At 38.4% G+C, this 144,179-nt stretch overlaps 1 protein-coding gene and 1 pseudogene across 1 annotated transcript; both read left to right on the forward strand.

Annotated features, from left to right (window-relative positions):
* The first annotated feature begins 46,276 nt into the window (after positions 1–46,276).
* RTL3 (retrotransposon Gag like 3) lies at positions 46,277–48,077 on the forward strand. Its single transcript, XM_061408776.1, is given in 4 exon segments — positions 46,277–46,346; positions 46,349–46,557; positions 46,994–47,470; positions 47,472–48,077. Coding segments are annotated over 4 exon segments (1,362 nt in total).
* Positions 48,078–48,107: 30 nt separating this feature from the next.
* LOC133242601 (ubiquitin-conjugating enzyme E2 variant 1-like) lies at positions 48,108–95,649 on the forward strand (annotated as a pseudogene).
* The last annotated feature ends 48,530 nt before the right edge of the window (positions 95,650–144,179 follow it).

Consider the following 144,179-nt stretch of genomic DNA (forward strand, 5'->3'; position numbering starts at 1 on the left):
CCAGATGCCGAGATCTTACTTTTTTGAGTGTTGCATTTCAAGCCAGTCTTTTCACTCTCCTCTTTCACCCTCATCAGTAGATCCTTTAGTTCCTCTTGACTTTCGGCCGTTAGAGTGGTATCATTTGCATATCAGCTTGTTGATATTTCTCCTGGCAATCTTGATTCCAGCTTGTGCTTCAACCAGCCTGGCATTTTGCATGATGTACTCTGCATATAAGTTAAATAAGCAGGGTGATAACATACAGGCTTGTTGTACTCCTTTCCCAATTTGGAACCAGTTAGTTGTTCCATGTACGGTTCTACCTGTTGCTTCCTGACCTGCAAACAGGTTTCTCAGAAGGCAGGTAAGGTGGTCTGGCATTCCCATCTCTTTAAGAATTTTCCAGTTTGTTGTGACACAAAATGTCAAAATCTTTAGCATAGTCAATGAAGCAGAGTAGATTGCTTTGCCTATGATCCAGTGGAGGTTGACAGTTTGATTTCTGATTCCTCTGCCTTTTTGAAATCCAGCCTGAACATCTGAAAGTTCTCAGTTCATGTACTGTTGAAGCCTGGCTTGGAGAATTTTGAGCATTACTTTGCTAGCCTGTGAGATGAGTGCAATTGTGTAGTAATTTGAACATTCTTTAGCATTTCCTTTATTTGGGATTGGAATGAAAACTGACCTTACCCAGTGGCGTGGTCACTGCTGAGTTCCTCAAATTTGCTGGCATATTGAGTGCAGCACTTTAACAGCATTATCTTTTAGAATTTGAAACAGCTCAGCTGCAATTCCATCACCTCCAATAGCTTTGTTCTTAGTAATGCTTCATAAGGCCCACTTGACTTCACACTCCAGGATGTCTGGCTCTAGATGAGTGACCACACCATCATGGTTATCTGGGTCATTAAGACAGTTTTTTTTTTTTTTTTGGTAGTTCTTATGTGTATTCTTGCTACTTCTTCTTAACCTCTTCTGTTTCTGTTATGTCTTCACCATTTCTATTCTTTATCATGCCCATCCTTATATGAAATATTCTCTTGATATCTCCAATTCTTTTGAAGACATCTATAGTCATCTATACCAGACCACCTGACCTGCCTCTTGAGAAATTTGTACACAGGTCAGGAAGCAACAGTTAGAACTGGACATGGAACAACAGACTGCTTCCAAACAGGAACAGGAGTAGGTCAAGGCTGTATATTGTCACCCTGCTTATTTAACTTCTATGCAGAGTACATCATGAGAAACGTTGGACTGGAAGAAGCACAAGCTGGAATCAAGATTGCCAGGAGAAATATCAATAACCTCAGATATGCAAACGACACCACCCTTATGGCAGAAAGTGAAGAAGAACTAAAGAGCCTCTTGATGAAAGTGAAAGTGGAGAGTGAAAAAGTTGGCTTAAAGCTCAACATTCAGAAAACTAAGATCATGGCCTCTGGTCCCATCTCTTTATGGCAAATAGATGGGGAAACAGTGGAAACAGTGGCTGACTTTATGTTTCTGGGCTCCAAAACCACTGCAGATCGTGATTGCAGCCATGAAATTAAAAGACGCTTACTCCTTGGAAGGAAAGTTATGACCAACCTAGGCAGCATATTAAAATGCAGAGACATTACTTTCCCAACAAAGGTCCGTCTAGTCAAGGCTACGGTTTTTCCAGTGGTCATGTATGGATGTGAGAGTTGGATTGTAAAGAAAGCTGAGCGCCAAAGCTTTTGAACTGTAGTGTTGGAGAAGACTCTTGAGAGTCTCTTGGACTGTGAGGAGCACCATGCAGTCTATCCTAAAGGAGATCAGTCCTAGGTGTTCATTGGAAGGACTGATGTTGAAGCTGACACTCCAATACTTTGGTCACCTGATGCGAAGAGCTGACTCATTGGAAAAGACCCTGATGCTGGGAAAGATTGAGGGCAGGAGGAGAAGGGGATGACAGAGGATGAGATGGTTCGATGGCATCACCGACTCAATGGACATGGGTTTGGGTGGACTCCGAGAGCTGGTGATGGACAGGGAGGCCTGGCGTGCTGCGGTTCATGGGGTCGCAAAGAATCAGACATGGTTGAGTGACTGAACTGAACTGAGCTGATAGAAGGTATTGTAAGTCTTTATTGAACCAGTCAAATTCAGCTCTTCAGCATCAGTGGTTGTAGCATAGACTTGGATTAATGTGATGTTGAATGGTTTGTGTTGGAAACTAACTGATCATTCTGTTTTTTTTTCTGAGATTGCACCCAAATACTGCCTTTCAGGCTCTTTTGTTGACAATGAGGGCTACTGCAGTTCTTCTAAGGAATTTTTTCCCATAGTACTATGGGCATAGTACATATGATGGTCATCTAAACTAAATTCTTCCATTTTTGTCCATTTCAGTTCACTGATTCCTAAGATGTCAATGTTCACTCTTGCCATCTCTTGCTTGACCACATCCAATTTCCTTTGATTCAAGGACTTAACGTTCCAGATTGCTATGCAATACTGTTCTTACAGCATCAGACTTTCATCATCAGACACATCCACAGCTGAGCATTGTTTCTGCTTTGTCCCATCTACTTCATTATTTCTCAAGCTACTTGTGATTGCCCTCTTCTTGTCTCCAGTAGCATATTTGACACCTTCCATACTAGGGGTCTCATCTTCTGGCATCATATCTTTTGGGGTTGTGTTACTGTCCATGAGGGTTCTCCAGTCAAGAGTACTACAGCAGGTTACCATTTTCTTCTCTAGGGAATCACATTTTGTCAGAACTCTTCACTATGTCCTGTCCATCTTGGGTGTCCCTGCATGGCATGTCTCATAGCTTCATTGAGTTATGCAAGCCCCTTCACCACAACAAGGTTGTGATCCATGGAGGTGGAATGTCAATAAATATTAAGTAATTACATCTGATTATTGTGTCATTTAAGGCTTGTGTTTATTGATTTTTCTGTCTGGATGATCTGTCTATTGGTTTCTGTGGGGTGTTAAAGTTACCACTATTATTGTTGATTTCCCCTTTTATGGCTGTTAGGTTTTTTCTTATATATTGAGGTTCATATATGTTTACAATTTTTATATCTTACTGTATTGGTCCCTTGATCATTATGTAGTGTCCTTCCTCGTCTCTTGTAACAGTCTTTATCTTAAAGTCACTTTTGTCTCATATGAGTATTGCTACACCAGCTTTCTCCTTATTCTCATTTGCATGGAATACCTTTTTCCTTCCCCTTTCCTTCAGTCTATATGTGTCCCTAGATCTGAAGTGGGTCCGTTGTAGACAGCATATATACAGCTCTTGTTTTTGTGTCCTTTAGCCTGTCTATGTCTGTTGGTTGCAGCATTTAATCTATTTAAATTTCAGGTAATTTTCAGTATATGTTTATTATATGTTATTATTTAATATATAGTGATAATTATCTTAAATGTAAATGGATTTAATGCTTCAACCAAAAATATATGTTCTTATTGCCACTTTGTTACTTGTTTTGAATTTGTGTTTGTAGGTCTTTTATCTCCCCTTCTTTTGTTATCTTCTCGTGATTTGACTAGTATCTTTGGTTTTGTGTTTAGATTGCCTTTTCTTTTTCTTTTGTGTATCTGGTTTTGTTTTTTTTTTTTTTTTTTTTTTGGTTTGCTGGTCCCATGAATTTTTTGTTATAGAAGTTTATATGTGTACAAGGTTGTTTTACATTGCTGGTCACTTTCTTGCCTAGAAAAGTTCCTTTAGCTTTTGTTTTAGAGCTTGTTTGGTTGTCCCGAATTCTCTTAGCTATTGTTTGTCTGTAAAGGTTTTCATTTCTCCCTCAAATTTGAGTGAGAGCCTTGCTGGGTAGAATATCCTTGGTTGTAGATTCTTGCCTTTCATCACTTTAAACATATCATGTTACTGACTTCTGGCCCAAAGACTTTCTTCTGAAAAATCAGCTGACAATTTTATAGGGAGTATTTTGTATGTTATTTGTTGTTTTTCTCTTGTTGTTTTAATTTTTTTCTTTGTCTTTACTTTTGTCAGTTTGATTATTATGTGTCTCTGCATGTTCCTCCTTGAGTTTATCCTGTATGGGGTTCTTTGTGCTTCCTGGATTTGAGTGTTTCCTTTCTCATATTAAGGTATTTTTCAGCTATAATATCTTCACATATTTTCTCAGGCCCTTTCTCTTTCTCTTCTCCTTCTGGGACTTCTATAATGTGAATGTTTGTGCATTTAGTATTGTCCCAGATGTCTCTGAAGTTGTCCTCATTTCTTTTCATTCTTTTTTCTTTATTTTGTCCTGTGGCAGTGATTTTCATCACTCTGTCTTCCAGCTCACTCATTTGTTCCTCTGCCTACGTTTCTCTGCTATTGATTTCTTCCAGTGTATTTTTCACTTCAGTCATTGTATTGTTCATCTGTGTTTGTTTGTTCTTTAAATCTTCTAGCTCCTTATTAAACATTTCTTGTATCTTCTAAATCTATTCCTCTGTGCTTTTTAGGAATGTTTCTAATTATGAATTAAATTTCTTGAAGAGACACATGGCTATTCATTTTATCTGTTTCTTTTTGTATTGGCAATGATAGCTTGTGCCTTGCTATCATAGGATTCATCTGTTTCACCTAAGTTTTCAAATTTTTGCGTGTAAATTTTCATAATATTCCCTTGTCATATTTTTAATTTCTCTTGAGTCTACATTGTTGTCTCCTATTTCATTCCGGATGTTGTAATTAGTGAAAACCTTTCCCTTTTTCTCTTTGACTATATTTTGGGTGTGTTTTAACAGCTTTATTGAGGTATAATTCATATACAAAGACCTGCATATATTTATTGTATGCAGTTTGATATGTTTGGACACATGCAAACACCTGTGATGTCATCACTACAATCAAGGTAATAGACATATCCAAGACTTCTGAAGTGTTCTTGTGTTCTTTTATCTCTTTTTGATTTTTGAAGTAGGAAGACTTAGCCTGAGATCTACCTTTTTAAGGAACTTTGAAGTGTACAATCCCATACTGTTAACCAGGGGTACTATGTTATACAGCAGATCTCCAAAGTTTATCCATCCTGCACAACCAGTTATTTAATACCCTTTGAAAAATTATCACCCATTTTCCCTAACCCTTAGCCCCTAGCAATCCATATCATAATCTTTGCCTGTATGAACTTTACTATTTTAGAAACCTCATATAAGTGAGATTTGTCACTTAAATGTCCTTCTGTGTTAGTCCTTCTGTGACTGGCTTATTTCACTTAGCATAGTGTCCTCAGAGTTCATCCATATTGTTTGAAATGGCAGAATTTCTTCTTTTTTAAGTGGAATAATGTTCCATTGTATGTATACATCACATTTTGTTCATCCATTCACCTGTGATGCTTGGGTTGTCTTTCTATCTTGACTATTGTAAATAACATTTCAATGAATATGGGAATACATATTTGGGAATCATTTTGAGATTCTGATTTCAGTTCTTTCGGATACATTCCCAGAAGTGGGATTGCTGGATCATATGGTTGTCCCAACTTTAATTTTCTGAGGACATCCATACTCATGATACAGATATCTTTTGGCAATAGATTTTTAGCTTGATTCCATTTTGGTTAGACAGCATTTGTTATATGACTTCAATACTCTTAAATTGGTTAAACTTTGTTTCATGACAGAGAACATGGTTCATTTGGGGGTAAATATTTCATGTACACTCGAAAAGAATTTGTATTTCTCTCTCATTGGGTAGCATGTTCTATAAACATCAGATTAAGTTGGTGAATAGTCTTTTTTTTTTAAATTATATATTTATTTTAAAAATTTGTGTTGGAGGATATTTACTTTACAGTGTCATGCTGGTTTCTGCCATACATCAACATGAATCAGTCACAGGTATACATATGTCTCTTCCTTTGCAAAACTCTCTCCCATCTCCCACCCCATCCACCCCTCCCCCAGGTTGTCACAGAGCACTGGGTTGAGCTCCCTTTGTCACACAGCAAATACCCAATGGCTATCTGTTTTACATATGGTAAAGTATATGTTTCAGTGCTACTCTCTCAGTTTGTCCCACCCTCTCCCTCCCACACTATATCCACGAGTCTGTTTTCTATGTCTTGGTTTCCACTGCTGCCCTGCAAATATGTCCATCAATACCATTTTTCTAGATTCCATGCACATGTGTTAATATACAATATTTGTCTTTCTCTTTCTGACTTACTTAACTCTGTACAATAGGCTCTAGGACCATCCACCTCATTAGGACTGACTCAAATGCCTTCTTTTTTAAAGCTGAGTAACATTCTATTATATATATGTTCCACAATTTCTGTATCCATTCATCTGCCAGTGGACATCTAGGTTGTTTCCATGTCCTAGTTTTTATTAAAAGTTTTGTAATGAACATTGGGGTACATGCATCTGTTTCAATTATGGTATTCTCAGGGTATATGCCTAGTAGTAGGATTGTTGAATCTCCAAAATATAAAAGCAGCTCATGTAGCTCAATACCAGAATAACAAACAACCCAATCAAAAAGCGGGCAGAAGATCTAAACAGACATTTCTCCAAAGAAGACGTACAGATGACAAAGAAAAACATAAAAAGATATTCAACATCGCTTATTATTCAGTTCAGTTCGGTGCAGTCGCTCAATTGTGTCCGACTCTTTGCGACCCCATGAATCACAGCACACCAGGCCTCCCTGTCCATCACCAACTCCCAGAGTTCACTCAGACTCACGTCCATCAAATCAGTGATGCCATCCAGCCATCTCATCCTTTCTCGTCCCCTTCTCCTCCCACCCCCAGCCCCTCCCAGCATCAGAGTCTTTTCCAAAGAGTCAGCTCTTTGTATGAGGTGGGCAGAGTACTTGAGTTGCAGCTTTAGCATCATTCCTTCCAAAGAAATCCCAGGGCTGATCTCCTTCAGAATGGACTGGTTGGATCTCCTTGCAGTCCAAGGGACTCTCAAGAAGCTTCTCCATCACCACAGTTCAAAAGCATCAATTCTTTGGCCCTCATCTTTCTTCACAGTCCAACTCTCACATCCATACATGACCACAAGAAAAACCATAGCCTTGACTAGACGAACCTTTGTTGGCAAAGTAATATCTCTGCTTTTCAGTATGCTATCTAGGTTGGCCATAACTTTCTTCCAAGGAGTAAGTGTCTTTTAATTTCATGGCTGCAGTCACCATCTGCAATGATTTTGGAGCCCAGAAAAATAAAGTCTGACACTGTGTCCACTGTTTCCCCATCTATTTCCCATGAAATGATGGGACCAGATGCCATGATCTTCATTTTCTGAATGTTGAGCTTTAAGCCAACTTTTTCACTCTCCACTTTCACTCTTATCAAGAGGCTTTTTAGTTCCTCTTCAATTTCTGCCAAAAGGGTGGTGTCATCTGCATATCTGAAGTTAATGATATTTCTCCCAGCAATCTTGATTCCAGCTTGTGCTTCTTCCAGCCCAGCATTTCTCATGATGTACTCTGCATATAAATTTAAAAAGCAGGATGACAATATACAGCCTTGACGTACTGCTTTTCATATTTGGAAGCAGTCTGTTGTTCCATGTCCAGTTCTAACTGTTGCTTCCTGACCTGCATATAGGTTTCTCAAGTGGCAGGTCAGGTGGTCCAGTATTCCCATCTCTTTCAGAATTTTCCACAGTTTATTGTGATCCACACAGCTAAAGGCTTTGGAATAGTCAATAAAGCAGAAATAGATGTTTATTTTCTGGAACTCTCTTGCTTTTTCCATTATCCAGTGGATGTTGGCAATTTGATCTCTGGTTCCTCTGCCTTTTCTAAAACCAGCTTGAACTTCTGGATGTTCACGGTTCACATATTGCTAAAGCCTGGCTTGGAGAATTTTGAGCATTACTTTACTAGCATGTGAGATGAGTGCAATTGTGCAGTAGTTTGAGTGTTCTTTGGCATTGCTTTTCTTTGGGATTGGAATGAAAACTGACCTTTTCCAGTCCCATGGCCACTGCTGAGTTTTCCAAATTTGCTGGCGTATTGAGTGCAGCACTTTCACAGCATCATCTTTCAGGATTTGAAAGAGCTCAACTGGAATTCCATCACCTCCACTAGCTTTGTTCTTAGTGATGATTTCTAAGGCCCACTTGACTTCACATTCCTGGATGTCTGGCTCTAGGTGAGTGATCACATTATCGTGATTATCTTGGTCGTGAAGATCTTTTTGTACAGTTCTTCTGTGTATTCCTGCCACCTTTTCTTAATATCTTCTTCTGTTAGGTCCATACCATTTCTGTCCTTTTTCGAGTCCATCTTTGCAGGAAATGTTCCCTTGGTATCTCTAATTTTCTTGAAGAGATCTCTAGTCTTTCCCATTCTGTTGTTTTCCTCTATTTCTTTGCATTGATCACTGAGGAAGGCTTTGTTACCTCTTCTTGGTATTCTTTGGAACTCTGCAATCAGATGCTTATATCTTTCCTTTTCTCCTTTGCTTTTTACTTCTCTTCTTTTCACAGCTATTTGTAAGGCCTCCTCAGACAGCCATCTTGCATTTTTGCATTTCTATTCCATGGGGATGGTCTTGATCCCTGTCTTCTGTACAGTGTCATGAACCTCTGTCCATAGTTCATTAGGCATTCTATCTATCAGATCTAGTCCCTTAAGTCTATTTCTCACTTCCACTGTATAATCATAAGGGGTTTGATTTAGGTCATGCCTGAATGGTCTACTGGTTTTCTCTACTTTCTTCAATTTAAGTCTGAATTTGGCAATAAGGAGTTCATGATCTGAGCCACAGTCAGCTCCTGGTCTTTTTGTTGTTGTTGTTGTTGACTGTATAGAGCTTCTCCATCTTTGGCTGCAAAGAATATAATCAGTCTGATTTTGGTGTTGGCCATCTGGTGATGTCCATGTGTAGAGTCTTCTCTTGTGTTGTTGGAAGAAGGTGTTTTCTATGACCAGTGCATTTTCTTTGCAAAACTCTATTAGTCTTTGCCCTGCTTCATTCTGTATTCCAAGGCCAAATTTGCCTGTTACTCCAGGTGTTTCTTGACTTCCTACTTTTGCATTCCAGTCCCCTATAATGAAAAATACATCTTTTTTGGGTGTTAGTTCTAAAAGGTCTTGTAGGTCTTCATAGAACCGTTCAACTTCAGTTTCTTCAGCATTACTGGTTGGGGCATAGACTTGGATTACTGTGATATTGAATGGTTTGCCTTGGAAATGAAGTTTTTGAGATTGCATCCAAGTACTGTATTTCGGACTCTTTTGTTGACCATGATGGCTACTCCATTTCTTCTAAGGGATTCCTGCCCGCAGGAACATAATGGTCATCTGAGTTAAACTCATCCATTCCAGTCCATTTTAGTTTGCTGATTCCTCGCATGTCGATGTTCACTCTTGCCATCTCCTGTTTGACCACTTCCAATTTGCCTTGGGTCTCCAGCATTGCAGGCAGACATTTTACTGTCTGAGCTACCAAGGAAGCCCTCACGCTTATTATTAGAGAAATGCAAATCAGGACTATAATCAAGTGTCCTCTCACACCAGTCAGAATGGCTATCATCAAAAAGTATACAAACAATAAATGCTGGAGAGGATATTGAGAAAAGGGAGCCATTTTGCACTGTTGATGGAAATGGATACAATCACTATGGAGAACATTATGGAGATTCCTTTAAAAATTAGAAATGGAACTACCACATTTATTTTGTAGTTAGAGGATAATTATTTTACACTATTGCGATGGTCTCTGCCATACATCAACATGATTCAGCCATAGGTATACATATGTCCCTTCCCTCTAGAACCACCTCTCAACTCACTTCTCGTACCACCCCTTTAGGTTGTCACAGAGAATTGGCTTTGGTTTTCCTGTGTCATATGCAGACTCCCACTGGCTATATATTTTACATATGATAATGTATATGTTTCAATGATATTTTCTCAAGTAATCCTAACCTCTCTTTCCCCACTGTGCCCAAAAGTCTGTTCTTTATGTCTGTGTCTCATTTTCTGGCCTGCAAGTAGCATCATCAGTACTATCTTCCTAGATTAAATATAAATGCATTAATATACAATAGTTGTCTTTCTCTTTCTGACTTACTTCACTCTGTATAGTAGGGTCTAGCTTCATCCACCGCATTAGAACTGGCTCAAATGCATTACTCTTTATAGTTGAGTAATATTTCATTGTGTATATCTACCAAAACTTCCTTATCCATTCATCTGTCAATGGGTGTCTAGGTTGTTTCCATGTTCTAGCTATTGCAAATAGTGCTGCAATTAACACTGGGGTACGTTCGTCTTTTTTTATTATGGCTTTCTCAGGGTATATGCCCAGTAGCAGGATTGCAGGGTCATATGGTAGTTTTACTCCTAGTTTTTAAAGCAATTTTCATACTGTTCTCCATAGTGGCTCTATCAATTTGCATTTCCACCAACAGTACAAGAGGGTTTCCTTTTCTCCACAATCTCTCCAGCATTCACTCTTAGTAGACATTTTAATGATGGCCATTCTAATCTGTGTGAGATCATACCTAATTGTAGTTTAGATTTGCATTTCTCTAATAATTAGTGAAGTTGAGAGTATCTTTTCATGTGTTTATTAGCCATCTGTGTGTCTTCTTTGGAGAAATGTCTGTTTAGGTCTTCTGTCCACATTTTGATTGGGTTGTTTGTTTTTCTGGTATTGAGCTGCATGAGCAGCTTGTATATTTTGGAGGTTAATCCTTTGTCAGTTATTTCATTTTCTATTATTTTTTCCCATTCTGAGGGTAGTCTTTTCATCTTGCTTAGTTTCCTTTGTTGTGCAAAAGTTTTAAGTTTAATTAGGTCCCATTCTTCCCAGGTGGCACTAGTGGTAAAGAACCTGCCTGCCAATGCAGGAGATGCAAGAGTCGCTGGTTCGATCACTGGGTCAGGAAGATACCCTGGAGGAGGGCATGAAAACCCATGACAGTATTCTTGTCTGGAGAATCCCATGGGCAGAGGAGCCTGATGGGCTACAGTCCATAGGGTCACAAAGAGTCAGACATGACTTAAGCGACATAGCACAGCAAGTTCCATTTGTTTGTTTTTGTTTTTATTTCCATTACTCTAGGAGGTGGGCCATAGAGGATCTTGCTGTGATTTAAGTCATTCAGTGTTCTGCCTGTGTCTTCCTGTCAGAGTTTTATAGTTTCTGATCTTTTAGGTCTTTAATCCAGATTGAGTTTATTTTTGTGTATGGTGTTAGGAAGCTTTCTAATTTCATTCTTTTACATGTGGCAGGTAGTTTTCCCAGCACCACTTGTTGAAGAGACTGTCTTTTCTCCATTGTAATTTTTGCCATTGTCAAAAATAAGGTGTCCATAGGTGTGTGGATTTATATCTGGGTTTTCTATCTCATTCCATTGGTCTATATGTCTGTTTTTGTGGCTGTATCATACTGCCTTGATGATGTAGCTTTTAGTATAGTGTGACATCAGGAATGATGATTCCTCCAGCTCCATTCTTCTTTCTCAAGATTGTTTTGGCTATTCAGGGTCATTTGTGTTTCCACACAAATTGTGAGATTTTTCTTTTGTTCCAGGTCTGTGGAAAATACCTTTGGTTGTTTCATAAGGATTGCACTGAATCTGTAAATTGCCCTGGGTTCAGTACAGTCCAGTTGCTCAGTCGGGTCCGACGCTTTGTGATCCCATGGACTGGAGCATGCCAGCCTTCCCTGTCCATCACCAACTCCTGGAGCCTGCTCAAACTCATGTCCATCTAGTCGGTGATGCCATCCAACCATCTCATCCACTTTCATCCCCTTTTCCTCCTGCCTTCAATCTTTTCCAATATCAGGGTCTTTTCCAGTGACGCGGCTCTTCACATCAGATGGCCAAAGTATTGGAGTTTCAGTTTCAGCATCAGTTCTTGCAATGAATATTCAGGAATGATTTCCTTTAGGATTGACAGGTTGGACCTCCTTGCAGTCCAAGGGACTCTCAAGAGTATTTTCCAACACCACAGTTCAAAAGCATCAATTCCTTTGTGCTCAGCTTTCTTTATAGTCCAACTCTGGCATCCATACATGACTACTGGAAAAACCATAACTTTGACTAGACTGACCTTTGTCGGCAAAGCAATGTCTCTGCTTTTTAATATGCTGTCTAGGCTGGTCATAACTTTTCTTCCAAGGAACAAGCATCTTTTAATTTTGTGGCTGCAGTCACCATCTGCAGTGATTTTGGAGCTCAAGAAAATAAAGTCTCTCACTGTTTCCATTGTTTCCCCCATCTATTTGCCATGAAGTGATGGGACAGGATGCCATGATCTTCATTTTTTGAATGTTGAGTTTTAAGCCAGCTTTTTCACCTCCTCTTTCACTTTCATCAAGAGGCTCTTTAGTGCTTCTTTGCTTTCTGCCATAAAGGGTGGTGTCATCTGCATACTGAGGTTATTGATACTTCCCCCAGCAATCTTGATTCCAGGCTTGTGTTTCATCCAGCTCGGCATTTCTCATGATGTAATCTGCATATACATTAAATAAGCAGGGTGACAATATACAGACTTGTACTCCTTTCCCAATGTGGAGTCAGTCCATTGTTCCATGTCCAGTTCTGACTTTTGCTTCATGACCTGCATGCAGATTTTTCAGGAGGCAGGTAAGGTGGTCTGGTATTCCCATCTCTTTAAGAATTTTCCAGCTTGTTGTGATCCACATAGTCAAAGGCTTTGGTGTAGTCAATAAAGCAGAATTAGGTATTTTTCTGGAACTCTCTTGCTTTCTCGATGATCCAGCAGATGTTGGCAATTTGGTCTCTGTTTCCTCTGTCTTTTCTATATCCAGCTTGAGAAGTTCAAGGTTCACATATTGCTGAAGCCTGGCTTGGAGAATTTTGAGCATTACTTTGCTAGCATGTGAGATGAGTGCAATTGTGCTGTAGTTTGAGCATTCTTTGGCATTGCCTTTCCTTGGGATTGGAATGAAAACTGACATTTTCCAGTCTTGAGGCCACTGCTGAGTTTTCCAAATTTTCTGGCATATTGAGTGCAGCCCTTTCACAGCACCATCTTTTAGGATTTGAAGTAGCTCAGATGGAATTCCATCACCTTCACTAGCTTTGTTCATAGTGATGCTTCCTAAGGCATCACTTTGGTGCTATAGTCATTTTCACAATATTGATTTTTTCAATCCAAGGACACGGTATATCTCTCCATCCGTCTGTGTCATTTTGGTTTCTTTCATCAGTGTCTGATAGTTTTTTGCACACAGGTCTTTTGTCTCCTAAGGTAAATTTATTCCTAAATATTTTATTCTTTGGTTGCAATGGTGAATATTTCCTTAATTTCTCTTTTTGATTTTTCGTTGCTAGTGTATACAGATGCAAGGTATTTCTATGTATTACTTTTATATACTTTATTATATTCATTGATTAGCTCTAGTGATCTTCTGGAGGCATATTTAGGGTGTTCTATGTAGAGAATCATGTCATCTGCAAACAGTTTTACTTTTTGTTTTCCAATCTGGATTTCTTTTATTTCTTTATCTCCTCTAATTGCTGTGCCTTTTTGTTGTTTTTCAGTTGTGTTGTGTCCCACTTTGCAATCCCATGAACTGCAGCACATTGGGTTTCACTGTCCTTCACTGCCTCCTGGAGTTTGCTCAAACTTATATCCATTGAGTTGGTGATGCTGTCTAACGATCTCATCTTCTGCTACCCTCTTATCCTATTGCCTTCAATATTCCCCAACATCAGGGTCTTGTCCATTGATTGGTTCTTCACTTCAGGTGGCCGAATTATTGGAGGTTCAGCTTCAACAACAGTACTCCCAGTGAATATTCAGGGTCGATTTCTGTTAAGATTGACTGGTTTGGTCTCCTTTCAGTCCTAAGAAATCTCAAGAGTCTTCTCCAGCACCAAAATTCGAAGGCAATGATTCTTTGGCACTCAGCCTTCTTTTTGGTCCAATTCACAACCACACATGACTACTGGAAAACCCATAACTTTGACTAGAGAGACCTTTGTCAGCAAAGTGATGTCTTTGCTTTTTAATGCACTTGTCTAGATTTGTCATAGCTTTCCTTCCAAGGAGCAAATGTCTTTTTATTTCATGGCTGTAGTCACCATCTGCAGTGATTTTGGAGCCCTGGAAAATGAAATCCGCCACTGTTTCCATTGTTTATCCATCTATTTGCCATGAAGTGATGGGGCCAGGTGCCATTATCTTAGTGTTTTGAATGATGATTTTCAAGCCAGCTTTTTCACTTTCCTCTTTCACCTTCATTAGGAGGCTCTTTAATTCCTCTTCACGTTCTCTCATTCAAGTGGTACCATCTGCACATCTGAAATTGTTGGTATTTTTCACAGCAATCTTAATTCCAGCTTGTGATTCATTTATCCTGGCATTTCACATGATGTAGTCTGTATATACATTAAATAGATAGGGTGGCTATGGCTAGGACCTCCTAGAGTAGGTTGAATAATAGTGGTGAGAGTGGGCATCCTCTTGTTATTCCTGATTTTAGAGGAAATGCTTTCGGATTTTGACCATTCACGATAATGTTTGTTGTGAGTTTGTTTCGTATGGCTTTTGTGTGTGTGTGTGTGTGCTTGTTTGTTTGTTTTTTAATTCTTGAAGGATAATTGCATTACAGAATTTTGCTGTTTTCTGTCAAATCTCAACATGAATCAAACATAGGTATACATATATTCCCTCTCTTTTGAAACTACCTGCCATCTCCCTCCCCATCCCACCCCTCTAGGTTGATACAGAGCCTCTGGTTGAGTTTGCTGAGCCATACAGCAATTTCCTATTGGCTATCTGTTTTATATATGGTAATGTAAGTTTCCATGTTACTCTTTCCATACATCTCACCCTCTCCCCATGTCTATAAATTTATTTTCTATGCATGTTTCTCCATTGTTGCCCTGTAAATAAATTCTTCAGTACCATTTTTCTAGATTCTGTTTGTATGTGTTAGAATGCAGTATTTATCTTTCTCTTTCTGATGCACTTCATTCTGTATAATAGGTTCTATGTTCATCCACCTCATTAGAACTGACTCATATGCATTCCTTTTAATGGCTGAGTAATATTCCATTCAGAGAAGGCACTGGCGACCCACTCCAGTACTCTTGCCTGGAAAATCCCATGGGCAGAGGAGCCTGGTAGGCTGCAGTCCATGGAGTCGCTAAGAGTCAGACACGACTGAGCGACTTCACTTTCACTTTTCACTTTCATACATTGGAGAAGGAAATGGCAACCCACTCCAGTGTTCTTGCCTGGAGAATCCCAGGGACGGGAGTCTGGTGGGCTGCCATATATGGGGTTGCACAGAGTCGGACACGACTGAAGCGACTTAGCAGCAGTAGCAGCAGCAGCAATATTCCATTGTGTGTATATACCACAAATTCTTAATCCATTCCTCTCTCAATGGACATCTAGGTTGCTTCCATGTTCTAGCTATTGTAAATAGTGCTGCAGTGAACAATGGGATACATGTGTCTCTTTCAATTTTGGTTTCCTCAGGGGATATGCCTAGGAGTGGGATTGCTGGGTCATAAGGTGATTTTATTCCGAGTTTTTAAAGGAATCTCCATACCATCTTCCAAAGTGGCTGTATCAATTTACATTCCAACTAACAGTGCAAGAATGTTACCTTTTCTCCACACCATTTGCAGCATTTATTGTTTGTAGATTTTTTGATGAGGGCCATTCTGACCAGTGTGAGGTGATATCTCATTGTAGTTTTGATTTTCATTTCTCTAATAATGAGTGATGTTGAGCATCTTTTCATGTGTTTGTTAGCCATCTGTTTATCTTCTTTGGAAAAATGTCTATTTAGGTCTTTTTCCCACTTTTTGATTGGGTTGTTTGTTTTTCTGGTATTGAGTTGTATGGGCTGCTTGTATATTTTGCAGATTCTTTGTCAGTTGTTTCATTTGCTCTTATTTTTTTCCCATTCTGAAGGCTGTCTTTTCACTTGGTTATAGTTTCCTTTGCTGTGCAAAAGCTTTTAAGCTTAATCAACTCCCACTTGTTTACTTTTGTTTTTATTTCCATTACTCTAGGAGGTGGGTCATAGAGGATCTTGCTTTGATTTGTGTCATAGAGTATTCTGCTTGTTTTCCTCTAAGAGTTTTATAGTTTCTGGTCTTACATTTAGATCTTTAATCCATTTTGAGTTTATCTTTGTGCATGGTGTGAGGAAGTGTTCTATTTTCATTCTTTTAAATGTAGCTGTCCAGTTTTCCCAGCACCATTTATTGAAGAGGCTGTCTTTTGCCCCATTGTATATTCTTGCCTCCTTTGTCAAAAATAAGATATCCATAGGCGCATGGGTTTATTTCTGGGTTTTCTATCTTGTTCCATTGTTGCATATTTCTGTTTTGTGACAGTACAATACTGGCTTGATGACTGCAGTTTTGTAGTATAATCTGAAGTCAAGAAGGTTGATTCCTCCAGCTCCATTCTTCTTTCTCAAGACTGCTTTGTCTATTGAAGGTCTTTTGTGTTTCCATATGAATTGTGAAATTTTTATTCTAGTTTTGTGGAAAATGCCATTGGTAATTTGATAAGTATCACATTTAAATCATAGATTGCACTTGGTAGTATAATTATTTTCACAATATTGATTCTTCCTACCCAGGAACATGGAATATCTCTCCATCTGTTTATGTCATCTTTAATTTGTTTCATTAGTGTCTTTTACTTTTCTGTGTACAGTTCTTTTTCTCCTTAAGTAAGCTTATTCCTACATATTTAATTCTTTTTGTCACAATGGTGAATGGGATTGATTCCTTATTTTCTCTTTCTGATTTTTCATTGTTAGTGTATAGAAATGCAAGTTATTCCTGTGTATTGATTTTGTACCCTGCAACTTTGCTAAATTCACTGATTAGCTCTTTTAATTTTCTGATACTATCTTTAGGGTTTTCTATAATTATTATTGATATATATGTTCCTATTGCCATTTTTTTAATTGTTTGAGATTGATTTTGTAGATATTTTTTTTCTTCTGTTGTATTTCTTGACTATGTAAGTCTGTTTAACATTTGTTGTAAAGCTCGTGTGGTGGTACTGAATTCTCTTAACTTTTGCTTGTCTGAAAAGGTTTTTATTTCTCCATCCATTTTGAATGAGATCTTTGCTGGGTACACTAATCTTGGTTGTAGATTTTTCCCTTTCAGTACTTTAAATATATTCTGCCATTCCCTTCTGGCCTGCAGAATTTCTGTTGAAAGATCAGCTGTTATGCATATGGGGTTTCCCTTGTATGTTACTTGTTGCTTCTCCCTTGCTGCTTTTAATATTCTTTCTTTGCATTTAATCTTTGTTAGTTTGATTAGTATGTGTCTTGGCATGTTTATCCTTTGGGTTTATCCTGTATGGGACTCTGTGCCTCTTGGACTTGATTGGCTATTTCCTTTTGCATGTTGGGGAAATTTTCAACTATGATCTCTTCAAAAACTTTCTCATATCCTTTCTTTTTCTCTCATTCTTCTGGGACCCTTATAATTCGAATGTTGGTGTGTTTGTTATGGTCCCAGAGGTCTCTGAGACTGTCCTCAGTTCTTTTCATTCTTTTTACTTTATTCTTCTCTTTAGAAGTAATTTCCACCATTTTACCTTCCAGCTCACTGATTCATTTTTCTGCTTCAGATATTTTGCTATTGATTCCTTCTAGAGTATTTTTAATTTCAGTGATTGTGTTATTTGTCTCTGTATGCTTATTCTCTGTTTCTTCTAGGTCCTTGTTAATTGATTTTTGTATTTTATCCATTTTGTTTTCAATGTTTTTGTTCATCTTTACTATCATTATTCTGAATTCTTTTTCAGGTAATTTTCTTATTTCTTCTTCATTTTTTTTTTTTTTTTGACTTTTTTTTTTTTAGTTTGTTCCTTCATTTGTGCAGTATTTCTCTGCCTTTTAATTTTTTTTTTTAAGTTATTGTGTCTGAGATCTCCTTTTCCCAGGCTTCAGGGAAAGTTGAATTCTTTACTTAAAGAAGTTTGAATTCTTTCTTCCTTTTGGTTTCTGCCCTCCTAAGGTTGGTCCAGTGGTTTGTGTAAGCTTTGTATAGGGTGAGATTGTGTTGAGTTTCTGTTTGCTTGTTTGTTTATCCTCTGATGGGCAAGGCTGAGTGAGGTGGTACTTCTGTCTGCTGATGATTGGGCTTGTATTTTTGTTTTGCTTGTTGTTTAGATGAGGCATCCTGCACAGGGTGTTGCTGGTGGTTGGGTGATGCCGGGTTTTGTATTCAAGTGGTTTCCTTTGTGTGAGTTCTCACTATTTGAAACTCCCTAAGGTTAGTTCTCTGGTAGTCTAAGGTCTTGGAGTCACTGCTCCCACTAGGGTTTGATCTCTGGTCAGGAACGAAGATTCCACAAGTTCTTTGTTAGGGCATTAAGGAAGAGTAGAACAAATATCCAAAAAAGAGAAACTAAAGATGAACCCCAGACAAATGGCAGTTATAAAATCAGGAAAATAATTTAAATAATAGAATATACACATATACACCCATAAGCAAAGTGAAAACAGTCCAACAAAAATACAGTAGACTGATCCAGCGAGCAAAGGAAATCAAAACTTCTATTTACTAGTAAAGAACAAGCCTAACTTGAGCAAACTGGAAAACAACACTAAAGCAAGATGCCAAGTGGGGAATAAAGCAATGAAAGCAAAACTAACAAATATGTTTAGAGGAAAGGAAAGAAAGCATAGATATGCAGAGTTAAATAAAGGTAGATAAAGAAGATTTATACACATTAAAGATTAACTTCAAGGGGAAAAGAACAGTAGGAAAAGCAAACAAAGGAATAAATGTAGAAATAAATAATAATAGATTTAAAAAGTTAAAATTAAAAAAGAGAAAAAAAAAAGATGAAAACTCCACAGAACTGCAAAAGCCCAACATAGAGGCAGAGGTTTATGACAACAATGAAAAATGTGACTGAGGAAAAAGAAAAAAAAAAGCTCAAAAACTTAACTGGATTTATTAGAGCCAATAAAATCAACAACTACAACAGAGGGGGGAAAAGGAAGGTAAAAAAAAGAAAAAGAAAAAAAATCCAAAAGTATCTACAGAACAAGTCAAAAAATAAGATTAATAAATTTTTTCTTGAGTCACTGCTGTCAGAGTCCTTTCCTGAGCTGGGAATCACAGTCCACCTTACCTCCCTAGGATGCCCTCCAATACTGTACTTATCTCTGGACCTGCTGTGGCAGCTGCTCAGATTCTAATCTGGTCCTGCTCCTGTGTGTTCTTGCCTCCAATGTCCACAGCTATCAGAGCTAGTGCGTTTTCTTTTGTGGGAGCTCTCAATGGCCTTTTATATATTCCCTAGACACAGAGTCTGCTTAGTTGATCATGTGGATTTAATCTGCAGCTTGTACAACTGGTGGGCAGGTTTTGGGTCTTCTTCCTTAGCCACACTGCCCCTGGATTTCAATTGTGATTTTATTTCCACCTCTACATGTGGGTCTTCCACTGGGGTTTAGTTCCTGAGGCTGCCCTGGAGGGACTGGGTTTTCCCCTGTGAGGGCCAGGTGTGGAAGTGGTGCAGCTGTTTGATTCACAGGGGTTCTGGCAGCACCAGGTACTCAGGGGGATGGGGGTTAAAGTAGTAGGAAATAAAGTGCTCTGGAAGGGTATGGCAACCAGTATTGGCCAATACACTCCAGTATTCTTGCCTGGAGAACCCCCTCTCTGATAGAGAAGCCTGGCAGGCCACAGTCTACAGGGTCTCAAAGAGTCAGACAGGACTTGAAGCAACCCTGAGGGCATAAACACGAGATTTTTTTTTTTTTTTTTTTGCCTGTGGCATCTGTGCCCCAGTGAGAGTTTGAGAGCTGAGCATGAAGGTGGTGCAGCTGCTTGGCTTGCGGGGATCCTGGAACCACCAAGTGTTCAGGGACACAGACTGCCTCTTCGGCAGGAGTTATGGCCCTATCAGAGTCTTTTTTAAGCCTCTTGTAGCTGGCAATCGGAAGCCCTCTTTGGCCAGTCTTTCTCCACAGCTCTGCTTAGGCACTTAGAGGGCTTCCTTGCCTAGGGTTCTTCTCTGGCATGCCAGGCACATGGAGGGACCCCCCCACCCCGACTGGGGTCCTATTTCTGTAGATCGTGCATCAGTCACTGAAAGGAGCACCCTGGGTGAGGTCCTACTCTGTAGTTCAGTGTGTCAGGCGTTTGATGGGCCAGCCTCTCTATTGTTCAGCTGCAGATGCTGGCATGTGGAGAGAGAGAGGCTATGGTGTTGGCTCCACCCCCTATGCATGACTCAGCAGTATTGCCTTGCTTCCATGGCTTGCCTGGCTTTCCTCCATAGGCATTTCCCACGATGATCTCCTCCCTCACATCCCCTCTATCTCTCTCCACAGTCAACAGCAGCTCTAGCCCTGGGACAGCTCCACAATCCCTAAACTCCAGCTCCCAGCCATTGCCCCTTCTAGGAGACCCACATTCCTGCCTGGCATATGTATGGCTGCAGCAAGGACTGTCTGATTTTCATTCCATTTAGGCTGCCACAGATCAGCTGTTTCACTCTCAGCCTTAAATGTTTCTCCTCTGACTCAGACAATTGTCCTGCTGTGGTGATCGGACCCTTGCTTCAGTTCCCGCATCCACCAAGGGCAGGACTAGTCCTACTAACACTCCTGTTTTCCCCCCAGTTCCTTCATCCTATTGAGTTTTGTGTGATTCTATATATTCTTTTCCACTGATCACGTCCTCCTGTCCACTCTCAGCTGGTGTTCTGCATGTATTTCTGTGTCTGAAGGTGTATTCTTGATGTATCTGTGGAGAGAGATGTACTCCACATCCCCCTACTCCTCTGCCATCTTGTTCTCTCAGGAATTAATGCCTTGTATGGCCTTTTATATTGAGGTATACTCCTTTTATGCCTACTTTCTAGAGAGTTTTTATCATACATGGGTGATGAATTTTGTCAAAGGCTTTCTCTGCATCTATTGAGATGATCATATGGTTTTATATTATTATTTATTAATATGGTGTATCACATTTATTGATTTGCATATATTAAAGAATCCTTGCATCCCTGGGATAAAGCCCACTTGATGTGACCTTTTAATGCATTGTTAGATTCTGCCTGAGAGAATTTTTTGAGGACATTTGCATCTATGTTTCTTAGTGATATTGGCCTGTAATTTTCTTTTTCTGTGGCATCTTTGTCTGTTTTTGTTATCAAGGTGATGGTGGCCTTGTAGAATGAATTTGGTAGTTTTCCTTCCTCTGCAAAATTCTGTAAGAGTTTCAGCTGGATAGATGTTAGCTCTTCTGTAAAATTTTGGTAGAATTTACCTGTGAAGCCATGTGGCCCCAGACTTTTGTTTGCTCAAAGATTTTTCATTACAGTTTTGATTTTCCATGCTTGTGATTGGTCTGTTAATATTTTCTATTTCTTCCTGGTTCAATTTTTGAAGGTTAGTTACACTTTTCTAAGAATTTGTCTACTTCTTCCAAGTTGTCCATTTTATTGACATATAGTTGCTAATGATAGTCCCTTATGATCCTTTGTATTTATATGTTGTCTGTTGTAACTTCTCCTTTTTCTTTTTTTTTTTAAATTTTATTTTTAAACTTTACATAATTGTATTAGTTCTGTCAAATATCAAAATGAATCCGCCACAGGTATAAATGTGTTCCCCATCCTGAACCCTCCTCCCTCCTCCCTCCCCATACCATCCCTCTGGGTCGTCCCAGTGCACTAGCCCCAAGCATCCAGTATCGTGCATCGAACCTGGACTGGCATCTCGTTTCTTACATGATATTTTACATCTTTCAATGTCATTCTCCCAAATCTTCCCACCCTCTCGCTCTCCCACAGAGTCCATAAGACTGTTCTATACATCAGTGTCTCTTTTGCTGTCTCGTACACCGGGTTATTGTTACCATCTTTCTAAATTCCGTATATATGCGTTAGTATACGGTATTTATGTTTTTCCTTCTGGCTTACTTCACTCTGTATAATAGGCTCCGGTTTCATCCACCTCATTAGAACTGATTCAAATGTATTCTTTTTAATGGATGAGTAATACTCCATTGTGTATATGTACCACTCCTTTCTTATCCATTCATCTGCTGATGGACATCTAGGTTGCTTCCATGTCCTGGCTATTATAAACAGTGCTGCAATGAACATTGGGGTACACGTGTGTCTTTCCCTTCTGGTTTCCTCAGTGTGTATGCCCAGCAGTGGGATTGCTGGATCATAAGGCAGTTCTATTTCCAGTTTTTTAAGGAATCTCCACACTGTTGTCCATAGTGGATGTACTAGTTTGCATTCCCACCAACAGTGTAAGAGGGTTCCCTTTTCTCCACACCCTCTCCAGCATTTATTATTTGTAGACTTTTGGATCGCAGCCATTCTGACTGGTGTGAAATGGTACCTCATAGTGGTTTTGATTTGCATTTCTCTGATAATGAGTGATGTTGAGCATCTTTTCATGTGCTTGTTAGCCATCTGTATGTCTTCTTTGGAGAAATGTCTATTTAGTTCTTTGGCCCATTTTTTGATTGGGTCGTTTATTTTTCTGGACTTGAGCTGTAGGAGTTGCTTGTATATTTTTGAGATTAGTTGTTTGTCAGTTGCTTCATTTGCTATTATTTTCTCCCATTCTGAAGGCTGTCTTTTCACCTTGCTAATAGTTTCCTTTGATGTGCAGAAGCTTTTAAGGTTAATTAGGTCCCATTTGTTTATTTTTGCTTTTATTTCCAATATTCTGGGAGGTGGGTCATAGAGGATCCTGCTGTGATGTATGTCAGAGAGTGTTTTGCCTATGTGCTCCTCTAGGAGTTTTGTAGTTTCTGGTCTTACGTTTAGATCTTTAATCCATTTTGAGTTTATTTTTGTGTATGGTGTTAGAAAGTGGTCTAGTTTCATTCTTTTACAAGTGGTTGACCAGATTTCCCAGCACCACTTGTTAAAGAGATTGTCTTTAATCCATTGTATATTCATGCCTCCTTTGTCAAAGATTAAGTGTCCATATGTGCGTGGATTTATCTCTGGGCTTTCTATTTTATTCCATTGATCTATATTTCTGTCTTTGTGCCAGTACCATACTGTCTTGATAACTGTGGCTTTGTAGTAGAGCCTGAAGTCAGGTAGGTTGATTCCTCCAGTTCCATTCTTCTTTCTCAAGATAGCTTTGGCTATTCGAGGTTTTTTGTACTTCCATACAAATTGTGAAATTATTTGTTCTAGCTCTGTGAAGAATACCGTTGGTAGCTTGATAGGGATTGCATTGAATCTATAAATTGCTTTGGGTAGTATACTCATTTTCAATATATTGATTCTTCCAATCCATGAACATGATATATTTCTCCATCTATTAGTGTCCTCTTTGATTTCTTTCACCAGTGTTTTATAGTTTTCTATATATAGGTCTTTAGTTTCTTTAGGTAGATATATTCCTAAGTATTTTATTTTTTCCGTTGCAATGGTGAATGGAATTGTTTCCTTAATTTCTCTTTCTGTTTTCTCATTATTAGTGTATAGGAATGCAAGGGATTTCTGTGTGTTGATTTTATATCCTGCAACTTTACTATAGTCATTGATTATTTCTAGTAATTTTCTGGTGAAATCCTTAAGGTTTTTTATGTAGAGGATCATGTCATCTGCAAATAGTGAGAGTTTTACTTCTTCTTTTCCAATTTGGATTCCTTTTATTTCTTTTTCTGCTCTGATTGCTGTGGCCAAAACTTCCAAAACTATGTTGAATAGTAATGGTGAAAGTGGGCACCCTTGTCTTGTTCCTGACTTTAGAGGAAATGCTTTCAATTTTTCACCATTGAGGATAATGTTTGCTGTGGGTTTGTCATATATAGCTTTTATTATGTTGAGGTATGTTCCTTCTATTCCTGATTTATGGAGAGTTTTTATCATAAATGGATGTTGAATTTTGTCAAAGGCTTTCTCTTCATCTATTGAGATAATCATATGGTTTTTATTTTTCAATTTGTTAGTGTGGTGTATAACATTGATTGATTTGTGGATATTGAAGAATCCTTGCATCCCTGGGATAAAGCCCACTTGATCATGGTGTATGATCTTTTTAATGTGTTGTTGGATTCTGATTGCTAGAATTTTGTTAAGGATTTCTGCATCTATGTTCATCAGTGATATTGGCCTGTAGTTTTCTTTTTTTGTGGCATCTTTGTCAGGTTTTGGTATTAGGGTGATGGTGGCCTCATAGAATGAGTTTGGAAGTTTACCTTCCTCTGCAATTTTCTGGAAGAGTTTGAGCAGGATAGGGGTTAGCTCTTCTCTAAATTTTTGGTAGAATTCAGCTGTGAAGCCATCTGGACCGGGGCTTTTGTTTGCTGGAAGATTTTTTATTACAGTTTCAATTTCCGTGCTTGTGATGGGTCTGTTAAGATTTTCTATTTCTTCCTGGTCGAGTTTTGGAAAGTTGTACTTTTCTAAGAATTTGTCCATTTCTTCCACATTGTCCATTTTATTGGCATATAATTGTTGATAGTAGTCTCTTATGATCCTTTGTATTTCTGTGTTGTCTGTTGTGATCTCTCCATTTTCGTTTCTAATTTTGTTGATTTGATTTTTCTCCCTTTGTTTCTTGATGAGTCTGGCTAATGGTTTGTCAATTTTATTTATCCTTTCAAAGAACCAGCTTTTGGTTTTGTTGATTTTTGCTATGGTCTCTTTTGTTTGTTTTGCATTTATTTCTGCTCTAATTTTTAAGATTTCTTTCCTTCTACTAACCCTGGGGTTCTTCATTTCTTCCTTTTCTAGTTGCTTTAGGTGTAGAGTTAGGTTATTTATTTGACTTTTTTCTTGTTTCTTGAGGTGTGCCTGTATTGCTATGAACTTTCCCCTTAGGACTGCTTTTACCGTGTCCCACAGGTTTTGGGTTGTTGTGTTTTCACTTTCATTCCTTTCTATGCATATTTTGATTTCTTTTTTGATTTCTTCTGTGATTTGTTGGTTATTCAGCAGCGTGTTGTTCAGCCTCCATATGTTGGAATTTTTAATCGTTTTTCTCCTGTAATTGAGATCTAATCTTACTGCATTGTGGTCAGAAAAAATGCTTGGAATGATTTCTATTTTTTTGAATTTACCAAGGCTAGCTTTATGGCCCAGGATGTGATCTATCCTGGAGAAGGTTCCATGTGCGCTTGACAAAAAGGTGAAATTCATTGTTTGGGGATGAAATGTCCTATAGATATCAATTAGGTCTAACTGGTCTATTGTATCATTTAAAGTTTGTGTTTCCTTGTTAATTTTCTGTTTAGTTGATCTATCCCTAGGTGTAAGTGGGGTATTAAAGTCTCCCACTATTATTGTGTTATTGTTAATTTCTCTTTTCATACTTGTTAGCATTTGTCTTACGTACTGTGGTGCTCCCATGTTGGGTGCATATATATTTATAATTGTTATATCTTCTTCTTGGATTGATCCTTTGATCATTATGTAGTGACCGTCTTTGTGTCTTTTCACAGCCTTTGTTTTAAAGTCTATTTTATCTGATATGAGTATTGCTACTCCTGCTTTCTTTTGGTCCCTATTTGCATGGAAAATCTTTTTCCAGCCCTTCACTTTCAGTCTGTATGTGTCCCCTGTTTTGAGGTGGGTCTCTTGTAGACAACATTGTAGGGGTCTTGTTTTTGCATCCATTCAGCCAGTCTTTGTCTTTTGGTTGGGGCATTCAACCCATTTACGTTTAAGGTAATTACTGATAAGTATGATCCCGTTGCCATTTGCTTTATTGTTTTGGGTTTGAGTTTATACACTGTTTTTGTGTTTCCTGTCTAGAGAATATCCTTTAGTATTTGTTGGAGAGCTGGTTTGGTGGTGCAGAATTCTCTCAGCTTTTGCTTGTCTGAAAAGCTTTTGATTTCTCCTTCATACTTGAATGAGATCCTTGCTGGTTACAATAATCTGGGCTGTAGGTTATTTTCTTTCATCACTTTAAGTATGTCTTGCCATTCCCTCCTGGCTTGAAGAGTTTCTATTGAAAGATCAGCTGTTATCCTTATGGGAATTCCCTTGTGTGTTATTTGTTGTTTTTCCCTTGCTGCTTTTAATATTTGTTCTTTGTGTTTGATCTTTGTTAATTTGATTAATATGTGTCTTGGGGTGTTTCTCCTTGGGTTTATCCTGTTTGGGACTCTCTGGGCTTCTTGGACTTGGGTGATTATTTCCTTTCCCATTTTAGGGAAGTTTTCCACTATTATCTCCTCAAGTATTTTCTCATGGTCTTTCTTTTTGTCTTCTTCTTCTGGAACCCCTATGATTCGAATGTTGTAGCATTCAATATTGTCCTGGAGGTCTCTGAGATTGTCCTCATTTCTTTTAATTTGTTTTTCTTTTTTCCTCTCTGATTCATTTATTTCTACCATTCTATCTTCTACTTCACTAATCCTATCTTCTGCCTCTGTTATTCTACTATTTGTTGCCTCCAGAGTGTTTTTAATTTCATTTATTGCATTATTCATTATATATTGACTCTTTTTTATTTCTTCTAGGTCCTTGTTAAACCTTTCTTGCATCTTTTCAATCCTTGTCTCCAGGCTATTTATCTGTGATTCCATTTTAGTTTCAAGATTTTGGATCAATTTCACTATCATTATTCGGAATTCTTTATCAGGTAGATTCCCTATCTCTTCCTCTTTTGTTTCCTTTTTCATTTTTAATTTTATTGACTTGAGTCTTCTCCCTTTTTGTTGATGAGTGTGGATAATGGTTTATCACTTCTGTTTATCTTCTCAAAGAACCAGCATTTAGTTTTATTGATTTTTGCTATTGTTTCTTTCATCTATTTTTCATTTATTTCTGCTCTGATCTTTATGACTTCTTTTCTTCTACTGTCTTTGAGGTCTTTTGTTCTTCTTTTTCTGTTTGCTTTAGGTGTAAGGTTAGGCTGTATATTTGATGTCTCTCTTGTTTCCTGAGGTAGGCTTGTCTTGCTATAAACTTCCCTCTTTTTACTGCATCACACAGGTTTTGAGGTATGGTGTTTTCATTGTCATTTGTTTCTAGGCATATTTTGATTTCCTTTTTTTATTTCATCAGTGATCTGTTGGTTATTCAGAAATACATTATTTTTTATCATTCATATGTTTTCTATTGTTTTTTCTCCTGTAGGTGTTATCTAATTTTACAGCCCTTTTGATCAGAAAAGATGTTTGAAATTATTTAAATTAAAAAAAAAAAAAAAAACACTTTACCAAGGTTTGATTTTTGACCCAGGGTATGGTCTATCCTGGAGAAATTTCCATGTGCATTTGGAAAAAAATGAAATCTATTTTCTTTTTTTGGATGAAATGCCCTGGATATTAATTTGGTTCAGCTAGTCTGATGTATCATTTAAAGCTTGTGCTTTCCTATTAATTGTCTGAATGAACTGCTTATTGGTGTAAGTTGGGCATTAAAGTCCCCTACTACTAGTTTGATATTGTTGATTTCACCTTTAATAACTTTTAGCATTTGCCTTATGTATTAAGGTGCTCCTATGTTGGCTGCATATATATATTTATAATTGTTATTTGTTCTTCTTGATCTTTATTTTAATGGTCTTTATTTTAAAATCTATTTTATCTGATATGAGTATTGCTAATCTCACTTTCTTTTGATTTTCTTTTTCATGGATTGTATTTTTCCAACCCCTCACTTTCAGTCTGTACTTATCCCTGGACTTGAGTTGGGTCCCTTGTAGACAGCATATTATAGGAATCTTGTTTTTTATCCAATAAGCCAGTCTATGTCTTGTGGTTGAAGCATTTTACCCATGGACAAATAAGGTAATTATTGACAAGTATGATCCTGTTACCACTTACTTTATTGTTTGGGGCTTGTTTTTAAAGGCCTTTTCTGTGTTTCCTGTTTAGAGAAGTTTTTTTTAGCATTTGTTGAAGAACAGTTTGGTGGTGCTGAATTCCCTTGGCTTTTGCTTGTCTGTAAAGCTTTTGATTTTTCCTTTGAAGCTAAATGAGATCCTTGCTGGATAGAGTAATCTTGGTTGTAGGTCTTTCCCTTCCATCTCTTTAAGTATAGTTGTCCTTTCCTTTCTGGCCTGCAGAGTTTTTGTTGAAAGATCAGCTGTTAGCCTAATTGGGACCTCCTTGTATGTCATTTGTTGCTTTTCCATTGCTGCTTTTAATATTTGTTCTTTGTATTTAATTTTTGTTAGTGTGAATAATTTGTGTCTTTGCATGTTTTGCCTTGTGTATATCCTTATGGGACTCTCTGGGCTCCCTAGACTTGGGTGGCTATATTTCCTTTCTCATTTTAGGGAAATTTTCAACTATAATCTCCTCAAATTTTTCTCATGTCCTTTCCTTTTGTCTTCTTCTTCTGAAACACCTATGATTCAAATGTTGGGGTGCTTAATGTTGTCCCAGAGGTTTATAAGCCTAGCCTCATTTTTTTTAATTCTTTTTTTTCTTTATTTTTCTCTGCTTCAGTTATTTCTTCCATTCTATCTTCCAGCTCACTTATCAATTCTTCTGCCTCATTTACTCTATTGCTGCTTTCCTCCAGGATATGTTTAATCTCAGTTATTACATCCATGTCTTCTTGATCCATGTCTGTAGTCTATTTATCTTCTTGATCCATGTCTGTAGTCTATTTATCCATGCTTCCATTTTGTTTTGAAATTTTGGATCATATTTACTCTCATTACTCTGAATTATTTTTCAGGTTGACTCCCTATTTCCTCCTCCTTTGTTTGGTCTTATGGGTTTTTACCATGTTCCCTCACTGCTGCATATTTCTCTCATTTTCATTTGTTTACTTTACTATGTTTGGGGTCTCCATTTTGCAGTTTGGAAGGTCATATTTCCTCTTAAATGGGGAGTCTGCCCCTGTGGGTGGGGTTGAATCAGTGCCTTGTGAAGGATTCCTGGTTGGGGGGAACTATGTGTGCCTCTGTTCTGGTGGTTGGAGCTGGATCTTGTCTCTCTGAAAGGCAGTACCATTTCCAATAGTGTGTTTTAGGGTGTCTATGGGCTTGGTATGGCTTTGGGAAGCATATCTGCTAATAGGCAGGATTATTTTCCTGATTTGCTGAAGGATTGGCATGGTGTGTCTGGGTATTGGAGCTTGCTGGCCTTTGAGTGGGGCTTGGACTTAGTGTTGAGTTGGAGGCCTTTGGGAGGGCTCTTGTCTATTAACATTCCCTGGGGTTGGCAGTTCTCTGGTAGATCAAAGTCTTGGGCTTATGTCTCCCACCTCAGGGGTTCAGGCCTGACTTCTACTGTAGCACCAAGGCCTCACAAGCCACACAGGACAGAAGAAAAACTTATAATATGACTCTTGGTGAAGGCAACACTCAACAGCCCAGAACACCTAGCAAAATTCACATAAAACTCTTCCAGTATTTCTACAAAGGTCTCTGGACCTATTGTAGATAGTGTGGTATCAGCTTAGTCTCAGATCTGGACTTACTCCAGCTTGTACTTTCTCCTAAAATTCACAGTTGTGCCTAACATCCAGTCTGTTCCCCATCCAGACATGAGGGGGTTAAGGCCAAGTTTTTAGGGCTCATTTGCTTGCTCAGGCTGGAGATAGTGGAGGTTATGGCAGCCACATCTGTGATGAACTGGGAAGAGCCTGTGGCAATAGAAGCCTGTTTGGATATTGTTTTGGTCTGAGATGAGGGGAGAGCTCTCCCAGCGAAATTGGCCCCAGGTCGTGGATCTTTAGGAAGCTTCAAGCTGATGAAGCTCCCAGCAAGGTGTCAGCACTAACCTGTGTCTGTTCATAGCCTGGTAGTAGTTGCGACCTCTGGGGTTGGGATTGCATTCAGTTCAGTTCAGTCACTCAATCGTGTCAGACTTTTTGCAACCCCATGGACTGCAGCACGTCAGGCCTCCCTGTCCATCAACAACTCCTAGAGCCTACTCAAACTCAAGTCCATCATGTCAGTGATGCCATCCAACCATCTGTCGTCCCCTTCACCTCTCGCCATCAATCATTCCCAGTATCAGGGTCTTTTCCAATGAGTCGCTTCTTCACATCAGGTGGCCAATGTATTGGAGTTTCAGCTTCAACATCAGTCCTTCCAATGAATATTCAGACTGATTTCCTATAGGATTGACTGGTTGGATCTCCTTGAAGTCCAAGGGACTCTCAAGAGTCTTCTCTAACACCACAGTTCAAAAGCATCAGTTCCTCAGTGCTCAGCTTTCTTTTAGTGCAATTCTCACATCCATACATGACTACTTGAAAAATCATAGCTTTGACTAGATGGACCTTTGTTGGTAAAGTAATGCCTGCATTAGTACTTTTCTTTTTTGTTGGCTGCCTCAGGCACTTTCCCCAGCCTTGACAGTGGTAGTCACATCTAATTCCACAGCTGTGTTGAAGTAACCCTCTCAGAGTAGTCTCAAGGCAGTCACCCCCCCCCCACCCACCCTCAATAGTTCCCTGGGATCTGTGCCCAAACCTTGGCACCCTTCCCCCACTCTCTGCTCTGGGTGGATACTTGCAAGCTGCTTCTTGACTGAGAAGTGATATTTGGCAGCGATTTGTGCAGTGAGTTTTCTCTCTTTTGCCTTCTGAGCCCCTACTGTTGCACTCACTCTGGGGTTCTGAATCTATCCCCTGCCCTTCCCCCCGGTTATTCCTCCTTCATGACTCCCTCTTTTGGGGCACAATCCCTGTCCTGAAATCCTTTGTCTCTTTTAATGTCTGTATCTTTTGCCTTACCTCGTTCTAAGGAGATTGGCTTCCATTTTTGGAAGTTTGGGTACTTCTGCTGTCATTAAGAAGTTCTCTTGTAGGAGTCGTTCCAAATTCTGATTAAAATTTGATGTATTTGTGGGAAGGAAGATGCTCTTCTTGTCTTACTCTTCTGCCATTTTTTCTATCTCCCCAGTGAATAGTGTTGATTAGATCTGTCATTGCTGATTTTCTGCCTATTTACTACATTTATTACTAACAGAAGAGTATGAAATCTCTAACTATCCTGTGCATTTTTTCTTTCAGTTCTATCATATTTTCCTTTATGTACTTTGATGCTCTATTATTGGATGCAAACACACTTAATATTTTCATGTCTATTTGGTGAATTAGCCCCCTTATCATTAAGTATTGTTCTTCTTCAACTATCTCTGATTGTTTTTAAAACAACATTAACTTTCTTTTCAAATTGCAAATGTAATTCCTGTTCAATTAATAAAACTTACAAAAGCAAATAATCTCCAAGAAAATAAGTCTCTATAATCTCAGTCTTACCATTTTTTTAAAAATTAACTAATATATATTTTATTGAAGGAAAATTGCTTTACAGAATTTTGATGTTTTCTGTCAAACTTCGACATGAATCAGACATAGGTATACATATATCCCCTCCCTTTTTTTTCCTTGTTGCTTCTCCATTTTATTATTTATTTAATTTTTAGTTTTTATTTATTTATTTTACTTTACAATATTCTATTGGTTTTGCCATACATTGACTTGAATCCTCCATGAGTGTACATGTGTTCCCCATCCTGAACCCCCCTCCCATCTCCCTCCCCATCTCATCCCTCTGGGTCATCCCAGTGTACCAGCCCCGAGCACCCTGTATCATGCATCAAACCTAGACTGGCGATTCTTTTCACATATGATATTTTGCATGTTTCAATGCCATTTTCCCATATCATCAATCCCTCGCCCTCTTCCACAGTGTCCAAAAGACTATTCTATACATCTGTGTCTCTTTTGCTGTCTTGCATACAAGGTTATCATTAACTTCTTTCTAAATTCCATATATATGTGTTAGTGTACTGTATTGGTGTTTTTCTTTCTGGCTTACTTCACTTTGTGTAATAGGCTCCAGTTTCATCTACCTCATTAGAACTGATTAAAATGTATTCTTTTTAATGGCTGAGTAATAATCCATTGCATATATGTACCACAGATCTCTTATCCATTTGTCTGCTGATGGACATCTAGGTTGCTTCCATGTCCTGGCTATTATAAACAGTGCTGTGATGAACACTGGGGGTACACGTGTCTCTTTTGATTCTGGTTTCCTCAGTGTGTATGACCAGCAGAGGGATTGCTGGGTCATAAGGCAGTTCTATTTCCAGTTTTTTAAGGAATCTTCACACTGTTCTCCATAGTGGCTGTACTAGTTTGCATTTCCACCAATAGTGTAAGAGAGTTCCCTTTTGTCCACACCCTCTCCAGCATTTATTGCTTGTAGACTTTTGGATAGCAGCCATCCTGACTGGCATGAAATGGTACCTCATTGTGGTTTTGATTTGCACTTCTGTGATAATGAGTGATGTTGAGCATCTTTTCATGTGTTTGTTAGCCATCTGTATGTCTTCTTTGGAGAAATGTCTGTTTAGTTCTTTGGCCCACCTTTTGATTAGGTCTTTTATTCTGGAATTGAGCTGCAGGAGTTACTTGTATATTTTTGAGATTAGTTCTTTGCCCATTGCTTCACTTGCTGTTATTTTCTCCAATTTTGAAGGCTATCTTTTCACTTTGCTTATAGTTTCCTTAGTTGTGCAGAAGCTTTTAATTTTAACTAGGTCCCATTTGTTTATTTTTGCTTTATTTCCAATATTCTGGGAGGTGGGTCAAAAGGATCCTGCTGTGGTTTATGTCAGAGAGTGTTTTGCCTGTTTTCCTCTAAGAGTTTAATAATTTCTGGTCTTAGGTTTAGATCTTTAATCCATTTTGAGTTTATTTTTGTGTATGGTGTTAGAAAGCATCCTAGTTTCACTCTTTTACAAACGGTTGGCCAGTTTTCCCAGCACCACTTGTTAAAGAGATTGTCTTTTCTCCATTGTATATTCTTGCCTCCTTTGTCAAAGATAAGGTGTCCATAGGTGCATGGATTTACCTCTGGGCTTTCTATTTTGTTCCACTGGTCTATATTTCTGTCTTTGTGCCAGGACGATACTGTCTTGATGACTGTGGCTTTGTAGTAGAACGTGAAGTCAGGCAGGTTGATTCCTCCAGTTCCATTCTCCTTTCTCAAGATCGCTTTGGCTATTCGAGGTTTTTTTGTATTTCCATACAAATTGTGAAATTATTTGTTCTAGCTCTGTGAAGAATACCGTTGGTAGCTTGATAGGGATTGCATTGAATCTATAGATTGCTCTGGGTAGTATACTCATTTTCACTATAATGATTCTTCCAATCCATGAACATGATATATTTTTTCATCTATTAGTGTCCTCTTTGATTTCTTTTAGCAGTGTTTTAAAGTTTTCTATATATAGGTCTTTAGTTTCTTTAGGTAGATATATTCTTAAGTATTTTATTCTTTTCTTTGCAATGGTGAATGAAATTGTCTCCTTAATTTCTGTTTCTGTTTTCTCATTGTTAGTGTATAGGAATGCAAGGGATTTCTGTGTGCTGATTTTCTATCCTGCAAGTTTTCTGTATTCATTGATTAGCTCTAGTAATTTTCTGGTGGAGTCTTAAGGGTTTTCTATGTAGAGGATCATGTCATCTGCAAACAGTGAGAGTTTTACTTCTTTTTTTCCAATTTGGATTCCTTTTATTTCTTTTTCTGCTCTGATTGTTGTGGCCAAAACTACCAAAACTACGTTGAATAGTAGTGGTGAGAGTGGGAACTCTTGTCTTGTTCCTGACTTTAGGGGAAATGCTTTCAATTTTTCACCATTGAGGATAATGTTCACTGTGAGTTTGTCATATATAGGTTTTTTTATGTTGAGGTATGTTCCTTCTATTCCTGCTTTCTGGAGGGTTCTATTCATAAATGGATGTTGAATTTTGTCAAAGGCTTTCTCTGCATCTATTGAGATAATCATATGGTTTTTATTTTTCAATTTGTTAATGTGGTGTATTACATTGATTGATTTTCAGATATTGAAGAATCCTTGCATCCCTGGGATAAAGCCTACTTGGTCACGGTGTATGATTTTTTTATTTTTTTAGATTTTTATTTTATTTTATTTTTAAACTTTACATAATTGTATTAGTTTTGCCAAATATCAAAATAAATCTACCACAGGTATACATGTGTTCCCCATCCTGAACCCTCTTCCCTCCTCCCTCCTCCCTCTGGGTCGTCCCAGTGCACTAGCCCCAAGCATCCAGTATCGTGCATTGAACCTGGACTGGCATCTCGTTTCATACATGATATTTTACATGTTTCAATGCCATTCTCCCAAATCTTCCCGCCCTCTCCCTCTCCCACAGAGTCCATAAGACTGTTCTATACATCAGTGTCTCTTTTGCTCTCTCGTACACAGGGTTACTGTTACCATCTTTCTAAATTCCATATATATGCATTAGTATACTGTATTTATGTTTTTCCTTCTGGCTTACTTCACTCTGTATAATAGGCTCCGGTTTCATCCACCTCATTAGAACTGATTCAAATGTTTTCTTTTTAATGGCTGAGTAATACTCCATTGTGTATATGTACCACTGCTTTCTTATCCATTCATCTGCTGATGGACATCTAGGTTGCTTCCATGTCCTGGCTATTATAAACAGTGCTGCGATGAACATTGGGGTACACGTGTGTCTTTCCCTTCTGGTTTCCTCAGTGTGTATGCCCAGCAGTGGGATTGCTGGATCATAAGGCAGTTCTATTTCCAGTTTTTTAAGGAATCTCCACACTGTTGTCCATAGTGGCAGTACTAGTTTGCATTCCCACCAACAGTGTAAGAGGGTTCCTTTTTCTCCACACCCTCTCCAGCATTTATTATTTGTAGACTTTTGGATCGCAGCCATTCTGACTGGTGTGAGGTGGTACCTCATAGTGGTTTTGATTTACATTTCTCTGATAATGAGTGATGTTGAGCATCTTTTCATGTGCTTGTTAGCCATCTGTATGTCTTCTTTGGAGAAATGTCTGTTTAGTACTTGGCCCATTTTTTGATTGGGTCATTTATTTTTCTGGAGTTGAGCTGTAGGAGTTGCTTGTATATTTTTGAGATTAGTTGTTTGTCAGTTGCTTCATTTGCTATTATTTTCTCCCATTCTGAAGGCTGTCTTTTCACCTTGCTAATAGTTTCCTTTGATGTGCAGAAGCTTTTAAGGTTAATTAGGTCCCATTTGTTTATTTTTGCTTTTATTTCCAATATTCTGGGAGGTGGGTCATAGAGGATCCTGCTGTGATGTATGTCGGAGACTGTTTTGCCTATGTTCTCCTCTAGGAGTTTTATAGTTTCTGGTCTTACGTTTAGATCTTTCATCCATTTTGAGTTTATTTTTGTGTATGGTGTTAGAAAGTGTTCTAGTTTCATTCTTTTACAAGTGGTTGACCAGATTTCCCAGCACCACTTGTTAAAGAGATTGTCTTTAATCCATTGTATATTCTTGCCTCCTTTGTCAAAGATACAGTGTCCATAGGTGCATGGATTTATCTCTAGGCTTTCTATTTTGTTCCATTGATCTATATTTCTGTCTTTGTGCCAGTACCATACTGTCTTGATGACTGTAGCTTTGTAGTAGAGCCTGAAGTCAGGCAGGTTGCTTCCTCCAGTTCCATTCTTCTTTCTCCCTTTGTTTCTTGATGAGTCTGGCTAATGGTTTGTCAATTTTATTTATCCTTTCAAAGAACCAGCTTTTAGCTTTGTTGATTTTTGCTATGGTCTCTTTTGTTTCTTTTGCATTTATTTCTGCTCTAATTTTTAAGATTTCTTTCCTTCTACTAACCCTGGGTTTCTTCATTTCTTCCTTTTCCAGTTGCTTTAGATGTAGAGTTAGGTTATCTCCCTGATAAAGAATTCTGAAAAATGATAGTAAGAATGATCCAAAATCTTGAAATCAAAATGAAATCACAGATAAATAGCCTGGAGACAAGGATTGAGAAGGTGCAACAAATTTTTTATAAGGACCTAGAAGAAATTTTAAAAACGGTTCAATATATAATGAATAACACAATAAATGAGATCAAAAACATTCTGAAGGCAACAAATAGTAGAATAACGGAGGCAGAAGATTGGATTAGTGAAGTAGAAGATAGAATGGTAGAAATAAATGAATCAGAGAGGAAAAAGAAAAACTAATTAAAAGAAATGAGGACAATCTCAGAGACCTCCAGGACAGTATTAAACGCCCCAACTTTCGAATCATAGGAATCCCAGAAGAAGAAGACAAAAGGAAACACCATGAGAAAATACTTGAGGAAATAATAGTTGAAAACTTCCCTAAAATGGGGAAGGAAATAATCACTCAAGTCCAAGAAACCCAGAGAGTCCCAAACAGGATAAACCCAAGGTGAAACACCCCACACAGTTCACAGTTCACAGTTCAGCTGCTCAGTCGTGTCCGACTCTTTGCGACCTCCCTGTCTATCACCAACTCCCGGAGTTCACTCAGACTCACATCCATCGAGTCAGTAATGCCACCCAGCCATCTCATCCTCTGTCGTCCCCTTCTCCTCCTGCCCCCATCCCTCCAAGCATCAGAGTCTTTTCCAATGAGTCAACTCTTTGCATGAGGTGGCCAAAGTACTGGAGTTTCAGCTTTAGCATCATTCCTTCCAAAGAAATCCCAGGGCTGATTTCCTTCAGAATAGACTGGTTGGATCTCCTTGCAGTCCAAGGGACTCTCAAGAGGCTTCTCCAACACCACAGATCAAAAGAATCAATTCTTTGGCGCTCAACCTTGTTCACAGTCCAACTCTCACATCCATACATGACCACAGGAAAAACCATAGCCTTGACTAGACGGACCTTTGTTGGCAAAGTAATGTCTCTGCCTTTGAATATGCTATCTAGGTTGGTCATAACTTTCTTTCCAAGGAGTAAATGTCTTTTAATTTCATGGCTGCAGTCAGCATCTGCAGTGATTTTGGGGCCCTGAAAAATAAAGTCTGACAGTGTGTCCACTGTTTCCCCATCTATTTCCCATGAAGTGATGGGACCAGATGCCATGATCTTCGTTTTCTGAATGTTGAGCTTTAAGCCAACTTTTTCACTCTCCACTTTCACTTTCATCAAGAGGCTTTTTAGTTCCTCTTCACTTTCTGCCCTAAGGATGGTGTCATCTGCATATCTGAGGTTACTGATGTTTCTCCCGGCAATCTTGATTCCATCTTGTGTTTCTTCCAGTCCAGCATTTCTCATGATGACTCTGCTGCCGGGAGCTGGCGAGAGACATTCCGCTCGTGACAAAGGTCATGAGGAAGGAGGCTCGGCATACTCAAAGGCAGAATCGAGCCTCGGGAGTCTCCCCGGATATTCTCGAGTATCTTCCCCCAAAAAACCAGAGTCTGCCTACTTTATTGCTTTGTGCTCTCACCTCTGACTTTACTGGGGGCTATCCCCTACCACCATCTCGCTCTCTCTGTCAAAGAGTTAACTAACAGTTCCAATTAATAAAGTTCCTGGGCAATTAGGAGTGTTTAAATCCAAACCCCTCAGATCGCTCTCTAACTCGCCTGACATGTTTACCCGGACTCCTACAGCTATGCATACGATTGTTTACAGTCTCCCAGCCTCCAGAGGCACGGGAAGCTTAAGATATTCAAATAGCTTAGAGCCTCTCTGAGAGTTAGAAACTGTCAGAATAAGACTAGTAAGGGATTTCATTGATGAGTCAATGTTTGTTGCCAGTTTTCACATCCCCTGAATTGTATCCTTGAATATGTATTAATTAATAGTTGGTATGTAGAAAAAATAAGTAGTGGCCTTTAGACCCTTAAGGTAATAAATTCTTTCCTTTGTTGTAAACCCATTACACATCCACCCTATAGGAATGCAATTTTATCTTTGGAAGATGGCGCCAAACCTTAAAATAATTACTCTTAGAGAAAATAAGTCTTTGTTGATAAGTCCTTGTCAAGAGTCATAAAATGTTAATAAGCCTTCTGGCCAGAAGATGATGTAAATCACCTAAACCATTTGTATACGATAAATTTGCAGGAAAGAAATCCTGGTTTTTGATAAGAATCAAAGACTGCTGACTTTGCATCGCCTATTATCCTCTATGTGTAACTTAGGGTATATAAGCCCCTGTTGAAAATAAAGCTACGGACCTTGCTCACCAGCGCTTGGTCTCCCCATGTCATTCTTTTCACATTCTGGCTGAAGTCTCCATCTGGAGTGCGGAACCCACCATGCTTACTAATTATGCCTGGGCTTCTAAGACCCACTCAAGAAGGTGTCTAGGGTGAGGCACCTTCTGCTGTTCGAGAGGGCACCTGCGGCCTACATAAGTGGTGCAAACTTCTTGTCTTGAAGTTTTATTGGTCTCCCGCGTAAACCAAGCTACTCAGCCTCTTTTCTCCACTGAATTTTCCTACTGAGCTATCCTCATTCTATTATTCTTTATATCTCTAATTAGCATATAAATAGTCGCCTAGGCCGTCTCTCCTTCCAATACCCTGGATCAGCTGGGGCTGGACCCCGGCACTCTGCATAGAAGTTAAATAAGCAAGGTGACAATATACAGCCTTGATGTACTCCTTTTCCTATTTGGAACCATTCTGTTGCTCCATGTCCAGTTTTAACTGTTGCTTCCTGACCGATATACAGATTTACACACCCCAAGACACATATTAATCAAATTAACAAAGATCAAACACAAACAACAAATATTAAAAGCAGCAAGGGAAAAACAACAAATAACACACAAAGGGATTCCCATAAGGGTAACAGCTGATCTTTCCATAGAAACACTTCAGGCCAGGAGGGAATGGCAAGACATACTTAAAGTGATGAAAGAAAGCAACCTACAGCCCAGATTACTGTACCCAGCAAGGATCTCATTCAAATATGCAGGGAAATCAAAAGCTTTACAGACAAGCAAAAGCTGAGAGAATTCAGCATCATCAAACCAGCTCTCCAACAAATACTAAAGGATATTCTCTAGACAGGAAACACAAAAAGGGTGTATAAACTGGAACCCAAAACAATAAAGTAAATGGCAATGGGATCATGCTCATCAATAATTACCTTAAACGTAGATGGGTTGAATGCCCCAATCAAAAGACAAAGACTGGCTGAATGGATACAAAAACAAGACCCCTATATATGTTGTTTACAAGAGACCCACCTCAAAACAGGTGACACATACAGACTGAAAGTGAAGGGCTGGAAAAAGATATTCTGCACAAATAGAGTTGAAAAGAAAGCAGGAGTAGCAATACTCATATCAGATAAAATAGACTAAAAAAAATAAAAAATAAAACAAAGGCTGTGAAAAGAGACAAAGAAGGACACTACATAATGATCAAAGGATCAATCCAAGAAGAAGATATAACAATTATAAATATATATGCACCCAACATAGGAGCACCGCAATATGTAAGACATATGCTAACAAGTATGAAAGGGGAAATTAACAATAACACAGTAATAGTGGGAGACTTTAATACCCCACTCACACCTATGGATAGATCAACTAAACAGAAAATTAACAAGGAAACACAAACTTTAAATGACACAATAGACCAGTTAGACCTAATTGATATCTATAGGTCATTTCACCCCAAAACAATGAATTTCAGTTTTTTCTCAAGAGCACACGAACCTTCTCCAGGATAGATCATCACATCCTGGGCCATAAATCTAGCCTTGGTAAATTCAAATAACTGAAATCATTCCAAGCATCTTTTCTGACCACAATGCAGTAAGATTAGATCTCAATGACAGGAGAATAGCTATTAAAAATTCCAACATATGGAGGCTGAACAACACGCTGCTGAATAACCAACAAATCACAGAAGAAATCAAAAAAAGAAATCAAAATATGCATAAAAACGAATGAAAATGAAAACACAACAACCCAAAACCTGTGGGACACTAAAAGCAGTACTAAGGGGAAAGTTCACAGCAATATAGGCGTACCTCAAGAAACAAGAAAAAAGTCAAATAACTAACATATGATTTTTAAATTCTTAAACCATAAAATTAAATTTTCTCTTTAATTTACCAAAAGGTACATATACTTTTTTTAAAGCATCTTTCTAGATTTTCTATGATCTTTCCTTCTTCACTCCCCTCCTCTTCCCTTCTACCCCTGGCTCTCTCTTTTCTGCCATGTTGTTCCCATAAACTTGGACTTAGTCTCCTTTCTGAGTGAACCAACAGTGACAAATCCCAGAGAGTAGGCCTCTAGGAAGTAAAGGAGAAGGCCAGATCCCTGCAAGAAGAATATCTCTAGGAGTAAGGTTATAGCAAAAGCTCCCTATCCCACTCTTAGGCTTGATGGTAGTTGCTTCAACCCTTAGCTAGGGCAGCCTGATCAACACATCACCAGGGTTAAATGAAACCAAGGCATTGAGATCATTAATCAAATTTGCTAATGCTAGGAGCCATACTGGGCCAAACTTATAAGGAAGAAAATATATAGGGCCACCAGAGTAGTGTGATCTAAAGGATGTCAAAATTGTATCTCTGTCTCAGAATGTCTCTCCTAACAGAAGGATCTTGAACAGATTGCGGCCTTTCAGAATACCCTATGAAAATACTACAAGAAAGTTCCTTTTAGAACTCTGTAGGGATTCATTTTCCCAAAATTATAGCTGATCAAAGGGAAAGGCCACCTAAGTATGCATGGGACCAGAAATAAAATGAGAAGATGGCAAATATCATAAAAGGAGACAAGGGGGTGACAAACTTTGACACCTTCAGAGTTGTACTATATTTCATTACTATATGCTTTGTATCTCAGTTACATGAGTAGGAAAAATTCTTGGAAAGCTTTCCAACTTCTAAAGTAATTGAGAATTCCTGTTGCCCTGATGCCGTATAGTGTTGGTAACAAAAGGTTTGACTTGTACAAAGCACATTGTGAGTTAAGTTTAAAGTGCTGCAAGCCTCTAACACAACCATAGGAATAATATATTGAACAAAACAGACAACAGGGTGATACTTCCCCAAGGGGTAGCTTGGTATTGTGCCAGAGGCCTGTGGGGTAATATGTCCTGTTGACTCTTTTCCAGGCATGAAGAAGGAGGGACAGAAAGGGCAGGAGCATGAGTTACTTGAAGATGTAGCCTAGCCAGCTTTGAGAAGGAAGATCCTGGCAGAAATCTAAAATGTTTCATATTGTATATTGCCAATAAAATAAAACTATAATTTGTAGTGTGATGTACAAAGTAGAATTTCATCTCATTTAAACTTTCCCTTCTCTTTCTCCCTAAGTTAACAATTAATATATGTAATGTATTAACATAACTGAACTTAACTGTGCAGTCTTTTTTCAAAATTAATTTATTTTAATTGGAGGATAAGTACAATATTGTGGTAGGTTTTGCCATACATCAACATGAATCAGTCACAGGTGTACATGTGTCCGCCCCCCCCCCCCCGACACACACACACATCTTGAGCTCCCCTCCCACCTCTCTCCCCACCCCATCCCTCTTGGTTGAGTGTCCTCTTTCATGCATTGAATTTGCACAGGCGATCTATTTTACATATGGTACTATACATGTTTCAGTGCTATTCTCTCAAATCATCCCACTTGCCTTTTCTGACATAATCCAAAAACCTGTTCTTTACACCTGTGTCTCTTTTGCTACCTTACATATAGGATCATCATTACCATCTTTCTAAATCCCATATATATGCATTAACTAGAACTGTGCAGTCTTTATATCTGTTAAATGAACATATTTTTCTTCCTTTTCCCCTAGAAGTTCATTTGCCCAGTTTAGAAAAAAAAAAAAAGAAACTAATTTACTTAAAATATTTTCATAACTATCCTAAATCTCCATAAATTCCATCATGTTGTGAGCATAAGAAGATTAAAGTATAGGGGAAACAAGATGAGAGTTTGGATGTTTTTGCTTTCTTATTCTTACTTGACTAGGCTATTAGGATATTAATTATTTTAGGATTAACATAGGATATTAATGGAGAAGGCAATGGCATCCTACTCTAGTACTCTTGCCTGGAAAATCCCATGGACTGAGGAGCCTGGTAGGCTGCAGTCCATGGGGTCGCTGAGAGTCGGACACGACTGAATGACTTCACGTTCACTTTTCACTTTCATGTATTGGAGAAGGAAATGGCAACCCACTCCAGTGTTCTTGTCTGGAGAATCCCAGGGACAGGGGAGCCTGGTGGGCTGCTGTCTATGGGGTCACACAGAGTTGGACGCGACTGAAGTGACTTAGCATAGCATAGCATAGGATATTAATAAATATCCATTTTAGGATATTAAAATTACTTTAGGCATTCTGACAAAAAGTCAGCATAGTTCTTTTTCCCACTCAGAATAATTCTCTATGTTTAGACGGTTTGAAACTTGTACTTAAGGACTTTGAATTTGGTCTTTGTTCTTTAGCAGGAGTAGGGGAGAGGTCTTTGGATTTACCCACTGAATAAATATGCCTGTAAGCAAGGCACTGTTCCGTGCTTTAGTCCATGGACTTTTTAGACATCTATCTGGACTGTTCCACAATCCCTTTGTTAATCATCTCATCTTCATGCTTAGGTGCCTCCAATTCTTATTCTAGAGTGCTATTTGGTAAACTGCATCATCCATAACCCAGTCAAGAAGAAAAGAAAAGCTCCTGAGTGTTATAAAGTCAATGATGCAAAACACACGCACTGTAACTTGAGAGACCCTATTCATCCCTTACACAATTCTAGAAAACTTATCTCTCTAGCTACATTTTCTAATCCTCCTCCTCATCATCATCATCATTATTATAGTTAACCTTCATTGGGGGTTACTAGCTGCTAGAAACTGTGCTAAGTCTTTTAAATGAATTATTTCATTAAATCTTTGCAACAACTATATAGTGCTGTGCTCAGTCACTTCAGTCACGGCTAACTCTGTAACCCCATGGATTATAGCCTGCCAGGATGCTCTGTCCATGGGATTCTCCAGGCAAGAATACTGGAATGGCTTGCCATTTCCTCCTCCAGGGTATCTTCCTGACCCAGGGATTGAATACTGCATCTTTTACATCTCCTGCATTTGCAAGTGAGTTCTTTACTGCCAGCACCATCTGGGAAGCCCGTGTTCAGTCACTCAGCCATGTCCAAGAAGCTCTATAAAGTTAAATGCAAGTAATAACTCCATTTTACAATTTTATAAGATGAGTTTTACACTAAATTTTAGAAGGACTAAATAATTTGCCAAATTTACCTATACTTAGTAGAGACAGGTAAAGAGCCACTAGATGGAGGTGAAGGAGGAGAGTGAAAGAGCCAGCTTAAAACTAAATTTATAAAAAAAAAAAACTAAGATCATGGCATCTGGCCCAATTAGTTCATGGCAAATAGAAGGGGAAAAGGTGGAAGTAGTGACAGATTTCCTTTTCTTGGGCTCTAAAATCACTGTGGCTGGTGACTGCAGGCATGAAATCAGAAGACAACTGCTTCTTGGTAGAAAGGCTATGACACACCTAGACACTGTGTTGAAAAGCAGAGACATTACTCTGTTGACAAAGGTCCATATAGTCAAGGCTATGGTCTTCCCAGCGGTCATGAACTGTTGTCAGAGCTGGATTGTAAAGAAGGCAGAACACCAAAGAATTGATGCCTTCAAACTGTGGTGCTGGAGAAGACTCCTGAGACTCCCTTGGACAGTTAGGAGATCAAACCAGTCAATTTTAAGGGAACTCAACCCTGAACACTCATTGGAATGACTGATGCTGAAGCTGAAGCTCCAGCATTTTGGTCATCCGATTCAAACATCTGACTCATTGGAAAAGTCCCTGATGCCGGGAAATATTGAGGGCAGAAGAAGAGGCATCAGAGGATGAGATGGCTGGATGGCACCACCGATGCAATGGACATGAACTTGGGCAGTCTTTAGGAGATGATGAGGGACAGAAAGGCCTGGTGTGTTGCAGTCGTGAAGAGTCAGACATGACTGGGGGACTGAACAAATATGGACAGGCATTTAGATAGCAGTGTGAAAGGGCAATGTGACAGTCTGATAGCAAAAGAGTAGAAAAAATACAAAGTGAAAAAAATTATAAGAAATTGGAAAGTATAACAATTTTGAGATATTTAATTTGAAGACTGACAGCTTTATACTTCTCGATAACTTTCAGGAGGCAACATGGTGTTAAACATAGTAAAGGAGCTGTTTCATATAAGTATGAGCCCAAACCATTAAAAATTAAATTACACTCAAAATAATCTACTTAAGAATGAAGAAAGAAGTATAATGCATGCTATAAATATTTCTCAGCTTTTTTAATTAGTAAGGTAAACAGGGCTTCTAAAGTAGTTCTAGTGGTAAAGAACCCGCCTCCTAATGCAGGAGACATAAAAGACGCGGGAAGGTTCAATCCCTGGGTCAGGAAGATCCCCTGGAGTACGAATCGTCAACCTGCTCCAGTATTTTTGCCTGGGAAATCCCATGGACAGAGGAGCCTGGAGTCCATGGGACCTCAAAGAGTTGGACATGACTGAGCACACACACAAGGTAAGTATCAACTGTGTGTTTTGGATTTTCAAAGGAAAGACCTCAGTTACCTGAAAAATTCACATAACTAGAACACATTATTTCCTGATGATGGTAGTATTTTTATGTGTTTTGTTTACAAAGACTAAAACATAAAAAGGAAAGACAATCACTCGATTTGCAAAAGGTTTTACTTTTCTTTTCAAAGCCTCTCCATTCTGGTTCAGCTAGTTCAGTCCATCAATTTGCAATGACTTGGGAATATTCCATCACCAGGGTTTATCCCATTATGTTGATTAATGTAAAACTTTATCAACATGTATGGCAAAACCAATACAATATTGTAAAGTAAAAAAAATTAAAATAAAATGCAATCTTAACAACAACAAAAAAAACTTACCATTTTTAAAGGAGACTTGGGACAATGAATAACCAGATGTATGATTTGATTTGGCCAAAGACAGCCCCCAAACCCACTCCTTACTAGGACAAAAAATGAGACTTACCTAAAATGGCCACAAGGCCCATGCCCAGGGCATGACTATGATTTGTCACAAGAAGAGAAAGTGAGATCTTGAGCAAGGTCATTTCTCAAGAGGCCAGCCGTTAGTGGGATACCTGGGTGCTTGCTAGAGCACCTGAATGGTTCAGGGAAAGATAAGAACCCTGGGCCAAGACATTCAGAGCAAGCCAAGGACCTTGCAAGACTGTTACAAGTACCCTTCAATAAAGTTGGCCTCCCACAAAATCTTACCCTATTATACCTTGTCCAGGTCTGTCCATGGTAAAATTCCCAAGAAAACATTGCAGGGAGGGACACTAGGAACAGAGTAAGTGGGGGGCGGGGCGGCGGGGACTAAGGTGTTGCAGGCTGCTCTCTGAGTAAGAATTCAACAAACAGCCCAGTGTGGACAGAGTGATGGGAGGTTATATGAGACAGATATAAAAAATAAACTCCAAAACTACTGTGGTCATTCAGAAATGTTTGCAACTTTTCACAAGGGCAGTGGCATTACTCCCAGTTTCCTGGCCAAATATTTATTAAAGTAACCAAGGACTGAGTACATGAGGCTGCCTCACATCAGTGCAGCATCCTACTTTCTTTGTGGCTCTAAACTGAGAGGTACTGTCAAAATAAATAAATAAATTCTTCCACACTCAAAATAGCTATGTTACAGAGGAGAGCTGGAATGTGTTCTTGGAGTGGGTATGTTTGTTTGAGTTCAGTGTATGCAGAAAAGACAAGCCTCCACAGCCATTCATTCACATGCTTCCCTTCTCTGTGACAGGTATGCAGACAGTGGAGCTCTTGGACTAAGTCTCTGAATGGTAATGTACATTTATAAATATTATTTTCCTAACTATTTTGAGGTATTTTATAAATAATGCACATGTGTCTGCTGAACATATATATATTTAGTAAAATTTTGCTTGTTTGTTCCTGAGACTAATCTTGTGTGTTTACTTATGTGGTATGATTTCTGAGATGTCAGAAAGCTCCCCCCTACCTCTTACCCCAGCCACCCAAAAATATCTCTTGGGTTTGCCCACACATAACTTAAAATCTCCACATTGTTCAAACATTTGATTTAGTCATTCAAAGCAGCTGTTAAAATCCAAGTGTTACATTGGGAAATTAAAGTAGACATTAGAAATTAAATACTATATAAAACAGGAAAGAATAGGGGGAAATTGCTTCTATTATAATGCTCAGTTTCAAAAGAAGAATGCAAAATAAATACACAGTCTTGATCAGATGTTGTCTTAAGATGTCATGAGGTCAGAGCTAGCATATATGACCCAGCTCATGAATATAAGCCTATAGTAAAAGAAATCCAGCACCGTCAGGCAACTTTTCTTATTATTTATTTCTAATGAGTGCTTTCCACAGTTTCTGATCCTCAGATCACACTCTCTTCACAGTGTATCTAATATCTCCCTTTTCTGAGCTCCAGAGGCTTGTTAATCAATTTTGGTGGGACACAGATCCCCATTTTCTGGAAAGCTCACGGAGCCTGATATCTGCCTGTGAGGAGCTTTTAGAAAGACCTCACAAGCACTCACCTACTCTCTCAGCAGCAAACTGCCAAACCAACCTCATTTCCTTAAAAGATGATGGAGGACTTAGCAGCATCCTATATTGCTCTGAAATCAGAGAATGAAATTCTGCAGGCTCAAGTCAGCAGCTGATGGAGGAAAATGCTGCCTTGCAGTCCCTCATTCAAGAACTCCAGAAGCCCCAAGCAGCCAAGGAGGATGAACCACTCCAGGAGACCCAGAGACCCCCAGAGCCCCCTGGATTTTCTAGCAGTCTTGGAACCCCAAGAGCCCCCAGATGTCGAGGAGTCCCAAAGCCCAGAGAGTCTCAGGACCTCCAAACCTGGGAGACCTCAGCATTTCAGGATCCCCAAAAGTCCTTGGAGCCCCTAGCATCTCCAGGGTGCCTGGAGCCCCCAGCAACCCAAGATCCCCAAGCACCTCCAATAATCTACAAACTTTCAGGAGCCTGGAGATCCTGAAAGCCCTCGGAGGCCAAGGAGCCTCAGAAGCTCCCAATGGCCCAGGAGGACCATGCTGCTGCTAAGTCGCTTCAGTCGTGTTCGACTCTGCGCGACCCCATAGACGGCAGCCCACAAGGCTCCCCCGTCCCTGGGATTTTCCAGGCAAGAACACTGGAGTGGGTTGCCATTTCCTTCTCCAATGCATGAAAGTGAAAAGTGAAAGTGAAGTTGCTCGGTCGTGTCCGACTCTTAGCGACCCCATGGACTGCAGCCTACCAGGCTCCCCCGTCCAGAGTACTGGAGTGGGGTGCCATTGCCTTCTCTGCAGGAGGACCATAAACCTCCAAATTTCAAGGAGGATCAGAAGTCCCCAGATACCCAGAATGCCCCAGCAGGCCAGGAGCCCCAGAAATTAGAGCCCTGGCACCCCTCAAATGCCCAGGAGCTACAGGAGGCACCAAAATGTCAAGATACCTCTAGACACATGGAATTGTTTGAGTTTCCTGCTCCCCAGGAGCTCCAGGATCCTAAACATGCCCAGGAATTCCTAGGACTCATAACATCCAAGGAGTCCCTGGACAGTCTAACAGCTGCTGAAACAACAACAGCTTCAGAGTTTCCACAGTCTTCCAATGAGTTAAAGGATGAAGCTTTCCTCCTAGAATATTCTTTAGCCTTCAGTAGGGATACCCAGAAGATTCCTGAGTTTCTGGTTCAATTGAAGAGTTCCATGAGAGTCAGAGGGTGCTTGTATCCCACCAAAGCAGCTCTGGTAAGCTTTGTTGGCAACTACTTCTTAGGTAAAGAAGAAAAGTTGTTCCAGCTGTTAGTGGTTCCAGCTGTTAGCAGATATCCAAAGCCCCCTGCTGGAGCAATTTGAAAGTTTCATGCAAGTGCTTCAGGATACTTTTGACAATCCAGAAAACATGGAAGATGCCAACCACCACATCCCTAAGCTCTGCCAACAAGAAGACCATGTCCACCAATATGCAACCCACTTCCACCTCATTATTCAAGAACAAAATTTGGGTGAAAGCATTCTCTGAATCCAATTTCAGGAAGGGTTTGCCAGTTCTATCTGAAGTGAACTGTCTCACACAAGCCCAGCTACCAATCTGTCTGATCTGATCACCCAATGCATCTCCCTAGAAGAGAAGCTAAGTGGTAAACCTGATCCAAGTCCACAAGATGCAAGTCCCTCTGAGGAGAGAGCTGGACTCAAGAGTTTACCAGCTGAAAACCAGCCAGTGCAGGCTTCAAGTTGTCACCAACACCTCAATGAAGCTGATCGAGCCCGCTGCCGTGAAGGCCACTTGTGCCTCTACTGTGGACATCCTGGTCATTTCACCAGAGACTGCCCTGTCAAGCTTCATCATGCCCAGCAGGTGGGAAACATCGAGGCCCTGTGGTAAGGGGGAACCCGGGCAGGCCAATCTACAAATATGCATCCCCCTCACTTCCAGTATCCATATTTCATACACTATGGTTTACCGTTGAAATCCGACCGGGAAGACGACAGCTCTTTGAGCAAGCTACAGTGGATTCAGGCTCCTACAGAAACAGCATTGACCATTCTGTGGTTCCTCAAGAGAAGCTGCCCATTCGCAGTAACATCTTTTCTCTGATGCTGGAAACTGTAGATGGCCATACATTGATTAATGGACCTATAACCAAGGAAACACCACCTGTTGAAGTTAAAATTGGAAACCATGTTGAAGAGCTCCAGTTTGACATTATTCATGCACCAAGGTACCCTCTGATTCTTGGAATCCACTTGAAACACATGATCCTAACATCGAGTAGAGTACCCACACTATATCTTTTACATCCTGTTATTGTCACTACAATTGCTTCAGGACAGGTGGAATAGAAGACATCATGATGAAATAATTGCTGGGTAGATTCTTTGTCCTAGTGACTACTCCAAGAAACCTATCTTTTGTAACCTCAGCTGTCATCAGCATTTGCTGCTCCCAGAATCTTCCACTGAATCTCTGGCAATGAACTAAGGCTACCTGTACAACAACCCTGCCTCGGATTGTGAACTGAACCTGATAACTTTGAATTACATTTTTTTCACCAATCCTTCATGCCCCCTTCTTTGAACCCTACATTAATGTGGGCCTGTTTTAATTACAATTTATTCTAACAATATGCATGAAGATAATAGAAACTAACATCTAAAAATGTAGTTGTTATATTGACTTGATTTTTTCCTTATCAAGATTTTCTTTATCACAACAATTGCAGCATATTTTCAATAAAGAAAATAAATTTGCAAGTGATTTTTTAAAAAACCAATAAACTAGTGCAAATTCTACTAGTGTTTTAATTATTTCTTGGTTTAGCTGAGTGAATGAATAAGACACAAGTAAATTAGGAGGGAGAGAGGAAAGTAGGAAGGGAGGGAGGGAATTGAAAAGTCTCAAAGCTTGAACATTCCAGGAGTAGTGACATGTCAGTGAGTGATGGGGTACAGGAGGATGGACAGAGCAGAGGACTGGTTGGAGTGGAGGTAGACTGAATGAGAAATGGAGGGATTAGAGAGAGGATAGAGGGAAAGTTTAGAAGAGGGTTTGGGAAAATTAGAAGGAGGTTGAAAAGGATTCAGATGAGAGTTAGGAGCTGCTGAGAGCAGGGGTGAGAGGAAGGGTGAATTCCTATAAAATTAAGGGCATGATGACAGAGACATTGAGCAGCTTTGAAAGCACACTTCTTGGACTTCATAAATTAACCAAACAAAGAAAGGCCCTGGAGAAAATAATGAGATCCATCAGTAACCAAGATTTCCTGATAAAGTGACAAGATCTTATTCCCTGCAGCAGGGAAATTTGCCCTAGAGTTTACACCTATTAATGTGTTTTTGTTGGTGCACAGGAGCAGATTGGAAGGAATCAGCTTTCAACACTTGCAGATCATAGTAGCCAAGTATATCTGCTCTGCTAGACAGGCTGCTTGCATGACACACAGAGTCAAGTCAAGGAAAGTAACTTGTGTTCTTATGGACTTGAGAGGGGCTAATGTCCCAACTTAAATCACACAAACAGATGAACTACAGGGTTGGGAGTGTGGGTAGAGGGGGTTGAATCTCCAGGTCTCAAGGGATTTCCACAAATATGAAGAATATGTTTCCTCTGTATTTCGAACACTCCTTTGTGAGTCTTTCTGAGGCCATTTGAAGGAGATTTTGCCTCTTACTTAGACAAGTAAACAAATATATGATCATAACCCTAGAAGGAATGATGCTAAAGCTGGAACTCCAGTACTTTGGCCACCTCATGCAAAGAGTTGACTCATTGGAAAAGACTCTGATGCTGGTAGGGATTGATGGCAGGAGGAAAAGGGGATGACAGAGGATGAGATGGCTGGATGGCATCACCGACTCGATGGACGTGAGTCTGAGTGAACTCCAGGAGTTGGTGATGGACAAGGAGGCCTGCGTGCTGCGATTCATGGGGCCGCAAAGAGTCAGACACAACTGAGCAACTGAACTGAACTGAACCCTAGAAGGAGACAGGTGAGGAATTTACCATTCATTGAGCCTGTAATATCTTCCAGCAACAATGTCTGGCATGTTATGCACATTAATTATTTACTTATTTCTAAAACAACCCAGTGAAGTAGGTATGTTTGCTCCTGTTTCGTCAATGAGCAAACAGTGCTCCAGCAAAGCTAGTTCATTCATCCAAAGTCACAAAGCTAGTAAGTTGGTAGAGGCCTCTTTGGCTTTTGAAGCCTGTGCCCTTTCCTATATTGCATGTGAATATCCATAATGCAGTGGTGAGAAACAAACAAGATTGTGGCAGCAGAGACCTAAGTTAAATAATCCTAAAAAGTAGAGGAAAACTCAGAAGAAAAATTGTAGAGATCATTTCATAGTAGTTCTGTTTCCCCAGTTCCCTTGATCTCACCCCAAACTCCTCATTATCACAAACTTCCCTTTTGTATCTCTAGGAGAACTTCCTTTTTTGAACTAATGGTATTTTTTCATGGACATTGGACCCACATGAACAGTTATTTACCTGTAGGACCTGTGCACTATATAGCAGTGTGTGTACCACCCCTTAGATTGTCTGAATAGCCATTTCCATAACTAATCCAAATCCTCTGAAACCTTAAATTCTACCTCGTCTAGTTCTCACTGGCCTCCGCTTCCTTCCCTGAATAGTTTAACACATTTAATCATCATATACCATCTTGAGGTATATGGAGACATTTTTTAGGTGTATCTCCTATAACCCCCAACCTACCCCTCCAACACACACACAGATAGCATGGGTCACAGAGACGAAATCTTCTACATGCCTACATTTGACAGCATAGCCTAATACAGTGCCCTGTACAGAGAAGTTCTCCAAAGTGATTGATTCAGTGACATTGAATTACCACTAACCAGAGAGGGGTGCTCATTTATATATCATGGGCTCTTCTTACTTTTTTTTCCTCACTCAATTGCTTATCTCTACCACCAAAATCAAGCACTATCTATCAATGTAGAATTCAAGACAAAAATGCTTAAAGCCACTATAAAGGAAAAACACCATTTGCCAAAATACCTGAGGCTATCAGGACTGAGAGGATACATGGGACACAGGACTTGCTGTGTTAAAACTAGAAACAGTTCCGGGAAAAATGAGATGGTTTGTCAACTTACTTGGGCTCTATATTTTTCTATCTGGCTTTAGAGGTTTATTTGACTACAGTACAATTCTTTGTTTCAGGAAAAAGATCCATTATCTAATCGTAGAGTCATAGAATTTGTGAGTTGTAAAAGACTTAATAAGTCTATTTCCTAAATTTTACAAATGAAAGCGTTGAGGAGGCTCAGAGAAAGGAAAGATACTTAATTGAGATAACTTACTGCTATCTGGGTCTCCTGACTCCATATCCAGTGTTCTTTTCACCAGAAGCCACAGTTCTAATCCAGTAGTTAAAACTCAAATACATGGCCCAGACTGAGCTAGGTACTATGGACAGTGTGTATAAAGTATAACATGAGAGGTTTACCATGTAATGAAGGAGAAAAAAATTAGCAAGCATTAGACATGGCTTCCCAAGTGGCTCAGTGGGTAAAGAACCTGCCTGCAATGTAGGAGATGACAGAGATATGGGTTCGATTACTGAGTTGGGAAGAACCCCTGGAGAAGGGCATGGCAACCAACTCCAGTATTTTTGCCTGGAGAATCCCATTGACAGAGGAGCTTGGCAGGTTACAGTCCATAGGTTGCAAAGAGGCGGACATGACTGAAGCAACTGAGCACACAGCACACAGACAACTAGCATAAAATCAAATATGTAGTAACAAATACACCAAATTGAAACATTGTACAAGCTGATAAAGGTAACAATAATATCTACCATTTAATTAGAACTTGGGTTGTACCGGACTTTTGGACCAGGTGATTTAGGTATTTGCAACTGTCTGCATGGCAGATTTTATTATGCAAATCAAATACATTGCTCTAGTTCTTAAACTACCTGTATATTTCAAAAGCTATGGCAAAACCATTACAATATTGTAAAGTAATTAGCCTCCAATTAAAATAAATAAATTTAAAAAATAAAATAAAAATTCTTCTTCATTAAAGGAAAAAAAGCTACGTTTTTAAAAGATTTTTTAAGGATAAATTATTTTAAACTTTATTAATATAATATTCAGCTTATCACAAGATATCAAATATTAAATAACAAGGGCAATATATGAGTCAGAACACTAGAGGCCAGGAGATTAAGAATAAATTCCTAATTCTATCACTTACTAGCTATACAACTCATATTGTTTATGAAATGAGTAATATAATACTTCTTTTACCTACCCAACCAAGTTAGAGAAAGCATCAAATGAAATATTTTGTGTTTAAAAAGCATTATGAGATAAACAACAAGGTCTAACTGTATATCACAAAGAATTATATTCAGTATTCTATAATGAACCATAATGGAAAAGAATATGAATATATATATATATATGAATCACTTTGCTGTAAACCAGAAAATAACACATTGTAAATCAACTATATTTCAATTAAAACTTTAATTAAAAATTTAAAAAGCATTAGAAAGTTGAAAATGCTGTATAAATAAATGGTATTATAGTAACTTATGTTTGTAATAATGACCCCAAAGACCCCTTCATTGTATGAAAACACAGGCTAATTTAATTTCAATTTTACACACCTCTAGTAAGTATTTTCTACATGCCGGGCACTCTATATTGTCAAAAAGCAAGATTCAATTATGTTTAATATAAATATTTCATTAAGTAATTTTTGGTATTAGTATAATTAAAGTATTTGAAATAGTAATAATAATTCTTGTCATATGTACCAGCACTCTATTTACCAGAATATTATATTATTTAAAATGCCACTTCCTTCCCAGGGCATATTAACTAAATTATAATATAATTGGTCTGAGCTTTTTTCTTCATCCACTTAGCTCAACCTAGAGAAAACAAGTCAGAACAAGGTTAATATTTATGCCCACACCAAAAGAAAGTTAAATTAAAACTCATGCGACTGCTATCACTCCATTTCCAGTTTATATGATTTCTAAGTAAAAAATAATTGAAAGTTAAAAGGTCAAATTTAGGAAACAATTGCTAGCATCATTTAATATGACTAACAAGACTCTCATTTCACTTATTATCTGCTTCACAGTGATTCTAATATGTGAGAAAGTTTGATGAAGTGTTTTTAGTTTGGAGAATATGGGATGTGTTCTAACTTGGTTAGTTGGAGAGGGGAGAAGTAACACATGCCAACAGTAGTCAAGTACGAAGTGTGTTACTTGGCTCAAATGGGAGGACCATTATATCCTCTGATACAGATAAAAATGGGATATGGGACAGAAAAATAGGATATGGGACGGAAATTCAGGATAGTCATATGTGTACAGGATATCTGGTAACATAGAATTCACATGAGAAAAAGAAAGCATGAAATTTTACAACCACACAGAACAGAATGTCTGAAACTCTACAGCTGAGCTCACTGTTTTTCTTAGCCTTTTCATATTGTTTTTTTCCTGTCAGTTATACCACAGATACCACATAATAGACAACAAGTGAACCAGCTGCATTACTAGAGAAACTCTTCTGATTATTGGAAGAAAATAACGTTGAAAGCCAATATCATTAAAGGCACTAAAAAGGTGAATACTGAAGGGAATTTCCATATTTCAACTTCTACTTTTACAACTCTGCCTCCCGTTGTAAAATTAAACATGTATTTGTAGCAATGAAGGAGAGATCAATTAGGCACAAGGCAAAATAAAATAACACTTAAGAATTAACAATATTTAGTGAGAAATGTTATTATGCTCCAAAAGTTTTGAAATAATTAAGCTAAAATAAAATGTAGAAAACAAGAAGCCTGACATGGAAAGCACCAGAAATTGGCAGTCCCGGCCACCTTCTATTACTCTCTGTCTTCTCTCCAGCTCTCCTCTCTTTCTGGACTTTTTTCTTTCTGCTAACCTGTTGGAAATCTAAATAACCAAATACTCACACATAATTAATCATTAATAGCTTGCAATAATAAGCCTTTTTCCTCACTGCCTTTCCATATGGAAAAGAAAGACAGATCAGAAATAGTCTTCACACTAATATAATAACTTTGTGAAAGCCTTTTTAAAACAATAAATATATTGTTTTATATATGGAGAATGTATAGACAGGCAAGGGCTAAGAAACTTTAATTTGCACATGTGATGAGGTTAAGTGAGGAGCAAGGAGTAGTCAGGATATCTAAATATCAGATTTAATTTATAACTTGCCCTGTGGCACTGGGTAAGTTAATTAGCCTCTCTTTTGAGGCTAAGTTGCTTCATAGGAAAGATTATGATGATGTTATCTTTGCTGCCTTACTTAGTAAAATATTGCAAGAGGAATTTAGTCATTCAATAAACTCTATGATTAACTTCTACTATGTATCAGATACTGAATTAGAATGAAATGAGATAATAAATATCAAGACTGTAAGCCCAGATATAAGTTAGAGTGTTATCATTGCTCTAAAAGCTGCCTAACTCCAAAGGGATATAGTTTTGCACAAAGAATAAATTAAAAATTAAAAGGTACACCAGCTTGAAACTTTCTTTTGTATTTTGTATTCTAGAAAGTTTCCACTATTACATCGCACTTTCTAGTCTATAAAAATTACCAAAATTACATAAGAATTAATACTTTTCCTCTCTATGAGATGTGAAAACTCTGATTATCATTTAAAAGAGTACAGACATGCACAGCAACTATCATTATTGTCACTACTATTTTTTTATTACTCATAAAGAAAAGTAAACATTTAACAAGCAATCATCTATTGTTCACCACACTCTGTGCTAGCTACTTTACCTATGAAATCTCATTCAAACTTAACAAATACCTAGCAAGGTGTATATTATTATACCTATTTTATAGATCCAATAACCAAGTCCTAGAGAGGAAAAAGTTACTTGGAGAAACTGGTGAAGTTCTAAAAGAAACTCAATTCTCACTCTCAAACCTCATGCTTTTTCAGACCTATAGAAAGAATTCTAGAGCTGGAATAGTCCATATTTACTGATACAGATACTGCTGTCCAGAGAAGTCAGATTCTCCATGGAGGCCATAGAGCAAGTTAGTAACAGAGCCAGATCTAAAATGCATATCTTCTGTTTTCCGCTTTAATGTATTTTTCCTTTAAATTTTACTAATGTATATGGTGTCAATTTAACTATATTCAATAAATATGATTAATTAATTGAATAAGAAGTTAAGCAGAATTATTCTTAATGTTTATAATTTATTAAACACTATTTTTCACAAGAACTAAATTTTAAAAGAAAAAGAATTTTAATATATGAACTCAAGTTGGAAATATTTTTTCATTTTCATTTTATATGTTGCTTTGGCTAGTAGTTTCCTGCCTTTTTATTTTATTTTTTTTAATTTTATTTAATTTTTAAACTTTACATAATTGTATTAGTTTTGCCAAATATCAAAATGAATCCACCACAGGTATACATGTGTTCCCCATCCTGAACCCTCCTCCCTCCTCCCTCCCCATACCATCCCTCTGGGTCGTCCCAGTGCACCAGCCCCAAGCATCCAGTATCATGCATCGAACCTGGACTGTCCTGCCTTTTTAAAGTTTTATCAACTTGTTTCCTGTTTACTGGTTTTTCAAGTAAAAGAGAAAACACTGTTAAAATCTGCAAATAAAAACATACTACCCAACACTATAAACCACTAGATATCACATCTAGACTTCTGGAACACTGATTCCAACCACAGTAGAATATGTTTATTTCAAGTGAACATGGAATATTCTTCAGAATGGGCCATATGCTAGGCCATAAAGTAGCCATCAACAAATTTAAAAGGATTGAAATCTTACAAAGTTTGTTCTCTTAATGGAATAAAACTAGAAATCAATAACAGAAGAATATTAGAGAAATTCATAAGTATGTGAAAATTAAACACATTTCTAAATAACCAATTATTAGAAGAAGAAATCACAAAGGAAATGAGAAAACCCTTTGAGATAAATGAAAAGGAAAACATAACAAAACTTATGGGATGCAGAAAAACCAGTGGAGGGAAATTTATCACCATGAAGACAGATTTTAATAAAGAAGAAAGCTAACAAGGACCTATTATATAGCATAAGGAACTATATTCAATATCTAGTAATAATCTTTAATGGAAGAAAAAGAAGAAAGATCTCAAATCAGTAACTCAACCTTCTACCTTAAGAAACAAACAAAAAAAACTCCACAAACTAAACTCAAATAAGGCAAAAGGAAGGAAATAATGACATTTAGAGCAGAAACTAATGAAACAAAGTACAGAAAAATAATAGAAAAAAAATCAATGAATTCAAAAGTTTATTTTTTTAGAAAGATTCTTAGATATACTGTCTTGTACTCCCTGCTCCCTTACTCCTGCTTCTCATCTCCTTGATAAACTGCCAATGCTCAAGTCCTTATCTTGAGTTAAATTTGAAAATTTGAGTATGCTAGCTTTGACATTTACTTATTGTGTGACTTGACTATTTCAGTTTCAGAGTTTCTTTGCCCTTGACAGAGAAGAAGATCAATACCTCAAAAGAACACTAGGTTTGTAGTCAATATACTTGGGTTTTAATAAACTTCAGCTTTGTCTTTTTACAACTGTGAAATCTCAATTTCCTTAATCTCTCCAAATCTATTTCCCCATTTACAAAATGATGATTTAGACCTCCCTCATGGGGCTGTTGAGAATACCAAATAAGGCAAAAAAAAAGTGAGAATATCTTAGAATCTATAAATTATCATCCAAATATGATATTGTTTTTTATAATTGGAAGGCAGGGGAAAATACCATTTCTTAATTGAGATATGGCAATAAAGAAATTGTTTTAATTCATCTTAACTCAAGTACAAAGATGCCAAATTTGAATTAGGTCATTTTATACTTTCTGAGAAGTATGTTTCCTCACTTCACCAGGGCTCATATTCTAAGGCTTCAAAAAAAAATTACAAATTTCTGCCTCTTGAAACAGCTAGAAAGCACAGAATAGCTTTCATCCCTTCTTGTCATCAGCTGGATAGTATACAATGGCCTCCCTTTGACCTGGAGGGCCTAGAAGTGCCCAAGAGTGGCAGTAACAAGCCCAGTACTAGTTGCTCATTATTTTCCTTTAAGAATGAATTGCTAAAAAACAAATCAAGTAGGGAAATCTCAAATGATGGGACTTACTTTCTAATATACTACAAGCTGCCAACATCTGGGTGAGCCATTTATCAGTGGAATACCAGGCATGCCAGGAAGATATTTGATAAATGAATTAGAGAATGTCTGTTGTTGTTGATCAGTCACTCAGTCGTGTCTAACTCTTTGCAACCCCACGGACTGTAGCACACCAGGCTTCCCTGTCCACCATCTCCTGAAGCTTGCACAAACTCAGGTCCATTGAGTTGGTGATGCCATCCAACCACCTCATCCTCTGTCATCCCCTTCTCCTCCTGCCTTCAATCTTTCCCAGTATCAGGGTCTTTTCCAATGAGTCAGCTCTTTGCATCAGGTAGCCAAAGTATTGGAGCTTCAGTTTCAGCATCAGTCCTTCCAATGAATATTCAGGATTGATTTCCTTTAGGATTGACTGGTTTCAACTCCTTATAGTCCAAGGGACTCTCAAGAGTCTCCTCCAACAGCACAGTTGAAAATATCAATTCTTCAGTGCTCAGCCTTCTTTAAGGTCCAACTCTCACATCCATACATGACTACTAGAAAAACCATAGCTTTGACTATATGGACATTTGTTGCCTAAATAATGTCTCTGCTTTTTAATATGCTGTCTAGGTTGGTCATAGCTTTTCTTACAAGGAGCAAACCTCATTTAATTTCATGGCTGCAGTCACCATCTGCAGTGATTTTGGAGCCCAAGAAAACAAAGTCTGTCACTGTTTCCTTTGTTTCCCCATCTATTTGCCATGAAGTGATGGGTCCTGATGCCATGATCTTAGTTTTTTGAATGTTGATGTCTACTCATAATTTAATTATTGATATCCATCATCTTGACATTTTATGAAATGAGTATGTAAGATATTCCTCTAATAGATTTTTTATAATATTTGTTGATACTAGTTTCTTTAATTTTTTCATTAACTATTAATTATAAAGGTGGATGGTTCATATGAAGTTTTAAATAAAGAAGCAACTCAGATCCAGGGTGCCACTAAGGAGGGAGCTGGGTGGGAGGAAGGAGTCAAGAATGATTCCTGTTAGGTTTGGAATAAATCTTCAATAGGACTGTTACAGGTCCTTAAAGTATTCACCTGACAATCCACTCTTTTCATTTCAGTCAAGCAAAGGGTTTCTTGGTGTTCTTCTTCAAACACCTTTTTATCCCTACTATCACACCAAAGCAGATACTCTGATTTCCGAGACAACCTTCGCATTTTAGGAACTATGAAGGCAATGGACACCACAACTGTAAATAGACCAGAGAAACAGAGATCTTTGATTATCTGCCTTCCCCATTCTTAAACCCATCAACTATAAGCACAGCCTGGCAGTAGTACTAAAAACAGAGCCTTTTCTTATATCAAGTGCTATTGACTTAAAATGGGGAAAATTCAATCAAGAATCAACACACAAGTCAAAACTGCCTTTAATAATTCAAGATTTTTGAAGAGTAGTGGACAAAGGTTTAATCAATTTCTCTGTTACTTAACTTTAGAAAATGAAATGAAGTTTTCTTAAAATAAGTGTAAAAATAATAATATACTTTGAAAATGAAAGAGAGATACTTCACTGGGGAGATGCCAGGACTGGGGAGTGGTAAAACAGTAAAAATTAGAATGATAAAATGAAGGACAGAGACATGCACCCATCTGTCCCACTCTGAAACAGATCCCCAAACCTCTAAATTCTCTGCCTCATCTGGAAGTCTCCCTGGTCACACTCCTATCCCATTCTGGATTCCCGGAAATTCCTTACCCCTCAAGCCCTACAATTTGTGTGCTTCCCTGTTCTCCAAATTGGGACCTTCTTTCCAGTGTTTAAGAAATGCCTTCTCTCCCTGCAATCACCTCTTTGATTTGACCAGGTAGTTATGCTGTGGTTGTTTGCATTTTTCCAAGTTCTTGGTACTTTTGATCTCTAGCCTTATGTATCCTGAGTTTTTAGATAGTTTCCAGGCTTTCTCTGAGTTATTGACTTTTAAAATTCTACCTCCTAGGTTTTTTCCTACTCAATGTCCAAATTTTGTCAGTATTCCACTTTCAAAATTAAAGAAAGCAATCTAATGGATTTCATTGGTTTTTCATCTCCCTAAATGATATTGAATTTACTGGAATTTCAAAGTTCAAAGGAACTATGAAGATAATCAAATTCAGCACACTTGTTCGAATTTTAATCTCCTTCAGTTCCCCCAATCTCTGTACCCTAACTATGAACCCCTTTGACTATTCTTAGATTGTTCTGATATGTTTCTTTCTATAGTTTCCTCCTTGGGATCACACAGAACAAAATTGTTGCCATTGCCCTGTGACAACATTTCATCTATCTTAATAAGCTTACCTTTCTATCATTCCACCAAAACCCAATCCGTCTCCAGATTAAAAAAAAAAAAAAAACCCAGTCCCTTTGACTGTTACATCTCATATTTCAAAACCTGACAACAAACATTCTGGTTGCTTTCCTCAGAATAATTTTTACCATTATTAACATTATATACTTTCTGTCCACAAAGAGAAAAGTCTTCTGTATTTGAGTACCATGTTTACTTTACAGGCAGTGAGAATATCACCTCTAATATGTTTAAATTTATGCTGACATTTTAGCTTTCAGCATAAATTAACAATGGGATAAAAAACTAATATGTTCTGCTTAAATGGCAGGAAATATTTTCCTGATCTCCTCCCTCTGCCCAGTAGGTTAAATGACTTTGAATTTTTCACCCTGTAGCAGTTTCATCACTGAATTTAGTTTTGTAATTATTTGTTTAATTCTATCTCTCTCTCTTACTAGAATATCAGTTCAGTTCAGTTCAGTTCAGTCGCTCAGTCGTGTCCGAATCTTTGTGACCCAGCTCCAATAAAGAAAGAGTAAATAATAATGATTGTCTATATGCAGGTGCCTGGCATATATTAGAGTCCTCAAATATATTTATTGATAGAATGCATGATCAAAGAAGTTTGGTCAAAGAACTTTGTTATAGTCCTAGAATTGGAAGGGTCCTTAAGACCTTTATTTTCCATATGGGTTAACTGAGGACTGAGAAGGTCAAGGGATTTATCCCAAATTATACAGCTGTTTGCTGAGAGGTTTATAATTTTAGATTTTTGTCATCCCACCCACTCCACTGATATCCTACAATTTTAGTTTATGCTCATATACTTAATCCAGGAGCTCTAGCTATACTAGTGACTAAATTGGATAAAATATGGCTATAATTTCTATATTTATTGATTCCCTTATATCAGACTAATAAAATCTACATGTTCAACTATACTTTTTTAAAAAAAGTATAGTTTTAAAGCTTGGTGCATGATACTGGATGCTTGGGGCTGGTGCACTGGGACGACCCAGAGGGATGGTACAGGGAGGGAGGAGGGAGGAGGGTTCAGGATGGGGAACACGTGTATACCTGTGGCAGATTCATATCGATATATGGCAAAACCAATACAATATTGTAAAGTTAAAAAATAAAATAAAATAAAATTTTTAAAAAAGGAAAAAAAAGAAAATGAAAAGCATAAATAGTTAAAAAATATTTAATTTTTCATAAGCATAAAAATTGTTATACTGTACTACTCATTTGGCTTGAGAACTCACAGTGTTCAGATGAACTATGCCATCCTGCTCACCATGGGATCTTAATAAAGACTGAAGAGAGAAAAACAAAATAGATCAACTCAAATTCTGTGGTTAAAATATGTTGAACTGCTTCCATCTTGAGATTTTATCATTTTAGACCCACGCTGTCCAATATAGTAGCAACTAGCCACAACTGGCTAGTCTGAATTAAGATGTTTTGTGAGTGTAAAATACAAACCAGGTTTCTAATGTTGAGTACACAAAGGAGGTAAAATATCTCATTAATAGTTTTATATTGATTATATACCAAAAATGGAGAAGGAAATAGCAACCAACTGCAATATTCTTGTTTCAGAAATCCCATAGACAGAGGAGCCTGGCAAGCTATAGTTCATGGGGTCACAAAGAGTCAGACATGACTTAGTGACTAAACAGCAGCAGGAACAGCATATACCAAAACAATAATACTTTGGATATACTATACTAAACTTAATATTACTTTAAAAATTTTGTGGGACTTTTAGAAAATTTTACTTCACAAATGTGACACCTATTCATCATAAAAATTTTCAGAAAATTAGGAATAGACAAAAATTTCCTCAAATTAATAAAGAATATCTTTATTCCACTCACTCTACAGAAAAGTAAAAAATAAAAAAGAAACCCTATTTGTATGGAAATACAAAAAACCTCGAATAGCCAAAGCGATCTTGAGAAAGAAGAATGGAACTGGAGGAATCAACTTACCTGACTTCAGGCTCTACTACAAAGCCACAGTTATCAAGACAGTATGGTACTGGCACAAAGACAGAAATATTGATCAATGGAATAAAATAGAAAGCCCAGAGATAAATCCACGCACATATGGACACCTTATCTTCGACAAAGGAGGCAAGAATATACAATGGATTAAAGACAATCTCTTTAACAAGTGGTGCTGGGAAATCTGGTCAACCACTTGTAAAAGAATGAAACTGGACCACTTTCTAACACCATACACAAAAATAAACTCAAAATGGATTAAAGATCTAAACGTAAGACCAGAAACTATAAAACTCCTAGAGGAGAACATAGGCAAAACACTCTCCGACATACATCACAGCAGGATCCTCTATGACCCACCTCCCAGAATATTGGAAATAAAAGCAAAAATAAACAAATGGGACCTAATTAAACTTAAAAGCTTCTGCACATCAAAGGAAACTATTAGCAAGGTGAAAAGACAGCCTTCAGAATGGGAGAAAATAATAGCAAATGAAGCAACCGACAAACAACTAATCTCAAAAATATACAAGCAACTCCTACAGCTCAACTCCATAAAAATAAACGACCCAATCAAAAAATGGGCCAAAGAACTAAATAGACATTTCTCCAAAAAAGACATACAGATGGCTAACAAACACATGAAAAGATGTTCAACATCACTCATTATCAGAGAAATGCAAATCAAAACCACTATGAGGTACCATTTCACACCAGTCAGAATGGCTGCGATCCAAAAGTCTACAAATAATCAATGCTGGAGAGGGTGTGGAGAAAAGGGAACCCTCTTACACTGTTGGTGGGAATGCAAACTAGTACAGCCACTATGGAGAACAGTGTGGAGATTCCTTAAAAAACTGGAAATAGAACTGCCTTATGATCCAGCAATCCCACTGCTGGGCATACACACTGAGGAAACCAGAAGGAAAGAGACACGTGTACCCCAATGTTCATCGCAGCACTGTTTATAATAGCCAAGACGTGGAAGCAACCTAGATGTCCATCAGCAGATGAATGGATAAGAAAGCTGTGGTACATATACACAATGGAGTATTACTCAGCCATTAAAAAGAATACATTTGAATCAGTTCTAATGAGGTGGATGAAACTGGAGCCTATTATACAGAGTGAAGTAAGCCAGAAGGAAAAACATAAATACAGTATACTAACGCATATATATGGAATTTAGAAAGATGGTAACAATAACCCTGTGTACGAGACAGCAAAAGAGACACTGATGTATAGAACAGTCTTATGGACTCTGTGGGAGAGGGAGAGGGTGGGAAGATGTGGGAGAATGGCAATGAAACATGTAAAATATCATGTAGGAAACGAGTTGCCAGTTCAGGTTCGATGCATGATGCTGGATGCTTGGGGCTGGTGCACTGGGACGGCCCAGAGGGATGGTATGGGGAGGGAGGAGGGAGGAGGGTTCGGGATGGGGAACACATGTATACCTGTGGCGGATTCATTTTGATATTTGGCAAAACTAATACAATTATGTAAAGTTTAAAAATAAAATAAAATTGGAAGAATAAAAAAAAAAAAAAGAAACCCTACAGGTGATGTAATGTGCTGTGAATACTTAGTTGCTCAGTCATGTCCAACTCTTTGGGACCACATGGACTGTAACCAGTTAGGCTCTTCTGTCCATGGAGATATCCAGGCAAGAACACCTTGCCCTCCTCCAAGGGATCTTCCCAACCCAGGGATCAATTCAGGTCTCATGCATTGCAGGTGGATTCTTTACCATCTGAGCCACCAGGAAAGCCCAAGAATACTGAAGTGGGAAGCCTGTCCCTTCTCCAGAGAATCTTCCCAACCCAGGAATTGAACAGGGGTCGCCTGCATTGCAGGTGGATTCTTTACCAGGTGACACAATACTTAATGGTAAAAGGCTGAATGCTTTTCTTCTAAGATCAAGAAGAAGTAGAGGACATCCACTTTCATCACTCTTATTTGACATAATACTGGAAGTTCTAGCCACTGCAATAAGGCAAGGGAAATAAATTAAAAGTATACAACTTGGAAGAGAAAAAATAAAACTGCCTCTAGTTGCAGACATGATTGTCTACAAAGAAAGCCCCAGAGAACCTATGGAACATTTCCAGCACTAACAAGTGAGTTCAGCAAGGTCACAATATATAAGATCAACACACAAAAATTGGACCCAGAAAGAGACCTATACAAATATGCCCAATTAATTTTTGACAAAATTGGAAATTTTGGACAGATAAATTGGTGCTGGAGCAGTTGGACATATATGAAGGTAGAAAAGCAAACCTTTAAAAAATATATTTCAAAACAAATCATAGATTTAAATATAACACATACAACTATAAAACTTTTAGAAAAATTTGTAAGAGAAAATTTCCAGGGTATGGGGCCAGGCAAATAATTCTTAGAGTTGAAAGCAAAAGCACAGTATATAAAAGGAAAACTTGACAAATTGGATCTCATCAAAATTTAAAACATTTCCTCTGTGAAAGCTCATGGTAAGAGGATGGAAAGACCAGTATAGACTTGGAGAAAGTATTGAGTTGGCAAAAAGTTTGTAAGATCATATGGAAAAATCCGAATAAACTTTTTGGCCACTCCAATATTTGCAAAAGGCATATCTGGCAAACTAATTACAATATATATTTTTAAAAAAAAACTCTCAAAACTCAACAGCAAAAAAAAAAAAAACCACAATTAAAAAATAGGCAAAATACATAAACAAAAAATAAAGAGGATATACAGATATACAGATGGCAAGTAAACACATGGAAATTTGTTCAGTCACAAGCAAAATTAAATTAAAACCACATCCATCAGAATGGCAAAGAGGAAATGACAACATCAAATGCTTCAAAGATACAGAGAAACTAGATCATTTGTACATTGATATTGGAAAGGCAGAATTATGCAGCCATCTTGGAAAATAGTTTTCCAGAAAATTGAACAAGCACACTTATCTTACAATCCAGCAATTACATTCTTGGGCAATGACAGAAAAATGGAAATGTATATTCACAACAGCCTTACTTGTAATAACCAAAGGATGAAAACAGACTACATGCTCTTCATCATGTGAATGGTTAAACACACTGTGGTACACCCATACTATGGTATACCAGTCAGCAATAAAAAGGAATGAGCTATTGAAAAAGGCAATAACTTGAATGAATCTATAGGGATTAGGCTAAGTTTTATTTTTATTTATTTTTTTTACCTTTTAAACTATTTTTATTTTTATTTTTTTAATTTAAAGTTATTTATTTATTTTCACCATTTAATATTTTATTTTATTTTTTACTATAAATTTATTTTTTCTTTATTTTTTTTTACTTTACGAGATTGTATTGGTTTTGCCATACATCAACATGAATCCACCACAGGTATACACGTGTTCCCCATCCCGAACCCCCTTCCCTCCTCCTTCCCCATACCATCCCTCTGGGTCGTCCCAGTACACCAGCCCCAAGCTACCAGTATCATGCATCGAACTTGGGCTGGCGATTCGTTTCATATATGATATTACACATGTTTCAATGCCATTCTCCCAAATCATCCCACACTCTCCCTTTCCCACAGAGTCCAAAAGACTGTTCTATACATCTGTGTCTCTTCTGCTGTCTCACATACAGGGTTATCATTACCATCTTTATAAATTCCATATATATATATGCGTTAGTATATAGTCAAAGTGAAGTGAAAGTGAAGTCGCTCAGTCGTGTCTGATTCTTTGCAACCCCGTGGACTGTAGCCCACCAGGCTCTTCCATCCATGGGGTTCTCCAGGCAAGAATACTGGAGTTGGTTGCCATTTCCTTCTTCAAGGCTGTAGTTTATCCAGTAGCTATCTATGGATGTGAAAGTTGGACCATAAAGAAGGCAAAGCACTGAAGAATTGATGCTTTTGAACTGTGATGCTGGGAAACACTCTTGAGAGTCCCTTGGACTGCAAGGAGATCCAACCAGTCCATCCTAAAGGAGATCAGTACTGGGTGTTCATTGAAAGGACTGATGCTGAAGTTGAAGCTCCAATACTTTGGCCACCTGATGTAAACAGCCAACTCATTGGAAAAGATCCTGATTCTGGGAAAGACTGAATGCAGTAGGAGAAGGGGACGACATGGTTGGATGGCATCACCATTTCAATGGACATGAACTTGGGCAAACTACTGGAGATGGTGAAACACAGGGATGCCTGGCATGCTGCAGCCCATGGGGTCACAAAGAGTCAGACAGGACTTGGTGACTGAACAACACAATAACAATTGACCAAAAGCACATGGGTTTACTTCTGTGCTATTTATCCTGTTCCACTGATCTATATTCATGTTTTTGTGGAAGTATTATACTGTTTTAATGACTATAGCTTTGTAGTATAGCCTGAAGTAAGTGATCCTTATTCCTACAACCCTTTTTTTCACAGGATTGCTTTGACTATTTGGTGTCTTTTGCATCTTCATACAAATTTTGAGATTTTTTTTTTCTTCTAGTTCTGTGAAAAATGTCATTGATAATTTGATAAATATCACATTGAATTGATATATTGCCTTGTGTATCATAGTCACTTTGACAATATTGACTTTTTCAATCCATAAACATGGTATATTATATATATATGTGTGTGTGTGTATATATATATATATATATATATATATATATATATATATATATATCTCTTTCTCATCCAGTTCTGTTTGTGAACTCTTTAATTTCTTTCACACGTTTCTTATATTTTCAGAGTACAGGTCTTTTATCTCCTTCAGTTCAGTTCAGTCGCTCAGTCATATCTGACTCTTTGTGACCCCATGAATCACAGCACGCCAGGCCTCCCTGTCCATCACCAACTCCCAGAATTCACTCAGACTCACGTCCATCGAGTCAGTGATGCCATGCAGCCATCTCATTCTCTGACGTCCCCTTCTCCTCCTGCCCCCAATCCCTCCCAGCATCAGAGTCTTTCCAATGAGTCAACTCTTCGCGTGAGGTGGCCGAAGTACTGGAGTTTCAGCTTTAGCATCAGTCCTTTCAAAGAGCACCCAGGGATGATCTCCTTTAGAATGAACTGGTTGGATCTCCTTGCAGTCCAAGGGACTCTCAAGAGTCTTCTTCAACACCGCAGTTCAAAAGCATCAATTCTTCGGCACTCAGCCTTCTTCACAGTCCAACTCTCACATTCATACATGACCACTGGGAAAACCATAGCCTTGACTAGACGGACCTTTGTTGGCAAAGTAATGTCTCTACTTTTGAATATGCTATCTAGGTTGGTCATAACTTTCCTTCCAAGGAGTAAGCGTCTTTTAATTTCATGGCTGCAGTCACCATCTGCAGTGATTTTATCTCCTTAGTTAGATTTTTTCCTAGGTGTTTAATTATTTTTGTTGCAAATGGAAATAGGACATTTTCCTTAATTTCTGCTTTTTAACTTTCTTTGTTACCATCTAGAAATGCAGCAGAGTTCTGTGTATTAATTTTGTAACCTGCAATTTAATAAATTCATTGATGAGCTCTAGTAGTTTTCCAATCTTTAGGGGTTTTTTATGTATAGTATTATGTCATGTGCAAACAGTGACAGTTTAATTTCCTCTTTTCCAATTTGAATTACATTTACTTTTTTTATTCTCTGATTGCCATAGCTAGAACTTTCAAAAATCTGTTAAATAAAAGTGACAAAAGTGAACATCCTTGTCTTGTGCCTGATCTTAGAGGAAATGTTTTCAGCTTTCCACCATTGAGTATGATGTTTGCTATAGGTTTGTTATATATGGCCTTATTATGTTAAAGTTATGTTCCCTATATGCCCACTTTCTGGAAAGTTTTGATCATAAATGGGTGCTGATTTTGTCAAAAGTTTTCCTCCATCTACTAGAATGACTATTTGAATTTGGTTGTTCAATTTGTTGATGTGGTGTATCACACTGATTGACTTGTGGATATTGAAAAATCCTTACATCCCTGGGGTAAATCTCACTTGATAGTGGTGTATAATCTTTTTAATGTATTATTGGATTCAGATGGATTCTCCAGGCAAGAATACTGGAGTGGGTTGCCATTGCCTTCTCCAGGGAATCTTTCCAACCCAGTGATTGAACCCTGGTCTCCTGCATTGCAGGCAGATTCTTAACCACCTGAACCACCAGGGAAGCCCACCCCTCACCAAATAAACAACCTAACCTTAAACTTAAAATGACTACAGAAAGAAGAAGAAATAAAACCTAAAGATAGTAAAAGGAAAGAAATTACAAAGGTCAGAGCAAAAATAAATGAAATAAAAAGAAAACAACAAAAAAGATCAAAGAAACTGAAAGCTGGTTGTTTGAAAAATTGAACAAAATTGATGAACTTTTAGAGGCAGTCATCAAGGAAAAAAAGGAGAAGGCTAAAATCAATAAAATCAGAAATGAAGAAGGAGAACCTACAACTGATACCACAGAAATACAAAGGATCATAAGTGACTACTCCAAGTAAATACATGCTAATAAAATGGACAACTTGGAAAAAATTTGATACATTCTTAGAAAAGGTTTAGTAGAAACTATGAACAGAGCAATCACAAGCACTAAAATTGAAATCATGATTAAAAACTTCCCAACAAACTAAAGTCCAGGACCTGATGGCTTCACAGGGTGATTTTATCAAAATTTTAGAGAAGAGATAACACCTATCCTTCTGAAACTGTTCCAAAAATTTGGAATGGAAACTCTCAAACTCATTTTGTGAGGTCTCTATCACCTTCATAACAAAACCTGTCATTGTACAAAGATACCACAAAAAAAATTATAGGCCAATATCCTATAGATGCAAAAATAGATGAACATAGATGCAAAAGTCCTCTTGAGATTTTTATTTCCTGAGATAAGATTGTATTGCTATAAACTTCACTTTTAGAACTACTTTTGCTGTCCCATAAGTTTTAGTTCATAGTGCTTTATTTTCATTTGTCTTTAAGTATATTTTTATTTCCTCCTTGACATTGTCCAGTGATCCATAGTAGCATGTTACTTAGCCTTCACTTGTTCGTGTTTTCTATAGTTTTTACTTGCAGTTTATTACTAATCTCATAGCACATACTGTTGGTATCTTCTTTTGTGACTGTTGTTGATGTTGTTCAGTCACTAAATTACGGTCGATTTTTTGCAACCCAAGATATTGCAGCATGTCAGGTTCTCCAGCCGTTTATCCAAAATCATATTCATTGAATCAGTGATGATATCTAACTATCTCATCCTCTGCCACCCCTTCTCCTTTAGCCTTCAGTCTTGCCCAGAATCAGGGTCATTTCCAATGAGCCCAGTCTTCGCATCAGGTGACCAAATTATTGAAGCTTCAGCATCAGTCCTTCGAATGAATATTCAGGACTGATTTCCTTTAGGATTGTCTGGTTTGATCTCCTTTCAGTCCAAGGGATGCTCAAGAGTCTTCTCCAGCACCACAATTCAAAAACATCAATTCTTCAGTGCTCAGACTTGTTTATGGTCCAACTCTCACATCCATACATGACTACTGAAAAAACCATAGCTTTGACTATACGGACCTTTGTCAGTAAAGTGATGTCTCTGCTTTTTAATACACTGTCTAGCTTTGTCATAGCTTTCATTCCAAGGGGAAGGAGTCTTTTAATTTCATGACTGCAGTCACCATCCACAGTGATTTTGGAGCCCATGAAAATAAAGTCTGTCACTGTTTACACTTTTTCCCCATCTGTTTGCCAGGAAGTGATGGCAAATAGCTCAGCTGGAATTCCATCACCTCCAGTAGCTTTTTTGCATAGTAAAGCTTCCCAAGTCTCATTTGACTTCACACTCCAGGATATCTGGCTCTAGGTGAGTGACTACACAATCATGGTTATCCAGCCCTTTAAGACCTATTTTGTACAGTTCTTCTGTGTAGTCCTGCCACCTCTTCTTAATCTCTTCTGAATCTGTTACATCCTTGCCATTTCTGTCCTTTCTTGTGCCCATCTTTGCAGGAAATATTCCCTTGGTATCTCTGATTTTCTTCAAGAGATCTCTAGTCTTAACCATTATGTTGTTTTCCTCTATTTCTTTGCATTGTTCACTTAAGAAGTCTTTCTTATCTCTCGTCTTCTCTGCAACTGTGTATCCAGTTGGTTATATCTTTCTTTTTCTCCTTTGCCATTGCCAACAAAGGTCCATATTGTCAAAGCTATGGTTTTTCCATTAGCCCTGTATGGATGTGAGAATTGGACCATAAAGAAGGCTGAGCACCAAAGAATTGATACTTTCAAACTGTGACGCTGGAGAAGACTCTAGAGGTTCCCTTAGACAGCAAGAAGATTAAAACAGTCAATCCTAAAGGAAATCAACCCTAAATATTCATTGGAAGGACTGATGTTGAAGCTGAAGTTCCAATACTTTGGCCACCTGATGCAAACAGCCAAACCATTGGAAAAGACCCTGTTACTGAGAAAGATTGAGAGTAATAGGAGAGAGGGGTGGCAGAAGATGAGATGGTTAAATACCATCACTGACTCAATGAACATGTGTTTGAGCAAACTCAGGGAGATAGTGAAAGACAGGGAAGTCTGACATGCTGCAGTTTATGAGTAGCAAACAGGCGGACATGACTTGGGGACTGGAGAACAAAGCAAAGTGAAAATATAGAGATTTTCATACTCCTTTCCCAATTTTAAGCCAATCCATTGTTCCATGTTTGGTTCTAACTGTTGTTTTTTGACCTGCATATAAGTTTCTTAGGAAACAGGTAAGGTGGTCTGGTATTTCAATCTCTTTAAGAATGTTCCACAGATTGCTGTGATACACACTGTCAAAGGCCTTAACATAGTCAATGAAGCAGAAGTAGATTTTTTTTTTTTCTGGAATGCCCTTTATTTCTTTATGATTCAATGAATGCTGACAATTTGATATCTAGCCTTTTGTAAATCCAGCTTGTACATCTCGGAGTTCTTGGTCCACTTACTGCTGAAGCCTAGCTTGAAGGATTTTGACCATAATTTTTCTGGCATGTGAAATGAGTAAAATTGTATGGTAGTCTGTACATTCTTTGGCAATGCCCTTCTTTGAGATTGGAATGAAAACTGACTTTTTCCAGTCTTGTGGCCACTGCTGAGTTTTCCATATTTGCTGACATATTGATGCAGCACTTTAACAGCACCATCTTTTAGATTTTAAATTGCTCAGCTGGAATTCAATCACCTCCACTAGCTTTTTTTTTTTTTTTTTTTTTTTGTAGTAATGCTTCCTGAGACCCACTTGACTTCATACTCCAGGATGTCTAACTCTAGGTGAATGATCATACCATCATGGTTATCCAGGTCATTAAGATCTTTTTTGTACAGTTCTTCTGTGTATGCTTGCCACTTCTTCTTAATCTCTTCTGCTTCTTTTAGGTCCTTTATTATGCCCATTCTTTCATGAAATATTCCCCTGATAGCTCCAGTTTTCTTGAAGAGATCTCTAGTCTTCCCCATTCTATTTCTCTATTTTGTTTCATTGTTCATTAAAGAAGGCCTTCTTATTCTCTGAAACTCTGCATTCAGTCGAGTCTCTTACCCTTTCTCCATTCCTTGCTTCTCTTCTTCCCTCAGCTATTTGTAAAGCCTCTCCACACAACCACTTTGCCTGCTGATTTTTTTTTATCTTTAGCATGATTTTGGCCACTGCATCCTGTACAACACCACCGACCTCCATCCAAAATGGTTTTTTCGGCACTTTGTCTATCAGATCTAACCCCTTGAATCTATTTGTCACTTCCACTATATAATCATCAAGGATTTTATTTAGGTCATAACTGGATAGTGTAGTGGTTTTCCCTACTTTCTTCAATGTACACCTGAATTTTGCAATAAGGAGCTCATTATCTGAGCAGTCAGATATATACAGTCAGCTCCCAGTCTTGTTTTTGCTGACTGTATAGAGCTTCTCCATCTTCAGCTGCAAAGAATATAACCAATCTGATTTTTGTACTGACCATCTTGTGATGTCCATATGTAGAGTCATCCCTAGTGTTTCTGGAAAAGGGTGATTGCTACGACCAATATGTTCTCATGACAAAACTATGTTAACCTTTGCCCTGCTTCATTTTGCATTCCAAGGCCAAACTTGCCTATTCCTCCAGGTATCTCTTGACTTCCTATTCTTGCATTCCAGTTCCCTATGATGAAAAGGACATCTTTTATGATGTTAGTTCTAGAAGATCTTGTAGGTCTTCATAGAACTGATCAGTGTATTTTCCTTGTATATTGAGGTGATCCTATGTTGAGTGCATCAATATTTACAATTATTATATCTTCTTCTTGGACTGATCCCATGATCATTATGTACTATCCTTCTTCTCTTTTAATGGTCTTTATTTTATATCTGTCTTATCTGATATGAGTATTGCAACTGCAGCTGTCTTTTTATTTCCATTCACATACAGCATCTTTTTCCATCTCATCACTTTCAGTCTGTATGGGTCCATAGGTCTGAGGTGGGTAACTTGTAGACAGCTTACATATGAATCTTGTTTTTCTAACCATGCAGCTTTTGGTTGATACCATTTAATCAATTTACCTTTAATGTAATCATCAGTATGTGTATTCTTACAGCCATATTCTTCATTGTTTTGAATTTAATTTTGTAGGCCTTTTTTCTTCCCTTCCTCTTTTATTCTCTCCTCTACTGGTTTGACTTCATCTTTAGCTTCATGTTTGGGTTTCTTTTTCTTTTGTATGTGTGTATCTATTGTAGTTGGGTTTGCTGCTCCCATGAGATTTGATATAACAATATATAACTGTACAAGGTTTTTGTTGTTGTTGTTGTTGTTGTTGTTGTTTTATGTTGCTAGTCTATTTACCACCTAGAGGAGTTCTTCTGGCATTTGTTGCAAAGATGACTGGTGACACTGAAAGCTCTTCACTTCAGTTCAGTCTCTCAGTCTTGTCCACTTTTTGCAACCCCATGAATGGCAGCACGCCAGGCCTCGCTGTCCATCACCAACTCCCGGAGTTCACTCAGACTCACGTCCATTGAGTCAGTGATGCCATCCAGCCATCTCATCCTCTGTCGTCCCCTTCTCCTCCTGCTCGCAATCGCTCGCAGCATCAGAGTCTTTTCCAATGAGTCAACTCTTTGCATGAGGTGGCCAAAGTACTGGAGTTTCAGCTTTTGCATCATTCCTTCCAAAGAAATCCCAGAGCTGATCTCCTTCAGAATGGACTGGTTGGATCTCCTTGCAGGCCAAGGGACTCTCAAGAGTCTTCTCCAATGCCACAGTTCAAAAAAATCAATTCTTCGGCGCTCAGCCTTCTTCACAGTCCAACTCTCACATCCATACATGACCACAGGAAAAACAATAGCCTTGACTAGATGGACCTTTGTTGGCAAAGTAATGTCTCTGCTTTTGAATATGCTATCTAGGTTGGTCATAAATTTCCTTTCAAGGAGTAAGTGTCTTTTAATTTCATGACTGCAGTCACCATCTGCAGTGATTTTGGAGCCCAGAAAAATAAAGTCTGACACTGTTTCCACTGTTTCCCCATCCATTTCCCATGAAATGATGGGACCAGATGCCATGATCTTCGTTTTCTGAATGTTGAGCTTTAAGCCAACTTTTTCACTCTTCACTTTCACTATCATCAAGAGGCTTTTTAGTTCCTCTTCACTTTCTGCCATAAGGCTGGTGTCATCTGCATATCTGAGATTATTGATATTTCTCCCGGCAATCTTGATTCCAGCTTGTACTTCTTCCAGTCCAGCGTTTCTCATGATGTACTCTGCATAGAAGTTAAATAAACAGGATGACAATATACAGCCTTGATGTACTCCTTTTCCTATTTGGAACCAGTCTGTTGTTCCATGTCCAGTTCTAACTGTAGCTTCCTGACTGGTATACAGATTTCTCAAGAGGCAGGTCAGGTGGTCTGGTATTCCCATCCCTTTCAGAATTTTCCACAGTTGATTGTGATCCATACAGCCAAAGGCTTTGGCATAGTCAGTAAAGCAGAAATAGATGTTTTCCTGGAACTCTCTTGCTTTTTCAATGATCCAGCAGATGTTGGCAATTTGATCTCTGCTTCCTCTGCCTTTTCTAAAACCAGCTTGAACATCAGGAAGTTCACTGTTCATGTATTGCTGAAGCCTGGCTTAGAGATTTTTGAGCATTACTTTACTAGCATGTGAGATGAGTGTAACTGTGCAGGTAGTTTGAGCATTCTTTGGCATTGCCTTTCTTTGCGATTGGAATGAAAACTGAACTTTTCCAGTCCTGTGGCCACTGCTGAGTTTTCCAAATTTGCTGGCATATTGGGTGCAGCACTTTCACAGCATCATCTTTCGGGATTTGAAATAACTCAACTGGAATTCCATCACCTCCACTAGCTTTGTTTGTAGCGATGCTTCCTAAGGCCCATTTGACTTCACATCCAGGATGTCTGGTTCTAGGGGAGTGATCACATCATCGTGATTATCTGGGTCATGAAGATCTTTTTTGTACAGTTCTTCTGTGTATTCTTGCCACCTCTTCTTAATATCTTCTGCTTCTGTTAGGCCCATACCATTTCTGTCCTTTATCGGGCCCGTCTTTGCATGAAATGTTCCCTTGGTATCTCTAATTTTCTTGAAGAGATCTCTAGTCTTTCCCATTCTGTTGTTTTCCTCTGTTTCTTTGCATCAATCACTGAGGAAGGCTTTCTTTTCTCTTCTTGCTATTCTCTGGAACTCTGCATTCAGATGCTTATATCTTTCTTTTTCTCCTTTGCTTTTCACTTCTCTTCTTTTCACAGCTATTTGTAAGGCCTCCCCAGACAGCCATTTGGCTTTTTTGCATTGCTTTTTCATGGGGATGGTCTTTATCCCTGTCTCCTGTACAATGTCACGAACCTCATTCCATAGTTCATCAGGCACTCTATCTATCAGATCTAGTCCCTTAAATCTATTTCTCACTTCCACTGTATAATCATAAGGGAATTGATTTAGGTCATACCTGAATGGTCTAGTGGTTTTCCCTACTTTCTTCAATTTAAGTCTGAATTTGGCAATAAGGAGTTCATGATCTGAGCCACAGTCAGCTCCCAGTCTTGTTTTTGTTGAGTGTATAGAGCTTCTCCATCTTTGCCTGCAAAGAACATAATCAATCTGATTTCGGTGTTGACCATCTGGTGATGTTCATGTGTAGAGTCTTCGCTAGTGTTGTTGGAAGAGGGTGTTTGCTATGACCAGTACATTTTCTTAGCAAAACTCTATTAGTCTTTGCCCTGCTTCATTCTATATCGCAAGGCCAAATTTGCCTGTTACTCCAAGTGTTTCTTGACTTCCTACTTTTGCATTCCAGTCCCCTATAATGAAAAGGACGTCTTTTTTGGGTGTTATTTTTTTTTTAATTTTATTTTACCTGTGGCGGATTCATTTTGATATTTGGCAAAACTAATACAATTATGTAAAGTTTAAAAATAAAATAAAATTTGGGTGTTAGTTTTAAAAGGTCTTGTAGGCCTTCATAGAACCATTCAACTTCAGCTTCTTCAGCGTTACTGGTCAGAGCATAGACTTGAATTACCGTGATATTTAATGGTTTGCCTTGGAAATGAACAGAGATCATTCTGTCATTTTTGAGATTGCATCCAAGTGGAGACAGGGATCAAGACCATTCCCATAGAAAAGAAATGCAAAAAAGCAAAATGGCTGTCTGGAGAGGCCTTACAAATAGCTGTGAAAAGAAGAGAAGTGAAAAGCAAAGGAGAAAAGGAAAGATATAAATATCTGAATGCAAAGTTCCAAAGAATAGCAAGAAGAGATAAGAAAGCCTTCTTCAGCGATCAATGCAAAGAAATAGAGGAAAACAACAGAATGGGAAAGACTAGGGATGTCTTCAAGAAAGTCAGAGATACCAAAGGAACATTTCATGAAAAGATGAGCTCGATAAAGGACAGAAATGGTATGGACCTAAGAGAAGCAGAAGATATTAAGAAGAGATGGCAAGAATACACAGAAGAACTGTACAAAAAAGATCTTCACGACCCAGATAATCACGATGGTGTGACCACTGACCTAGAGCCAGATATCCTGGAATGTGAAGTCAAGTGGGCCTTAGAAAGCATCACTATGAACAAAGCCAGTGGAGGTGATGGAATTTCAGTTGAGCTATTCCAAATCCTGAAAGGTGATGCTGTGAACGTGCTGCATTCAATAGGACAGCAAATTTGGAAAACGCAGCAGTGGCCACAGGACTGGAAAAGGTCCGTTTTCATTCCAATCCCAAAGAAAGGCAATGCCAAAGAATGCTCAAACTACCGCACAATTGCACTCATCTCACATGCTAGTAAAGTAAAGCTCAAAATTCTCCAAGCCAGGCTTCAGCAATACATGAACCATGAACTTCCTGATGCTCAAGCTGGTTTTAGAAAAGGCAGAGAAACCAGAGATCAAATTGCCAACATCCGCTGGATCATAGAAAAAGCAAGAGAGTTCCAGGAAAACATCTATTTCTGCTTTATTGACTATGCCAAATCCTTTGACTGTGTGGATCACAATCAACTGTGGAAAATTCTGAAAGAGATTGGAATACCAGACCACCTGATCTGCCTCTTGAGAAATTTGTATGCAGGTCAGGAAGCAAGAGTTAGAACTGGACATGGAACAACAGATTGGTTCCAAATAGGAAAAGGAGTACGTCAAGGCTGTATATTTTCACCCTGCTTATTTGACTTCTATGCAGAGTACATCATGAGAAACGCTGGGCTGGAAGAAACACAAGCTGGAATCAAGATTGCCGGGAGAAATATCAATAACCTCAGATATGCAGATGACACCAGCCTTATGGCAGAAAGTGAAGAGGAACTAAAAAGCCTCTTGATGATAGTGAAAGTGAAGAGTGAAAAAGTTGGCTTAAAGCTCAACATTCAGAAAACGAAGATCATGGCATCCAGTCCCACCACTTCATGGGAAATAGATGGGGAAACAGTGGATACAGTGTCAGACTTTATTTTTCTGGGCTCCAAAATCACTGCAGATGGTGACTGAAGCCATGAAATTAAAAGACGCTTACTCCTTGGAAAGAAAGTTATGACCAACCTAGATAGCATGTTCAAAAGCAGAGACATTACTTTGCCAACAAATGTTCATCTAGTCAAGGCTATGGTTTTTCCTGTGGTCATGTATGGATGTGAGAGTTGGACTGTCAAGAAGGCTGAGAGCCGAAGAATTGATGCTTTTGAACTGTGGTGTTGGAGAAGACTCTTTAGAGTCCCTTGGACTGCAAGGAGATCCAACCAGTCTATTCTGAAGGAGATCAGCCCTGGGATTTCTTTGGAAGGAATGATGCAAAAGCTGAAACTCCAGTACTTTGGCCACCTGATATGAAGAGTTGACTCATTGCAGAAGACTCTGATGCTGGGAGGGTTTGGGGGCAGGAGGAGAAGGGGACGTCAGAGGATGAGATTGTTGGATGGCATCACCAACTCGAGGGACATGAGTTTGAATGTACTCCAGGAGTTGGTGATGAACAGGGAGGCCTGGCACGCTGTGATTCATGGGGTCGCAAAGAGTTGGACACGACTGAGTGACTGAACTGAATTGAACTGAATGTTAAGTTTATTTATTATTCCTTCTGTTGTTTGTGCTTTTGGCATCATCACAAAGAATTCATTGTTAAATACAAAGTCACAAAGATGAGCCTCTAGGATTTTTTCTCAGAGTTTTATAAATTTGGCTCTTACATGTAAATCTTTGATGCATTTTGAGTTAAATTTTGTATACAGTATGAAGTAGAAGTGCTTTGCATTTCAATAGCCAATTAACCCTGTACCATTAATTTAAAAAACTGTTCTTTCCTTCATTCAATTGTGATAGCTTGTTTATTGAATATTAATTGACCATAAATGCAAGAATTTATCTTGGCTCTCAATTTGTTTTCATTAATCTTGTTTACTCTTATGCCCATACTACATAGTCTTCTTTGCAGTAGCTTTCTTTATAATTTTTGAAATATGGAAGTTTGACTCTTTTATCTTTGTTCTCCTTGTTTAAGATGTTTTGGCTATTCTTGGTCCCTTACATTTCCATATAAGTTTTTAAATCAGCTTTTTAATTTCTGCAAAGATGCCAGCTAGAAACTTAATAAGGATTGAAATGAACCTATACATCAATTTTGGAAATATTATCATCTTAACAATATTGTCTTCCAAATCTTTGAACATGGATAGCTTTCATTTATTCAGGCCTTCTTTAATTTTGTTTAGTAATTTTGTAGTTTTGGTGCACATGCATTACACTTATTCCATTAAATTTATTCATAGGTATTTTATTCTTTTAAATACTATCATAGATGAGGTTATTCCCTTAATTTTATTTTTCGAGTGTTCATTGCTAAAATGAAAAATTATATACATACAATTGATTTTTGCATATCAGTCTTATATCCTGCAACCTTTATCAACTCACTCATTAGCTTTAATAGTTTTTTTTAGTCAATTCTTTAGGATTTTCTATATAAAAGATCATGTCACATGCAACTAGAGACAGTTGTATTTTTTTCTTTCCAGTCTGGATGACATAATTTTTTTCTTGCTTAATTACCATGGCAAGAACTTCCAGTGCAATGTTAAATAGAAATGGTGACAAAAGACATTTTTATCTTGTTCCTCGTCTTAGGAAAAAAGCATTCAGTCTTTCATCATTAAACATGATGTTATCTGTGAATTTTACATAGATGCCCTTTATCATGTTGAGAGAGTTGCCTTATCTTCTTAAGATCTTGAAAAATTTTATCACAAAAGAGTGTTGGATTATTTTCAGGTGATTTTTTTGATATTTAGTGAGATGATCAAGATGTTTTTGCTGTCTATTCTATGAATATGGTGTACTACATTGATTGATATTCAGAAGGTGAACCAACTTTGCATTCCTAGAATTAATCTCACTTGGTTATAGTGTGCGATCTTATTTATGTGTTGTTGAATTCCATCTGTTAGTGTTGTGTTGAGGATTTTTACATCTATATTCACAAAGGACATTGGATTATAGTTTATTGTGATGTCATTGTAAGATTTAGATAACAGGATACATTAACTGGTTTCATGGACTGAATTGGAAAGTATTCTTTACTCTTCTATTTTTTGAAGGATTTATGAAGAATTGGAGTTAATTACTGTTTAAAATTTGGTAGAATTTACAGGTCAATTGGTCTTGGGCTTTTCTTTGTAGGAAGTCTACTTTTGACTAATTGAATCTGTTTACTTGTGATATGTCTAGGCAGATTTTCTATTTCTTCTTGATTAAGAGTCAGTAGTTTTTGTGTCTTTCTAGGAATTTTTCCATTTTGTCTGTAATATAATTTATTGGTGTGTAACTGTTCATGTTGCTGCTGTCGCTGCTGCTAAGTCACTTCAGATGTGTCCAACCATGTGAGACCCCATAGACAGCAGCCCACCAGGCTCCTCCGTCCCTTGGATTCTCCAGGCAAGAATACTGGAGTGGGTTGCCATTTCCTTCTCCAATAACTGTTCATAGTATTCCCTTATACTCCTTTTATTTCTATAAGGTGAATAGTAATGGTCTCTTTTTCACATGATTTTAGTAATTTGAGTCTACATTCTTTTTTTGCTATGCCAGTATAAGCAATAGTTTGTAAATTTAGTCTTTCCAGAGAACCAATATTTGATTTTGTTGACTTTCTCTGTTGTTTTTCTGTTCTCCATTTCATTTTTCCCACTGTAGTCTCATTAATTTTGTTAATTAATATATTTGTTTGGGGCTTAGTCTGCTCTTACTTTTCTAGTTTCTTCAGGTAGAAATTTAGGTTATTGATTGGTAATCTTTCTTCTTTTTAAATATAGACATTTACAGTTAAAATTGTCCCTCTGAGGAGCTGCTTTTGCTGCATCCTATAATTTCTGGTATGTTGTTTATTCATTTTTATTCTTCTCAAAGTAGTTTGTAATTTCATGTGATTTATTATTTGATCCATTGGTTATTTGAGTCTGTTGTTTAACTTTCACTTATCTGTGAATTTCCCAAATTTCCTCCTGTGACTGATTTCTTTTTTTTTCCTAATTTAATTCGATATGGCTGGAAAATATACTTTATGTGATTTGAATCTTCTTAAATATATTGAGACATTTCATGGTTTAACATATGATCTGTTCTGGAGACTGCTCCATGTCACCTGAAAAGAATTTGTATTTTGCTGCTATTGGATATGTATCTGTTAAGACTAGCTGATTTATAATGTTATTCAAGTCTTATTTTGTTGTTGTTGTTGATTTTATGCCTAGTTATCCTGCTTGTGTGCTCATTCACTTCATTAGTGTCCAACTTTTACTGACCCTATGGATTGTAACCCTCCAGGCTCCACTGTCCATGGAATTTTCCAAGCAAGAATACTGAAGTGGGTCACCATGCCCTTCTCCATGAGGTCTTCCTGATCCAGGGATCAAACCTGCACCTTCTGCATCTCCTGCATTGTATGTGGATTCTTTACTGCTGAGCCATCTTTGATCTATTATTAAAAGTGAGGTACTGAAGTCTTCAATTATTATTATTGAATTGTCTATTTCTCCTTTCAGTTTTATTTGCTTTATTTTTCTTTTAGGATTTTTGGTTAGGTTCATATATGCTTATAATTGTTACTTCTTGTTGATGGATTCACTTTTTATCATTGTGAAATGTACCTTTTTAGTCTCTTATAACAATTCTTGTCTTGAAATGTATTTTGTCTGATACAGCTCACATTTGGTTATTATTTTAATATATACTATTTAGTACATTTTTCATCATTTTATTTTTAATATATTTATTATTTAAATCTAATTTTTTTTTTGACAGCATACAGTTGGGTGATATTTTTAATCCATTCTGCCTATCTCATCATTTTAATTGCAATTTTAATGTATTTACATTTACTTTTGTTATTAATAAGCTAGGATTTATGTCTGAAATTTTGAGCTTTATATGCTTTTTTTCCCCTCAGCTCCTCCATTCCATCTTTCTTTTGTGTTAAATAGATATTTTCTACAGTATTATTTTAATTCCCTTATTGTTCTTTTACTATATTTTTTCTATTTTTTGTCTCAGCAATAACCCTAGGAATGATATTTTATATATTATAAAAATCTAGTTCAAATTGATACCAACTTAATTCATTAGTATGCAAAAACCTTGCTTCTATAAAACTCTATTATTTCCCCCATTTGTTCCATTCTCTCCTCCAGAGTTTATCATTTTTTTTTCATTTTTTGTTGTTTATTTACTTATGTTTTGAAACTAATTTTGTAAAGTCTGTATTCTATGTCTTTTTTTAATTTTTTAATATAAATTAATTTTTTTCAATTGGAGGTTAATTACTTTACAATATTGTATTGGTTTTTCCATACATCAACATGAATCTGCAACAGGTATACACGTGTTCCCCATCCCGAACACCCCTCCCTCCTCCCTCCCCATACCATCCTTCTGGGTCATTCCAGTGCACCAGCCCCAAGCAATTAATATCATGCATCGAACTTGGACTGGAGATTCGTATCATATATGATATTACACATGTTTCAAGTCATTCTCCCAAATCATCCCACCCTCTCCCTCTCCCACAGAGTCCAAAAGACTGTTCTATATATCTGTGTCTCTTTTCCTGTCTCGCATACAGGGTTATCATTACCATCATTCTAAATTCCATATATATGAATTAGTATACTGTATTGGTGTTTTACTTTCTGGCTTACTTCATCTGTATAATAGGCTCCAGTTTAATCCACCTCATTAGAACCGATTCAAATGTATTCTTTTTAATGCCTGAGTAATACTCCATTGTGTATATGTACCACATATCTCTTATCCATTCATCTGCTGATGGACATCTAAGTTGCTTCCATGTCCTGGCTATTATAAACAGTGCTGCGATGAACATTGGGGTACACGTGTCTCTTTCAATCCTGGTTTCCTCAGTGTGTATGCCCAGCAGTGGGATGGCTGGATCATAAGGCAGTTCTATTTCCAGTTTTAAGGAATCTCCACACTCTTCTCCATAGTGGCTGTACTAGTTTGCATCCCCACCAACAATGTAAGAGGGTTCCCTTTTCTCCACACCCTTTCCAGCATTTATTGCTTGTAGACTTTTGGATCACAGCCATTTTGACTGGCATGAAATGGTTCCTTATTGTGGTTTTGATTTGCATTTCTCTGATAATGAATGATGTTGAGCATCTTTTCATGTATTTGTTAGCCATCTGTACGTCTTCTTTGGAGAAATGTCTATTTAGTTCTTTGGCCCATTCTTTGATTGGGTCATTTATTTTTCTGGAATTGAGCTGTAGGAGTTGCTTGTGCATTTTTGACATTAGTTGTTTGTCAGTTGCTTCATTTGCTATTATTTTCTCCCATTCTGAAGGCTGTCTTTTCACCTTGCTTATAGTTTCCTTTGTTGTGCAGAAGCTTTTAAGTTTAATTAGGCCCCATTTGTTTATTTTTGCTTTTATTTCCAGTATTCTGGGAGGTGGGTCACAGAGGATCCTGCTGTGATGTATGTCGGAGAGTGTTTTGCCTGTGTTCTCCTCTAGGAGTTTTCTAGTTTCTGGCCTTACATTTAGATCTTTAATCCATTTTGAGTTTATCTTTGTGTATGGTGTTAGAAAGTGTTCTTGTTTCATTCTTTTACAAGTGGTTGACCAGTTTTCCCAGCACCACTTGTTAAAGAGATTGTCTTTAATCCATTGTATATTCTTGCCTCCTTTGTCAAAGATAAGGTGTCCATAGGTGCGTGGATTTATCTCTAGGCTTTCTATTTTGTTCCACTGATCTATATTTTTGTCTTTGTGCCAGTACCATACTGTCTTGATAACTGTAGCTTTGTAGTAGAGCCTGAAGTCAGGCAGGTTGCTTCCTCCAGTTCCATTCTTCTTTCTCAAGATAACTTTGGCTATTCGAGGTTTTTTGTATTTCCATACAAATTGTGAAATTATTTGTTCTAACTCTGTGAAGAATACCATTGGTAGCTTGATAGGGATTGCATTGAATCTATAGATTGCTTTGGGTAGTATACTCATTTTCAATATATTGATTCTTCCGATCCATGAACATGGTATATTTCTCCATCTATTAGTGTCCTCTTTGATTTCTTTCACCAGTGTTTTATAGTTTTCTATACATAGTTCTTTAGTTTCTTTAGGTAGATATACTCCTAAGTATTTTATTCTTTTCATTGCAATGGTGAATGGAATTGTTTCCTTAATTTCTCTTTCTGTTTTCTCCTTATTAGTGTATAGGAATGCAAGGGATTTCTGTGTGTTGATTTTTATATCCTGCAACTTTACTTTATTCATTGATTAGTGCTAGTAATTTTCTGGCAGAGTCTTTAGGGTTTTCTATGTAGAGGATATGTCATCTGCAAGCAGTGAGAGTTTTACTTCTTCTTTTCCAATTTGTATTCCTTTTATTTTTTTTCTGCTCTGATTGCTGTGTCCAAAACTTCAAAAACTATGTTGAATAGTAGTGGTGAAAGTGGGCACCCTTGTCTTATTCCTGACTTTAGAGGAAATGCTTTCCATTTTTCACGATTGAGGATAGTGTTTGCTGTGGGTTTGTCATATATAGCTTTTATTATGTTGAGGTATGTTCCTTCTATTCCTGCTTTCTGGAGAGTTTTTTATCATAAATGGATGTTGAACTTTGTCAAAGGCTTTCTCTGCATCTATTGAGATAATCATATGGCTTTTATTTTTCAATTTGTTAATGTGGTGTATTACATTGATTGATTTGTGGATATTGAAGAATCCTTGCATCCCTGGGATAAAGCCCACTTGGTCATGATGTATGATCTTTTTATTTTTTATTATTTTTTTTGATGTATGATCTTTTTAATGTGTTGTTGGATTCTAATTTCTAAAATGCAAAAGATACAAAAGAGACCTTAGCAAAAATCAACAATGCCAAGAGCTGGTTCTTTGAAAGGATAAATAAAATTGACAAACCCTTAGCCATGTGTTCACTGAAGCCTCTTCTCAGTTAATATATAGGTCAACTAATGATTGGACAAAGATTTTCAAACACCTGGATCTGTTACATCTCTCAGCCTTTGTCTGGAGGTTCTTTGGGTATATGTGTTATGGCCTATTTCAATTTCTGCTTCCTCAGAGCCTCTACAGAAGTCATAAGTATCAAGTTAATACCTTCTTGAGTCTTTTCTGAGCATGCACACCATTCTCTGAATGCACATAGCCCAGTGCATGCTTGTGGTTTCCAAATCCTCAGGGATACTTTAAAGCTTTTCAAAACCCCTGTGGACATCCCATTTTACAGCTATTCATTTTAAGATTTTTAGTTAGTCTAATATTTGTCCAATTTGTTGTGCACCATCTCAGGCACCTGTGAAGTTAAGTTATTGCCTTTGACTGTTTCTGACAAATATCTCTGAGGGAAAAAGGCTTTTCCACTGGACAAACTCTGAGTCAAGTCAAATAAAGACAACTTAGCAAGGAAAGGCTACCAGCAAACCACCAGAGAAGTCAAATAGTGAAAACTGTCTGGGGAGGAAGCTTTGAAAGAATTTGCTTCCCATTCTTCCACCCCTAGTGGCCACCAGGCTGATAGTTTTTACCATAAGTTGGATGTCTTTGAGTTCAAGAATACTATAGAGATGGAAGTAGAGGGTGGAAATATGGCAAATAATGACAATAAACACTATTCTCACTGTGATTCAGCTGTTTTTTTCCTCGAGTCTCTTGACTTTCCTAATTGCTTCAAATTTTTTATTAATTTCAAGAGTTCTGAAAAAGCTGATTCTGACTTTTTAAAAATTAGTGTTCTCCATTGATTTTATGGAGTAGAGAATTTTCAGAGGACCTTACTCTGCCATTTTCAGCAATGTTACCTTGCTTACATTTTAAACATAGTTAATTGTGCTAACCCCTTCGTGGATCACAGCCTTGTCATGGTCAAGAGGCTTGCATAACTCAGTGAAGCTATGCACCATGCCATGCGGGGCCACCCAAGATATGGCCACTGGAGAAGGGGATGGCAAACCACTCCAGTATTCTTGCCTTGAGAACCTCATGAAAGGTATGAAAAGGCAAGAAAATATGACACCAGAAGATGAGTCCCCAGGTTGGAAAGTGTCCAATATGTTGCTAGAGAAGAGCAGAGGGCAGTTACTACCAGCTCCATAAAGAATGAGGTGGCTGGGACAAAGTGGTAAAGATGTTCAGTTGTGGATATGTCTGGTGGTGAAAATAAAGTATAATGCTGTAAAGAACAATATTACATAGGAATCTGGAATGTTAGATGCATGAATCAAGGTAAATTGGACATAGTCAAGCAGGAGATGGCAAGCATGAACATCAACATCTTAGGAACAGGTGAAGTAAAATGGATGGGAATAGGTGATTTTAATTTGGAGGACAATTTATCTACTACTATGGGCAAAAATCCCCTATAAGAAATGGAGTAGCCCTCATAGTCAATGGAAGAGTCTGAAATGCAGTACTTGAATGCAGTCTCAAAAATTAAAGAATGATCTTAGTTCGTTTCCAGGGTAAACCCTTCAACATCACAGTAACCCAAGTCTATGTCCCAACAACTGATACCAAGGAATCTGAAACTGACCAGTTCTATGAAGACTTATAAGACCTTCTAGAACTAACATTAAAAAAGGTGTCCTTTTCATTATAGGGGATTGGAATACAAAAGGAGGAAGTCAATAGATACCTGGAGTGACAGGCAAGTTTGGCCTTGGAGTACAAAATGAAACAAGGCAAAGGCTAACAGAGTTTTGTCAAGAGAATGCATTGGTCATAGCAAACACCCTCTTCCAACAACACAAGAGAAGACTCTACACATGCACATCACCAGAGGGACAATATCAAAATCAGATTGATTATATTCTTTACAGCCAAAGATGGAGAAACTCTATACAGTCAGCAAAAACAAGACCAGGAGATGAATGTGGCTCAGATCATGAGCTCCTTACTGACAAATTCAGACTTAAATTGAAGAAAGTAGGGAAAACCACTACACTATCCAAGTATGATCTAAATCAAATCCCTTATGATTATACAGTGGAAGCAACAAAAAATTCAAAGGATTAAAGATGATAGACAGAGTACCTGAAGAACAATGGATGGAAGTTCATGACATTGTGCAGGAGGCAGTGATCAAGACCATCTCCAAGAAAAATAAAAGCAAAATGGTTGTCTGAGAAGGGCTTGCAAATAGCTAAGAAAAGAAGAGAAACTAAAGACAAAGGAGCCAAGAAAAGATATACCCATCTGAATATAAGTTCCAAAGAATAGCAAGGAGAGATAAGAAAGCCTTCTTCAGTGATCAATGTGAAGAAATAAAGGAAAAAACATAATGGTTAAGACTAGACATCTCTTCAAGAAAACTAGAGATACCAAGGGAACATTTCATGCAAAGATGGGCATAATAAAGGACAGAAATGGTATGGACCTAACAGAAGCAGAAGATATTAAGAAGAGGTGGCAAGAATACACCAAAAACTACACAAAGTAAAGGTCTTAATCACTGGTATACACATAATAATAGTCACTCACCTAGAGCCAGACATCCTGGAATGTGAAGTCAAGTGGGCCTTAGCAAGCATTATTAAAAAGAAAGCTGGTAGAGGTGACAGAATTCCAGCTGAACTATTTAAAATCCTAAAAGATTATGCTGCCAAAGTGCTGTACTCAATATGTCACCAAATTTGGAAAACTCAGCAGGGGCTACAAGACTGGAAAAAGTCAGTTTTCATTCAAATTTCAAAGAAGGACAATGCCAAAGAATGTTCAGACTACCGGACAATTGTGCTCATTTTGCAATCTAGTAAGGTCAAGCTCAAAATCCTTCAAACTAGGCTACAGCAGTACGTGAACTGAGAACTTCAGGATGTACAAGCAGAGTTTACAAAAGGCAGAGGAACAAGAGATCAAATTGCCAATCTTCTTTGGATCATAGGTAAATCAAGGGAGTTCCAGAAAAACATCTACTTCTGCTTCATTGACTACCCTAAAGCCTTCGACTCTGTGGAAATGGAAGGAAGTGAAGTCGCTCAGTCATGTCTGACTCTTTGCGACCCCACAGACTGTAGCCTACAAGGCTCCTCTGTCCACGGCATTCTCCAGGCAAGAGTACTGGAGTGGGTTGCCATTTCCTTCTCCAGAGGACCTTCCCGACCCAGGGATCGAACCCATGTCTCCTGCACTGTAGGCAGACGCTTTACTGTCTGAGCCACCAGGGAAGTTCTTTTAACTCTGTGAATCACAACAAACTATGGAACGTTCTTAAAGAGATGGGTATACCAGACCACCTTATCTATCTCCTGAGAAACCTGTGTGTGGGTCAAGAAGTAACCATTAGAATATTATCTATCTCCTGAGAAACCTGTGTGTGGGTCAAGAAGTAACCATTAGAATATTACATGAAACAACTGACTGGCTAAAATTGGGAAAGGAATATAAATCTGTATATATTGTCAGCCTGTTTATCTAACTTCTATGCAGAATACATCATGGGAAGTGCCGGGCTGGATGAATCACAAGCTGGAATCAAGGTTTCCAGGAGAAATATCAACAACCTCACATATATAAATGATACCACTCTAACAACAGAAAGTGAAGAGGAACTAAATAGTTTCTTGATGAAAGTGAAAGAGGAGAGTGAAAAAGTTGGCTTAAAAATCAACATTCAAAAAACTAAGATCATGGCATCTGGTCCTATCACTTCATGACAAACAGAAGGGTGAAAAGTGGAAGCAGTGACAGATTTTATTTTCTTGGGCTCCAAAATCACTGCAGATCATGACTGCAGCCATGAAATTAAGAGACATTTGCTCCTTGGAAGGGAGGCTAAGACAAGCCTAGACAGAATATTAAAAAGCAAAGACAGCACTTTCCTCACAAAAGTCCATATAATCGAAGCTATGGTTTTTCCAGTAGTCTTGTACAGATGTGAGAGTTGGACCATAAAGAAGACTGAGCACTGTATATTTGATGCTTTTGAATCATTGTGCCAGAGTCTTCACTCTTAAGAGTCCCTTGGAATACAAGGAAATCAAACCAGTAAATCCTAAAGGAAATCAACACTGAATATTAACTGGAAGGACTAATACTGAAGGTAAAGCTTTGGCCACTTAAAGCAAATAGCCTACTCATTGTATAAGATCCTTATGCTGGAAAAGTTTAAAGGCAGAAAGAGAATGGGTGAAACAGGATGAGATGGTTAGAAAGCATCACTAACTCAATGGACATGAATTTGAGGAAACTCTGGGAGATACAGAAGCCTTGTTTGCTGAAGTCCATGGGTTCACAAAGAAGTGAACACAACTTAGCAACTGAACAACAAAGTGTGCTAAATTTGATCTGGAATTATAAAAGCAGTAAATGCATGAATAATTCCTGTTGAAAGACACATTTTGATAAAATTATACTACAAAATGATACAAATCAAGTGTCTGTTAGTCACTCAGTCATGTCCAACTCTTTGCAACCCCATGGAATGCAGCCCACCAGGCTTCTCTGTCCATGAGTTTCTCCAGGCAAGAATACTGGTGTGGGTAGTCATTTCCTTCTCATTAAGTAGCAGTTCTCAAAAAGTAAATGAATACTTTTGATTTTTTTATAGCCTTTCATTTTTGTATACTATCAAAATCTATATCTAAGATGAATTTCAGGCACAAGAATAAAATTTAATCTCTTCTACTTTTAAGTTTGGCAAATATTTGTTTTCTCCCTGTATTTTCCATTAATAATAAAATATTTTTCACAAACTTATCTCACTTTATTTCAGAGTATTAAATTAGTGCTTCTCCAATTTATTTTCAGCTGTCCCATCTGCAAAAATCCCTGCCTTTAACAGGATTAAAAATTAAGTTCCTATTCTACATACTCAGTTCTAAGTACTTTCATTTAATTTTTCTTACTCCACAATGCCTTGGGCATCAGAATATATAGCAGAATTCTGCATTAAGTAAACAATATTGCCCCACAAACCAGAACTGAAAGAGACACGTGTACCTCAATGTTCATTGCAGCACTGTTTACAATAGCTAGGACATGGAAGCAACCTAGATGTCCATTAGCAGATGAATGGGTAAGAAAGTTGTGGTAAATATACACAATGGAATGTTACTCAGCTATTTAAAAGAACATTTGAGTCAGTTCTAATGAGGTGGATGAAACTGGAGCCTATTATACAGAGTGAAATAAGTCTGAAAGGAAAACACCAATACAGTATATTAATGTATATATATGGAATTTAGAAAGATGATAACCATGATCCTATAGGCAGATACAGCAAAAGAGACACAAATATAAAGAACAGACTTTTGGACTCTGTGGGAGAAGGCAAGGGTGGGATGATTTGAGAGAATAGCATTGAAATATGTATATTACCATATGTGAAATAGATGACCAGTCCAAGTTTGAGGCATTAACAGGGCAATCAAAGCCAGTGCACTGGGACATCCAGAAGGATGGGACGGGGAGGGAGGTGGGAGGGGGTTCAGGACAGGGGGACACATGTACACTCATGGCTTATTCATGTCAATGTATGGCAAAAACCACCACAACATTGTAAAGTAATTAATCTCCAATTAAAATAAATAATTTAAAAAAAATAATGGTGCCTCACAATGACTACAGATGCAATTTACACCTTTCCATTTTAGGAAATACCATCAACCTGTCCCAAGTGAAGGTTATTTAATCTGCTTTGAAGTGGAAGGTTAGAGATAATATGTACTGCCTTTTCCTTGGGATATTGGTGAAAGGGAGAGTGTAACATGAATTCCTAGAACAATGGCAGTTTCAGATACTCAGGTTTGCTTTGTGCATGTTCTAGACTCCTAGAGTAGAAAGAAAAAAGGTCACAGTATATAAAGCAGTTGAAAGTATATCATAATATGTACTGCCCTCATTCTAATCTCAGTATTCATTATTGTAACTCACTAGTCAGTCACATACTTTCTGTTAGCTGTGCACAATATATTAAGAGATTTGTTGGCTTCAATATGGTTCAAAGTCAAGATAAATCTGGAAAATAGTACTAGTATAACCACCAAAATGCTCTGCCAGAATAGTTCCCTAAAAGTCTTATAGCTAAAAACCTTTTTTATTACTTAAACAGACCAATAAGTATTGAGTTGGAGAACAATTTTTAATATATTAACTTTGTTTCAATAAATGTTTATTGAGGCTCAATATACAGAGAAACATACTAGGCACAATTGTGGGCCTTAGATGAAAGAAGCAGATACAGATGAAATGACATTGAGTCTCTACCTTCTGGGAACTTACATCTAAGAAAGGGAAATGTAACACCAAAAACAACACACAAGGTAAAATGTGGGAAGTACCTATGAAAGGTACCATCAGTTCAGTTCAGTTCAGTCGCTCAGTTGTGTCCGACTCTGCGACCCCATGAATCACAGCACACCAGACCTCCCTGTCCATCACCAACTCCCGGAGTTCACTCAGACTCACGTCCATCGAGTTAGTGATGCCATCCAGCCATCTCATCCTCTGTTGTCCCCTTCTCCTCCTGCCCCCAATCCCTCCCAGCATCAGAGTCTTTTCCAATGAGTCAACTCTTCGCATGAGGTGGCCAAATTACTGGAGTTTCAGCTTTAGCATCATTCCTTCCAAAGAAATCCCAGGGCTAATCTCCTTCAGAATGGACTGGTTGGATCTCCTTGCAATCCAAGGGACTCTCAAGAGTCTTCTCCAACACCACAGTTCAAAAGCATCAATTCTTCGGCACTCAGCCTTCTTCAGAGTCCAACTCTCACATCCATACATGACTACAGGAAAAACCATAGCCTTGACTAGACGGACCTTTGTTGGCAAAGTAATCATCAGAGCACTCCAAACATGTACAGGAGGGTTGAGAGACACAGTTTCATTTGAGATGGACCATGGAGTATGGATAGGATTTTTCACTAAGGTGGGTATAAGCATTACATGTTGGAAGAAACAGGAATCCAGAGTGACCTGTACCTTGAGTACCTGCAGGAGAGGAATAAGAAAGACTTGGAAACCAGTTGAGGACAGATCAAGAGGGACCTTGAAGGCAAGAATAGTTTCTATTTTATTCTATGAGCAATGGGAAATCACTGGCTGATATTTTTAAAGAAAGGGACTGACATGAAAGAGGTTGCACTTTGGGGAATTCTGTCTTAAGGTCATGTACCAAAGGAATTATACAGCTGAGTGGTAGAAGGCAGGGCAGATAACAATGAGACATCAGATGAGACATTGCAAGGGCCTGGATGATGATAATTTAGTACAGAACAACACTGCAACAAGAAAGGTTTGAGTGTGCCCTAGTTCATCACCATTCCCAGGCCTCTACTCCTCTATATGTATTGTCATCTCACTATATAGCATCTAGTGAATTCTGTTCAAGTTTTCTCTCCCTCTCCTGAAACTGATCTATTCTCAACCTCAGGGCCTATCTTCAGTCCCAGTACTCCTGGGTATTGCTTTATGTTTTCAGCACATAATCATAGGGTGTTAGAGCTCAAGATAACACAACCAATCTAACTTGACTCTAGGCTATTTGACTCTAGTTTTTTTGTTCTTTTTTTTTTTAATTCTGTACACCATGATGAGGAAACTCAGAGAGGAAAGTAACCTGCCCAAAGCTGTGTGTAGAGTTTGGGTCTAAAAGGAAGCTGGAGGAAAACAGACTTAAGGAATTAAGATCATCACAATGTTCCTTCCTCTGGATTACACTGCCATGTCCTCAAGCTGTTACCTCTGAGCAAACTTTAGGCAGCAGGGTGTTGGGTTGGTAGCATCTAATTATATCCAGCCCTGTTTATCAAGTTGTAGTCAGAATTGCATGTCCTCAGCCTCTTCCAGGAACACTATATTCTCCTTAGTTAAACTTAGTCCCCAGCTATCAGAACAGGTGGTACATGGAAAGATCCTGAGAAAGCATCACTGTGGACAGAAGGCCAAAATGTTGGGGTCTTGAGGAAATCAGGTTACTGAGAGGACTGAGTAAAAGAGGAGCTCTTGGAGTCCCTATCAGACAGGATATAAGGGACTAAATGAATGCCTGGTAAAACATATCTAAGAAAGTATGAAGGAGTTTGAAGAGAGGAATGATAGGATAATGATTTCAGATGGGAAAATATGAAGAACACAATTAGGTTTAGAGAAATGTATGGGAGTAATGTAACTAAGAGCTGGTGGCAATGATTCTCAGAAGAATCTTTTTACCAAACAAATTGTATGCTGAGCCTCTTCCAATAAAGAATTTTTAAAAGAAAAGTGTATTTTATTAACATTAATCTATAAAATGCAATTTTATTTAATTCATATTACAAAATTAATCAAAATTATCAAAAGTTAAATAACACCTGTATTTGAGGGTTTTGTTCAACCAAAATTTGCACAATTTTAAAACTGCAAACAAAACATTTTCAGGCTTTCTAGATCATTGTTATGAGACCCAAGAATCCACAGGACGTACATTAAACCACCAGCTTAACACATGTCTTTTCCTTGGGTTGTTGTTGTTGTTGTTCAGTCACTCAGTATTGTCCAACTCTATGCAACCCCATGGACTGCAGCATGCCAGGCTTTCCTGTCCTTCACCATCACCCGGAGTTTGCTCAAACTAATGTCTGTTGCGGAGAAGGCAATGGCACCCCACTCCAGTATTCTTGCCTGGAAAATCCCATGGACAGAAGAGCCTGGAAGGCTGCAGTCTATGGGGTCACTGAGTGTTGGACACGACTGAGTGACTTCACTTTCACTTTTCACTTTCATGCATTGAAGAAGGAAATGGCAACCCACTCCAGTGTTCTTGCCTGGAGAATCCCAGGGATGGGGGAGCCTGGTGGGCTGCTGTCTATGGGGTCGCACAGAGTCGGACATGACTGAAGTGACTTAGCATAGCATAGCAATGTCCGTTGAGTTGGTTATCCCATCCACTATCTCGTCCTCTGTCATCCCCTTCTCCTCCTACCTTTAATCTTTCCCAGCATCGCATCAGGTGGCCAAAGTATTGGAGCTTCAGTTTCAGCATCAGTCCTTCCAATGAAAATTCAGGGTTGATTTCCTTTAGAACTGACTAGTTTGATATCCTTGCAGTCCAAGGGACTCCAGAGAGTTCTGTAGCACCACAGTTCAAAAGCATCAATTCTTTGGCACTCAGCCTTCTTTATGGTCCAACTCTCACATTGGTACACGACTACTGGAAAAACCATGGCTTTGACTATATAGAACTTTGTTGCCAAAGTAACATCTCTGTCTTTTAATATGCTGTCTAGGTTTGTCATAGCTTTTCTTCCAAGGAGCAAAAGTAATTCACCATTTAATAAAGAACTCCAAAGAAAGGTCTTTAAGAAGTGAATGAATAAATGTTTAACAGAGAAATTGCAGACAGTAGAACCTCTTTAAAAATGTCAAAGCACTGAGGGTAGTGTGGGTGGCAGATGATTTGAAAATAAATATCATACTAAATATTATAATTTTATATCTAAAAAAATGAAATGGACCCTATTGTTTTATAGTATAGAATACAAAATAAAGCCTGGCAAAAGCTTCCTGGCTAGTGGGGTATATGAAAATGATAGGACATAATTATTAAAGACAGCAACATTGTTGTAGCTATGTCATGTCTGACTCTTTTACAACCCCATGGACTGTAGACCACCAGGCTCCACTGTCCATGGAATTTCCCAGGCAAGAATACTGGAATGGGCTGCCATTTCCTTCTCCAGGGAATCTTCCTGACTAAGGGGTCAAACCTGCATCTCCTACATCGGCAGGCAGATTCTTTACCACTGAGCTGCTAAGGAAGCCCAGAGAGCAATGTTTCCCTTACCAAAAAGCCATATCAAAATTCTGGTGGGGACATTAAATTTGTATGTTTATAATCTATAGGCATGAGAATTATAAAGGATGAAAACACTATTTTAAAGCATACAGTGTTCTTAATAATAGCATTAAATTTGATGCAGCTTTGAGAGTGCATGATTGCCAACTTATCACCATCCAAATTAACATGAAGTGTTGTATGTCCCTAAGGAAAGGGTTTATATGGGAGGAACCATGGACAAAGCAGTATTCAGGGAACAAGGTTATGCACTGGAAGTGAGGGTTCAGATAAAAAGGTAGACTGGTGCTACCAAGAGCCCACTAAGTAAACTTTCTCAGTATATACATTATACACTGGGTTATAAAATCAACCAAAATTTTTTTTCTTTAACAAAATAATTTATTGGTTTTGGATCACAAAATATAGGGAAGACACGAGGGCGATGCCTGTGACCCCTTGGCTGGAACTTCTCTTCCAGAGACACTTTTTGGGCATTCTCTCACATCCTAACAACTGCAGAGTATAGTATCCAACCACGTGGGAAGCATGAACAGACTCCCTTTAAGTCATACCAATCCCTTCCAATAGTCTTCCAGCTCACTTCTGCCAATATTGCAACTGGACTGGTTGAAAACCAACCAAATTTTTTAAATCAATCTTGATGCAACATTTAATTACTGATATGCATTCTAATAGCACCATCTTGTGGAATATAGTTGAAATTCATGCATGTCTTTAGGTGACTGCTCAGTCAGTGGTTCTCAAAGTGTGGTTCGTGGACCCCTGGTGATACTTAAGACATATTCAGGGAGTCCAGCTAATTTCATAATAATACTAATATGTCATTTGCCTTTTTCAATGTGTTGGATTTGTACTGATGCAACTAGTGAGTAAAGCTATGGACACTTTAGCATGAATCATGGCAATGGTCCCAAATTATATTCTTCATTGCTATGCATTTAAGGAAAACCAAAAGCTTTTTCTACTTAAGAGTTTCCTTATGATGAAGTAGCAAGAAAAAATGGGGTGACACTGCTGAAAGACTCAATGTACAGCAATTCAATTTGTACACTTTGCTTTTAAGAAATTCCTCCAAGAACCGAGTGAAATGAAGTCGCTCAGTCATGTCCGACTCTTTGTGACCCCATGGACTGTAGCCTGTCAGATTTCTCCATCCATGGAATTTCCCAGGCAAAATACTGGAGTGGGTTGCCATTTCCTTCTCCAGGGGATCTTCCCGACCCAGGGATCGAACCTGGGTCTCCAGCACTTCAGGCAGACTTTTTACCGTCTGAGCTATCAGGGAATCCCTCTAGGAATTGAGGAATCTCTGCAAATAGCAGACATTTGTGAGCATTGCAGATAAGAAGCTTGTATTTTAATCTTCCCTCCTCCACCCATTAGCTTCAAGATTCAGGATTTTGAATCTCTGTAAAGGGGCTATATCTAGGAGTTGAAAAGTTGTGAGGATTAAAAGCTGGATATAATGGCCTGTTTAAGTTGACTCTGCTAGTGCCCTCCCTTCCCCCCTGTGCCAAAGTCCCTTGTAATTTTTGACTGTTAGAAAAACCTGAAGAAGGCCAGAAAGAAAGAGGAGATTTCACAGTTAGCTGTGGTCTAGAAAATGATGAACATATGACAGAAGATGGAAAGGGATAGTAACTGTTTATGAAAAATGGATATATAGCCTTAAAACAGAACGTGGACCCAAATATCCAAAATCACTCTCTTTTGTAAGATTTGTAACAAAAATAGTATGAATGTAATTAATAGTTCTAATGGAGTGGTGAGTCAAAGAACCACCTTGGTGCTAGCAAATGGCAGAATTCCTTTTGCATCAAAGTGGTCTTGCAAAAGCTTTATTGATGTCAAAGAGCTTAAAGGGGCTTCCCTGGTGGCTCAGATGGTGAAGAATCTGCCTGCAATGCAGGAGACCTAGGTTTGATCCCTGGGTTGGGAAGATCCCCTGGAGAAGGGAATGGCAACCCAGTCCAGTATTCTTGCCTACAGAATTCCATGAACAGAAGAGCCTGGTGGTCTACAGTTCATGGGGTTGCAAAGAATTGGACATGATTGAGTGACTAACACTTTCACTTTTAAGACTTCAATGATGTCTAAAGAAAATATAATAATTCCCCAGCCACCTGAAGGATAATGTTACAGCAACTAATCAAAAAGAAAAACCACAGCCTCACCCCTCAGTTATATTTAAACTGTCTTTATTTTCCACAATCATAATTTTTAATGATATGCCTTGTAGACCTCAAAATACTGGAAAGAAAGTTCTCGTTCAAAGGCAATTGTGTGTTCTAGTTTCATTCTTTTACACATGGCTGACCAGTTTTCTCAGCACCACTTGTTGAAGAGACTGTCTTTTCTCTATTATATATATTTTACCTCATTTGTTAAAGATAGCTGTCCATAGGTGTATGGATTTATCTCCAGGCTTTATATATTGTTTCATTGATCTATATTTCTATTTTTGTGCAAGTACCATACTATCTTGATGGCTATACTATAGTATAGACCTGACTTGCCTCTTGAGAAACCTGTATGCAGGTCAAGAACGAAGAGTTAGAACTGCACATGGAACAACAGACTGGTTCCAAATAGGAAAAGGAGTACATCAAGGCTGTATATTGTCACCCTGCATATTTAACTTCTATGCAGAGTACATCCTGAGAAACTCTGGGCTGGAAGAAGCACAAGCTGGAATCAAGATTGCCGGGAGAAATCTCAATAAGCTCAGATATGCAGATGTCACCACCCTTATGGCAGAAAGTGAAGAGGAACTAAAAAGCCTCTTGATGAAAGTGAAAGAGGCAAGTGAAAAAGTTGGCTTAAAGCTCAATGTTCATAAAACTAAGATCATGGCATCTGGCCCCATTACTTCATCAAAAATAGATGGGGAAACACTGGAAATGGTGTGAGACTTTATACTGGGGTGCTTCAAAATCACTGCAGACGGTGATTGCAACCATGAAATTAAAAGACACTTACTTCTTGGAAGGAAAGTTATGACCAACCTAGATAACATATTAAAAAGCAGAGACATTACTTTGCCAACAAAGGTCCGTCTAGTCAAGGCTATGGTTTTTCCAGTGGTCATGTATGGATGTGAGAGTTGGACTGTGAAGAAAGCTGAGCACTGAAGAATTGGTGCTTTTGAACTGTGGTGTTGGAGAAGACTGTTGAGAGTCCCTTGGACTGCAAGGAGATCCAATCAGTCCATTCTAAAGGAGATCAGTCCTGGGTGTTCATTGGAAGGACTGATGCTAAAGCTGAAAATCCAATACTTTGGCCACTTCATATGAAGAGTTGACTCATTGGAAAAGACTGATGCTGGGAGGACCGGGGCCAGGAGGAGAAGGGGATGACAGAGGATGAGATGCCTGGATGGCATCACCAATTCGATGGACATGAGTATGGGTAAACTCCGGGACTTGGTGATCGACAGGGAGGCCTGACGTGCTGTGATTCATGGGGTTGCAAAGAGTCAGACACGACTGAGGGACTGAACTGAACTGAACTGAATTGAACTGAGTCTGTATATAGTATAGACTGAAGTCAGGAAAGCTGATTCCTCCTGTGTCATTCTTCTTTCTCAAGATTGCTTTGGTTATTCAGCTATTTGGTATTGTATATTTGTATATCAGTTCAGTTCAGTTCAGTCACTCATTCGTGTCTGACTCTTTGCGACTCCATGAATCGCAGCATGCCAGACCTCCCTGTCCATCAACAACTCCCCGAGTTTACCCAAACTCATGCCCATCGAGTTGGTGATGCCATCCAGCCATCTCATCCTCTGTCGTCCCCTTCTCCTCCTGCCCCCAATCACTCCCAGCATCATCCAAGACCCTGATGTCAACTCTTCGTATGAGGTGGCCAAAATACTGGAGTTTCAGCTTCAGCATCAGTCCTTCCAATGAACACCCAGGACTGATCTCCTTTAGGATGGACTGGTTGGATCTCCTTGCACTCCAAGGGACTCTCAACAGTCTTCTCTAACACCACAGTTCAAAAGCATCAATTCTTCAGTGCTCAGCTTTCTTAACAGTCCAACTCTCACATCCATACATGACCACTGGAAAAACCATAGCCTTGACTAGACGGACCTTTGTTGGCAAAGTAATGTCTCTGCTTTTGAATATGCTATCTAGGTTGCTCATAACCTTCCTTCCAAGGAGTAAGTGTCTTTTAATTTCATGGCTGCAATCACCATCTGCAGTGATTTTGGAGCCAAAAAAAAAAAAAAATGTCTGACACTTTCCAATGTTTCCCCATCTATTTTTGATGAAGTGATGGGACCAGATGCCATGATCTTAGTTTTCTGAATGTTGAGCTTTAAGCCAGCTTTTTCACTCTCGTCTTTCATCAAGAGGCTTTTTAGTTCCTCTTCATTTTCTGCCATAAGGGTGTTGTCATCTGACATATCTGAGGTTATGTCATCTGACATATCTGAGGTTATTGATATTTCTCCCAGCAATCTTGATTCCAGCTTGTGCTTCTTCCAGCCCAGAATTTCTCATAATGTAGTCTGCATATAAATTAAATAAGCAGGGTGACAATATACAGTCTTGACATACTCCTTTTCCTATTTGGAACCAGTCTGTTGTCCGATGTCCAGTTCTAACTATTGTTTCCTGACCTGCATACAGGTTTCTCAGGAGGCAGGTCAGGTGGTCTGGTATTCCCATCTCTTTCAGAATTTTCCAGTTTTTTGTGATCCACACAGTCAAAGGCTTTGGCATAATCAATAAAGTAGAAATAGATGTTTTTCTGGAGGTCTCTTGCTTTTGAAATGATCCAGCGGATGTTGGCAATTTGATCTCTGGTTCCTCTGCCTTTTCTAAAACCAGCTCTAACATCTGGAAGTTCATGGTTCACATATTGCTGAAGCTTGGCTTGGAGAATTTTGAGCATTACTGTACTAGTGTGTGAGATGAGTGTAATTGTGCGGTAGTTTGAGCATTCTTTGACATTGCCTTTCTTTGGGATTGGAATAAAAACTGACCTTTTCCAGTCCTGTGGCCACTGCTGAGTTTTCCAAATTTGCTGGCATATTGAGTGCAGCACAGTATTTGGCTATTCAGTATAGTGTAGGCTGTATGTTGTATAGGCTGAAGTCAGGAAAGTTGATTTCTCCTGTTTCATTCTTCTTTCTCAAGATTGCTTTGGCTATTCAGGGTGTATTGTGTTTCCATACAAATTGAGAAATTATTTGTTCTAGTTCTGTGAAAAATACCATTGGCAGTTTGATAAGGATTGCATTGAATCTATAAATTGCTTTGGGTAGTATAGTCATTTTCACAATATTGATTTTTCCAGTCCTGAACATGGTATATTGCTCCATCTGTGTTGTCTGATTTCTTTCATCTGTGTCATAGTTTTCTGCACACAAGTCTTTTGTCTCTTTAGGTAGGTTTATTCTTAAGCATTTTATTCATTTTGTCACAGTCATGAGTGGACTTTTTTCCTTAATTTCTCTTTATGATCTTTCATTGTTAGTGTATAGGAATGTAAAGGATTTCTATGTGTTAATTTTATATCCTGTGACTTTACTATATTCATTGATTAGTTCTATTAATTTTCTGGTGGTATCTTTAGGGTTTTCTATGTAGAGAATCATGTCATCTGCAAACAGTGAGAGTTTTACTTCTTTTACAATCTGGATTCCTTCTACTTTTTTTTCTTCTCTGATTTCTGTGGTAAGATTTCCAAAACTATTTTTAATAATAATGGTGAGAATGGGCACCCTTGTCTTGTTTCTGATCTTAGAGGGAATGCTTTCAGTTTTTCACTGTTGAAGATAATATTTTCTGTCTGTTTGTTATATATGGCCTTTATTACGTTGAGGTATGTTTCTTCTGTGTTTGCTTTCTGGAGAGGTTTTATCATAAATGTGTGTTGAATTTTGTCAAAGATTTTCTCTCAATCTATTGAAATTATCACATGGTTTTTATCTTTCAATTTTTTGATATGCTGTATCACATTGATTGATTTGCATATGTTGAAGCATCCTTGCATCCCTGGAATAAAGCCCACTTGATTATGATATATGACCTTTCTAAAATATTGTTGGATTTTGTTTGCTAGAATTTTGTTGAACATTTTTGCATCTATGTTTCTATGTTTGTCAGTGATATTTGGCTTGCAATTTTCTTTCTTTTTTGTGTGTGGCATCTGTGTCTGGTTTTGGTATCAGTGTGATGGTGGCCTCATAGAATGAGTTTGGGAGCTGTCCTTCCTCTGCAATTTTCTGGAAGAGTTTGAGTAGGATAGGTGTTAGCTCTTCTGTAAATTTTTGGTAGAATTTACCTGTGAAGCCTTCTGGTCCTGGACTTTTGCCTGTTGGAAAATTTTTTATTACAGCTTCAATTTCCGTGCTTGTGATTGGTTGGTTCATATTTCCTATTTCTTCCTGGTTCCATTTTGGAAGGTTACACTTTTCTAACAATTTGTCCATTTCTTCCAAGTTGTCCTTTTTATTGGCATAGAGCTTCTCATAGTAGTCTCTTATGATATTTTGTATTTCTGTGTTGTCGGTTGTTACTTCACTTTTTTATTTCTAATTTTATTGATAAGATTCTTCTTTTTTTTATTTCTTGAGTCTGGCTAACATTTTGTCCATTTTTTTTTTTTATCTTCTAAAGAACTAGCTTTTAGTTTTCCTGATCTTTGCTATAGTCTCCTTCATTTCTATTTCATTTATTTCTGTTCTGATCTTTATAATTTCTTTCCTTCTACTAACTTTGGGGATTTTTCTGCTCTTCTTGTTGCTTTATATGTTAGATTAGGTTGTTTATTTGATTTCTCTTAGTTTCTTACGGAGAAGGCAATGGCACCCCACTCCAGTACTCTTGCCTGGAAAATCCCATGGACAGAAGAGCCTGGAAGGCTGCAGTCCATGGGGTCGCTGAGGGTCAGACACAACTGAGCGACTTCACTTTCACTTTTCACTATCATGCATTGAAGAAGGAAATAGTAACCCACTCCAGTATTCTTGCCTGGAGACTCCCAGGGACAGGGGAGCCTGGTGGGCTGCCATCTACGGGGTCACACAGAGTTGGACACGACTGAAGCAACTTAGCATAGCATAGCATAGTTTCTTAAGGTAGGCTTGTATTGGTATGAACTATCCTCTTTAGGATTGCTTTTATTGCATTGCATAGGCTTTGAGTTGCTGTGTTTTCATTGTAATTTGTTTCCAGGCATACTTTGATTTCCTTTTTTACTTCTTCAGTGATCTGTTTGTTGTTCAGAAGCATGTTGCTTACCCTTCATGTATTTGTGTTTTTTATAGGTTTTTTCCTGTAGTTGGTCTGTAATCTTACAGCATTGTGATCAGAAAAGCTGCTTGAAATTATTTCAATTTTTTAAAATTTACCCAGGCTTGATTTGTACCATAAAATATGATATATTCTGGAGAATGTTCTGTGTGCATGAGAAAAAGGTGAAACCCTTTGTTTTTGAATGAAATTCTCTGTAGAGATCAATTAGGTCCAGCTGGCTCAATGTATCATTAAAGCTTGTGTTTCCTTATTAATTTTCTCTCTGTATGATCTGTTCATTTGTTTGAGTGGGGTATTAAAGTCTCCCATTATTATTGTATTACTGTTGATTTCCCCTTCAATAGTTGTTAGCATTTGCCTTATGTATTGAGGTGCTCCTATGTTGGGTGCCTATATATTACTTATTTTGTCTTCTTCTTAGATTGATTGATCATTATGTAGTGTCCTTCTTTGTCTCTTATAACATTCTGTATTTACAGTCTCTTTTATCTGATATGAGTATCACTATCCCCCTTTCTTTTGGCTTCAGTTTGCATGAAATATCTTTTTCCAGCCCCTCACTTTCAGTCTGTATGTGTCCCTAGGTTTTAAGTGGGTCTCTTGTAGACAACATATATAGGAATCTTGCTTCTATATCCATTCAACCAGTCTCTTTCTATTGGTTGGAGCATTTAACCCATTTACATTTATGGTAATCATTGAAAAGTACGATCCACTTACCATTTACTTTATTGTTTTGGGTTTGTTTTTATTTACCATCTGTTGAAGAGCTGGTTTGGTGGTGTTGAATTCTCTAAGCTTTAGCTTATCTGTAAAGCATTTGATTTCTCCTTCAAATCTGAATGAAATCCTTGATGGGTAGAGTATTCTTGATTGAAGGCTTTTCCCTTTCATCACTTTAAGTATATCCTACCATTCCCTTCTGCCCTGCCGAGTTTCTATTGAAAGACCAGCTGTTATCCTTATGGGGATCCCCTTGTACATTATTTGTTGTTTTCCCCTTGCTGCCTTTCATATTTGTTCTTTGTGTTTAATTTTTGTTAGTTGATTAATATGTGTCTTGGTGTGTTTCTCTTTGGGTTTATCCTCTATGGGATTCTCAGCCCTTCATGGACTTGAGTGGCTGTTTCCTTCCATGTTTTAGGGAAGTTTTTGACTATTATCTCCTCAAATATTTTATCATGCCCTTTCCTTTTGTCTTCTTCTGGTGTACCTATGACTAGAGTGTTAAGGTGCTTAACATTTTCCCAGAGGTCTCATTTCTTTTTGTTTATTCTGCTTTGTTTCAGTTAATTCCACCATTCTATCTTCTGGCTCACATATCCTTTCTTCTGCCTCAGTTACTCTACAGTTGGTTCCCTCCAGAGTGGTTTTAGTCTCAATTACTGTGTTCCTCATTGCTGATTGGCTATTCTTTATATCTTCTCAGTCTTTGTTATGCATTTCTTGCATTCCCTCAGTCCATGCCTCCAATCTATTTATTCAAGCCTCCATTTTGTTTTCAAGCTTTTGGGTTATCTTTACTATTAGTATTCTGAATTCTTATTCAGGTAGACTCCCTATCTCCTCCTCTTTTGTTTGGTCTGGTGGGTTTTTACTATATTCCATCACCTGCTGGATATTTCTCTGTATTTTCATTTTGTTTAGTTTGTTGTGTTTGAGGTCCCCTTTCTGCAAGCTGGAGTGAACTCTAGTTCCTCTCAGTTGTGGAGTCTGCTCTCTCTGGGTGGTGTTGGACTAGTGCTTTGTGAAGGTTTCCTGGTTGGAGGGACTTGTGCATGTGTCCTGGTGGATGGAGCTGAATCTTGTCTTCCTGGAGGGCAGTGCAGTGTCCAGTAGTGAGTTCTCAGTTGTCTACCACCTTACTTGCCTCTTGAGAAACCTGTACACAGGTCAGGAAGCAACAGATAGAACTGGACATGGAACAACAGACTGGTTCCAAATAGGAAAAGGAGTAGGCCAAGGCTGTATATTGTCACCCTGCTTATTTAACTTATATGCAGAGTACACCATGAGAAACGCTGGTCTGGAGGAAATACAAGCTGGAATCAAGATTGCCAGGAGAAATATCAATAACTTCAGATATGCAGATGACATCACCCTTATGGCATGAAGTGAAGAAGAACTAAAGAGCCTCTTGACGAAAGTGAAAGAGGAAAGTGAAAAAGTTGGCTTAAAGCTAAACATTCAGAAAACTAAGATCATAGCATCTGGTCCCATCATTTCATCAAAAATAGATGGGGAAACTGTGGCTGACTTTATTTTTGGGGGCTCCAAAATCACTGCAGATGGTGATTGCAGACATAAAATTAAAAGACGCTTACTCCTTGGAAGGAAAGTTATGAGCAACCTAGACAGCATATTAAAAAACAGAGACGTTACTTTGTCAACAAAGGTCCATCTAGTCAAGGCTATGGTTTTTCCAGTAGTCACCTATGGATGTGAAAGATGCACTCTAGAGAAAGCTGAGCATAGAAGAATTGATGCTTTTAAACTGTGGTACTAGAGAAGACTGTTGAGAGTCCCTTGGACTGCAAGGAGATCCAACCAGTCCATCCTAAAGGAGATCAGTCCTGGGTTTTCATCAGAAGGACTGATGTTGAAGCTGAAGCTCCAATACTTTGGCCACCTAATGTAAAGAGCTGACTCATTTGAAAAGACCCTGATGCTGGAAAAGATTGAAGGCAGGAGGAGAAGGGGACAACAGAGGATAAGATGGTTGGATGGCATCACTGAATCAATGGACATGAGTTTGGGTGAGCTCCAGGTGTTGGTGATGGACAGGGAGGCCTGGCATGCTGCAGTTCATGGGGTCACAAAGATTTGGACACGACTGAGCAACTGAGCTGAACTGGCCTGAACTGATGGGTTTGATATGTCTTTGGGCAGCCGGTCATATTGTGAAGTGTTGTGTTCCTGTTTTGTTGGAAGATTGGAGTGAAATGTCCTGCACTGAAACTTGCTGGTTCTTGAGTTGAGCTCAGTCTCAGTGTAGGTATGGAGGCTTTTGGGTGGGCTCTCCTCTATTAATGTTCCCTGGTGTCAGGAGTTCTCTGATCATCCAATGTCTTGAAGTTGAGTCTCCTGCCTCTGGGTTTCAGTCCCAATCTCTTACAGTAGCAACAAAACTCAAGCCATACAACACAGAAGACAAATTCCCTAGGTTTATGATGAAGCAACTCTCCACAGCCAGGAATACCAAAGAGATTCCCAGAGTTATATAGAGAACAGAAGACAGAGAAAGGAGAAATAGGTGACAAGGAGAAAAAGGAGAGTAAAAAGAGAAGAGAGCAATCAAGTTAATAATCAAATCACTAAGTGAAAAATGGATATTGAAAACCAAAAACTAAAATAAAAATTAGATTCCCCAAAATACAATAAAAAACAAAATATTGAACACAAAAACTAAAAAATATGCAATTTATTTAGAAAATAAGGTGTTTTTTTCAAGAAAGGAAAAAGTAGGCTATAAAAATAGAAACAGTTCTATGAAGACCTACAAGACCTTCTAGAACTAACACCCAAAAAAGATGTCCTTTTAATTATAGGGGAATGAAATGAAAAAGCTGGAAGTCAGAGGATTAGATGGTTGGATGGCGTCACCAACTCAATGGACATAAGTCTGAGCAAGCTCCGGGAGTTGGTGATAGACAGGGAAGCCTGGCATGCTGCAGTCCCTGGAGTCACAAAGAGTTGGACACGACTGAGTGACTGAACTGAACTCAACCGGAAAATAGAAAAGTAATAAAAACCTTGTTAGGACAGTATTAGGGGAAAACGAGAAAAAAGTTGGGGGAAGAAAGGAAATAAAGATTTTAAAAAATCAGAATAAATACTTTGCAACTTTAAAAACTAATAAAATGAAAATTAAAACTAATAATAAAATTTTAAAATATTATAGGAGGTGGGAAGTATATACACAGTGGTTTTGAGAGGAATGTTCATGTGATTCCTCCATTTTCCTGCTCCTGTCAAATTGCCCACTGAGAAAGTCCTCCAATATATCTAGGAAGGTCTTTGGAACTGTTGTGATCAGAGTGGTTGGTTTTAGTTCAGTCTCAGATCTTCTGTTGTTCTGACTTGTACTTGCTCTCAAATTCTACAGTTTCCCCTAAAGTGCACAGTCTCAGTTTAATGGCAGGATTTTAATCTCCTGCACCTGCCACTTCTAAAGTGGTTCATCCTTTGCTTTTGTCACACTTCTGCATTTTTTTTTTTTTTTGGAGGGGAGTTGCCTCTGCTTGCAAATCTGTCTTGTGTCTGATCTCTGCCCTGACATGAGGGGGGCAAAAGTGGGCACTTATTCAAGCTCACTTGCTCAACTGTGCTGTGGAGAGGGAAGGACACTGCAAACATCACTGGTGTGTGTGTCAGGATCACTCATTGCAGCTAGACCACACAGGGGTCACCACAGCCCAAGGTGGGCATGCACCTCCCATAAGACTCTTGACAGAGCCAAGTCATTCGGGCTCCCAGCTGAGCTGTAAGGGCACAGTCCCAGGAGGGACATGTGCTTCCCCAGGGGAGCTGGTATCAGGCTGTGACACTCCTGGAAGATCTAAGTGTCCAGGATCTCAGGAAGACATGAATAGTAGCTGGAAGCCTCACAGCTTTATGGCAGATGCAGTCTCTGGAGTCAAGATTGTAGAGGCCCCTTGCCTTCCACCTCTGGCAGTTATACACCTGCTTCTCTGCCTCTGGAACCATAGACAGCAGCAGGCTCGCCCGGCTTTGGTATTTGCTAAGGCGCAGTCTTTTGTTCTGTGAGCACACTAGGAGTTAGAGTGCAGTGTTAGAGGTTTCCTGAGGGAGTGATCTTTTGTTTCTCATGGTTCCAGGGTTTCCCCCTTTCCTGTCTGTGCTGTGTCACATTAGCCCCCTCAGAGAGTCTTCAAGGCATTCAACCCCAGCCCTTTCCCTGAGGACTGACCCATGCAGCCAGCACCTCCATAGCCATCCCTATATGTTTTCCCTTATAATTGATATCTAGAAACACAGAACTCATTTTAACAGAGTACATTGATAGTTACCAGGATATAGAGGTGGAACAAATAGGGAAATATTTTTCAAAGAGTACAAACTTTCAGCTATAAGATGAATGAATTTCAAGTTGCTAATGTACATGTTGACTATAGTTGACAATATTGTATTGTACACTTGAAAGTTACTATGAGAATATATCTTAAATGTACTTAGCATAATAAAAAATGGTAATTATACAAGGTGATGGATGAGTTAACTATATTGTAGTTAACATTTTACAATACTTACATGTATCAAATCATCACACTGTACACCTTAAACTTACACAATATTACATATCAGTTATATCTCAATAAACCTGGAAAAATTGATGATATTAATATCAACAAATTACAGACTTCATCTTGTTTCCCCATAGAACCAATAAAAAGTAATAAAAAAAAAAAGGCTAACACCACCTTATAAGAACACTGAAAACAGCAAAATGTTTACAGCAACCAAGCATATGGCCAATCAAGAAAAAGCCACAATCAAAATCATAGGAACTTTTGTAGCACTTTTGTTTGCCCTTGCCTACTACCTCATCTTCACAGCAAAGTCTTCATCTGGAGGAGGTGGTAGCCCAGTTCCCAATTTTTCACCTCAACCTAAGAGGAATATAGCAGACCCAATCTGCAATATTCTACGCTGGGTAAGTGATGTGTAAATGACAGTTTTGTTTGCCTACCTGAAATATCAGGCAAGGGAAAGAGTAGTATTATTCAAATCTCAGGTAGCCAGAGCAGCACAGACTTCTTGCAAGCAATCAGCCTTTCATGTCCACAGATTCTACATCCACAAATTAACCAGTCATAAATTGAAAATAGTCACAAAAATTCCAAAAAACAAAGCTTGAAGTTGTCACATGTAGGCAAGTATTTGCATAGCATTTACATTATGTCTATAACTATTTACAGAGTATTTACATTGTATTAACTATTACAGTTATCTAGAGATGATTTAAGTTTAGAAAATAATTGCATACATTATATGCAAATAATATGCTATTTTATATAAGAAATTTGAGCATCCACAGGTTTTGCTATCTATGGGTGTCCTGAAACCAAATCCTCACAGAGACTGAAGGAGGAATTTACTGCATAAAGACTAAGATACTTAGATACCTGGGACAAGAGTTGATGAGTTGTACTACTATGTTATATATAAAAAGGTATCCATCCAATTCCTCCATGAAATCGTAGAGAGCTGGGTTGAGTTACATATAATATTCTAACCTATTGGAAGTTGTTTTCTCCTCTGCCTTAGATTTTAGGCTGGGCGAACTAGTGGTTATTGCCGAGGAAAGCTGCAGAGATCACCGCAGATGTCAGGGAAAAGACATTATGGGTGTAGACATAAAATAGATCATCACAGGCCCCAAGGTACATTTGGGGTAAGTCTTCAGCAAATTATAGGAATATAAAAGTGCCTGTGTATAATGGAAAATGGGAAAAACCACAAAGAGGACAAAGCAGAACACATGTTCCAAAAAGACTTTAGAGGATTTTAGCTTTTTCCTCAGGCTGATTACAAAACTCAGAACCAAGGATGAGTCAATTAATGAAGAACTTCCTTAACCCCCTGCCAGCATGCAAACACTAGGGGAGATGGCTGTGTTTTTAAAAGTTGAATTTTCAGCAGTAACGACAACAAAACCTATAAAAAATCTTTTTTATAAAATTATGAGGTGGATGAAACTGGAGCCTATTATACAGAGTGAAGTAAGCCAGGAAAAAAAAAAAACTCCAATACAGTATACCAACACATATATATGGAATTTAGAAAGATGGTAACGATAGCCCTGTATGCAAGACAGCAAAAGAGTCACAGATATATAGAACAGTCTTTTGGACTTTGTGGGGGCAGGGATGATTTGGGAGAATGGCATTGAAACATATATAATATCATATAATAAACGAATCACCAGTCCAGGTTCCATGCAGGATACAGGATGCTTGGGGCTGGTGCATTGGGATGACCCAGAGGGATGGTATGGGGAGGGAGGTGGAAGAGGGGTTCAAATGGGGAACACGTGTACACCCGTTGCGGATTCATGTTGATGTATGGCAAAACCAATAAAATATTGTAAAGTAATTAGCCTCCAATTAAAATAAATAATTTTTTTTCAGAGATAAACAATTTTTTCATTTTATTTGTAATAATATACAAGAATATAGTGTGCAAAATTTAGGGGCAACATCATGAAGAAGTGTAATGAACTGAAATCAATTTTATAGCTGTGATTCCTAGCCAGAAACACCACTTGGTAAGTAACATGAAAAGCCATGATTGTAGCTCAGAGCAAAAGCAGCTCTATTGCCATTGTGTTTGCTCTCGTTGTAGACAGTTGGAGGAAAGTAAAGTGCAAGTGTTACACTGCTTAAATGCAAAGTCCGCCCCCACCATAGATACGATGACAAAAACGATATTAAGATACGTGGCTGAGGAGATATAGGACACAAAGTTAAAAATACAATGGTGTCAACTGTTAACAGCACCATTACAGTGACAATATCCCAATGCTATTAACTATTTATTAAGTTAGTTAATAAAATAAATAATTTTTAAATGAAAAAATTAAAAAAACCAAAATTAACAATAAAACACACCCATTTAAAAGAAGAAACTAAAGTGAAGCAACCACAACTAAAAAAAACACAGGATTATCACTTATTAGACAAACTTTAAAGTATCAGATTAGTTCAGTCACTCAGTCGTGCCCAACTCTTTGCAACCCCATGATTCGAAGCATGCCAGGCCTCCCTGTCCATCACCAACTCCCAGAGTTCACCCAAACTCATGTCTATCGAGTCTGTGATGCCATCTGGCCATCTCATCCTCTTTTGTCCCCTTCTCCTCCTGCCCCTAATCCCTCCCAGCATCAGCACATCCCTCCCTCCCAGCACTTTGCCAATGAGTCAACTCTTCCCATGAGGTGGCCAAAGTACTGGAGTTTCAGCTTCAGCATCAGTCCTTCCCATGAACACCCAGGACTTATCTCCTTTAGGATGGACTGGTTGGATCTCCTTGCAGTCCAAGGGACTCTCAACAGTCTTATCCAACACCACAGTCCAAAAGCATCAATTCTTCAGCACTCAGCTTTCTTCACAGTCCAACTCTCACATCCATACATGACCACTGGAAAAACCATAGCCTTGACTAGACGGACCTTTGTTGGCAAAGTAATGTCTCTGCTTTTTAATATGTTATCTAGGTTGCTCATAACTTTCCTTCCAAGGAGTAAGTGTCTTTTAATTTCATGGCTGCAATCACCATCTGCAGTGATTTGGGAGCCCAAAAAATAAAGTTTGACACTTTCCACTGTTTCCCCATCTATTTTTGATGAAGTGATGGGACCAGATGCCATGATCTTCGTTTTCTAAATGTTGAGCTTTAAGCCACCTTTTTCACTCGCCTCTTTCACTTTCATCAAGAGGCTTTTTAGTTCCTCTTCACTTTCTGCCATAAGGGTGGTGTCATCTGCATATCTGAGGTTATTAAGATTTCTCCTGGCAATCTTGATTCCAGCTCATGCTTCTTCCAGCCCAGAGTTTCTCATGATGTACTCTGCATAGAAGTTAAATAAGCAGGGTGACAATATACAGCCTTGACGTACTGCTTTTCCTATTTGGAACCAGTCTGTTGTTCCATGTCCAGTTCTAACTGTTGCTTCCTCACCTGCATACAGGTTCTCAAGAGGCAGGTCAGATGGTCTGGTATTTCCATCTCTTTGAGAATTTTCCACAGTTTATTGTGATCCACACAGTCAAAGGCTTTGGCATAGTCAATAAAGCAGAAATAAATGTTTTTCTGGAACTCTCTTGCTTTTTCCATGATCCAGCCGATGTTGGCAATTTGATCTCTGGTTCCTTTGCCTTTTCTGAAACCAGCTTGAACGTCTGGAAGTTCACAATTCACGTACTGTTGAAGCTTGGCTTGGAGAATTTTGAGCATTACTTTACTAGCGTGTGAGATGAGTGCAATTGTATGGTAGTTTGAGCATTGTTTGGCATTGCCTTTCCTTGGGATTGGAATGAAAACTGACCTTTTCCAGTCCTGTGGCCACTGCTGAGTTTTCCAAATTTGTTGGCTTATTGAGTGGAGTACTTTCACAGGATCATCTTTCAGGATTTGAAATAGCTCAACTGGAATTCCGTCACCTCCACCAGCTTTGTTCATAGTGATGCTTTCTTAAGCCCACTTGACTTCACATTCCATGTTGTCTGGTTCTAGGTAAGTGATCACACCATCGTGATTATCTTGGTCGTGAAGCTCTTTTTTGTATAGTTTTTCTGTGTATTCTTGCCACTTCTTCTTAATATCTTCTGCTTCTGTTAGGTCCATACCATTTCTGTCCTTTATCGAGCCTGTCTTTGCATGAAATGTTCCCTTGGTATCTCTAATTTTCTTGAAGAAATCTCTAGTCTTTCCCATTCTGTTGTTTTCCTCTATTTCTTTGTATTGTTCACTGAAGAAGGCTTTCTTATCGCTCATTGCTATTCTTTGGAACTCTGCATTCAGATGTTTATATCTTTCCTTTTCTCCTTTGCTTTTCTCTTCTCTTCTTTTCATAGCTATTTGTAAGGCCTCCTCAGACAGCCATTTTGCTTTTTTGCATTTCTTTTCCATGGGGATAGTCTTGATCCCTGTCTCCTGTACAATGTCACGAACCTCCATCCATAGTTCATCAGGCACTCTGTCTATCAAATCTAGTCCCTTAAATCTATTTCTCATTTCCACTGTATAATCATAAGGGATTTGACTTAGGTCATACCTGAATGATCTAGTGGTTTTCTCCACTTTCTTCAATTTCAGTCTGAATTTGGCAATAAGGAGTTCATGATCTGAGCTACAGTCTGCTCCTGGTCTTGTTTTTGTTGAGTGTATAGAGCTTTTCCACCTTTGACTGCAAAGAATATAATCAATCTGATTTCACTGTTGACCATCTTGTGATGTCCATGTGTAGTCTTCTCTTGTGTTGTTGGAAGAAGGTGTTTGGTATGACCAGTGCATTCTCTTGGCAGAACTCTATTAGCCTTTGCCCTTCTTCATTCCATACTCCTAGGCCAAATTTGCCTGTTACTCCAGATGTTTCTTGACTTCCTACTTTTGTATTCCAGTCCCCTATAATGAAAAGGACATCTTTTGGGGGGTGTTAGTTCTAAAAGGTCTTGTAAGTCTTCATAGAACCGTACAACTTCAGCTTCTTCAGCATTACTGGTTGGAGCATAAGCTTGGATTACCGTGATATTGAATGCTTTGCCTTGGAAAGGAACAGAGATGATTCTGTCGTTTTTGAGATTGCATCCAAGTACTGCATTTCGGACTCTTTTGTTGACCATGATGGCTACTCCATTTCTTGAAAGGGATTCCTGCCCACAGTAGTAGATATAATGGTCCTCTGAGTTACATTCACCCATTCCAGTCCATTTTAGTTTGCTGATTCCTAGAATGTCAACGTTCACTCTTGCCATCTCCTGTTTGACTGTTTCCAATTTGCCTTGATTCATGGACCTAACATTCCAAGTTCCTATGCAATATTTCTCTTTACAGCATTGGACCTTGCTTCTATCACCAGTCGCATCCACAACTGGGTATTGTTTTTGCTTTGGTCCATCCCTTCATTCTTTCTGGAATTATTTCTACACTGATCTCCAGTATCATATTGGGCACCTTCCAACCCAGGGAGTTCCCCTTTCAGTATCCTATCATTCTGCCTTTTCATAGTGTCCATGGGGTTCTCAAGGCAAGAATACTGAAGTGGTTTGCCATTCCCTTCTCCAGTGGACCACTCATTATCAGATAAATGCAAATCAAAACCACAATGAGGTTCCATTTCACGCCAGTCAGAATGGCTGTGATCCAAAAGTCTACAAGCAATAAATGCCACAGAGAGTGTGGAGAAAGGGAACCCTCTTACAATGTTAGTGGGAATGCAAATTAGTACAGCCACTATGGAGAACAGTGTGGAGATTCCTTAAAAAACTGGAAATAGAACTGCCTTACAACCCAGCAATCCCACTGCTGGGCATACACACCGAGGAAACCAGAATTGAAAGAGACACATGTACCCCAGTGTTCATCACAGCACTGTTTATAATAGCCAGGGCATGGAAGCAACCTAAATGTCCATCAGCAGACGAATGGATAAGAAAGCTGTGGTACATATACACAATGGGGTATTACTCAGCCATTAAAAAGAATACATTTGAATTAGTTCTAATGAGGTGGATGAAACTGGAGCCTATTATACAGAGTGAAGTAAGCCAGAAAGAAAAACACCAATACAGTATACTAACGCATATAAAGGGAATTTAGAAAGAAGATAATGATAACCCTGTATACGAAACAGCAAAAGAGACACAGATGTATAGAACTCTCTTTTGGACTCTGTGGGAGAGAGCGAGGGTGGGATTATTTGGGAGAATGCTATTGAGACATGTATAATATCATATGTGGAATGAATTGCCAGTCCAGGTTTGATGCATGATACAGAATGCTCGGGGCTGGTGCACTGGGATGACCCAGTTGGATGGTATGGTGAGGGAGGTGGGAGGGGGGTTCAGGATGGGGAACACATGTACACCTGTGATGGATTCATGTTGATGTATGGCAAAACCAATACAATATTGTAAAGTAATTAGCCTCCAATTAAAATAAATAAATTTATATTTTAAAAAATAAAAATAAAATTCCTAGAGGAAAGTATAGTCAGAACACTCTCTGACATAGATAAGAGCAGTGTCTTTTCTGTTTCGTCTCCCACAATAATGGAAATAAAAACAAAAATAAACAATAAACAAAATGAAAAGATAACCTACAGATTGTCAGATAACATTTGCAAATGATGTGACCAACAAGGGATTAGTCTCCAAAATTTGCAAACAGCTAATGAGGCTTGAGATTAGCAAAACAAAGACCTTAATCAAAAAATGAGCAGAGGACCTAAACATACATTTCTCCTTAGAAGACATACAGATGGGCAAGAAACATGTAAAAAGATATTCAACATTGCTAATTATTAGAGAAATGCAAACCAAAACTACAGCAAGACATCACCTCACACCAGTTAAAATGGCCATCATCAAGAAATCCACAAACAGGGAGGAGCCAAGATGGCGGAGGAGTAGGACAGGGAGAACACTTTCTCCCCCACAAATTCATCAAAAGAGCATTTAAACGTCGAGTAGATTCCACAAAACAACTTCTGAATGCCGGCAGAGGACATCAGGCACCCAGAAAAGCAATCCAACTCTTCGAAAGGAGGTAGGAAAAAATATAAAAGACAAAAAAGAGAGACAAAGGAGGGAGGGAAGGAGCTCCGTCCCGGGAGGGGAGTCTTGGGAAGAGAGAGGTTTCCAAGCACCAGGAAACCTTCTCACTGCCGAGTCTGTGCCGAGCTTTGGAAGCACAGAGGGCAACATAACAGGAAGAAAAAATAAATAAACAATTAAAACTCGAAGATTGCGAGTCCTACGGTAACTCCCCCAGCGGAGAAGCAGCGCAGACGCCTGCAGGCGCCATTAACAAGCGGGTGCTGGGCAGGGAGGCGCAGCGCGGGCTGCATCGCTTAGAGTAAGAATCTGGCCTGAATACCCTAAGCACTATCTGAGCGAAATAATTTGGGCTAACAAACCAGACTGTGGGATATCTACCACGCGAAAAGCCAGCCCCAACCTAAGACTGCCAGGCCTGCGCACGGAACAAAGAACTGAACAGAGATAGCCGGCTGCAGACCTTCCCCCTCCGGTGACAGGCAGCCAGAGCCGGAAGGGGGCAATCGCAGCCCCAGAGAGACATTATCTATAAAACTGTAAGCAGGCTTCTTTGCTAACTAAAACTTCTTGGGGGTCTGGACGGTTAACATCTGCCTAAGAAGGTGCGCCGGTTTTGCGCCCAGATAACCGAGTGGCGGGGAGGCGATAAGTCGCAGCATTGGCGCTCGCCAAACACCTCATCACTTGAGCTGCTCGGACCTGGGAAGAGCACAACACTCAGGCCCAACTGAGTCTGCGCCTCTGAGGACTACCCAAGTGCCTGAACCTGAGCGGCTTGGACCTGGGAGGTACATACAACCCAGGGCCAGCCTCAGATTGTTCCCGGCGGAACAACCTAGAGCCCGAGCAGTGTGGGCAGGGAGGCTACACGCACAGTGAGCAGGGGCAGACCCAGTGTGACTGAGGCACTGCGAGCGCACGCCAGTGTTATTTGCTTGCAGCATCCCTCCCTCCCTCCCCACAGCGCGACTGAACAAAGAGAAGAAATACAGTTCCACCCATCAGAACACTGACACAAGCTTCCCTAACCAGGAAACCTTGACAAGCCACCTGTACAAACCCACACACAGCGAGGAATAGCCACAATAAAGAGAACTCCACAAACTGCCAGAATACAGAAAGGACACCCCAAACTCAGCAATTTAAACAAGATGAAGAGACAGAGGAATAGCCAGCAGATAAAGGAACAGGATAAATGCCCACCAAACCAAACAAAAGAGGAAGAGATAGGGAATCTACCTGATAAAGAATTCCGAATAATGATAGTGAAATTGATCCAAAATCTTGAAATCAAAATGGAATCACAGATAAATAGCTTGGAGACAAGGATTGAGAAGATGCAAGAAAGGTTTAACAAGGACCTAGAAGAAATAAAAAAGAGTCAATATACAATGAATAATGCAATAAATGAAATTAAAAACAATCTGGAGGCAACAAATAGTAGAATAACAGAGGCAGAAGATAGGATTAGTGAACTAGAAGATAGATTGGTAGAAATAAATGAATCAGAGAGAATAAAAGAAAAACGAATTAAAAGAAATGAGGACAATCTCAGAGACCTCCAGGACAATATTAAACGCTACAACATTCGAATCATAGGGGTTCCAGAAGAAGAAGACAAAAAGAAAGATCATGAGAAAATACTTGAGGAGATAATAGTTGAAAACTTCCCTAAACTGGGGAAGGAAATAATCACCCAAGTCCAAGAAACCCAGAGAATCCCAAACAGGATAAACCCAAGGCGAAACACCCCAAGACACATATTACTCAAATTAACGAAGATCAAACACAAAGAACAAATATTAAAAGCAGCAAGGGAAAAACAACAAATAACACACAAGGGAATTCCCATAAGGATAACAGCTGATCTTTCAATAGAAACTCTTCAAGCCAGGAGGGAATGGCAAGACATACTTAAAATGATGAAAGAAAATAACCTACAGCCCAGATTATTGTACCCAGCAAGGATTTCATTCAAGTATGAAGGAGAAATCAAAAGCTTTTCAGACAAGCAAAAGCTGAGAGAATTCTGCACCACCAAACCAGCTCTACAACAAATACTAAAGGATATTCTCTAGACAGGAAACACAAAAATGGTGTATAAACTCGAACCCAAAACAGTAAAGTAAATGGCAACGGGATCATACTTATCAGTAATTACCTTAAACGTAAATGGGTTGAATGCCCCAACCAAAAGACAAAGACTGGCTGAATGGATACAAAAACAAGACCCCTACATATGTTGTCTACAGGAGACCCACCTCAAAACAGGGGACACATACAGACTGAAAGTGAAGGGCTGGAAAAAGATTTTCCATGCAAATAGGGACCAAAAGAAAGCAGGAGTAGCAATACTCATATCAGATAAAATAGACTTTAAAACAAAGGCTGTGAAAAGAGACAAAGAAGGTCACTACATAATGATCAAAGGATCAATCCAAGAAGAAGATATAACAATTATAAATATATATGCACCCAACACGGGAGCACCGCAGTACGTAAGACAAATGCTAACAAGTATGAAAGGAGAAATTAACAATAACACAATAATAGTGGGAGACTTTAATACCCCACTCACACCTATGGATAGATCAACTAAACAGAAAATTAACAAGGAAACACAAACTTTAAACGATACAATAGACCAGTTAGACCTAATTGATATCTATAGGACATTTCATTCCAAAACAATGAATTTCACCTTTTTCTCAAGCGCACATGGAACCTTCTCCAGGATAGATCACATCCTGGGCCATAAAGCTAGCCTTGGTAAATTCAAAAAAATAGAAATCATTCCAAGCATCTTTTCTGACCACAATGCAGTACGATTAGATCTCAATTACAGGAGAAAAACTATTAAAAATTCCAACATATGGAGGCTGAACAACACGCTGCTGAATAACCAACAAATCACAGAAGAAATCAAAAAAGAAATCAAAATTTGTATAGAAACGAATGAAAATGAAAACACAACAACCCAAAACCTGTGGGACACAGTAAAAGCAGTCCTAAGGGGAAAGTTCATAGCAATACAGGCACACCTCAAGAAACAAGAAAAAAGTCAAATAAATAACCTAACTCTACACCTAAAGCAACTAGAAAAGGAAGAAATGAAGAACCCCAGGGTTAGTAGAAGGAAAGAAATCTTAAAAATTAGAGCAGAAATAAATGCAAAAGAAACAAAAGAGACCATAGCAAAAATCAACAAAGCCAAAAGCTGGTTCTTTGAAAGGATAAATAAAATTGACAAACCATTAGCCAGACTCATCAAGAAACAAAGGGAGAAAAATCAAATCAATAAAATTAGAAATGACAGTGGAGAGATCACAACAGACAACATAGAAATACAAAGGATCATAAGAGACTATTATCAACAATTATATGCCAATAAAATGGACAACGAGGAAGAAATGGACAAATTCTTAGAAAAGTACAACTTTCCAAAACTCGACCAGGAAGAAATAGAAAACCTTAACATACCCATCACAAGCATGGAAATTGAAACTGTAATCAAAAATCTTCCAGCAAACAAAAGCCCAGGTCCAGACGGCTTCACAGCTGAATTCTACCAAAAATTTAGAGAAGAGCTAACACCTATCCTGCTCAAACTCTTCCAGAAAATTGCAGAGGAAGGTAAAATTCCAAACTCATTCTATGAGGCCACCATCACCCTAATACCAAAACCTGACAAAGATGCCACAAAAAAAGAAAACTATAGGCCAATATTACTGATGAACATAGATGCAAAAATCCTAAACAAAATTCTAGCAATCAGAATCCAACAACACATTAAAAAGATCATACACCATGACCAAGTGGGCTTTATCCCAGGGATGCAAGGATTCTTCAATATCCGCAAATCAATCAATGTAATACACCACATTAACAAATTGAGAAACAAAAACCATATGATTATCTCAATAGATGCAGAGAAAGCCTTTGACAAAATTCAACACCCATTTATGATAAAAACTCTCCAGAAAGCAGGAATAGAAGGAACATACCTCAACATAATAAAAGCTATATATGACAAACCCACAGCAAACATTATCCTCAATGGTGAAAAATTGAAAGCATTTCCTCTAAAGTCAGGAACAAGACAAGGGTGCCCACTTTCACCATTACTATTCAACTTAGTTTTGGAAGTTTTGGCTACAGCAATCAGAGCAGAAAAAGAAATAAAAGGAATCCAAATTGGAAAAGAAGAAGTAAAACTCTCACTATTTGCAGATGACATGATCCTCTACATAGAAAACCCTAAAGACTCCACCAGAAAATTACTAGAACTAATCAATGATTATAGTAAAGTTGCAGGATATAAAATCAACACACAGAAATCCCTTGCGTTCCTATACACTAATAATGAGAAAACAGAAAGAGAAATTAAGGAAACAATTCCATTCACCATTGCAACGAAAAGAATAAAATACTTAGGAATATATCTACCTAAAGAAACTAAAGACCTATATACAGAAAACTATAAAACACTGGTGAAAGAAATCAAAGAGGACACTAATAGATGGAGAAATATACCATGTTCATGGATTGGAAGAATCAATATAGTGAAAATGAGTATACTACCCAAAGCAATTTATAGATTCAATGCAATCCCTATCAAGCTACCAACAGTATTCTTCACAGAGCTAGAACAAATAATTTCACAATTTGTATGGAAATACAAAAAACCTCGAATAGCCAAAGCGATCTTGAGAAAGAAAAATGGAACTGGAGGAATCAACCTACCTGACTTCAGGCTCTACTACAAAGCCACAGTTATCAAGACAGTATGGTACTGGCACAAAGACAGAAATATAGATCAATGGAACAAAATAGAAAGCCCAGAGATAAATCCACGCACATATGGACACCTTATCTTTGACAAAGGAGGCAAGAATATACAGTGGATTAAAGACAATCTCTTTAACAAGTGGTGCTGGAAAATCTGGTCAACCACTTGTAAAAGAATGAAACTAGAACACTTTCTAACACCATACACAAAAATAAACTCAAAATGGATTAAAGATCTCAACATAAGACCAGAAACTATAAAACTCCTAGAGGAGAACATAGGCAAAACACTCTCTGACATACATCACAGCAGGATCCTCTATGACCCACCTCCCAGAATATTGGAAATAAAAGCAAAAATAAACAAATGGGACCTAATTAAACTTAAAAGCTTCTGCACATCAAAGGAAACTATTAGCAAGGTGAAAAGACAGCCTTCAGAATGGGAGAAAATAATAGCATATGAAGCAACCGACAAACAACTAATCTCAAAAATATACAAGCAACTCCTACAGCTCAACTCCAGAAAAATAAATGACCCAATCAAAAAATGGGCCAAAGATCTAAATAGACATTTCTCCAAAGAAGACATACAGATGGCTAACAAACACACGAAAAGATGCTCAACATCACTCTTTATCAGAGAAATGCAAATCAAAACCACTATGAGGTACCATTTCACACCAGTCAGAATGGCTGCGATCCAAAAGTCTACAAATAATAAATGCTGGAGAGGGTGTGGAGAAAAGGGAACCCTCTTACACTGTTGGTGGGAATGCAAACTAGTACAGCCACTATGGAGAACAGTGTGGAGATTCCTTAAAAAACTGGAAATAGAACTGCCTTATGATCCAGCAATCCCACTGCTGGGCATACACACCGAGAAAATCAGAAGGGAAAGAGACACGTGTACCCCAATGTTCATCGCAGCACTGTTTATAATAGCCAGGACATGGAAGCAACCTAGATGTCCATCAGCAGATGAATGGATAAGAAAGCTGTGGTACATATACACAATGGAATATTACTCAGCCATTAAAAAGAATACATTTGAATCAGTTCTAATGAGGTGGATGAAACTGGAGCCTATTATACAGAGTGAAGTAAGCCAGAAGGAAAAACATAAATACAGTATACTAACGCATATATATGGAATTTAGAAAGATGGTAATGATAACCCTGTATACGAGACAGCAAAAGAGACACTGATGTATAGAACAGTCTTATGGACTCTGTGGGAGAGGGTGGGAAGATTTGGGAGAATGGCATTGAAACATGTGAAATGTCATGTATGAAACGAGATGCCAGTCCAGGTTCAGTGCACGATGCTGGATGCTTGGGGCTGGTGCACTGGGAAGGCCCAGGGGGATGGTATGGGGAGGTTGGGAGGGAGGAGGGTTCAGGATGGGGAGCATGTGTATATCTGAAATTAAAAATAATAAAAGTAAAAAAAAAAAAAAAAAGAAATCCACAAACAACAAATGTTGGAGAGGATGTAAAGAGAAGTGAACCCTCCTATACTATTAGTGGGTATGTAAATTGGTACAGCCACTATGGAGAATAGTATGATTGTTCCTTTAAAATTAGAAATAGAGCTACTATATGACCCTGCAATCTCACATCGGGGCACAAATTTGGAGAAAAACATAATCAAAAAAGATATATGCAGCCCCCAATTTTCATTACAGCACTGTTTACAATAGCCAAGACATAGGAGCAACTTAAATGTCCATTGAGAGGAATGGATAAAAAGGATATGGTACAGAGATATACAATGGAATATTACTCAGCCATTAAAAGGAATGAAGTAATGCCATTCACAGCAACATGGATGACAACATGGAATGTCATGCTGAGTGAAGTCAGACAGAAAAAGAGAAATATTATATGATATCCCTTATATGCATATAAATGAACTTATTTACCAAATAGAAACAGACTCACAGATTTAGAAAATGAACTTAAGTTTGCTAGGGAGAAGGATGTGGGGTAGGTAGTTAGAGAGTTTGAGTTCAACATGTACACACTGCTATATTTAAAATTGGTAACCAGCAATTTCCTGCTCTATAGCACAAGGAGCTCTGCCAAATGTCATGTAGCAGCCTGGATGTGAGAGAAGTTTGGCAGAGAATGGGTACTTGTATATGCATGACTGAGGCCCTTTGCTTTCTACCTGATATTATCATAAAATTGTTAATCAACTATATTCTCATAAAATATAAAAAGTTTAAGAATAATAAAAAAAAATTTTTCAATGCAAAAAAAATTAAAGACAATATTAAGCAACTGACAAAGGATTTATCTCCAAAATATACACATAGTTCATTCAAATCAATATTAGAAAACAACCTAGTCAAAGAATGAGTGAAATACCTTAATAGGCATTTCTCTAAAAAAGACATATAGATGGCCAACAAATACATGAAAAGATGTACAACATCACTAATTGCTAAGCTAAGCTAAGTCGCTTCAGTCGTGTCCAACTCTGTGCGACCCCAGAGATGGCAGGCCACCAGGCTCCCCTGTCCCTGGGATTCTCCAGGCAAGAACACTGGATTGGGTTGCCGTTTCCTTCTCCAATGCATGAAAGTGAAAAGTGAAAGTGAAGTCGCTCAGTCATGTCCAACTTAGCGACCCCATGGACGGCAGCCTACCAGGCTCCTCCATCCATGGGATATTCCAGGCAAGAGTACTGGCATGGGGTGCCATCGCCTTCTCCCCACTAATTGCTAGAGAAATGCAAATCAAAACTGCAATTAGGTGTCACCTCACATTAGTCAGAATGGCTGCCATTTAAAAATCTACAAACATTAAATGCTGTAGAGGGTATTGAGAAAAGGGAGCCCTCTTACATTGTTGGTGGGAATATAAGTTGGTACAGCAACTATGGAGAACAGTATGGAAGTTCCTTTAAAAACTAAAAGTAGAACTACCATATGACCCAGAAATCCCATTATTGGGCATATATCCAGAGAAAACCTTAATTCAAAAAGATATGTGTACCCCAATATGTCAATAATAGCCAGGACATGGAAGCAACCTAAATGTCCATCAACAGAGGAATGGATAAGGAAGGTGTGGTACATATATACAATGGAATATTAACCAACCATAAAAAGGAATAAAACTGACTCATTGGTAGAGATGTGAATGCACCTAGAGTCTGTCATATGGAGTGAAGTAGATAAGAGAGAGAAAAACAGGTATATATGAATACATATATGTGAAATCTAGAAAAATGGTATACATGACCTTATTTGCAAAGCAGAAATAGAGACAGAGACATAGAGAACAAACTTATGTTTACCAAGGGAGAAATTAAGGGTGGAATAAATTGGGGGATTTGGGTTGACATATATGCATTACTGTGCATAAAATGGAAAATGAATGAGAATCCACTGTATAACACAGTATTCAATGCTCTGTTGTCACATAAATGGGAAGGAAATCAAAAAAAAGAGAGAGAGAGAGAGAGAGATGTGTATACATGAAATTCTCCAAGCCAGGCTTCAACAGTATGTGAACGGTGACATTCCAGGTGTTCAAGCAGGGTTTAGAAAAGCCAGAAGAAACAAAGATCTAATTGCCAACATCCGTTGGATCATTGAAAAAGCAAGAGAGTTCCAGAAGAACATCTACTTCTGCTTTATTGACTATGTCAAACAGTTTGACTGTGTGAATCACAACAAACTGTGGAAAATTCTTCAAGATATAAGAATACAAGACCACCTTACCTGCCTCCTGAGAAATCTGTATGCAGGTCAAGAAGCAACAGTTAGTACTGGACATGGAACAACAGACTGGTTCCAAATTGGGAAAAGAGTATGTCAAGGCTGTATATTGTAACCCTGCTTGTTTAATTTATATGCAGAGTACATCATGTGAAATGCCAGGCTGGATGAAGCACAAGCTGGAATCAAGATTGCCAGGAGAAATATCAATAAACTCAAATATGCAGGTGCCACCACCCTTATGGCAGAAAGTGAAGAACTTTTGATGAAGTTGATGAAAGTGAGCCTCTTGATGAAAGTGAAAGAGGAGAGTGAAAAAGTTGGCTTCAAACTCAACATTCAGAAAACTAAGATCATGGCATCTGGTTCCATCACTTCATGGCAAATAGATGGGGAAACAATGGAAATAGTGAGATATTTTATTTTGGGGGGGGGGGCGGGGCTCCAAAATCACTGCAGATGGTGACTGAAGCCATGAAATTAAAAGACACTTGCTCCTTGGAAGAAAAGCTATGACAAATCTAGACAGCATATTGAAAAGCAGAGACATTACTTTGCCAACAAAGGTCTATCTAGTCAAAACTATGGTTTTTCCAGTAGTCGTGTATGGATGTGAGCGTTGGACTATAAAGAAAGCTTAGTACCGAAGAATTGATGCTTTTGAAATGTGGTGTTGAAGGAGACTCTTGAGAGTCCCTTGGACTGCAAGGAGATCCAACCAGTCCATCCTAAAGGAAATCGGTCCTGAATATTCATTGCAAGGACTGATGTTGAGGCTAAAATTCCAACAGTTTGGCCACCTGATGTGAAGAACTGACTCTTTGGGAAAGACCCTGATGCTGGGAAAGATTGAGGTGGGAGGAGAAGGGGATGACAAAAGATGAGATCTTTGGATGTCATCACTGATTTGATGGATATGAATTTAAGCTCCGGGAGTTGGTGATGGACATGGAATCCTGGTGTGTTGCAGTCCATGGGGTTGCAAAGAGTCGGACATGACTAAGTGACTGAACTGAACTGATAGCTGATTCACTTTGCTGTATAGTAGAAACTTACAGAGCATTGTAAAGCAACTATACTTCAATAAAAGCTAATTAAAAAGTAATAATAAAGACAGTATCAAAGTTACCAAGTACATCTAAATCCACAATTTTAAGTACTATTTTTAATTAATTAATTTATTTATTTACTTTTACTTTACAATATTGTATTGGTTTTGCCATACATCAACATGAATCCGCAACGGATGTACACGTGTTCCCCATCCTGAACCCCACCTCCCACTTCCCTCCCCATACCATCCCTCTGGGTCATCCCAGTGCACCAGCCCCAAGCTTCCTGTATCCTGCATTGAACCTGGACTGGCGATTCGTTTCTTATATGACATTATACATGTTTTAATGCCATTCTCCCAAATCATCCCCGCCCCCACCAGTCCAAAAGACTGATATACACATCTGTGTCTCTTTTGCTGTCTCACATACAGGGTTGTCATTAACATCTTTCTAAATTCCATATATATGTGTTAGTATACTGTATTGGTATTTTTCTTTCTGGCTTATTTCATTCTGTATAATAGGCTCCAGTTTCATCCATCTCATTAGAACTGATTCAAATGTATTCTTTTTAATGGCTTAGTAATACTCCATTGTGTATATGTACCACAGCTTTCTTATCCATTCATCTGGTTAACCACTTGTAAAAGAATGAAACTAGAACACTTTCTAACACCATACACAAAAATAAACTCAAAATGGATTAAAGATCTAAAAGTAAGACCAGAAACTATAAAACTCTTAGAGGAGAACATAGGCAAAACACTCTCCGACATACATCACAGCAGGATCCTCTATGACCCACCTCCCAGAATATTGGAAATAAAGCAAAAATAAACTAATGGGATCTAATTAAAATTAAAACCTTCTGCACAACAAAAGAAACTATAAGCAAGGTGAAAAGACAGCCTTCAGAATGGGAGAAAATAATAGCAAATGAAGCAACTGACAAACAACTAATTTCAAAAATATATGCAACTCCTGCAGCTCAATTCCAGAAAAATAAATGGCCCAATCAAAAAATGGGCCAAAGAACTAAATAGACATTTCTCCAAAGAAGACATACAGATGGCTAACAAACACATGAAAAGATGCTCAACATCACTCATTATCAGAGAAATGCAAATCAAAACCACAATGAGATACCATTTCACGCCAGTCAGAATGGCTGCTATCCAAAAGTCTACAAGCAGTAAATGTTGGAGAGGGTGTGGAGAAAAGGGAACCCTCTTACACTGTTGGTGGGAATGCAAACTAGTACAGCCACTATGGAGAACAGTGTGCCTATGCACTAGCAATGAAAAATCAAAAAGACAAATTAAGGAAATATTCACCATTGCAACCAAAAGAATAAAATACTTAGGAATAAATTTACCTTAGGAGACAAAAGACCTGTGTGCAGAAAACTACCAGACACTGATGAAAGAAACCAAAATGACACAAACGGATGGAGAGATATACCGAGTCCTTGGATTGAAAAAATCAATATTGTGAAAATGACTATAGCACCAAAGTGATGCCTTAGGAAGCATCACTATGAACAAAGCTAGTGAGGGTGATGGAATTCCATCTGAGCTACTTCAAATCTTAAAAGATGATGCTGTGAAAGGGCTGCACTCAATATGCCAGAAAATTTGGAAAACTCAGCAGTGGCCTCAAGACTGGAAAATGTCAGTTTTCATTCCAATCCCAAGGAAAGGCAATGCCAAAGAATGCTCAAACTACAGCACAATTGCACTCATCTCACATGCTAGCAAAGTAATGCTCAAAATTATCCAAGCCAGGCTTCAACAGTACGTGAACCTTGAACTTCTCAAGCTGGATATAGAAAAGACAGAGGAAACAGAGACCAAATTGCCAACATCTGCTGGATCATCGAGAAAGCAAGAGAGTTCCAGAAAAATACCTAATTCTGCTTTATTGACTACGCCAAAGCCTTTGACTATGTGGATCACAACAAGCTCAAAAATTCTTAAAGAGATGGGAATACCAGACCACCTTACCTGCCTCCTGAAAAATCTGCATGCAGGTCATGAAGCAAAAGTCAGAACTGGACATGGAACAATGGACTGACTCCACATTGGGAAAGGAGTACAAGTCTGTATATTGTCACCCTGCTTATTTAATGTATATGCAGATTACATCATGAGAAATGCCGAGCTGGATGAAACACAAGCCTGGAATCAAGATTGCTGGGGGAAGTATCAATAACCTCAGTATGCAGATGACACCACCCTTTATGGCAGAAAGCAAAGAAGCACTAAAGAGCCTCTTGATGAAAGTGAAAGAGGAGGTGAAAAAGCTGGCTTAAAACTCAACATTCAAAAAATGAAGATCATGGCATCCTGTCCCATCACTTCATGGCAAATAGATGGGGGAAACAATGGAAACAGTGAGAGACTTTATTTTCTTGAGCTCCAAAATCACTGCAGATGGTGACTGCAGCCACAAAATTAAAAGATGCTTGTTCCTTGGAAGAAAAGTTATGACCAGCCTAGACAGCATATTAAAAAGCAGAGACATTGCTTTGCCGACAAAGGTCAGTCTAGTCAAAGTTATGGTTTTTCCAGTAGTCATGTATGGATGCCAGAGTTGGACTATAAAGAAAGCTGAGCACAAAGGAATTGATGCTTTTGAACTGTGGTGTTGGAAAATACTCTTGAGAGTCCCTTGGACTGCAAGGAGATCCAACCTGTCAATCCTAAAGGAAATCATTCCTGAATATTCATTGCAAGAACTGATGCTGAAACTGAAACTCCAATACTTTGGCCATCTGATGTGAAGAGCCGCGTCACTGGAAAAGACCCTGATATTGGAAAAGATTGAAGGCAGGAGGAAAAGGGGATGAAAGTGGATGAGATGGTTGGATGGCATCACCGACTAGATGGACATGAGTTTGAGCAGGCTCCAGGAGTTGGTGATGGACAGGGAAGGCTGGCATGCTCCAGTCCATGGGGTCACAAAGCGTCGGACCCGACTGAGCAACTGGACTGTACTGAACCCAGAGCAATTTACAGATTCAGTGCAATCCTTATGAAACAACCAAAGGTATTTTCCACAGACCTGAAACAAAAGAAAAATCTCACAATTTGTGTGGAAACACAAACGACCCTGAATAGCCAAAACAATCTTGAGAAAGAAGAATGGAGCTGGAGGAATCATCATTCCTGATTTCACACTATACTAAAAGCTACATCATCAAGACAGTATGATACAGCCACAGAAACAGACATATAGACCAATGGAATGAGATAGAAAACCCAGATATAAATCCACACACCTATGGACACCTTATTTTTGACAATGGCAAAAATTACAATGGAGAAAAGACAGTCTCTTCAACAAGTGGTGCTGGGAAAACTACCTGCCACATGTAAAAGAATGAAACTAGAAAGCTTCCTAACACCATACACAAAAATAAACTCAATCTGGATTAAAGACCTAAAAGATCAGAAACTATAAAACTCTGACAGGAAGACACAGGCAGAACACTGAATGACTTAAATCACAGCAAGATCCTCTATGGCCCACCTCCTAGAGTAATGGAAATAAAAACAAAAACAAACAAATGGAACTTGCTGTGCTATGTCGCTTAAGTCATGTCTGACTCTTTGTGACCCTATGGACTGTAGCCCATCAGGCTCCTCTGCCCATGGGATTCTCCAGACAAGAATACTGTCATGGGTTTTCATGCCCTCCTCCAGGGTATCTTCCTGACCCAGTGATCGAACCAGCGACTCTTGCATCTCCTGCATTGGCAGGCAGGTTCTTTACCACTAGTGCCACCTGGGAAGAATGGGACCTAATTAAACTTAAAACTTTTGCACAACAAAGGAAACTAAGCAAGATGAAAAGACTACCCTCAGAATGGGAAAAAATAATAGAAAATGAAATAACTGACAAAGGATTAACCTCCAAAATATACAAGCTGCTCATGCAGCTCAATACCAGAAAAACAAACAACCCAATCAAAATGTGGACAGAAGACCTAAACAGACATTTCTCCAAAGAAGACACACAGATGGCTAATAAACACATGAAAAGATACTCTCAACTTCACTAATTATTAGAGAAATGCAAATCTAAGCTACAATTAGGTATGATCTCACACAGATTAGAATGGCCATCATTAAAATGTCTACTAAGAGTGAATGCTGGAGAGATTGTGGAGAAAAGGAAACCCTCTTGTACTGTTGGTGGAAATGCAAATTGATAGAGCCACTATGGAGAACAGTATGAAAATTGCTTTAAAAACTAGGAGTAAAACTACCATATGACCCTGCAATCCTGCTACTGGGCATATACCCTGAGAAAGCCATAATAAAAAAAGACGAACGTACCCCAGTGTTAATTGCAGCACTATTTGCAATAGCTAGAACATGGAAACAACCTAGACACCCATTGACAGATGAATGGATAAGGAAGTTTTGGTAGATATACACAATGAAATATTACTCAACTATAAAGAGTAATGCATTTGAGCCAGTTCTAATGCGGTGGATGAAGCTAGACCCTACTATACAGAGTGAAGTAAGTCAGAAAGAGAAAGACAACTATTGTATATTAATGCATTTATATTTAATCTAGGAAGATAGTACTGATGATGCTACTTGCAGGCCAGAAAATGAGACACAGACATAAAGAACAGACTTTTGGGCACAGTGGGGAAAGAGAGGTTAGGATTACTTGAGAAAATATCATTGAAACATATACATTATCATATGTAAAATATATAGCCAGTGGGAGTCTGCATATGACACAGGAAAACCAAAGCCAATTCTCTGTGACAACCTAAAGGGGTGGTACGAGAAGTGAGTTGAGAGGTGGTTCTAGAGGGAAGGGACATATGTATACCTATGGCTGAATCATGTTGATGTATGGCAGAGACCATCGCAATAGTGTAAAATAATTATCCTCTAACTACAAAATAAATGTGGTAGTTCCATTTCTAATTTTTAAAGGAATCTCCATAATGTTCTCCATAGTGATTGTATCCATTTCCATCAACAGTGCAAAATGGCTCCCTTTTCTCAATATCCTCTCCAGCATTTATTGTTTGTATACTTTTTGATGATAGCCATTCTGACTGGTGTGAGAGGACACTTGATTATAGTCCTGATTTGCATTTCTCTAATAATAAGCGTGAGGGCTTCCTTGGTAGCTCAGACAGTAAAATGTCTGCCTGCAATGCTGGAGACCCAAGGCAAATTGGAAGTGGTCAAACAGGAGATGGCAAGAGTGAACATCGACATGCGAGGAATCAGCAAACTAAAATGGACTGGAATGGATGAGTTTAACTCAGATGACCATTATGTTCCTGCGGGCAGGAATCCCTTAGAAGAAATGGAGTAGCCATCATGGTCAACAAAAGAGTCCGAAATACAGTACTTGGATGCAATCTCAAAAACTTCATTTCCAAGGCAAACCATTCAATATCACAGTAATCCAAGTCTATGCCCCAACCAGTAATGCTGAAGAAACTGAAGTTGAACGGTTCTATGAAGACCTACAAGACCTTTTAGAACTAACACCCAAAAAAGATGTATTTTTCATTATAGGGGACTGGAATGCAAAAGTAGGAAGTCAAGAAACACCTGGAGTAACAGGCAAATTTGGCCTTGGAATACAGAATGAAGCAGGGCAAAGACTAATAGAGTTTTGCAAAGAAAATGCACTGGTCATAGAAAACACCTTCTTCCAACAACACAAGAGAAGACTCTACACATGGACATCACCAGATGGCCAACACCAAAATCAGACTGATTATATTCTTTGCAGCCAAAGATGGAGAAGCTCTATACAGTCAACAACAACAACAACAAAAAGACCAGGAGCTGACTGTGGCTCAGATCATGAACTCCTTATTGCCAAATTCAGACTTAAATTGAAGAAAGTAGAGAAAACCAGTAGACCATTCAGGCATGACCTAAATCAAACCCCTTATGATTATACAGTGGAAGTGAGAAATAGACTTAAGGGACTAGATCTGATAGATAGAATGCCTAATGAACTATGGACAGAGGTTCATGACACTGTACAGAAGACAGGGATCAAGACCATCCCCATGGAATAGAAATGCAAAAATGCAAGATGGCTGTCTGAGGAGGCCTTACAAATAGCTGTGAAAAGAAGAGAAGTAAAAAGCAAAGGAGAAAAGGAAAGATATAAGCATCTGATTGCAGAGTTCCAAAGAATACCAAGAAGAGGTAACAAAGCCTTCCTCAGCGATCAATGCAAAGAAATAGAGGAAAACAACAGAATGGGAAAGACTAGAGATCTCTTCAAGAAAATTAGAGATACCAAGGGAACATTTCCTGCAAAGATGGACTCGATAAAGGACAGAAATGGTATGGACCTAACAGAAGAAGATATTAAGAAAAGGTGGCAGGAACACACAGAAGAACTGTACAAAAAAGATCTTCACGACCCAGATAATCACGATAATGTGATCACTCACCTAGAGCCAGACATCCAGGAATGTGAAGTCAAGTGGGCCTTAGAAAGCATAACTAAGAACAAAGTTAGTGGAGGTGATGGAATTCCAGTTGAGCTCTTTCAAATCCTGAAAGATGATGCTGTGAAAGTGCTGCACTCAATACGCCAGCAAATTTGGAAAACTCAGCAGTGGCCATGGGACTGGAAAAGGTCAGTTTTCATTCCAATCCCAAAGAAAAGCAATGCCAAAGAATGCTCAAACTACTGCACAATTGCACTCATCTCACATGCTAGTAAAGTAATGCTCAAAATTCTCCAAGCCAGGCTTTAGCAATATGTGAACCATGAACATCCAGAAGTTCAAGCTGGTTTTGGAAAAGGCAGAGGAACCAGAGATCAAATTGCCAACATCCACTGGATCATCGAAAAAGCAAGAGAGTTCCAGAAAATAAACATCTATTTCTGCTTTATTGACTATTCCAAAGCCTTTGACTGTGTGGATCACAATAAACTGTGGAAAATTCTGAAAGAGATGGGAATACTGGACCACCTGACCTGCCACTTGAGAAACCTATATGCAGGTCAGGAAGCAACAGTTAGAACTGGACATGGAACAACAGACTGGTTCCAAATAGGAAAAGCAGTACGTCAAGGTTGTATATTGTCACCCTGCTTATTTAACTTATATGCAGAGTACATCATGAGAAACGCTGGGCTGGAAGAAGCACAAGCTGGAATCAAGATTGCTGGGAGAAATATCATTAACTTCAGATATGCAGATGACACCACCCTTTTGGCAGAAATTGAAGAGGAACTAAAAAGCCTCTTGATAAGAGTGAAAGTGGAGAGTGAAAAAGTTGGCTTAAAGCTCAACATTCAGAAAACAAAGATCATGGCATCTGGTCCCATCATTTCATGGGAAATAGATGGGGAAACAGTGGACACAGTGTCAGACTTTATTTTTCTGGGCTCCAAAATCACTGCAGATGGTTACTGCAGCCATGAAATTAAAAGACACTTACTCCTTGGAAGAAAGTTATGGCCAACCTAGATAGCATACTGAAAAGCAGAGATATTACTTTGCCAACAAAGGTTCGTCTAGTCAAGGCTATGGTTTTTCTTGTGGTCATGTATGGATGTGAGAGTTGGACTGTGAAGAAAGATGAGGGCCAAAGAATTGATGCTTTTGAACTGTGGTGATGGAGAAGCTTCTTGAGAGTCCCTTGGACTGCAAGGAGATCCAACCAGTCCATTCTGAAGGAGATCAGCCCTGGGATTTCTTTGGAAGAAATGATGCAAAAGCTGAAACTCCAGTACTTTGCCCACCTCATGCAAAGAGCTGACTCTTTGGAAAAGACTCTGATGCTGGGAGGGGCTGGGGGTGGGAGGAGAAGGGGACGAGAAAGGATGAGATGGCTGGATGGCATCACTGATTTGATGGACGTGAGTCTGAGTGAACTCTGGGAGTCGGTGATGGACAGGGAGGCCTGGTGTGCTGTGATTCATGGGGTCGCAAAGAGTCGGACACAACTGAGCGACTGCACCGAACTGAACTGAATAATAAGTGATGTTGAATATCTTTTTATGTTTTTCTTTGTCATCTGTACGTCTTCTTTGGAGAAATGTCTGTTTAGATCTTCTGCCCGCTTTTTGATTGGGTTGTTTGTTATTCTGGTATTGAGCTACATGAGCTGCTTTTATATTTTGGAGATTCAACAATCCTACTACTGGGCATATACCCTGAGAATACCATAATTGAAACAGATACATGTACCCCAATGTTCATTACAAAACTTTTAATAAAAACTAGGACATGGAAACAACCTAGATGTCCACTGACAGATGAATGGATACAGAAATTGTGGAACATATATACAATAGAATGTTACTCAGCTTTAAAAAAGAAGGCATTTGAGTCAGTCCTAATGAGGTGGATGGTCCTAGAGCCTATTGTACAGAGTTAAGTAAGTCAGAAAGAGAAAGACAAATATTGTATATTAACACATGTGCATGGATTCTAGAAAAATGGTATTGATGGACATATTTGCAGGGCAGCAGTGGAAACCCAGACATAGAAAACAGACTTGTGGATATAGTGTGGGAGGGAGAGGGTGGGACAAACTGAGAGAGTAGCACTGAAACATATACTTTACCATATGTAAAACAGATAGCCATTGGGTATTTGCTGTGTGACAAAGGGAGCTCAACCCAGTGCTCTGTGACAACCTGGGGGAGGGGTGGATGGGGTGGGAGATGGGAGAGAGTTTTGCAAAGGAAGAGACATATGTATACCTGTGACTGATTCATATTGATGTATGGCAGAAACCAGCATGACACTGTAAAGTAAATATCCTCCAACACAAATTTTTAAAATAAATATATAATTTAAAAAAAAGACTATTCACCAACTTAATCTGATGTTTATAGAACATGCTACCCAATGAGAGAGAAATACAAATTCTTTTCGAGTGTACATGAAATATTTACCCCCAAATGAACCATGTTCTCTGTCATGAAACAAAGTTTAACAAATTTAAGAGTATTGAAGTCATATAACAAATGCTGTCTAACCAAAATGGAATCAAGCTAAAAATCTATTGCCAAAAGATATCTGTATCATGAGTATGGATGTCCTCAGAAAATTAAAGTTGGGACAACCATATGATCCAGCAATCCCACTTCTGGGAATGTATCCGAAAGAACTGAAATCAGAATCTCAAAATGATTCCCAAATATGTATTCCCATATTCATTGAAATGTTATTTACAATAGTCAAGATAGAAAGACAACCCAAGCATCACAGGTGAATGGATGAACAAAATGTGATGTATACATACAATGGAACATTATTCCACTTAAAAAAGAAGAAATTCTGCCATTTCAAACAATATGGATGAACTCTGAGGACACTATGCTAAGTGAAATAAGCCAGTCACAGAAGGACTAACACAGAAGGACATTTAATTGACAAATCTCACTTATATGAGGTTTCTAAAATAGTAAAGTTCATACGGGCAAAGATTATGATATGGATTGCCGGGGGCTAAGGGTTAGGGAAAATGGGTGATAATTTTTTAAAGGGTATTAAAGAATTGGTTGTGCAGGATGGATAAACTTTGGGGATCTGCTGTATAACATAGTACCCCTGGTTATGGGATTGTACACTTCAAAGTTTCTTAAAAAGGTAGATCTCAGGCTAAGTCTTCCTACTTCAAAAAGCAAAAAGAGATAAAAGAACACAAGAACACTTCAGAAGTCTTGGATATGTCTATTACCTTGATTGTAGTGATGACATCACAGGTGTTTGCATGTGTCCAAACACATCAAACTGCATATAATAAATATATGCAGGTCTTTGTATATGAATTATACCTCAATAAAGCTGTTAAAAATAAAACACACCCAAAATATAGTCAAAGAGAAAAAGGGAAAGGTTTACACTAATTACAACATCCAGAATGAAATAGGAGACAACAATGTAGACTCAAGAGAAATTAAAAATATGACAAGGGAATATTATGAAAATTTGCACGCAAAAATTTGAAAACTTAGGTGAAACAGATGAATCCTATGATAGCAAGGCACAAGCTATCATTGCCAATACAAAAAGAAATAGATAAAATGAATAGCCATGTGTCTCTTCAAGAAATTTAATTCATAATTAGAAACATTCCTAAAAAGCACAGAGGAATAGATTTAGAAGATACAAGAAATGTTTAATAAGGAGCTAGAAGATTTAAAGAACAAACAAACACAGATGAACATTACAATGACTGAAGTGAAAAATACACTGGAAGAAATCAATAGCAGGGGAGGAGCCAAGATGGCGGAGGAGTAGGACGGGGAGAACACTTTCTCCCCCACAAATTCATCAAAAGAGCATTTAAATGTCGGGTAAATTACATAAAACAACTTCTGAATGCCAGCAGAGGACATCAGGCACCCAGAAAAGCAACCCAACTCTTCGAAAGGAGAGAGAAGAAATACAGCTCCACCCACCAGAACACCGACACAAGCTTCCCTAACCAGGAAACCTTGACAAGCCACCTGTACAAACCCACACACAGTGAGGAAACGCCACAATAAAGAGAACTCCACAAACTGCAAGAATACAGAAAGGACACCCCAAACTCAGCAATTTAAACAAGATGAAGAGACAGAGGAATACTCAGCAGATAAAGGAACAGGATAAATGCCCACCAAACCAAACAAAAGAGGAAGAGATAGGGAATCTACCTGATAAAGAATTCCGAATAATGATAGTGAAATTGATTCAAAATCTTGAAACTAAAATGAAATCACAGATAAATAGCCTGGAGACAGGATTGAGAAGATGCAAGAAAGGTTTAACAAGGACCTAGAAGAAATAAGAGTCAATATATAATGAATAATGCAATAAATGAAATTAAAAACACTCTGGAGGCAACAAATAGTAGAATAACAGAGGCAGAAGATAGGATTAGTGAATTAGAAGATAGAATGGTAGAAATAAATGAATCAGAGAGGATAAAAGAACAACGAATTAAAAGAAATGAGGACAATCTCAGAGACCTCCAGGACAATATTAAACGCTACAACATTTGAATTATAGGGGGTCCAGAAGAAGAAGACAAAAAGAAAGACCATGAGAAAATACTTGAGGAGATAATAGTGGAAAACTTCCCTAAAATGGGGAAGGAAATAATCACCCAAGTCCAAGAAACCCAGAGAGTCCCAAACAGGATAAACCCAAGGAGAAACACCCCAAGACACATATTAATCAAATTAACAAAGATCAAACACAAAGAACAATTATTAAAAGCAGCAAGGGAAAAACAACAAATAACACACAAGGGAATTCCCATAAGGATAACAGCTGATCTTTCAATAGAAACTCTTCAGGCCAGGAGGGAATGGCAGGACATACTTAAAATGATGAAAGAAAATAACCTACAGCCCAGATTATTGTACCCAGCAAGGATCTCATTCAAGTATGAAGGAGAAATCAAAAGCTTTCCAGACAAGCAAAAGCTGACAGAATTCTGCACCACCAAACCAGCTCTCCAACAAATACTAAAGGATATTCTCTAGGCAGGAAACACAAAAATGGTGTATAAACTCGAACCCAAAACAGTAAAGTAAATGGCAACGGGATCATACTTATCAGTAATTACCTTAAACGTAAATGGGTTGAATGCCCCAACCAAAAGACAAAGACTGGCTGAATGGATACAAAAACAAGACCCCTACATATGTTGTCTACAAGAGACCCACCTCAAAACAGGGGACACATACAGACTGAAAGTGAAGGGCTGGAAAAAGATTTTCCATGCAAATAGGGACCAAAAGAAAGCAGGAGTAGCAATACTCATATCAGATAAAATAGACTTTAAAACAAAGGCTGTGAAAAGAGACGAAGAAGGTCACTACATAATGATCAAAGGATCAATCCAAGAAGAAGATATAACAATTATAAATATATATGCACCCAACACGGGAGCACCACAGTACGTAAGACAAATGCTAACAAGTATGAAAGGAGAAATTAACAATAACACAATAATAGTGGGAGACTTTAATACCCCACTCACACCTATGGATAGATCAACTAAACAGAAAATTAACAAGGAAACACAAACTTTAAATGATACAATAGACCAGTTAGACCTAATTGATATCTATAGGACATTTCATCCCAAAACAATGAATTTCACCTTTTTGTCAAGCGCACATGGAACCTTCTCCAGGATAGATCACATCCTGGGCCATAAAGCTAGCCTTGGTAAATTCAAAAAAATAGAAATCATTCCAAGCATCTTTTCTGACCACAATGCAGTACGATTAGATCTCAATTACAGGAGAAAAACGATTAAAAATTCCAACATATGGAGGCTGAACAACACGCTGCTGAATAACCAACAAATCACAGAAGAAATCAAAAAAGAAATCAAAATTTGCATAGAAACGAATGAAAATGAAAACACAACAACTCAAAACCTGTGGGACACGGAAAAAGCAGTCCTAAGGGGAAAGTTCACAGCAATACAGGCACACCTCAAGAAACAAGAAAAAAGTCAAATAAATAACCTAACTCTACACCCAAAGCAACTAGAAAAGGAAGAAATGAAGAACCCCAGGGTTAGTAGAAGGAAAGAAATCTTAAAAATTAGAGCAGAAATAAATGCAAAACAAACAAAAGAGACCATAGCAAAAATCAACAAAACCAAAAGCTGGTTCTTTGAAAGGATAAATAAAATTGACAAACCATTAGCCAGACTCATCAAGAAACAAAGGGAGAAAAATCAAATCAACAAAATTAGAAACGAAAATGGAGAGATCACAACAGACAACACAGAAATACAAAGGATCATAAGAGACTACTATCAACAATTACATGCCAATAAAATGGACAACGTGGAAGAAATGGACAAATTCTTAGAAAAGTACAACTTTCCAAACCTGGACCAGGAAGAAATAGAAAATCTTAACAGACCCATCACAAGCATGGAAATTGAAACTGTAATCAAAAATCTTCCAGCAAACAAAAGCCCAGGTCCAGACGGCTTCACAGCTGAATTCTACCAAAAATTTAGAGAAGAGCTAACACCTATCCTGCTCAAACTCTTCCAGAAAACTGCAGAGGAAGGTAAACTTCCAAACTCATTCTATGAGGCCACCATCACCCTAACACCAAAACCTGACAAAGATCCCACAAAAAAAGAAAACTACAGGCCAATATCACTGATGAACATAGATGCAAAAATCCTTAACAAAATTCTAGCAATCAGAATCCAACAACACATTAAAAAGATCATACACCATGATCAAGTGGGCTTTATCCCAGGGATGCAAGGATTCTTCAATATCCAAAAATCAATCAATGTAATACACCACATTAACAAATTGAAAAATAAAAACCATATGATTATCTCAATAGATGCAGAGAAAGCCTTTGACAAAATTCAACACCCATTTATGATAAAAACTCTCCAGAAAGCAGGAATAGAAGGAACATACCTCAACATAATAAAAGCTATATATGACAAACCCACAGCAAACATTATCCTCAATGGTGAAAAATTGAAAGCATTTCCTCTAAAGTCAGGAACAAGACAAGGGTGCCCACTTTCACCATTACTATTCAACATAGTTTTGGAAGTTTTGGCCACAGCAATCAGAGCAGAAAAAGAAATAAAAGGAATCCAAATTGGAAAAGAAGAAGTAAAACTCTCACTGTTTGCAGATGACATGATCCTCTACATAGAAAACCCTAAAGATTCCACCAGAAAATTACTAGAAACAATCAATGACTATAGTAAAGTTGCAGGATATAAAATCAACACACAGAAATCCCTTGCATTCCTATACACTAATAATGAGAAAACATAAAGAGAAATTAAGGAAACAATTCCATTCACCTATGCAATGGAAAGAATAAAATACTTAGGAATATATCTACCTAAAGAAACTAAAGACCTATACATAGAAAACTATAAAACACTGGTAAAAGAAATCAAAGAGGACACTAATATATGGAGAAATATACCATGTTCATGGATTGGAAGAATCAATATAGTGAAAATGAGTATACTACCCAAAGCAATTTATAGATTCAATGCAATCCCTATCAAGCTACCAACAGTATTCTTCACAGAGCTAGAACAAATAATTTCACAATTTGTATGGAAATACAAAAAATCTCGAATAGCCAAAGCGATATTGAGAAAGAAGAATGGAACTGGAGGAATCAACCTACCTGACTTCAGGCTCTACTACAAAGCCACAGTTATCAAGACAGTATGGTACTGGCACAAAGACAGAAATATTGATCAATGGAATAAAATAGAAAGCCCAGAGATAAATCCAGGCACATATGGACACCTTATCTTTGACAAAGGAGGCAACAATATACAATGGATTAAAGACAATCTCTTCAACAAGTGGTGCTGGGAAATCAGGTCAATCACTTGTAAAAGAATGAAACTAGACCACTTTCTAACACCATACACAAAAATAAACTCAAAATGGATTAAAGATCTAAACGTAAGACCAGAAACTATAAAACTCTTAGAGGAGAACATAGGCAAAACACTCTCTGACATACATCACAGCAGGATCCTCTATGACCCACCTCCCAGAATATTGGAAGTAAAAGCAAAAATAAACAAATGGGACCTAATTAACCTTAAAAGCTTCTGCACATCAAAGGAAACTATTAGCAAGGTGAAAAGACAGCCTTCAGAATGGGAGAAAATAATAGCAAATGAAGCAACGGACAAACAACTAATCTCAAAAATACACAAGCAACTCCTACAGCTCAACTCCAGAAAAATAAACGACCCAATAAAAAAAAATGGGCCAAAGAACTAAATAGACATTTCTCCAAAGAAGACATACAGATGGCTAACAAACACATGAAAAGATGCTCAACATCACTCATTATCAGAGAAATACAAATCAAAACCACTATGAGGTACCATTTCACACCAGTCAGAATGGCTGCGATCCAAAAGTCTACAAATAATAAATGCTGGAGAGGGTGTGGAGGAAAGGGAACCCTCTTACACTGTTGGTGGGAATGCAAACTAGTACAGCCACTATGGACAGCAGTGTGGAGATTCCTTAAAAAACTGGAAATAGAACTGCCTTATGATCCAGCAATCCCACTGCTGGGCATACACACTGAGGAAACCAGAACTGAAAGAGACACGTGTACCCCAATGTTCATTGCAGCACTGTTTATAATAGCCAGGACATGGAAGCAACCTAGATGTCCATCAGCAGATGAATGGATAAGAAAGCTGTGGTACATATATGCAATGGATTATTACTCAGCCATTAAAAAGAATACATTTGAATCAGTTCTAATGAGGTGGATGAAACTGGAGCCTATTATACAGAGTGAAGTAAGCCAGAAGGAAAAACATAAATACAGTATACTAACGCATATACATGGAATTTAGAAAGATGGTAACAATAACCCGGTGTACGAGACAGCAAAAGAGACACTGATGTATAGAACAGTCTTATGGACTCTGTTGGAGAGGGAGAGGGTGGGAAGATTTGGGAGAATGGCATAGAAACATGTATAATATCATGTAAGAAACGAGTTGCCAGTCCAGGTTCGATGCACGATACTGGATGCTTGGGGCTAGTGCACTGGGACGACCCAGAGGGATGATATGGGGAGGGAGGAGGGAGGAAAAAAAAAGAAAAAAGAATGAAAAGAAATGAGGACAACTTCAGAGACATCTGGGACAATACTAAATGCACAAACATTCACATTATAGAAGTCCCAGAAGGAGAAGAGAAAGAGAAAGGGCCTGAGAAAATATGTGAAGATATTATAGCTGAAAAATACCTTAATATGAGAAAGGAAACACTCAAATCCAGAAAGCACAAAGAACCCCATACAGGATAAACTCAAGGAGGAACATGCAGAGACACATAATAATCAAACTGACAAAAGTAAAGACAAAGAAAAAAATTAAAACAACAAGAGAAAAACAACAAATAACATACAAAATACTCCTTATAAGATTGTCAGCTGATTTTTCAGAAGAAAGTCTTTGGGCCAGAAGTCAGTAACATGATATGTTTAAAGTGATGAAAGGCAAGCATCTACAACCAAGGATATTCTACCCAGCAAGGCTCTCACTCAAATTTGAGGGAGAAATGAAAACCTTTACAGACAAATACCTAAGAGAATTCGGGACAACCAAACAAGCTCTAAAACAAAAGCTAAAGGAACTTTTCTAGGCAAGAAAGTGACCAGCAATGTAAAACAACCTTGTACACATATAAACTTCTATAACAAAAAATTCATGGGACCAGCAAACCAAAAAAAAAAAAAAAAAATACAACAGATACACAAAAGAAAAAGAAAAGGCAATCTAAACACAAAACCAAAGATACTAATCAAATCACGAGAAGATAACAAAAGAAGAAGGGGAGATAAAAGACCTACAAACACAAATTCAAAACAAGTAACAAAGTGGCAATAAGAACATATATTTTTGGTTGAAGCATTAAATCCATTTACATTTAAGATAATTATCACTATATATTAAATAATAACATATAATAAACATATACTGAAAATTACCTGAAATTTAAATAGATTAAATGCTGCAACCAACAGACATAGACAGGCTAAAGGACACAAAAACAAGAGCTGTATATATGCTGTCTACAACGGACCCACTTCAGATCTAGGGACACATATAGACTGAAGGAAAGGGGAAGGAAAAAGGTATTCCATGCAAATGAGAATAAGGAGACAGCTGGTGTAGCAATATTCATATGAGACAAAAGTGACTTTAAGATAAAGACTGTTACAAGAGACGAGGAAGGACACTACATAATGATCAAGGGTCCAATACAGTAAGATATAAAAATTGTAAACATATATGAACCTCAATATATAAGAAAAAAGCTAACAGCCATAAAAGGGGAAATCAACAATAATAGTGGTAACTTTAACACCCCACAGAAACCAATAGACAGATCATCCAGACAGAAAAATCAATAAACACAAGCCTTAAATGACACAATAATCAGATGTAATTACTTAATATTTATTGACATTCCACCTCCATGGATCACAACCTTGTTGTGGTGAAGGGGCTTGCATAACTCAATGAAGCTATGAGACATGCCATGCAGGGACACCCAAGATGGACAGGACATAGTGAAGAGTTCTGACAAAATGTGATTCCCTAGAGAAGAAAATGGTAACCTGCTGTAGTACTCTTGACTGGAGAACCCTCATGGACAGTAACACAACCCCAAAAGATATGATGCCAGAAGATGAGACCCCTAGTATGGAAGGTGTCAAATATGCTACTGGAGACAAGAAGAGGGCAATCACAAGTAGCTTGAGAAATAATGAAGTAGATGGGACAAAGCAGAAACAATGCTCAGCTGTGGATGTGTCTGATGATGAAAGTCTGATGCTGTAAGAACAGTATTGCATAGCAATCTGGAACGTTGAGTCCTTGAATCAAAGGAAATTGGATGTGGTCAAGCAAGAGATGGCAAGAGTGAACATTGACATCTTAGGAATCAGTGAACTGAAATGGACAAAAATGGAAGAATTTAGTTTAGATGACCATCATATGTACTATGCCCATAGTACTATGGGAAAAAATTCCTTAGAAGAACTGCAGTAGCCCTCATTGTCAACAAAAGAGCCTGAAAGGCAGTATTTGGGTGCAATCTCAGAAAAAAACAGAATGATCAGTTAGTTTCCAACACAAACCATTCAACATCACATTAATCCAAGTCTATGCTACAACCACTGATGCTGAAGAGCTGAATTTGACTGGTTCAATAAAGACTTACAATACCTTCTATCAGCTCAGTTCAGTTCAGTCACTCAACCATGTCCGATTCTTTGCGACCCCATGAACCACAGCACGCCAGGCCTCCCTGTCCATCACCAGCTCTCGGAGTCCACCCAAACCCATGTCCATTGAGTCGGTGATGCCATCGAACCATCTCATCCTCTGTCGTCCCCTTCTCCTCCTGCCCTCAATCTTTCCCAGCATCAGGGTCTTTTCCAATGAGTCAGCTCTTCGCATCAGGTGACCAAAGTATTGGAGTGTCAGCTTCAACATCAGTCCTTCCAATGAACACCTAGGACTGATCTCCTTTAGGATAGACTGCATGGTGCTCCTCACAGTCCAAGAGACTCTCAAGAGTCTTCTCCAACACTACAGTTCAAAAGCTTTGGCGCTCAGCTTTCGTTACAATCCAACTCTCACATCCATACATGACCACTGGAAAAACCGTAGCCTTGACTAGACGGACCTTTGTTGGGAAAGTAATGTCTCTGCATTTTAATATGCTGCTTAGGTTGGTCATAACTTTCCTTCCAAGGAGTAAGCGTCTTTTAATTTCATGGCTGCAATCACCATCTGCAGTGGTTTTGGAGCCCAGAAACATAAAGTCAGCCACTGTTTCCACTGTTTCCCCATCTATTTGCCATAAAGAGATGGGACCAGAGGCCATGATCTTAGTTTTCTGAATGTTGAGCTTTAAGCCAACTTTTTCACTCTCCACTTTCACTTTCATCAAGAGGCTCTTTAGTTCTTCTTCACTTTCTGCCATAAGGGTGGTGTCGTTTGCATATCTGAGGTTATTGATATTTCTCCTGGCAATCTTGATTCCAGCTTGTGCTTCTTCCAGTCCAACGTTTCTCATGATGTACTCTGCATAGAAGTTAAATAAGCAGGGTGACAATATATAGCCTTGACCTATTCCTGTTCCTGTTTGGAAGCAGTCTGTTGTTCCATGTCCAGTTCTAACTGTTGCTTCCTGACCTGTGTACAAATTTCTCAAGAGGCAGGTCAGGTGGTCTGGTATAGATGACTATAGATGTCTTCAAAAGAATTGGAGATATCAAGAGAATATTTCATATAAGGATGGGCATGATAAAGAATAGAAATGGTGAAGACATAACAGAAACAGAAGAGGTTAAGAAGAAGTAGCAAGAATACACATAAGAACTACCAAAAAAAAACAAAACGTGTCTTAATGACCCAGATAACCATGATGGTGTGGTCACTCATCTAGAGCCAGACATCCTGGAGTGTGAAGTCAAGTGGGCCTTATGAAGCATTACTAAGAACAAAGCTATTGGAGGTGATGGAATTGCAGCTGAGCTGTTTCAAATTCTAAAAGATAATGCTGTTAAAGTGCTGCACTCAATATGCCAGCAAATTTGAGGAACTCAGCAGTGACCACACCACTGGGTAAGGTCAGTTTTCATTCCAATCCCAAATAAAGGAAATTCTAAAGAATGTTCAAATTACTACACAATTGCACTCATCTCACAGGCTAGCAAAGTAATGCTCAAAATTCTCCAAGCCAGGCTTCAACAGTACATGAACTGAGAACTTTCAGATGTTCAGGCTGGATTTCAAAAAGGCAGAGGAATCAGAAATCAAACTGTCAACCTCCACTGGATCATAGGCAAAGCAGTCTACTTTGCTTCATTGACTATGCTAAAGATTTTGACATTTTGTGTCACAACAAACTGGAAAATTCTTAAAGAGATGGGAATGCCAGACCACCTTACCTGCCTCCTGAGAAACCTGTTTGCAGGTCAGGAAGCAACAGGTAGAACCGTACATGGAACAACTAACTGGTTCCAAATTGGGAAATGAGTACAACAAGCCTGTATGTTATCACCCTGCTTATTTAACTTATATGCAGAGTACATCATGCAAAATGCCAGGCTGGTTGAAGCACAAGCTGGAATCAAGATTGCCAGGAGAAATATCAACAAGCTGATATGCAAATGATACCACTCTAACGGCCGAAAGTCAAGAGGAACTAAAGGATCTACTGATGAGGGTGAAAGAGGAGAGTGAAAAGACTGGCTTGAAATGCAACACTCAAAAAAGTAAGATCTCGGCATCTGGTTCCATCAGTTCATGGCAACTAGAAGGGCAAAATGTGGAAGCAGTGACAAATTTTATTTTCTTTGGCTCCAAAATCATTGCAGACGTTGACTGCAGCCATGAAGTTAAAAAAACACTTGTTCCTTGGAAGGAAAGCTTTGTCACTACAATAAAAAAAAAAAAAGAGAGAGACATCACTTTGCTGACAAAGGTCAGTATAGTCAAAACTATGATTTTTCCATTGTCATGTATAGATGTGACAGTTGGTCCATAAAGAAGTCTGAGTGCTGAAGAATTGATGCTTCTGATTCTGCTGAGAGGCCCTTGGACTGCAAGGAGATCAAAATGGTCAATCCTAAAGGAAATCAACTCTGACAGTTTATTGAATGGGTTGATACTGAAGCTGAAGCTCCATTATTTTGGCCACCTGATGAGAAGAGCTGATTCACTGGAAACGCCCCGATACTAGAAAGATTGAAGGCAAAAGGAGAAGGAGGTAGCAGAGGATGAGATGGTTGGATAGCATCAAAGACTCAGTGGACATGAGTTTGAGCAAACTACAGGAGATAGTGAAGGACAGAAAAGCCTGGCATGCTACAGTTCATGGGGTCACAAAGAGACTGGCATAGTGACTAATAATAACAGCAACTGGACATTCCATCAAACCACCACAATATTGTAAAGTAATTAGCCTCCAATTAAAACAAATAAATTAATTTTAAAAATAAATAACAGTCTAAGTAAACAAGTAATAAATTTATATTATCTCAAATTTTACTTTACAATATTATATTGGTTTTGCTATACATCAACTGAATACACTTTATTCTAAGGTGCACATGGAATATTCTCCACTTATCAGGATAGATCACATCTTAGTCCACAAAGAAAGATTCAGTAAATGTAGGAAAATTGAAACCATATCAAGCATCTTTTCTGATGACAATGTTATAATGTTGAAAATCAATTACAGGGGGAAAAGTTTAAAAGCACAAGCATACAAATTGGGAAATTATTTGTTCTAGTTCTGTGAAAAATCCCATTGGTAATTTGATAGGGACTGCTTTGAATCTGTAGATTGCTTTGGGTAGTATAGTCATTTTCACAGTATTGATTTTCCAATTCAAAAACGTGATATATTTCTCCATCCGTTGGGGTTGCCTTTGCTTTGTTTCACGAAGGCCTTAACAATTTTTTACTTACAGGTCTTCTGTCCTCTTAGGTAGGTTTATTCCTAGGAATTTTATTCTTTTTCTTTCAATTGTGAATGGGATTGCTTTCTTAATTTCTCTAAAAGATTTTTTTGTTGTTAGTTTATAGGAATGCAAGGGATTTCTGTGTGTTAATTTTGTATCCCATGATTTTACTAAATTCATTGATTAGCTCTAGTAATTTTCTGGTGGCATTTTTAAGGTTTTCAACATGATACCTGCAAACAGTGAGAATCTTTACTTCTTTTCCAATCTGAATTCCTTTCGTTCTTTTCCTTCTCTGATTGTCATGGCAAAGAATTCCAAAACTATGTTGAATAATAGTGGCAAGAGAGGGCACCCTTGTCTTGATTCTGATTTTAGAGATAATACTTCCCATTTTTCACCAAGGAGAATAGTGTTTGCTGTGGGTTTGTTGTATATGAACTTTATTGTGTGAGGTAGGTTCCTTCTATGCCCATTTTTTACAGTTTTTATCATAAATAGATGTTGAACTTTGTCAAA

This window comes from Bos javanicus, chromosome X (assembly GCF_032452875.1).
Source record: "Bos javanicus breed banteng chromosome X, ARS-OSU_banteng_1.0, whole genome shotgun sequence".
Taxonomy (NCBI): domain Eukaryota; kingdom Metazoa; phylum Chordata; class Mammalia; order Artiodactyla; family Bovidae; genus Bos; species Bos javanicus.